The following is a 139,120-nucleotide window of genomic DNA, read 5'->3' as shown; positions in this document are numbered from 1 at the left end:
TAAAAGCTGCTAATTTTCATTTTGTCATAGGATTCATTACAAAATGTTTAACATTTTTCAGCCTGTCAAATTTAATCTTTCTGGATCAAATATGTATTTTATAATGTGAATCTAGGTTACAGCAGAGAAATGCAGAGCTGAGTGCGTACAACTATTTTTAAAAATAAAATTGAATCCTTCCATATACTGCAGGAGCTATAACAGAGATTAGTAACTGTTTGGAAATGTGCATCACTATCAGATTTAGAGGCTGTGAGTGAATGGGTTAGTTATGAGAAAATCACACTATGAACCCTATATTTCAAAACAGATAACATGCAACAATCAACACAAGGCATAGATGGTAGAAACAAACAATTGTGAACAGACAGAGAATTCAAATAAAGATGTAGTATTACAATATAATTAGTGCAACATACTGAGCACCCATACGATCCCTGTGGTATTTGTTCTAACTGAAATCTGTTGCATGGGGTTTCATTGATTTCTTCAACTTCAGCATGAGCAGATGAATTAATCTGTTTAGTTTCCTGCTGAGGTGCTGTGTTTACTGGTTTGGTCGCCTCATTCATGTAAATAAGGTGGCAAAAATATTAGTAAGATTATATTTTATTGCACTCCAGCATGACTCCACCACCCACTATGACCTCAATAATAAGCAGAAGTGTGAAATTACAACCTTGTAAAAGTAGAATTTAATGGCAGAGCAGCAGTATTGCATTGTGTTAGGCTGTACAGGTGTACCTAATAAAGTGGTCAGTGAGGGTATAATCAGTAAACTGCAATGCACTATACTGTGTTTTATGCTGTGACATTATTTATTTGTGTAGTTGAGTGTGTAATCAATTGTTAATATGCTCCTTTGCACATTATGGGACACATTGTTCTGAACTTAGAATTGTCGCTTCATTATAATACACATATTTTTCCAGAATTATGAATCTAATTGTGGAGTCTAAGCACCCCTGTGTGTTCACATTTGTGTGTTTAGGGAAGTTTATAAAGCAGAGGAAAGAGGTCTCAGGACCAGTGAGAGAGTTCATGGAAGCGGAGAGGCCTTAGGCTGTGTCACAGCAGCACAGGCATCATCGTCACAGATCAGAGGAGCTATATTTAGCATCAGTTTGATTTTCCCCACGCAAGTCTCGGCCTTTTGCAGCCACTTTACAGTGTCACTTCAAAATCCACACCTCCTTCTAAAAAATGTCTTCCCTGTTTATAGTGTCCGTCTTTCTGTGTTTATTTCAGATTTTCTCTTGGTCCATTCAAACTGTCACACCCCATTTTCCTCACATCCATTGTATAATAATCTTTCTTTATGGACTAAACAATGCTGTGACAAATTAAACTCTAGTTTGTTATATTCTCCTTTCTGATTTTCTCTAGATGTAAAGTGGTGGTTTGCTTTTGTAATGGCTGACACAGGCAATTACAGGTGTTGCTGACAGTTAACAGTGACAGCAGTTGAAACGGCTGTTTTTAGATGACCTCCTAGACACAGATACAGTAATGACGGGGAGGGAAAATAACTTATAATAGACTGAATGATAAGAGCAAATCAAAGACAATGGACATTAAAGTACAGAAACTAATACTGCACTCAGGTCTAACAAAAAACAGGTGAGATTCCAGCAGTGACAGGTGAAAACAGACTAGCTCGGTGTGGCAGAATGGTTAGGAAATCACGGCTGAAACAGGTCTGGTAGACACTCACACATGGAAAACAGCTTATACATAAACTGGGGAAATAATGTGCAGATGATCTTGAACAGAGGCAAAGGAGACTTGATGGAGAACGACATTGTGCATCAAAATGTCCAGGAAATAACAGAAGCCTGAGGAAGTGATGCAAATGTAGGCAAAACCAGACTGAATGAGTCATGAATGAGGATGTATTCTGTGATTTCTTATTCAATTCAATCTTATAGAAGATGATAAGAATTATATATTCCGCATATATAAAAAAAAAAACCTAATGCTTCATGTCCTTCCATGAATCTTTCATGTGCACATCACTCCAGTCACATTACATTTTCAGGCAGCAATTTGGCCTCTGGCATGTGTTTGCCTCTCCTCACTGCGATGCACAGGTGTCACTTGGAAGCTAAAATGTTGAAATTGTCACATACAACCTTTCCTTCATGGGTTTAAGTGGTTTAAATCCCCCGTGTGAAACCTGTTTTACAAGTTTCTGCTGCTATTATAGTTATTCGTGTTGAATTTGTGTCACTTTATGGTGTCAAGTCGCTTGGTGCTTTGCTCTTTATTACACATGTGCAGTAGTCACCTTTAACTTGTGGCTAAAAATAATTGAAATAAACAGATTATTATAGCTCATTATTTCTTTTTTTTTTGGATCTCATACACGCACATGTGTACAGCATGTGTTTCTAGGGGACATAAAAACTACATTCAGTTGTCATAGTAATCCATCCAGTAGTTTGTGAGATATGAGTAAAAGCCTGAAGTGTAAACTGTTTTAAGAAAAGTTAACCAAGTCTGTGAAGGTTTAATCTCCTCAGACAAATGAACAGGTCTGGACACTCACATATACACAAAATTACATCTCAATCTGTCCAGTAGTTACTGACAGGCAGCCTGACATCCACTGAACCAGGCTGTTATCACAGCGAGCAACATCCACTGAAACGATTTCATTTGACTTTGCTGTTCTTATGTACATGCAAATGTTAGCCTGCTTTATTCACATTTTCTGTCAAAATAAGGTGTTTATTGTGCACACAGAAAGACAGAGTGAGAGTTTCCATTTATGCAGCTCAGTATTCATGCATGCCTTCTCTGCGTGTGCCCTCTTGTGCATACTGGTGAGCAGCCTAAACTGCAGAGGCAGCTTAAACCACAGATAGTCTAAAAACAAACAAATCAATCAGAGATGCCTCGCTGGCTCCACAGTCTCCTCTTCTTCCTTATGTAACGTAGGTCCTGTCACAGAGAGTCAGCTTCAGGAGGCGAAGCTCCCGCAGAAGCGCTATGGCTCTTGTTACTGACCCAATTTAATGGGCAGGCAACAGGGATGATGACTGGATGGCGGGATTATGTTTGCCTGGGCTGCTAGCTGCCAATCTACTACTACACGGCTTAATGTCTGGGTAAAAGAAATCTGGCATCACAGGCTGGCTGGTCAAAGAAAAAAGTATTTTTTAGAGTTTTACTCTAATAATTCCAAAATGCTTTTAGGCAGAACGACTGGAACCGTGACACAAATTTATAAATACCAAAGACTTCCTGACCCAATTAAAGTAAAATGTGAAAACATATAGATGAGTCATGTTCCACATGGTCAGGGATGATATGCAATTGCTAGAGCACTGTTACTAATTGTTCTATTCAATAGTATAAAGCCAAACAAAATCAAATGACAACAAAACCAATGGCTTTTAATTGAAAGTTGAAAAAGACATTTTTTATTATTTGACAGCACTAAAGAAAAACTGATTTGTCAACACTTGTCAACTATTTAAAGAGCAGCAAACGTCAAGTTTTCTGTTGAAAGAGACGTAAAATGTTCATTTGTCGGACCCGACCATCTAAAAACAACACAGGGCATTTTTGGGGACTTTTTATCAAAACTGAAGATATGTGTAAAGAGTTTGTTTCAGCTGTGGTCGTTTGCAACACGCCAAAATGAATAAATAACAAGACTTTCTCCAGGAACAGATGTTTTGTCAGTGACTTCAATCATCACAGATATTAAAAACAACAAAAGACTTATTTCTTTAAAAAAGGATTAGATGGAAACATAAAACTGTACAAGGATTAGTCATGGTAGTGTACATTTACATTTAACAGACACTTATATCCAAGGTAATTCAAACCCTGGTCTTCTGCAGAGAGGGCAGTGATCTTACCACTACAATACCCAGTGTGATTAAAGTTCCACAGACATCATTGTTTTGATGGTCTGATTTCTTTTTTCAGTTTTCGAGTGTTCTGTTGTGATGCATCTTTGTCTTTTCTTTGCTGAAATTCATCTTTTCATTGTGATTTTAACGATTTCCTCCCTGCACTGTAATGACAGGTTGTATCGGCTTATGAAGAAAGATTGCTGTGCCACTTCGGGACTGAATGGCTCGTTGCCCGGCTTTAATGGACACGGCTGGCATACTGTTTTGTGCAAGCATGCATTTCCTGTGTGACTTGTGAACAGGATTACTTGTTTACTGACTAATTGACTGAATGACTTCCTGTCTATAATTCTTGTAGTTCAGCGGGAGTTTAAATTACTGAGTGAGTGTCTGAGTCATTGATTGACAAATCGACTGCTTCTTTGGATGGCTCACTGTCTGGCTGACTGATCTGCACAAACAAACGTCACACCTCATCAGTGGTGTAGTGAACATATGTAAGATTTATGACTTTGTTCATGTTGTAATAATAAAGAGTCACTTGTTTAATGAAACAAGGTGACATGACAGCTGTCACAACACTGGTGGAGATAAAGAGGACGCAAAGGAAGGACTGCGGGTGAGAAATTAACAGAGTAGAAAGGACTTAAAGGGATAAAAAATGATTATGGAAAAGCTGGGGAAATGAGAATGGGGACGAGAGTGACAGAGTGAGAAGGAGCCTGGGAATAAGTGTGTGTGAGAGAGAGATTGATGGTGAAGCACTGAGGACATTTGCTCTCTCACTTTCTCTCATCAAATGCATCAACACATTGTCTTACTGCATCAGAACTGCGTTCTTATATTGTCCTTGACATAACAACCTTCTTAACACGTCCACACACACACACACACACACACACAGGAATAATAGAAGTTGAACATCTGCACTACGCCCTGTCCCTTTTCAGTGTCTCATTTTAGACGTGCAAACAGTAGGATCAAGTCTCTGCATTGACCTTTTATCCATTTAGTGCTCTGTTGACCTACAATAGTAATCAAAGCCACGAGGGAGGCTGAACTTTACTTTTTATTTATCCTCCTTTTTTTTTTATTGAGTTGAGGAAAAACTATTTACGTTCTCTTGAACAATGCTCAGCTGCTCAATTGCCAAAGGCAGGCAGAAGTGCAATAGCAGGAATGAAATAAATGTAAAGTAACATTATTGCTAAAAAAATATAAAAGCTAAATACAAAAAATAGCAACAGAGCCGTGTCAAAGTGTGAGTAACTCTCAGTGAAGGTGGCCGAAACAGTCACATACTACCTGCTGACCTCAGACAAACTAATCTAAACATACAGCCACATGTTTTTAACATTTCTTGTTATAACATGAATCTGAATCGTGCTGTGCTCAGCTGTAGACACACACTGTTGTGAAACATGATTGTGCAGCACTTGGTCTGTCCCATGGAAATATTTGATTTGGTTTGGAGAGTGGTGCTGCAGTGTGTTGTAAATAGTTCTCCCTAAAAGCTGAAAAACTCTATGTGCCATTGATCAGCTGTCAGCACATGTTAAAGCTCACTGTCACCGGTCACACAGTCTGTCCTGGTAAGCTAAGCCACACACACACACACACACAGAGTCATGCAACATGCACACACATTCTCTGATGCTCTGTAACATACTTGTTTTCCCACACATGCATCCCATGCAGATTTTCATGCAGATACATGAAGAAATGCTCTCTATCTCACACACACACACACACACATTTCTGCTCGAATCACTGGTTTGTTAAAGCTGCTGTGACCATGTAACAGTAGGTTTTTAGCACACTACACCAACAACGTCTGAAATCTGCTGCACCGATCACCTTCACTCAACATCTGGGGGAGCAACAGCACAAAAATCCATAGCTACATGCACCTTGTATTAAACGAATTATTACGACGGTCACTTTTTCCATTTCTGTAGTTGCATGATTTATCGAAAACAAACATTTTTATTTGAACAAAACCATTAACTGTCTGTTTAACTTTGCTCATGTCCTGCATTAATAATTCATAGCAGATATGTTTTCCATTTTGTGCCAGTGGTCTTGCAGCCACTTACTGTAGATGCGAGCAATATAGTGACAACTGGAAACTAGACAGTTGCTTATGTAATAAGGTTTCTGCTCATATATGCTCAGCTTTGTGCTGTCAAATGCTGCATAGTGTCTGTAGATGAGGATGATTATACAGGGCAGCTTCCAGGTGTTCACGTGTGTGAGTGTGTGCGGGAGTTTTACTGAAGCAGTGGAATTAACTGTGGATTTTCTAGTATTCAGTCACTGTTTAGGATTTTGCTAGGAAATAGGAACATGTTATCATGTTCATATTAACCAGACAAGAACTCCCTGTGCTAGTGTTGTAGCAGGTTGAGGATTTTGTTTGGGGATAAGTGAAGCATGTGACAGAAAACCACCATTTGCTTTCTATTTTCCATCATTAAGGGTCTCTTAAAGGTGTCCTAATCTATACTTTGATGCCACTAAACTATTGCTAAAGCTAATACTTACACCTATTGTCACGTCTATGTGTTAATGTTTAATAACTCTAAAAACAAAGGTTTAAATTGAAAATGAAGTCTCGTTGATTGTTCCACAATATGAACTCTGTACAGGGATAAAAGCACTTGTGTATGCGTCAGAAGAAAGCATGAAATGACTTGAGATTAATTGCTTTTTCTGTGCGTGGTTAAGCACAGCAGATTAAAAAGTACAAAGCTCATCAAGATTCATCGTACTCACTGAAACAAAGTGCAATAAAGCATCAGGGAACCCGCAAATACAAATAAGCAACACATATAGCATATATCAAGGCATACAATTATGTTAATAATACAATTAGAGCAAGATGATTATGCCATTAAAAGCCCTTAAGAATTAAATCCATGAATAAACTAAAGGAGGATTGAAATATAAGCATCTTCAAATGCAGCAGAAGCAGAGGACAGGAAGGACATGCTACTATACCACAGAGGCTTGATAAAAGCAAAAACTGCACTGCAGCAGCCACAAAAACATCATCACACAGGAAAATTGTGCAACTTCTCAGATAAGTTAGAAATGATAATTCTAGGCTGTGCACATTTTGCAGAAATTAACGTTTGTATGTCATTTGAAAAGTGACAAACATCAGTCCTGTTCTCTTTAGTTGTGGTTTGACATTCCCAGTGAATTGGACAAAGGAATATTTTATTAAATATAAAACTTTACTGCAGTTTGCAGTAAACACCCCTTCCAGGACATCTGCTGCCCCTCTGGTTTGCACACAGGACACAGGTGGCTCAAGAGCTGGGTGGTTAGAGAATGATCTGTCAGCAGAGTCAGGAGCAAAAACACTTGTATATTAAGGGTCAAGTACACTCTCACAAGCATTTGACATCACACCTGGGGCAACGAGTATTTGGAAATATGTTTCCTGTTTTTTTTTTTTTTTGTCCCAGTCCACTTACAGACAACAGATGGTTGGTATTTGTCACATTGGTCAATAATAGTTAAGGTCAAAAGTTGAATACTAAATGCTTCATCATCTTGGAGTTTGTGCACATATTTTTCAATAACAACCAAAGAGGTGACACAGACACATTTTCACAGCAGATAGAAATCAATAAAATGTGCTTCTGTAAAATTTGGTTTTGAGATGTGGTTTGAAACTTAGCTGACGGGATCAGCCTGATAAAACTGGATTCATGTTTCTTTTTAAACTGTTGAGGTTAGAAATAGAAACAGCAAATTTGTCAGATGCAAACATTTCATAATCATAGAGGTAAAAGTCTATGAGGTATTGGAAAGATATTAAAATATATGTTATGTGAGAACAGTAACGAGAGCTGCATCAACAAGGCCGTAAGTGAGCAACATTAAAATATATTCTGTTATTTTATATACAAGTGAAGTTGAAATATACAAATGTGGGGGTGCTGTTTTGTTTTTCTTGCTTTTAAGCATAACTAATTTGTTTTTGTCTTTTATTTTTATTCATATTTTCAATAGGGAGGGTTATCTTAAAACTTCATAAGGGTAAGTGAGCCACAGTATTCAGTTGCACCTGTAACACAGCAAATGAAAGTTCAAATTAGCATAACAAAACAACGGGTATGGTAGAAGACACACACAATTTAACTATCTGGACAGAAGAAATAATGACATTTTAGGTTGTTTGTTTAGTTGCAGCCTCATTAGATGACTGAAAGAGACACTTTGATTGGGCCCTTTCACCTACACCACATTCTGAATAGAGACCATGAAAACACAATACAGCGAAGAGATGCGACAGACCAACTCTTAGAAGAACACTATTTCTGATGTCTAAAAGAGAAATATCAATGGTATAACTTAATTATCTATAATTAGAATGGAACACAATGTCATCTGGGTTATGTTTTTACCATCATAATGAGCAAATCCTTATATTGAAAATATCTGGAAAGTTGCACATTGAGACCAAACTGAAGTACAAGATGATTATGTTTAGGAAGTCAACTTAACTAAGACTGTCTTCATTAGATAACGAAAAAAATTCAAAAGAAGACTTGCAGAATGAGAGAGGACCGCAGGTTGCAATTACTTTTCTAGCTAAACATATTCAGCAAATAAACTTGATTGTGTATAGAACCAGAGATCATTACCAGTACAAGTTAAAGTAAAGGTCACATAAGTGCATTTCATCATTAGCTCTCAGGGAGCAACAGTGCTAATATAACTGCTTTGTTCTGTGCAAATTGTATTTTCATTATATTACACTTTCTCAGCTTTGATGAACGTTTCTGAGTGTCTTCACCAAAAAAGAGCAATAAGTTTTATTCAGCAGCTGCTTTGTGTTTAATGACCTCTCCAGAAAGTAGTTGTGCAATTAAAACCAAGCACTTGCAGTATCTACACACAGTTTGGGCAACTTATCTGGCAATAATGCATGAAAAATTTTGTTTTTTATTGCTATCCTACAAAGATTTGAACTAACTGTGAAAGAATTCAGATGTCTAGGCAACAGTGGAGCACATCTGAATCATATTTCTTTGTTATAGATCATTTTCTGGTATTTTCATGGTAAATCAGTCAACAGCAGCAGTGTGACAGGCCCACATTGCTATGTCTACAGCCACACCACTAACCTGCTAAAAACAAACCAATAAGAGCTGTTTTCCTCCAACCACGCATTCATTATCCTAACCACTTTTGCTGCGTAGGGTCGCGGGGGTGCTGGAGCCGGTCCCAGCTGTCACCCTGGACACGTCGCCAGTCTATCACACGGCTACAGTTTTCATTATAGAGTCATATTCTCACAGGAAGCGCGACTGGGTGGTGACGAGATATTACAAATTATCATCTCTTCCTGTCATCATATGTTTAAAATGTTGATGCAATATTGAGATCAAATTACACTAAGTACTCCACATCTGCTTTGAGATATAACACCTCAAAAAGTGTTTTTTGGCACATACACTGTACAAACTAATTACTGTTGCACACATGTCTAAATCTCAGTGATTGCTTCTGTCGTTATGAGTCTGTTCTCGCAACTGCATACGCAGTATGTATGTGTGCAGCTGATGTATGTATATGTGCATTCTTGCAAAAGCGTGGTTTGTGTCTTTCTGCATGTACGAGTGTCTTTGTACACTGTGGACATCTGTGCTCACTAATGGCTTTAAATAGAAGCCTAGACTCCAGGGAAGGGTACAGTTAACTATACACCATCTGTTTATTTGCCGACTATCTTAAAATAACAATTTTCACAACTTTAATTCACAGATTGATGCAAATAAAGTCAAATGCACGATGCAAAAAGACTCCCATGCACTGTGGAGTATACAGTAAATGTTATTTTCTAATAGAGAGCAGAGATATACCTAAAGGAGAGAAGATTTTTTTAATGACAGACTGTATCACAGTCAAAGACCTCTTTGTCTGTGATAGATGATGTCATGATGCTGTCAAGCATGTTGAGGATTTGTAGCATCTCAGTGATTTGCCCTCCAGGCCGACCCAGGACGGCAGCCTTTGAAACAAGAGCTTGCTGGCCTGTCCTTACATCATCAGAGATATAGTCAGTAATTGAAATGTTGGTGTATTAAGTTGACATTAAACTGTGTGTCAACTTAATACTGACTGTGACTGTATCGACTTCCACTGTTATCTTGTTCTAAATTCATTATTCATTCATAGCTTCATTATGAGGTTGTCACATTCACATTCATGTTGTTTAGTTGATCATTTTCACTGGTTCAACAAAGATTCAGCTGAGTTTTTGAAGTTAGACCTTACAGGTCAAATATCAGGTTTTCACACATTAGATATTCACATATTAAATCTGCTTTTTATAGTCAACTATTGTGATTTTATTTATATACATATTGATGCATCTGCCCATTTTGACCTAAAACCTCAAGCATGTTGTTTTCCTTATTTTGTTATTTCACTGTTTCATTTTTCATTTTACACCAACAGATAAGTTAAATATTTATTAGTATGCTGAACATTATCTCTAATCGTCTAAGCTTCGTATCAGATAATTTCTTTTGACAAAATAACCATGGCAGCACAAAGCCCCTTGATAAATATTTTTTCCCCACATGATAAACTTAATTGTGTGAAATGGGCTTTTTTTAGGTGATGATAGAAACTTTGCCTGGAATGCTATTTTGCTAATACTGAGATATCTTAAATGTTGATGAAATGAAATGAAATCTATACAGTAACATACAGTAATTTCAATGTGACAAAGCAACTAAAGACATCTACTGCACTTGCAAGTCCACAGGCGCTACAAGCCATGAGCTCACTGACGATCCATGTGCGGCATTGCTGTGTGCCCATGTTTCCTGTCTGTGTGGATCTGCATGTAAACATGGAAGAAAATGTCTGAACAGCGCCAGCAGGGATGGTGTGACACATTTCTATGACACACACTGTTAAATTCTATATATCTGGCACTTTTGATGAATTTTAGGTGCTTTATCTGAAACTAACATTGCTGGTAGCTTTACCTTTAAAATGCTGTTTCTGTTTTCATTTGTAGCATCTTACATTGCCACATATGCCTTTAGGAATTCATTTGGGGAAAATCAATACTTGCAGGCAGTTAACAAAGTTAGCCGTTCTTCCCTTTTCAATTAGAAGTTAATAGTGACTGTGCACTGCGTGTTGAAATGGCTCAAGATCAGGGTAGAACCTGGCTGATGTCAGTGAAATGTAAATGTGTACAACAACCAACCAGGTTTAGAGGAAAGAAGAAGTTGCTGGATTGATAGTGGCTGGTTTAATCGTTACAGAAAATGATTATACTAAATGTATGAAGTGTAACCTACTGTAAGCAAATTGGATAAACTCATTGTTCTGACATTCTGTAGGTTGGAGGCACCTTACACTTATTTTCACAGACATACATTTGCAGCTTTCATATTCTTAAGTTGAGACAGATTGTGGAGCAAGCAGTTTTCCAGCTTAAAATCATCTTGAAGTTTTTCTTTGTCTACGTGCATGATTATTTTTCTCTTCCACTGTCAAGAAACTGGGAATTCGTATGTGTTGGTAAAAGTGTTGTTATGCAAGTAGATGCCCTCTAATAAGCAAATCTCTATAATACATGAGCACATAAGCATTTTTATACCAAGACTGACGTTTAGCATCATCTCACATATTTGCAATCTAAATTCAGTTTGATATTTTAAGCTGCTTGCTGGCAGTTCACCAGCACTTTGTATAGCGTGCTGTTGGTAATGCTGAATTTGGACCAAAAAGAGAGGAGGAAATAAAGGTGGAGAGGGTGGAGCATGTCACAGTTTTGGAAAACAAAACCTGCAACATGACATGGTGCACCTCGTTTGGGCTTTCCACATTAAGTAGTAACATTGCACAGGGCATATACCTAAAAAATACTGAGCAGTATTGTCTACATGTTGCTTTTAGCATGGTTTCCCTCCATTTGTAATTGGGCGCTGGATAATCTAACAGCACCACCGAAAGCTGCAGCCAGCTCTACTGAAACAGTTTATTCAACTAAGGGGAACAGAATGGTCAGCAGAGATAATAATAATTAATAATTAACAGTCATTTATTTTACTATAGTAAGCAACAAGTTTAGAGGACTAAAAGCAATTGACAAAACCAGTCAGCTGAATTATTCTCCTCTGTTTTGGTCTTTTCGTCACGGTAGATGCAGTTTTTATCATACCACAAAATGATAAGGTAGCAAACATGCTATTGAGTGGATAAATCCCAAAATCCTGGTCTTGTCTTGAGAATATCCAAATGAAAACAACCAAGCTTGTAGAAATCAACATAGGCTGCTTATTTCTATAAAATCTGTATTGTAATGATGGTTTTTAATTAAAAAAGGGATCAGTTAATTCTGTATTTTTTCCTTTAACATCTTTTTTTTTTTTTAATTGTTGCTCTTTCATCAGCCCCCATCATTGCCAGTGTTTGGCCTTGGTACAATATGTTCACAGCTAATCCACAGTCCTCCTACTAACCCAAACACCAAGGAGACTTACCACTCCAACCTTTCATTACAGCCACACACTTCTCAAATTAGATTCCGCTGTGCTGGAAACAATGCAAATTAAGGTTTGTCGCTTGCAGCACAGTTGCGAGAAACATTTGACATAGATACAGGACAGTCCACATGTGCGCATGTGAATCTTTTGCCACAGTCATGTGGGAATAGCAGCAGTCAGAAACAGACTTTAGCTTAAATGGAACATGGTCACATCTCTGCATGTATGCTTAAATATAATGCACATGAAGTGCATTACAAAATATGTTGTCATTATGTTGTCACAAATTATTCAAAATTAAGCTTTGAGAACAGCAGAATGTATTTATTTGACCAGCAAATTTCAACAGCTGGCCAAATCATCCGAGGGATTTGTTTAACCATGCGTTGATGAATTTTGCATATCTGCCTGCATAACCCTGCATGAATGGCAGCCTGCACCACCCCCATGGAGTAAAGCTGAATTCAGCATTGTTGGACCCCTTAGTGCTCTTTAAAAATGTCAAGTCTATAGTGAAATTGTCATAAGCTGCTAAGAGCGCCCTATCATTAACTAAAGCTATCACAAAAACAGTGCCAGTCTCAGTCTATAGACTTGACAAACTGTTCCTTTATGCCAACAAAGCACAATAATGTCAAGACTGTAGATTTAAAAAAAAAGCTGATTATAAAAACTGTCGCTTTTATTTAATTTTCACCTTTGATTTATTTTTCTTCGGGACGTAATTGTCGTGTAAAGGATTTATTGATTGTGCCGTTGCCACTTCCTTTATGCCTCATGTCTGTTTTGTTTCCATCATGAAAAAAATAAGTGTGGTACTTTTCTGCATAATTTTCTTTGACTGAAAGTGTGCAGTGTTAGAAAAGAGGGAAATTGTAAAGTGTTTTCCATCATGCTTCATGTTAATGGTTGCCTTAATGTGAAATGGATTTTTCATGACCAGTGAACAGTAGGTAGACTGCGGTAAATAGTTCTACAACTTAAAATCCATGGATTGAATGATGCCTGAAACAAGTTCTCTTCTATATACGCTGCACATATTAAATATCTTTGGAAGTACAGCGGAGCAGACGCTTGTTCTTACACCTACTATGCAGCAGCACATCTGCAAGTCTCTTAAAGCTCCCCGTGAGACACTGTGTAAGTTGAACTGGGTAAATGGAGGCTATGTCTGACCTAATTTACGAAAGGTCTGATTATCCTCAGATTTAGAGGAGATGAGGGAGATTTAAGAACTCAACATATGTAGTGCACATTTTGTGTGAGATTCTCCTTCACTTCTCCACACTCTCCATGCTGTTCCCTGTGATATCTACTACCTGGCTGAGGCTGAACAAAACAACATTTGGCAGGAAACACTACAATACCGATGAAAGCAGAATCTTAAAGCCTCCTAGAAAGACACATTAAATCCTGATGTGATCTTCAGGCCTGGACGAGCATAATGGAAAAGGTGAAATTTCTGCATGGTGGATATTTCAACAGAGGAGAAAATCAATACTTCAGACAGAGAAACGGGGCAGCAATATGTACATTCACTAAAAATCGATCTGCAGCCTGTTCCCATCATACAAACCTCATAGCATAGACTTCAACATCAGACCCAACACATGCAAAAGTGTAGAGTTTGGGAAATTCTTCAAACACTAAGTCAGTGTTGTACCACAGTGTGTACAGTGGACTGGTAGCTTCTTTTAATCTGACATGTACACATACCTTACTTGTAAATCTTGAGTTACATATTGTAGCTTTAAATATTGCAAAATACTGATAATACAGTGCAGCACATACAGCAGCACTCCTCATATCTTATCTGTTATCTCTTAGTTACATCTGCCAACATCTAGCTTCTAAAATTGGATCTAACTTAGGGAAAACATTTAACTTTTCTTTTGGCACTTCACTAACTATTTCCCCTGTCGTATTATTGGACATTAGTTCATTCACTCACTCACTTTATAATCCTGAATTTTTTGTGTGATATTTACTAGTATTGCACTAATTTACTATAATTTTTTTCTCCATTCACCTCATGCTGCAGTTAAAGCTGCTAGTGTGTAAAATTTGCTCACTGTAAATTTACGCTTTAACTTTTGCACAGGACACCTCACTAATTCTCCTCTTATCCAGCTTCACGCTGAATGTTATTACTCCGCTCTCAGGGATGGAAGTAACACGTTCGTTTGTGTGTGTGTGTGTGTGTATTAGTAAAAGTACTTAAGGAAAATGTACTTAAGTATACTTGATTAATTCCAGGAATTTAGTTTGTTACTATGTTAAAACTATAGATTCACAAATGTGCTTTGATGGCATGTCTTCTTCCAGAAGCTCCTAAATAATTCACTCTCAAAACGTCTTGAGCCACAGAAACCTGCAATGAAATCATAATAGTTTTTGTGCAACACCTACTTCAACAGTCAAGTTATGCACCATGACTTCTTATGTCAGCATGAATGGGTCTTATTGGCTGCATGACACATGGCACGAGTGAATGTGGAGCCTCGGGATTACTTGGGTTAGACTTTTTACACGTTAGACTAGAAATTCTTTGAATGGAAACTGGGGCAATGTTAAATGCAGATAAACAGGTTTAAGCTGCAGCTGTTTTCATATCCTGCGTAACATTCCTACTTAGAAACAAAATGTTTTTGTCCTAAAATTATGTTAAGCAGCCATTTGTCTCCTTGTCATGTTTTATTGAGCAGAGAAAATACTGTAACTGTGTTTTGTCTTTGTACTTTCCAAATTTTCACTAGTTACTTTTTTGCAGAGGTGCTATAAAAGACTCACCATTGCTCTGGAAAGGATTTAGACCCTTTAACTTCTGGCAGGTCAGTGCACTGTGAACTTAATTTCACCATTTAAGCACTAACGCTACCTGGTGATGTCACATGACAGACTTACAATGTTAATGTGTATCAACACGCAAGTATCAACACCAGCGGTGTGAAGCCCCAGATTGGTTCATAGCCGACCTCGGTTTTAGTTTAGTCATACTTTTATTATAGAAATCTCTTCTACATTAGAGATTCTTGTCTGTTTGGTGTTTCGTTTAATCGACTCGATGTCCTTCAGTTGAAGAACTAAAAATCTGAACAAAGGAAATAAAGAAACTTCCGTAGATGGGAAGAGCAGCACTGTCACTTTCTGAGAGAAGCGATTTCCTGGCCTCATAGACATAGATTAGTTTCCTTTCTTCTGAAATTTACTGTATAATTCAATGAGACACCGGCTTCTGTGGAGAGCAGAGCTTAAGTCAACACACACACACACACACACACACACACACACACACACACACCTCTCTTACTCTCTCTCCATGTAACAATGGGGCACCTGCACACCAGTGGAGATAAAGGCAGCAGTTTTGTAATTAAGAGAATCCAGAGATTATTTTATTATTTTCTCCAGTCACTCACGGTGGTATGAATAATTGCTATGACTGATGGGGTGCGAGCAGGGAATTGATCTTGGGAACTGGTGCAATTCTATTATTCTGCCCCAGCTTTTGTCTATCCTCTCTGTGGCTTTCTGTTTATATATTTCATTTCTATCTCTGGAGATCTGTGTATCCCCTTTGTTACATTTTTTATTTTATTTTTTTGGGTCCTTCCCTTTTGTATTCATAAAATTCTTACAGTGCAATAGCCTGGTTTGCATTACAGAAAGCTGAAAGTGTGGTAACCATAAACGGCAGTTCCAACAGACATATTTGCGTTTTGTAAGTCTCATGGTGCCATGTGTAACTACAAATACTTTTTTTTTCTGTAAGTGCAGATGCAGAACAATAGTACATTGTGAATATTCTTTTGTGGTTTAAACTGCAGCAACAACATTTTAAAAATAAAACCAACATAAATAAGCTATATATAGTTAAACAACGTGGAGAAAAGGTAGGGAAATTACATGTCATAGAATAACATTATACAGCTACATTTCAAAAATATAACAGTAATAAAAGAAGATGAAGATGAAAAAAAAATATCACTGTAATTTGATTTATCTAAGAGGACTTCTCAATTCAACAACATCCAGTCCTTCTCTAGTGTCTACAAGTGAGTGTCTCTTTACCTTCACTGCCTTCCTCATGTCTGCTGTCTCATCATCATCATCATCAGTATCCATTGCTTCTCTTTTGCCTCATTGAATATCTCTCTCTGCATTGACCTCAGTTGATCCTGCTTCACTATCTCATAATGCTCTGACCTCGTCTGCCTCCTGTCTCATGTCCACCTGCACTTGATTTCCCTGCTGAGTTAGCAAGATTTTCAGCAACAGAAGAAAGGCTGCACATACAGTATGTTTTCAAATTCCTCCTACACTATTGTTCACCATCTTGCAGCTAACGGCTAACGGAGGCCATTACAGCTAACATTATTTTCATTTAAGTCTCATTAGGCAGAGAGAGCGGGAGTTGTTATGAAAGGCCTAAATGAGCCATTGAATTTTATTCTATCATGATAATTAATCTTTTTACCAGTGTGTCTATAGACTGTTGCCAGGCTGTTTTTCTTAGCACTGAATTATACTTAGATTAACTGTAATTTATTGTAATTGTTATTATAAGTGGTACTTATAAAGTAGCAACTAGCATTTTAGACTCGAAGATGTATTTTACATCTGAAGCATACTGAATTACTTTAGTGGAATTATTGATGGCCTCATAAAAATGTCTCCCACTGACATTTGCTGCACAACCCAGGATGATTGGGATCTTTGCTGAGACCAACTCTGTCTGATGCATCTGTAATCTATAGATATCAGTGTTCTGGCGTTAATAAGCATTGTCAGATGTCCACAGTCGGCGGTACTGAAGTGAAATGTCTGTGTGCTCAGAATCTAAATCACGACAGAGCAACATTTCACACGTACTCTACACAAGAATCCCATTCAACGTGTGAATTGTTTTTCTTGAGCAATGATTATTATGTGTTTTCTACTGAACATTAAAAACATATTTTCTTTGTGCCCTCAGGTTAATCAGCTGATGAGCACTGAATTCATTCAAATTAATCAACACTGCTAATACTAAACTATATTGCAGAACTGACATTGTTCTTTTCATTAGACACTGTATATATGTTGTTTGTGATAATATTATTAGTCAGACATCCTGCATTTGTCCTAATTTTCCTATTTTTCTGGTGTAAAATAACAACTCAAACAGTAGTTTGTATATTCATAATAAGCAGCACTAAAGAGAAGGTAAAAATAAATATTCTGCAATGATGTATAAGATATTGTTGCCAATACTGCAACCTCCCTCAAAGGGTTTCCTCTTAATATCATGATCTTGAGTGCAAAACCAAGACTGCTGCTCTCTGGGGTCTAAAGATGTGCTTGTGATGACCCAGGTTAGACAGGATGATTGGAAATTTCTCAGCTGACAGATTTATTTCATGTATCAATTAGCTGACAGAAATGGAGGATGTAGCCAACCATGTCAGAGGAACTGTCTGTTGCTACTTACAATATAATACTGAACAGTGAAGAATCACAGTAAAAGTTAATAAAGAGCTCTCAGGAACTTGATGAAAGCCAATATTAGGCTCCACAAAATATAGAAGTATGTTGTTCAAAACTAAAATTAATTAATTAGATTTATACATTTTCAACAAAAAATGTATAAATACAGCATTAAATGTATAATAATGAACAACTATGCTTTTGTCTGCAGTTTCAAATTTAATCTTCAAAAGATAAACTAACACTTCGGGAGTTAAGTCAAATCACTGTTCTTTACATCAATATGGAACAATTCTAATGCTGTTGTGGAAAAATAAACCCTAAGGAGTGTGTTCAACCTAAAAGAAAACCGTAATGTGCACACAAACACGCCTGCACATGTGTAATTAGCATTTTTTGAAAATAGTACAGGCAGCAAAGGAAAGTACCACTTACATCCTTGACCTGTTGAAGGTAGCAAAATAAACACAGACACAATCTGTGGTCATCTTGACAGGGGTGCATTTGCAGTGAAATGAACAACCCATGTGTCAACTCATTGCAGATTCCTAAAAACAAAATGTCTAGACCATCACAACATCCAGTTTCCTTTTTTATGTTTGTGCATTGCGTCACAAACTGAAAAGATGACACTGACTTTAAAAATATCACTGTCACTTGGCATCAGCTTCAACCCAGCAACCTAGCGACCTTAAAGTAATCTGTAGATTATGAAAGATCCTCTGAGGAGGGAGTGAGCAGAGGATCTAAATTCTGTACAGTGTAGAAATAAGATGTTTTACCCTGAGATGAGCAACATGTTCATGGTGGTGTTTTTTTCATGTTCAAACATTAGTTTGAATTTTGAATGGAAGGTGACAAATTCAATAAAGCACAATATATAAATGAATTAAAAGACAGAATGGAAAAACAGCTCTGTGCCACTGCCTTTGGAGTTCATGATGGTTGTGCTCACTGTTGGTGCAACATCAGCTTAAAGGTCTCAGCATATGATGAAATGTTTATGGAGTTAAAACCTGATGTCATTCGTCAGTTTAGTGAGATTGTGTTGGTTCGTGGGTTGCAGCAGTCTAGCTGGTGCTGCAGATTCACAATGGAGAGTGGTGTTGTTGACAGTGTTCACTGTTCTGACACCAGTTATACAAAGTTAAGTTTTGTGTCACAGACATGCATGTAGAATATCTGATAGCAAACAAAAAAAAACTTTTGCAGATGATGCTTTTACACTTATTTTGTGTGAACACTGCTGCTTCTTCCTTCTTCCTTCAGGTTTGTGGATTTAAGGTTTCATGGTTTGTTTCAGTTGAATGTGTTGACTGACAGGTGTTTGACAGGTCAGTGATGTATGGAAATTTGTTGACAGCCTGCAAAACTGCATAATATGGAGATTTGATATGTTATGGTGACACTTTAATTATGCCATTGGGGCCTGAGGGAAATGTGTTGCTGAAAGCAGTTGGAATTTCATCACCATAATTTCCATTCCTTCCACCATACTCATATATAAGACAGACATGTTGCCTGGGACTTGTGTGTTCTGCTGCTCAGATACAGTTACCTGGTGAGGCCGAGCATTTTCTTTCCATTTATGGTTAGACTGCTCCCTCACGTTAAGGATGTATTTGCAGCGAATGCACCATTTTCATGCTTGTAATACTAACAAGTTATTAATGTTAGTCATTGGTGAAGTTCAGTGTTTTTGCACTTAATATATTTGTCCATCCTTAGATATTTATTGATGTTTGTCAACAATTTTAAACCATCTGTTCTATGTGCACAAGCAAATTATAGATTAAGACGGTCAGTGTGCCCGAAATGTCTCTGAAACACAGATGTCCAGTAACTAAAACCACATTAAACAGCTTGAATAATTTGTGCTTTAAGCAAATGGTAATTGCCTTATCCTCCAAAAAAGTCGAAATCTTCACCTTGTAATTTGTCCTGTTCCAAGAAATACGTGTTTAATTTGGCAGGCTATCTGTCTGGGCTGTCGGCCAGAGTGAGCGAGCCGATATTTAATGTCAAGATTTAAATCACGGGAAAAAGGCAGAAGATAAAATTGTCCTGGTGAAGTTGCAGATGATGAAACAGCTTTGGGAATCTCTAGTGAATCCCAGTTTTCTGTTGATGATGTGTTTGAGGAAGACCTAGTTTGTTGGATTCAGTGTGTACTACTGTGCACAGGTGTGGGTTTTAGTGAGATCAGGGAGTCATTTCTACTTCCCCCTCATAAGATGACTGGCTGTTCACCAAATCTTCTTGGTTTTACGCTGACATGCTGAATCCGGGGTGCTGTCAGAAAGCAAAACTAATAGGTTGCTGAACTGTCTCATCAGTGCTGAACTCTGGCTTTTACATGTCTCAGTGGTGGCAGTGACTCACTAGTAACTGGGAGAGATCATGGTAACACATCTAGAAGAATTAAATAACCATTCAGTATTCTGGTGTTGACAAAAACCCCAGTCCCTCCAGGGATTTGTGACCGCTACCTCTGGTAGAGGTGATGTTTCTGCTAATGTTAAAGCCTGTGCAGGTCAATTTCCTGACGATTTGCATTTAATTGTGGGACAACCGGATTATAACCCTGGTTTCAGTGAAAGAGGTGTTATACTGTGTACTTATCCTTTAAAAGTACCATATGCTGCCTTAGCCAGGTGATGCATAATCTTAGTTTAACAGAGCTAAATGATAAATAGTTCAGACTTAATACAACCAGATGATAAACAGTTATTGTTTGCCAAATCCACATGTTAAATAATTCTGGTTTAACAAAGCTACATGATGACTAATCCTGGATCAACAGGGCTAAGTGCTAATCAATAGAGAAAATTGTACTTAAAGGAGACAAACCCCAGATTGCCCTTGCATATTCTTGCATCATGGGGGATTTGGGGCAACTAAAAAGACTTTGTTTGTCAAGGTGACACAGTGATTGTGCATGGACAGACTTTGTGATGAAATGCTGCAGTGCTTATGTACAGTATGTGTCTGACTGTCTAGAGTAGGTGACTGTTTTCCCCCTATTGTTGGGTAATAGTTGTTGTTACGCTTTTTTGTCCTATCTGCAACTTTCTCCGTGCTCAGCTCAGTGTGAAATAATCTATAGTGCTGCTGTTATTCAATCCTCAAATTTATTTTTGCACTGACCTTTCCAAACGTACATTTAGATTCATTGTGTCAGCACTCGTTTCCCAATGGCTGTATATTATTATTGTTTGTAAATGGAATCATGTCTTTGTCCTATGCATTTTATCACCTCCTAAAACAATTGGAGGGCAACATAAGATATGCAAGTTTTATTGTTATTCTTATTTTTATCATTATTAGCTGTGTGTGGTCCTGATCACACACATACAGATCTGTCAGTTGATAGGATCATAATAGGAGCTCATTTTCAGCTGACACTGTGTAACACTGTGTTCTTCCCTTTTTGTGACTCTGTCCTTGTCTCATAAAAGGCATTACGACTATCCACCATCTCCCTGCATCACTTCGCTCCATGTTTGTTGGGGATCCTCAGTGGAGGGGTTATCCTACTTGAAGTGACCATAATTACTGAAGTATTTTTGAGGAAACAGGGTTGATATATGAGACAACACTGTATTAAAACAAGCCAGAGGCCCCAAAATGTCCTGTTGATAATTTGGGTCATGATACTTTCACCAGTAAACCAGTTTACTCTAGTTACCAGCCACCATTAGTAAAGGTGCCTTGAGGATCTTCTTCATGCCCCCAGTTAATGGCTCTTTGAAGTTAGCAGTGGTCTCTCAGTCCCTCACAGTGGGATATGCATTAAATTGCTCATTAGATGCTTTGTAATACAACTAAGTACCCACGATTGTGTTCAAAGTGACTGCAAAGTTTTGAATAATGGGCTATTTAAAATATGATCTTGCATATTCTTGCATGTTTTGCTTTTTAAAAGTCAGATTCTATTCCAGTTAATGAGAGTGCTTTTAATCTTAACAGACTACTTCATATGCTTGGCTATTTTTAAAATGGATACCAACTTTGATATTTTAGATTTTGACTAAATCTTACCTGTAAATGTGGTTATGTTTTTGTAGCCATTCTCAACATAAACACATGATGTTATGTTATGATGCAACATTTTCTAAATGAATTAAGTGTTGCATTTATTAACAAAAAAGTGAGTGGGAAGGAGTTGGTTGGGATGAACTACGAGTGTAGTCAGATAATAATAATAATAATGATGCAGATTGTGAAACCTGCAGACCCAAGGTTGACTCCAGTTTCTTCTGTTTAGCCTGAACACAATCACTGTCGAACCTTCACCCAGTGCTGTTGGTGTTTAAACCTAATAGTGTAATAGTACCATAAAATTGGATGTTGCATATGCAAGATTGAATATAGTGGCAGAGAAAAGCTGTTTTCTGGGTCCAATTCATCAATATGTACAATGACAAGGCACAGATAAGTTGGCATTTAAGTAAATTGTCAACATATTCTCATTATGTTAATAGAAAACCTAATCTGGCTGCAATTATGTTCCCTTAATTTTAGAAGACACAGTGTTGTCTGGTGGAGTTACAGCAGTTTGTCTGGAATAAAGTACCCAGTAAATATATTTACATTACTTATTGTTATTGTTAAGTAGTCTATATACAGTTAGCTTAACTTGGATAATAAAATGCAGTAGAAAAGGGTTTTGACGAAGTAGCTGACCATCTGAACAAGCCTCTGGCCATGGGAAATGAACATCCTGCATGGTGAAAGTATACCCTCTTGAGTTTGGGCCAATCTGTCACCTTACACACAGAGCCTCCTGTTTCCGCTCACTTTCTCTCTTTCTCTCTCCACCCTGCCCACGACTGTACAGTCTGCAGGGTCTATTTCTGTTTATTTGCTGAAATCCAAATGGGTTTCGTAGGCTTTATCTGTGCCCTCCAGTTGTCACACTCACATAATGTAAGTACACAGCTACTATGTATGAAAAAGTCAATAACCTTGCCTGCGAATAATCCAGTTTGAATAGTAAGTTTGCATCTTTAATTTATATACTTATTCTTTTAGATTTACTTGTAGTTCAATATTGCAAACACATTTAATAAATCAAGCTGGCAGCAGAGTGATTAAAGTGAATGTAGACCTTCCCCTCTGCTTGTATGGAAAACAGAATTAGTCAATTACTGCAATGCACTGATTCTAAATTTGGAAGCTGGGACTCTCCTCTCCAAGGCAGAGCTGGGTGAATGTTAACCAGGGGCTCCCATGGGTAAAACAAAAACATCTGCCAGCCAAAACAAGGAATGGGGGGGGGGGGGGGGTGAGCTTTTCCACTGGCCATAGACGTACAGTATTTAGGCTTGAAGGTTTGTCACATAGCTTCACTGCTGCTCACTGCTCAGTAACGTTTGGATGACACATTTCAATATAGAGGTGAGCTTCCTCACTTCTCCCCATTCACACAGTGAGGAAGAGGCCACAGCTCATCATATTTAAATCTGCGAATCACACCTGCAGGCTGCATAATCACGACTATTCTCATTTACACTTGTTCTATGTCTTCGATCGGTGAGAGTGTGCCGTAGTAAAGCCTGCTGCTGACATGCTGTATTTTGAAAACAGCAACCAGTTTCCCTCTGTATGTCTGTGTACAGTTGTTTTTAAGGTACTTTGCAGGTTGCTCAATGAGAATTTGCCATATCTCCGTATCACTTTAGCTCTATGTTTGGACTTAGCATGGTTCAGAGTTACTGTAAACAGGTCTATAAATCAGATAACAATGAATATATAATAACTAGTATCTGTACATAAATCACTTTAAATGCAAACTTTGTATTTTAATCTAAGTGATTCCACAAAACAAGCATCTTGTTTTTACTTAGCTTAGAGGTTCAGCCTCTGGGCCTCAGTGACTTTGTGCTCTTCTTTTATTATGGAGAGACATAGAAAGAGATCCAAAGTGGAGTTTCCATTAAGAGACGTCCAGGTCTGTACTCTTGTGCTTGTAAAGGCTTTTGTGAATGTGACAAACACCGTGAATCTCTGTTTATGAAACCAAGCAGACACTTGTTACAGTGCTCACTTTGCAGTTTGCTGCACAAACAGCCACTTTATTATCGCAAAACACAGTATTATTTGTTTTTTACTGCATCATTATATTTGGCCTTCTGACTCATAGCCCGTTATGCTGGAAACAAATTGCTACTTCCCAGATGAAAGGTCACAGCTTTGGCAAAACAAATGTAAGCTTTTAAAATGATGCTGAACTAGTGAGACGAGCGAAACCACTGAGAGTTAGAATTTCATAATAAAAACAAGCAGTGTCACATTAACAAGAAAGAATATGCCCCCATCCAATTAAATTTAAGTGCCAAAGAAGGGGATGTACTACAACACTGGGTGGTGACCTCGAAGATGAACATTAAGAGCTAAGTGAGCTCAAGTCATTTGATGTTTACTTCTCTTGGTTGGTTTGAAGCATTTTGGTGTGGACACAAGAGACTACAAAGGAAGAGAAACAGACCTATTGAACCAAACTTCAGTTAAGAAAGGTATTCAGTGAGCCAGTCTGATGATGCTGATGTGATTAAAAGTAGTTTTTTGGTCCTGATCCAAAATGCAGTAACAAAAAGAACACGTTACACCACTTTTCAGATGTCTGCACTGGTTTCCTGTAGCTGCTGCATCCGGTTTAAAGCTCTGACCCTTACCTACAAAGTGGTCAGCTCAACAGCACCAGACTACCTGAACTCCCTCATCCAGGTCTACAATCCATCTCTCTCACTGCTCTCTGCAAGCGAACGACGTCTTGTGGTTCCCTGACCTCACTTCAAAATATCCCAGGCAAAACCTTTCAGCTCTGTGGTTCCACGATGGTGGAACGACCTACCCACCTCGGCACGCTCAGCTGCCTCACTATCAACTTGCTGAAAACAGAACTCTTCCGAACCTTTCTCTGCACTTAAATCTTTCTCTGCGCTTAAAAAATAAATAAATAAAAAATATTGCACCTATACCCCATGAAACTGAGACAGCTCTTTCTAGAGCACTTTATTTTAAAGTTCGTCTTCTTGGCTTTAGATTTTTGCTTTATACCTCACTTTTAAGTCACTTTGAATAAAAGCATCTGCCAAATAACTAAATGTCCTGTAGGTTTAAGAAAACATGCTGCGAGAGTCACTCACGGTCACAGACATGTATTAAAATAATCTTAACTTCTGTAATTGAGAGCTGCTGCCAGATAGAAATGACCTCTTTTAATAAAGTGGTTTTGCCAAAAGCTTTAAAAAGAAAAACCTCTGATTGAATTTGATCATCGAGGTCAATCCAAATTGATCGTAATTATACACCCAGGTTGGCTGCAAACCGAGAGTGGATTGTAGACAATAAAACAGCCGTTAAACTAATGGCAGAAGTAGAGCCCATGGCTCATCCTCATTAGATGTGTTTCCAGTCTGCAGAACTGAAAATACCTGTGGGATTAACAAGAAACTTCCTACTTTGTAAACACAGAGATGCATGATCAACAAGGTGTTTGTGTAAACCCGTGGGCTTTTCTAGAGGAAGTGGGGGAAAAAACAAAAACCAAGGCCAACTGTGCAACTGTGTTTTAGTTGCACATTTTAGTAGTTTGATGTGAAACCGAAGTTATTCACATGGGAGCTCAAATGTAAATGACATTAAGTTTCTAGTTTTAGAATACTGATTAAAGTCAGCAGGTAACATCCCAATTCCCTGAATTGATCATTCCTCGATCCTCACTCTCCCTGCTTCCCCATCGTGAAGGATGTCCCAAAGCATCTTATGATTAGTGAGGACTCATAAGACCATCCTTTCAGGAATCATAATCGAGGAGTTATAATCATAATCTGATGTCTTATGTCTGCATCCAGTTTCCTCAGTTCCTCTGTCCTCATGTCTTTTCCTTACGTCTCTCTCTTATTTAGTAGAAGGACAAAGACATAAGTGAAGACAAAATGTGTCCTTGTTTGTCTGTAATGATGCAGTCTCAGCTGGTTTCCTTGAAACCGAGACAGACATTAAATACTAACACCATGTGAGATGGTGCCGGTACAGCAACAGGTCCGCCAGACTGCTGTGACCTAACAACAGTCATGTATGTGTTTGCTATAATATTTGTATTATTTAGTGACCACCAAATTGATACTGATCAGTTAAATTGACACATAAAACATAGCTTTAATATCCTCTTTATGTATATGTGTCCGTCTATTCAGAGGAGAGAGCCTTTGTTATCCGTGGTCAGAGTGACTCATCATGGACTTTGACTGTGTCTTTTTCTTGTTAAAATAAGGGGGATCATTATCAGCCCTGGTAGACTGAAGACAAAGGAGTCTCCTCATTTCACTTGGTGATTGATGACAGTTGAGCCAAGATTCGTTCACTTAGCACAGGAGGAAGTTACAGCTAAGAGTTGATGTGCTGTCAGTTTAAAAATGAATGTTAACCAATGTCTGTGGTTAAAGCTGCAATGAGAGGACGGTGACGGTATAGCTGAGCTGATCTGATCAGCACAGCCTGGGGACCATAAAGAGGCTATAGAGATAGTCATCAGCATTGACTTTCTGCAAAGTTCAGCCATATCCACTAGAAACGTCTTCACAGAAGAGTGCAAAAGTGATATCCATTTTCATTTTTAGTGGCCTAACGTGAAAGAATCGATAAAATACTATGAGAACGCTATATATCTTCTGAGACCCAATCCATAGCCTCAGTATTATACTCCATATAAAGCCAGGGGTGTATAAACAAAGCCATTACCTGAGGCTGTTCAAGTCAATTTATGGTGAGAAAGTTGATATTGGAGCTCTATAAATTGACGCTTCAGTGTATTGGTAAAGCAAATTGTCTCTGTGTGTGATGTTGTGGAGTAAAGATGTTTGATTAACAATGAGCTTGGAGGATCCTCCAAGAAAAAGAAATGCTACCAACATTTCTGGCTTCAATAAATTGTTGAGTTAAAGCACAATTCCCTCCTGTCAGATTGCTTTTGACCTCTGCTGTTGCTGGTTAACACGGAGGAAGGCAGCTTTCATTGTCTACGCAGGAATGTTATGATTGATATAATACACAGAGGAGGAGCCATTTAATCAACTACTCCTCTCTTTCCTGTCCTCTGAGCGTCTTTGTGGCTCTGTTTGAATCTGAAAAACAATGTCTGCTTTTAGAAATGTGGAGCCTGAAATCGGTCAAAAATGTGTATATTGTTTATGAAATAGGAAAAAAAACCCAAACAATTTGCATTTGAAGTCATAAATAAATAGAGGGTGAAAACTAATGCATTAGTCTCCAATTATTTTGAATGTCCTTGATTACTAACTGTCCAAAACCTTTATATACTGAATTTACAGAGAAATCTATGCTTATAAAACATGTGAAATGTGTATTTCCAGAGGAAAAATGCTCTAACAGGAGAAATAGGGAAGAATGGCGACATGGCATCATTGTTAAAATGCCATCAGTATTTTTGTAAATATGTTTTTAGGCTGGTTGAGATTTTAATAGTGAAATAATCTGATCGATGGTCTTTTAAAGCAGTGTTGTCTTCAATTGACATTTTGTTTAATTCCAAAGTTCACTGGGTTCATCGTGTAATTATCAGACGTTTATCTAGCACAGGAACGACTATTGTGCTTTAGGCTCACAGCTGTGGACAGACATCTCTCAAAATTTTACTTCATAAAAGGAGCTGTGGATTAATTCCCCCACCCATCAAATCCTTGTGATTTTCCATTATCCCCTCCATGACAGGCTGGGAATAAGTGAGAGACTTGTATGTGTCGTCAGAATAGGATATCAAAGCACGAGGCATTGAAATATTTTGTTTGAAGAGGGAGAGCAATTACAGATAATTGCAAATGTGGGGGCAGCCTGTGGGTGACTGTTGAAAGGAGCATCAGCTGGTAATAAACAAGTCATTAGGTATTAGATCTTGGGTGGCCAGAGAGCTGTAAGTTGAGGAGGGAAGAGATAAGATTATTGGAACAAAAACTGTAAACGTGCTCTTGAGCTATAAGTGCATCAGTGACAACTTGCGTGTGACCTGTGCAGAGCACTTTTCAAGCATAGTGAGGGAGGCTGCACATCTCACTTTTATGCCTCTGTCTCGATGACAGACGATTTTGGTGGCCTAACGTCAAAGTCACTGTGATGGACTGATTAGTGTGGACTAACCTGCACATTAACTGTAACCTTATTAGCTGGCGGAGGCTTAAAACCGTGAGGTGGTAACTGTACATCCTGTTGGTGCACAGAATACTTCCACTATACTTCCAAAATAAATCTCTAATAACTTTTAAAAACATTAGAGACAAATATTCCCACAGTGTTTTCACGTTGGATTACCTGTTCTCTAACCCCTGTGCCGTGCTCTTGCCTTGGCTGCCTCTCCTCCCACAATCAGCTGAGATAAAAAGCTCATTCTCCTCACACCATTGTGTACTTCATTAGCTCAGGTCTAATCTATCAGCAGCAGCTGAGAGGCAGATGCTGTGTCAGCAGCCGCTGTCATGTACCTGCCACAACCAGTGAGAAGCTGTGGTGGCTTGTGTTTGTGTCTCAGTGCTGGCACTCGCACGTTCAGTCACACATGCACCTTGTAGTTTAGGCAATTATTCTGTCAATTTAAAGGCTCCTGGATATGTGTTTACATCTGTGTGAAAGGGAAACGCGAGGGAGGAAGTGACAAAACTGCTTACGGGCTAATGCCATAATATGCAAATGGAAGTCAGACTGGCATGTGGTTCATTCTTGAGATATTTATGAGCATACAGCAGATTCTTCTTCTCACTGGACTGGTTTGGTTTAATCTTCTGTGTGTGTCATTAACCATAAATACGACGACTGGCATGTTCTTGAGAACCTGCAGTGTCCCATGGGCAACAATTATAATTACTGAATTAATTTTAATACTCTATACCAAGCTCTAAAACTTTTGCAGACATTTCCTCAATGTTCAGCAGTTATACACAGCCCCTAAATTGTTTATCTCAATTTACTAAAACATAGTTTGTTGAATTTCTCCAAATTAGCATTCAGTTTACTCTAGTTATATCCTCATCTTTCATTAGTTTCGTCTTTCAGTAATCGTGTCATTTCGTCCATGGAGTGGCTTTAGTCACAGTGGGAGAGAAGAAAGCAAAAAAGATGACAGGGAATAAAGATGAGATGATCGTTTTCAATTATTATTTTTTTTAATAAACTGCTTTGCCAGACTCTGCAATAATCCAGTTCAACAGTGGGTATACTCACTTGATGAAAACTTTTATATTAGTCGCTCTAAGCAAACAGTGTCAAAAGAAGTGACATCTTTTATCTTTTTAAGAGCACTTGGACATAAAAAAAATGGTAATAAACACAACACAAGCTTGGTATTTTAGACAAAGAGCGCCACCTACAGTAGCTTCAGATAGAATAGTGAAGGAACACACTTCACTTTATGCTGATAACACTATTGTTGCCAAATATATTGAAAGTGTGGTCTGGAGGCTGCACCAATGCCTGCTTATAACACACACACACCTTTCTGCAATGCATGACACACAACTCATGGCACAGCCATGCCAGCGCCTGTTTGGTGATTCACACCATACGTAGCCTTCCATTCATCTGTTGTTTTCCCATTTATCTCATAAAGCTCAGGCATATTCCCTTCAACCAGTCTGCTTCTTCTTTCACACCTCCTTACTTGCCACTTTCTATTAGCATTTCCTGGTCAGGGGGCCGTATGAAAGTGAGGCGTGCACACACACCTGCCACAGTCAAAGTCCTAGGCTGTCACCTCTGAACAACTCAGTTGAGTTAAGGCGCTGGCAGGTAGATAGGCTATCTTTCTATTTGGATTGATGGATTACTGCCTCGCTGGTTAGTTGACTGCCCATCTTTGCAGCTGGTAATGTAAATGCACTGCTGACTGACTGAATAAATGCCCTCAGGGTGAATGTCTCCCCTCAGCCTCACCCTTTTTTTATCCTTTGTCCTTTTCCTGTCTCTCCTTCCCTCCCTCCTGCCCTCCCCGGATGAAACTAAACAGCAGCTGCACCAGAGGTAGGAGTGTCAGAAAACGCCACAACTGTGTTCCTCTCTGTTTTTAGGCAAGTTCCTAGAATAGAACAGCGTTCACAGTGCGTAGAGTGGAAGTTAAACCCCAGGGGCTAGCCGGTTCACTGACATCCTCTATTCAGGAGCAGTGGTACTTAAGCCTACTGCCACACATACACACACTCAGGCGCACTGTGTATCCAAACAAAATGGATACGTTTGCATAGTTATGAACATAACCGAGCGCAGAGATCCATGCAGTCAGACATAAATATCCATACACACTTGTATGCAAACAACATATTGTGCCAGATATAACTTAATTGTGTTCTTAATATTGATGAATAAATACTCAAATAAATTATTTATAGCAGTTTTTCTAAACTGAATTGTTTCTCCAGCTGTTTTGTTGGTAAAAACCCATAATACAGCTGCTCGGCCATAAAAGGGGCCATGTGAAACTTTGTTTTTGTTGTAAATGTAGAAATAATGAGTGTCTCCCATGCACTCTTATGAATTCATTAACATTCGTCTATCTAAGATCCATCTGGAAGGCACCCTGATTCAGCCAGAAGGTCTTTCCAGCTCTGTGTGATGTGAAGCAGCCACATAAATGGTGTTTAAGCTTTTGTTCATGTGTTCATTCTGCCATGTTTATTCAGATCTATGAGGGGATGGGGTGAGCTACAGTCTGCAGAATTTAATGTAGTATGGGCAGAGATGATGTCGACAATACTGGAAGCCATGAAATCATTTAACGTGTGGATGCTGGCCCACATAAATATAACCTCATAGAGAGCAAGGATTAAACCACAGAAAATAAGGAGGAGAAGAGTATTTTAAAGATGACAAATGGCTAAAGTCTGTAAGAATAACTGTAAGAATGGCCTATATCTTCAGAAACCCCTAGGTGGTCTTCAGATGTTAACAGCTCTTGTCATGTTACATTGCCCTTTGAAAGGTCACACACAGCAAATTGCCCTTGCAATGGTACGAAAAGGGCCAAACAGGCTTTGTTAGACTGACAAAGCAGGCGGCCACCACCCTCAGGTCATCTTCCCTTTAATGTGACGCAGCAATGGAGAGTTCTGCTGACTCTTACGGATGCACAATGCGTAGGATGCTGACTGACAGCCAGACCCTCCTGCTGCATTTGCTCCTCAGAGGCTCTAGTGTGGGAGGTCTTCCCTCCTTCCCGTGAGTCATGTACATCCATCCATGCAAGGGCATCCGACCCTGTGAGAGGAAATGTGGATAATGAAATCCCCTAGGTTATTGTACACGCACAGCTGGTTGTAAAATCCCACAGACACAAACTGTAGCGCGTGTTCTGACTCTGTCGTCTGTGCCTTTTTGTTTTCAGTCAGTCTCATTTTTTTAGCAGCCACAGGAAGCGTTTTTTTCCAGCAGCAAAGGTTGTAATAAACTACCTGTACACTATCGGTGTGGCGTCAAATTGGAGACGGATAAAGTTCTCAAGCAGCTTGTTAAAAAAGTAGAACATCTAACATTAGTAGCTAAAGGCCTAGATTTTTTTGGACGTTCTTTTATCGTGTGGACAAAAACATCCTCCTCCTCTGGGTGCCGATGTTGTTCTGTTTTCTCTGGATGTCTAGTTAGGAGCTTTAAAAAGAAATAATCATAAAAAAAGTTTGCCATAACAACTTGGAGAGAACTTGCTGGATTTCATATTTTACATCCTGAATAGCACAATAGTTTTATTTGTTAAATAAAAAAATACTTTGAGTTATTTATCCAGGGGAATTATCAATACAGAGAAGATGCCAGCCATCACCTTATTACACCCCTATACTTTTTCTGTCTTTAGTGTTACAGGTATCATCACTATATATATGGTTATCATGAAAAAAAATACTGTATTTGTTTCCTTAAGACTGTCTTTAGGTTCAGATGAGAGATTTTATACCATGACGAAAATCAGTTATTTAGCACCATTCTGCTGTAGACACTCTTTTACTGTTAAACATTTGTTTAAAATGCTTTGCACCCAGAGATTTGTGCTCGTTTTTCACATTAGAGCGGCTCCACTGGGAACTTCTCTTTAATCTAATCTGCAGCAACACGTGTGAAATTGTATGTAAGTGTGTGTGCGAAGGGGAAGTCGATGAATGTGTAATTGTCCTGCCTGTGTGTGAAGAAGTGTGCGTTGTACGCACGAAGATAACTGGCTTCACTTCTGTTGATGTGCTCGCCCTGCGTGTTTGTTGGCACAGCGATCTACAGAACAGCCACTAAACTGTATCCCACAAGCTGTTTCTACTTTACAAATCAGTATTTTTTATATTTAAATCCCCACCACATTTGAGGGTGGTAAAATTTAAGATTAAGATTTGCACACTGGTACATGCAGGAATGCACTGTATGTATTTAACCCCACTGGCTCACATGGACATACTGTAGGCTGTATATGATTATTTACACACAATAATGAAATGCATGAGGAATGATTATAAAATGTATCCTGCATCCTTTTTATTTGCAACACATCCAGAAACACATACATTCAATTCAGTGGTGTGTATATTATAAGCTATATTCCAAACCACGTTGAGGAGACGTGCACTCACTCATCTGTCTTTTTGCACACAATCCTTTAATCCCTTTCTTTTCACTGTGCATATCTTGTCCTTAATTAGAGACGGAGAGAAAAATCTGAATGCAATCATATGAAATCATATACACATACATGTAGTTATGTGAATTTCATAAATAGTATTTACTCCCACAGAAGAGCTGGCACTCAGCATAACTGAAAACTCAATCTATATATGAATGTATGTATAAATCACTCTGTCTTCTTTCTCTTCCACAGTGATTATAGATAACAAAAAGCCATTCCGAGACACAAGGAAGCAGTCTGCTGTGTAAATGGAGGCTGGGGGTATATATACAGTACTGTATGTAAGAGATTATATACGAGAGATATGCATGTTTGTTTTATTTGCCCTGTGCAGCATCATTTGCATTTTTCAACACTTAATCTCAATTCATTATTCACCAGAACACCTCAGGTTAGACACAATCTTAAATTTCTAACAGATAAGAACAGCTGAAGGAGAATCCCATTTGTTTAAGGCCATTGATGAGTACAATTTCATTCAGTCTCTTTTTACTCTATTTTAAGAGCAGCAGCAACAGTACAGCAGCTTTATAATGGTCTCTGGCTGCTTGGTTGGGTTTCATTGATGCATAATGTGGCTACTCCAACTAAACTTTGTTGCTACAGTGACACCTCCTGGATAGAAAATGGGACTTCATCCTCAGTCTTTCAAAGGAGTCACATCTCTGCCTTTTTTATTTTACCTTTATCTTCTTTTTATACCACTCAAACCTGCTATTGTTGTGAATTTACTGCACTTTCAATACAACATTTACTTTTATTGTGATGGTGCAGCAAAGGGTGTTGCATCCTTCTCATTTAACAAGCAAATTGATTTATGCTAATGATGTTTAGGTTAATATCCAATGAAGGATGTCTCCAGATCTCAGGCAGCGGATATCTAACGAGCTCAGGTGGACTACAATAGACTGACCTGACAGACTGTGACCCTGCAGTGGCCATTGTGACGATGTCTTTGAAATCCACATCTCAGGTGTTTTCAAACAACCAACGCTGATCTTTGACTCAGTAAATATTGATGTTAGTTGAGAAGGAAAATGACTTTTAGCTGGAGCCACCTTATTAGTGCGAATTAGGCAGATTCAGTCGACCATCGTCACTCACTTTCATCCCCTCTGTCCATGAATGTAATTAGCTGCCTTGTCACATCTTTCAAACGACTGGCATCATTTGGTTCGATGTTTGTTTTTTGATTATATTTTTTAAAGGGTTTCAGTTTTTCCCTGATTCTACTCATGTACCACTTAAAAATAAAATAAAAGCTTAATGATGAAACAGCCGTTCAAAATTAGAAATCAGTATCAGCCTCTTAACAGCAGCTTCCTGCACAAGTGTCGTGTCAAGTGGGACTTCGATTTGCTAAAAGACAGCGATGACGTAAAAGGCACAGTGTGAGTGATCTGAGTGGCCATTTATTGATGTTAAAGACGCCTCTTTGAGGTTTGTTTATACAAAAGCTGAGAGATGCATTTAAGCGTGTTAATAATTCTCTAGTTAATATAGCTCCTCGCTGTCTATAGGCCTCATTAGTGTGTCATTTTTCTGTCTAAACATTGTTGATTAAGTAATTCTGCAACTTTTTGAAGTGACTGCTCATAAACAAAATGAGAGATACTTCTTTTTAAACTAATATCAGCCGGGCAAATTATCTACACTGTTATACCTATGGTGTATATTTGTGTTACAATCAAGGCTTGATTCTGCTTCCTCCTCATTATTTCTTGTTATGCCATTAGCTGGAATGCTAATTGGCAGGAGCTCCCACAGAGAGATAAATTGTCTCTTTTTAGTGTGAAGATTGTTTTTCAAACAACCAGCACAGGGCACACACTGTCAAGAGTCAAATTAAATAGCATTTAAGTCAATTGTGTGGATGTTTGGATGTGCGGTAAAGTCTGATACAGCCTTGAATCCTGTTTGATCTTACAGACTGTGTCCACACGTGACAAGTATTGGTTTATATCCATTAACACCGTCATGCAGGAATAAATCAATTCTTCTCGACGTGATGCATGTAGCAACAAAAGTGTCTACGATCCTTTTTATTTTCTGTTCATGTAAGTGAGTAAAGTTTATCCATAGAGCAGCCCTCTGGGTCACACTCTGCAAAGTGCAAAAAAGATTAGTGTGTGTGTGTGTGTGTGTGTGTGTGTGTGTGTGTGTGTGTGTGTGTGTGTGTGTGTGTGTCCGACTTAATCTTCAGAAGCTTTGGTCATCCTGTTTTTCCACTGGCCTGCTCCAGGCAGTTTCCCTATATCTGCAACTGTGTTCCCCTCGAGGGACATCTGCACAAACTACACACCAACCACACACACACACACACACACTAACAGCATCATTGTACATCATTTCCCAGTCTGTACATAGGATCTCACAGGGGGATTCTCTTTCTTGCTGGGAGGCAGTGCCCGAGGCTTCATTAGTGTCTGTAAACAAGTGTAAAAGACAACACACGAGCAGCAGAAGAGATTAACAGCTAATTACTGTTCTGTGTTCTGAAAGAAGAAGAAAAAGTTACGTTTGATTAGTGTGAATATACTGTGAAATGCAAGTTTGCAGTTTAGGCAGCTGTGATTAGTCCTAATGTTTTGTGTTACCATTGAAGCACAGAAAAACGTGTTTATGGTATGAATTTGAGCTGCACTCAGTGTTTCTGTGGCTGTGGAGAATTAGATGAAGGTAGAGGCCAGTTTATCTATTTGGAAGAGATCAGGAGAACCAGACTTGAATTGTTCACCCTGTAAGATGCTTCCTAACCCCGGTGGTCTACCGGAGTTAAAGAGTAGAACCATATGATCAAGTAGCATCTTCTTGATTATAACTTGCACCCCCATCTCAGATTCCTTCTCCAGCTCCCCTGAAGCATGCACCGATTGTCAGATCGATGGCCGCTGTGCACACGGTATAATAGACCCCTCAGACAGAAAGAGACAGAGGCTGATATGTTGTTTTTTAGGAACCGTGTGATTGTTCAGTCTTTTTTCCCTTTGTCTACTTTGGCATTGCTCTGCTATTCATTTTGAAAATGGTGGTCATTTTGTGAGATGTGCTGGTCTTTGTGTGTCATTTTGAGTCTGAGCTGTGGATTTAAAACAAGACATATACACTCATGTCATGCAGACTCACTGGGTAATCCCACCATGTCCTAGCACACAGAAAATGAAGGTAATGTTCTAAAAATAGTGTCTATGACACAATAAGCTTAAATATTTGGAGATCACCTACTAAAGAATGCAATTATACCGTCACATGTCCAGTAACGTGTATATTTTCTCCAGAACCTCAAATATAGTTAAATAAATTACTGATTCCGACATAAGTGAGCACATCCCTGTCAGAAATAGTGAAATGTTGAGTACTTACACTGTACTACATTGACATTACATTGTTGATGACTTTTCCAAATCAAGCATCACTGTGGCAAACACGCTGAATGACATTTGCTCCACCCATCATGTGCTCCACTATGTCGTTTTGACGTTTTGCATGTGGGATACCACAGATGTGACTCTACCACTACACAGTCTGTGTTTGTGTTCATCTTTACCTTGTAATGAACATTCATGATGTTGACCCACACTATGCTGATGCCATATTACAAACAGCCACTAGAGGATGTAAGAGACGAGCACATGACTTGCAGAGACAGAAGTGCTCCGTCATTGGCTCATACAAGACACACAAAGGCACAAAAATGCCTAATCACCGAACACCAACAATGACAATGAAGAATTCAGCTCCACAGTGTTAATGATAAACATGCAAACAAAAAACAAAAGCCTGCAAATTTATTGAATTCACCTCTGGAATTTAACACCCCTCTAGAAAATGCCACAAAAGTGATGTTTCACAACGTACTCAGAGCCACTCCTGCCAATATGCACTTCATTAGGCTGATTGCTTGCCTTGTAAGCTACCCCTTCTGCTTGCCTGTTGGCCCCTCTCTGCCTTGTTCTGATTAAAGGGGAACCTCATAAATATGCTGCTGCTGCCTGTAAACAACTTCCTCATTGCATCAAAGTCACACAAGTTGCTCTTGTAACCGCAACAAGCACCTTTTAGCAGCTCCACACGCCACCAACCTCAAACTGGGGCTCTATAAAAAAACCTGGTGCTAAACCGGAGGGGTCTGGTAAAATTTGGCAAACATAAACCTCATTAATATAAAGTTTTAATGAGGCAGGAAGAACATAATGCTGATGAGGATTAAAGCAGAAATAAATGAGTTCCCCCAAGAGAAGTTGCTGTTGCTTTAGCTGATAATATGTGAATGAAAACAATGTAAATTAACAAACTAACAAACACAAACTCAAAGATTATGGATAATTTTCATTTGGATAAGCAGCTAATGTTGCTGCGAGTAGCTGGGGAGACTTAATAACAGAAAGATTAAAATAGAAGTTTGTTGTTTATCCCCAAATGTCAACCCACCCAACTATTATAGAGATAAATGCTGTTGTTAGTTCTCACGCTACTGTCGTAACAGCTAGTGAAACTTGAATAGCTCACTGTTGGTCATAAATACAGAGATAATGATTGTCAGGATGTCAACAGAACGTATTTCTGCATAAACAAAGCATCTTTATAAAAGTGTATCTCCACTCTGAAAAGGAGGAAAAAACTGTTTGCCCAGTGTGGTAAATGACATCTCAGTAACAACGAGAACTATCTGTGAAGTGGGATAATTTATGGGTATCATTTATGGTTTGTCAAACATTGCCTTGGACCGGCCACTGTCTGATGGGAAACGCAGACACGGGATTAAACCACACAAATGCACATACGCACGTTGGCACACGCATGCACAAAGAGTAGCTCTATCTGCAAAACGCTAAACAAGAGGAACAAATGGATAACAGCCGGTTGGCTTCAGCGATAAACTGATTAAAACGACATTAAATGAAAGATCTCCAGTGAATGGAGCTGAACATTTGCACATTACTTTTATTTCTTTTCACTTAAAATTAAATGTCATTTATTTAAAGAAGTAGTTGGAAAGGCTTCAGTTGCTTTGTTCATTTGATAAAGCATTAGTGGAAAAACTGCATAGCACAATAAAGGCCCTTTCAAAGGGACACTCAGGAAGAACAACAATATAAATACAATTTTGGTGAGAGATTTTGTACCATGATCGCATAACCTACCATAAATACACAACATTAGGCATTCATACTTTTCCAGCACCGTATTTCAAATTCAAATAAAAACGTCTATAAATGAAATAAAGAGTGAAAAACATTTATACAAGAACATGAACAAAGCTTTCACTGTGGTGCACAATTAGAGGATAAAACCGTTCTGTCTTTAAACCACAAACCTGAATCTGAAAGTATTTCAGGAGTGGATCTTTAAAAAGGCTTCAGTGATATGTTTTTATTTAGCCTGAGTTGCTGAAACACTCATTCATCCATACAGTGTTACTAAGCATCTTGATATAAAGGCCCTTTTCAACACGAGGCACTGTATATGACGAGTGGAAAGGCTTCAGTGAAAGGTCGTAGTCTTTATTATTGTGCCCAGTGCGAGTCCTCGGCCAGCTCAGCTATTGCAGGAGCAAGCAAGTGGAGAGTATAAGCAGCTGGACAGCATCACCCCTCCTCTTACAGATGAGTTATGTAAACAGGGAGTCCAAAGGGGGCAAGAGGACGGGGTTCTTTTAAATCCTCACTGTGGGGGGGAAAGATGCTTTTTCTAATTTCACTTGAAGTGCTCATGAAGTTGATTCCAGCCCTGCTTGTGCAGAAGATAAATGTCAGCCTTCGTGTCTATTTTTGGGAATCCTGGGAACACCAACGTCTGATATTTCCATTTTTATGATAAATGATACATGCTGTAACCCAGGGGAGTCGCGTACAGTCCTAGAGGTGAAATGGGCAGTATGGGTCTGTTGTGGTGGTGGTGATAGGCTGAGTACGCCTGTCCATACAGCGACATGGTGCCCAGAGACAGTGGTAACGTAAAGCCAGGATGTAAAGCTCCAGCAGCAGCTGCCGCCGCTGCTGCCGTCTTGGCGTCAGCAGCCATCTTGAGTTTCTCCAGCTCTGCCTCCTGCAGCCTTTTGGCTTTGGCCCGGCGATTCTGGAACCAGATCTTCACCTGGGTCTCTGTCAGGGTCAGGGAGGAGGAGAACTCGGCCCGCTCGGCGATGGACAGGTACTGCTTCTGCCTGAACTTCCTCTCCAGGGCCAGGAGCTGAGATGTGGTGAAGGGAGTGCGAGGTTTTCTGTTGGTCTTGTGTTTCCGTAGCTGACAGGAAGAACTAATGTGACCTAGGAGAGGAAACAAACAGTAGAATGAGGATACAGTTTGTAAATGTAGCCATTCATTTACATTCAAGTGTCCTCGTATACTGTAGGGTTTAACGAATGATGTATTTTGATTTGTTAGATGAACTTCCTCAGACAATAACTCAATAAAATGAAGAGAGCAGCTTCAAAACTCTCTAACACGCCAAACAGGAGACTTTAGATCTAATGTAGCACAACTTGTAGAGAATCAGTCCACTTAAATCCAAAGCTCTCTGACAAAACCTGAACAAAGACTCATGTTCATGTCACAGTATTCTGTGTTACACTTACGAGGCTGTGTGGAAAACGCAGTGTTGGTGATCCACTGTGCGCAATCCTCTGGCTCCGACGCCTCGGACTTTACTGGTGAAGAAGGTGTAGTCGGTGTCTTTCGGCTTCCTCCGGGGGGACTGGATGTCTCACGACACAGATACAGAGGGTTTAAACTGGTGGGGGACACCTCCACCGAAGCTCTCTCCGGTTTACAGCAGGTGGGCTCCCTGCCGCGGCCGTCCGTCTTCCTTCCGGACATGAGCGCCTCCACGCTGAACGGGTGATGCCGCGCCACCACCGGAGGACTCTTTTTCTCCGCCGTGCGCTCTGCCAGCTCCGCACGGCTACTGTCCTCCTCGGACGAACTGCTCTCCAAGTCGTTAAAAGTCTCCTGAGAGGCCATCTCTCCTCCAAGTCTCATCCGAAAAACGGGTCAACTCCAAGCGCACGGAACAAAGTTGCAGCCAGGTGAGAGTCGCTCCGGCGAGAGCGATGTTATGGAGCTGTCATGTAGGATGTGGGAGTATGTAGACGCACGTTGACTCCACTCAACTTTGACCAATCACTGCCTCCCAAAATGTTTACCACTGGGCAGATGCTGCCTTCAAGGACAGTCGGGAAAAATGTGCTTGATTTGTTTTTGAGGAGTGCAACTCATCAGACCCTGCAACATGATTTATGATTTATTGTTATTGTTCCAAGTAAAAGGTGATTAAACCACTTCAGTGTGCGTCAGGTCATTTTTTACTCGTTTTTTAATTGGTCTGATTAAGGTTAAAGTTGGACTTGAAGGCAGCAAAGGTTCAAAGGGGTCACTGAGGTGGTTCAGCAGGTAAAAAATTAATTTAGAAATTCCATCTTAATTGATTTTGATAAAGATCAGTATGTTAGAACTATTTTAACCAGACATCTCATTATGCTCCAGTGTATATTTATATATTTAATTTATTCAACCAAGAAGTCCCATTGAATTTATTTTATTTATTTTTAGCACATTCTGAGCAGGAGAGCAGCAGAAGATGAGATGAAATATACATTAACATGATTCAAACTACATTAAAAACTGAATAAGTTTACTGCACCTTCTGTCATTTTGCCCTCTTGCTGAAACTTTGCTTCATTAGGTGACTTACTTCAAAAGTAATAGCTGTGCCTCAACATTATCACATGTTAAGCTCAGTCACAGATTAGCTCTAACCTCACGGGACTGCGTGTGTAAACATGGGCCCCATGTGGATAATGATGGAGAATTATAACCAGGATGAAATACTGATCCCTTGTCTTCATCTCTCTCGTCGCTTTATTGGGACTTTCCAGTTGTAACTTAAAGTGATTTTCGGTGATGGACCAGCGTTGAAACAAAGGGGGTGACACTCAAATAAAAACCTATTTAACCTATTACTTTACCAAATGACAGATCAGCTCGGTCCAGCCGAGCTATGACGGGACGAGCTAGATGAGACAGTCACACGCTTCCACCCCGTGATCCAAACCCATTTTCTATGCACATTAGACATAAACTAACTCATTGTGATTGTCATAAAGTATCTCATTGTACTTTTTCCACGTACAGTTTCACATTATTACAACACTTCTGATGGAGAACTGAACAATTGTTCCAGCAGTTCATCTGAAGAAACAATCTTTTGATGATGGCAGAAATGTATTAAGCTGAAAAGATGTTGTACATATCTTAATATTTTTAGATTAAGTAATTTATCTGTCACTTAGTTGCTCATCTAGACACCCAGACCATTGCTAATTAGAACTATTCTGACTCTGAATGATAAATAATCATCATTTCAAATCAGAGTCCAATCTACAGTCACCATCTGTCAGTATCTAAATGGTAGAAACAACGAGAGTGTGTGTTCATACACAGCTTTCACTTCTCCTTAAAATTCACTGAAGGCAAAATGAATAATTTCACAAAAGAACTTCAGAGAATAACACAGACACAGTAATAACACAGAAAAACAGTAACTGCTCAATCTTCCCTCTACGTTTTTTCATGTAGCCAGCCGTTCGCAGCAGCTATGTCAGACTGCAGCAGGACTCCGTTCCCAGGAGGCCGCCACTGCTGCTGCCTTATTAAAGTGGAGTTATTTCACAGACAATCAGAGGTTTGTGAAGGCGCCAGTGAGCGGCCAGATGAAAGAACTGACTCCTCAAGGGAGAAACTGCTGCCTTTTTTTATTTTCTTTTTTGGCAGCTCTGTTCAGGATCCCCATGCCTTTGTGCCCCACAGGCACCTTGTCAGTCATTATTCACAGAACCCGTTCTTAGCGGAGTGTCAGTGGCGTGTTTCCTCCTCTCCTCCTTCTTTCTTGCTGTCTGTTATGTTTGCTAACTTAACTCGGGCATCTTCATTGTCTTTAATTTCTTTTCATGTCTTTAACTTTTTGTCTTTCCTCATTAAACTTTTATTGCTGTTCTTCCCTCATGCTCCGACTCCCCCCGTCCTTGCCTTCTTTCCTTTTTCAGTTTGTCTTTCTTTACTCATTCCTTCAATCCATTCACCCTCAATCCAAACCACTCTCATCACCAGCTTCGAAAACCGACCCATGCTGAGGTCCAATTTACGTAGTACCACATCTAAGGTGAAGTTCTCTTAGCCTCAGTTTGAACGTGTAGTTGCACTGGAACTAGCATAAATGAAATGTGGTATAATCAATGCATGTTACATACATGTAATTAATGCAGCTACAACTTTGTGTGACCAAGGATCTGAAGAGGATTTTGCAAGTGAAGGAGGAGGGATAAAGGAAGGAAGGAAGGAGGAGGGGTAGAAATGAGAGGGGTGCTCTCCTGGGTGTAGCAAAATTACCCACACATCCCACTTCCTTTTTTCCATAATATCATTTAAGCCTGATAATAGCGAAAGCAATTTGTCTGAACATGTTTGTGTGTGTGAGAGAGAGAAACATGAAAGATTGTGCAGTTTAGTGTGTGTGTGTGTGTGTGTGTGTGTGTGTGTGTGAGAGACAGGGTAGCTTGAGAAGCCTCTGGCTGTGTGGGTCGGGCACACCTCAGAGCATTGTAATTACAGCAGAAGCTTTGAAGTGGTGGAATGTTTGGTTGGAATAATCAGCAGGCCGGGCTGCACTCACACACTATTTACATTCCCATTAAAACACTCATTCATGCCATCGCACCAGCAAATTTTACTATCTTTACTGATGCTTGGTACAAAGTTCAAGACGTGTAAAAATGGAAGATGTGATGATTTACATTCACGTTGCCACTGCCACAAAAATGGTGTCATTTATAAAAAAGTCTAACTTTATGGATATTGGCTGTGATGACAACAACCACACGGTGGGGAAAAGCACACGTGATCATTCTGACAGCAGTTATAAAGCTAGAGACTGGATATGAATCAGGTCTAGTACCACAGGTGTCACTCACTGACCTGATGCTGGTCCCGTCAGCGTGTAACATGAAAGGAGGTTTATATTAAGACCCTGAAACTGTCACAGTGAAGCAAAAGCAGCATGCAATAAGAGTGCCATTATGTTTTGAAGTAATTTAGGGAAAATTGTTAAGTGGCTCAGAGATATGTGACAAGAAATAAGGAGAGAGAGAGGGAGAGAGAGGGAGAGAGAGGGAGCTTGGATCTTCTGAAACAACAATCTGAGGAGGGGTTGCAACTGTACGTTGATGATTCTGCAGTTAAACTTTACTTATATTGTGTTTGAAACACACTCGTAAAATGTTAACACCATGCAATAATCAAGTCTTGATTTCACTGATGTTGAACAAATAGTATAAAATCGTCCCATCCATGTTGAACATGCTCTGCAACAGTCACGTGTTGTACAGTACTGCACACAGTTACTGTAAGTCACATTCTTCCCAGTAAGACTAGTAACTTGTCAAACCAGTGAGACGTGCTGTCAACAGCTAACACGCTCAAGCTAATCTCATTGTTTTGACTCCCATCCAAATTATCCTATTACTGTCACCCATCCCTCTCTCTCTTTTTCTATCCTCTTCTCTCGCTCCCTTTCTCTTTCTCTGTGAGCTTCCTAAGCCCTCAGAAACTCCGCCTGTAATGCACCTAAATAACTACCTTGAAAGCTACAATGGCGCCAGGGCCAATTAGCTGGTAACACTGGAGACAGATCTATTCAGAAGACAGAGAATGAGGCCTCCTGTAACGTGAAAGATTGATGCCCACTTTGCTAATGACAAGAGAAGGAGGCAATCTGTTGCTAGACTCAGCCCTGGGCTGTGTTACAGGATAGTCAGCTGATTACTGCGAACCTGCAGAAGAGAGTTCCTGAGAAAATTGGCAGAGTATAAGTCACCACAGGGTTTGAACAGAAGGCATAAAAATGCATGTTTTACCTGTATTGTACACAGCCATAGCCGTGTGTTTGTAACTAGTACAGTGCAGTGTTCTCTATCTCCTCATCTTACTGTGGCACAGTATTTGCAGGACTGCAGACATCTTTCCTTCTGAAGGTTTTCGTATGAGGCCCCCTTTTCTAACCTGTCAAAGGTCAAACGCTGTGCAGGACAAACTAACACGAAAGGACATCCAGCGCATAGCTCTGAGACACAGCTTCAGTATTTGCTTCCCTTTTGCCTGAATGACTTCAGGTTTCATTCAAGTGAAGATGAAAAACAAACTTATAGCTTATACTGTGCTGCATATTTATTTTTATTCTACACATTCAGTGTTTTTTAAGCAGGTAGTTTATTCCGTCACAGTATAGAATACTAACAACAACAACTCTTCCCGTTTATTACAACACAAACTACACAGTGGTATCACCTGGTGCAAGTTGCTGCGAAGGCACATGCTGCCACATGCATGTGGAAATGCAGAGCAACGTGACGCACACACACACACACACACACACACACACACACACAGATGTGCAGCAAAATTAGCCTCCTACCAAAAGGAATGTATCAGGTCCTGTCTCCTTCCCAGAGTGTGCAACAACCAGTTCTTTTGAAGGTGATAATTGCTTGGCCTATTGCCAGCTGCAATTATATTTTTGGAACTGCTCTCTGCTCTTTGATGAAGTTTTGAATGCTACATGCCGATGTACATTACTAACATAGACTCGTAGCTTCACCTCACCATAACCCATTATTATCAGGTCTTCCTTTCAATTTGTGACTTAAATATTACACCTTGAGGTGTTTTGGAAAGTTAGGGACATTGAAACTCAGGCACCGTTTAACCATACTTACACACTATAAAATTACAGGTAGGTGTGAATTCTTTCCTCTCTGTTATCATTAGCTATATGGTGTGGATCCTTAGGAGTGTTGCAGAGCATCGTATAGCATCAGTGCAGTATTTGCAGCTGCATGTCAAGAATTTTCCCCATCTTGAAGGTGCAGTAAATAGCTTTTATTTATTCATTATTACTATTCATTGTAAAACTATTACTATTGCTAACTACTGTAACTTTTGAGTTTTTAGTTGACTCTGCATTTCAGCTTTTAACCATATAGTTCCATCAGGATGAGAAACCAGCAGCAGCATCAGACGTCCACTGTGTGACTCTGTGTGCATCACAGGCCTCATGACTGCAATTTCCGTGTCAAACTCTCAGCCTCTGCTGAGAGTGGGGGAGTCAAGCCAGAGGCCATCTGTTCCTCTCACAACCATGTACATTCCCTTTGACACACTATAACTTAATCAGTTCTGACAGGTAGGATTTACAACAAGGCCATCATGTAAATCACGAGCCAGGCTTGTTATTATGGAGAGGTACTGAAATGGTATAATTGTTTTTAAGTGGTGCTGGAAGGGCAAGTTTGTATGTATTTGTGTGTGTGTGTGTGTGTGTGTGTGTGTGTGTGTGTGTGTGTGTGTGCGTGTTGCATGTGATCGTGTGAACATGCACAGTATTCTGGGAAGTTTTCCAGAGATTGGGGAAATCCACCTTCCACACAACAAACAACTTAAACCACAAAAACAAATCTCCTTAAAAGAAATTTTTGTCTCATTACAGCAAATAACGTTTCATGGCAGAAGAAGCCACAACTTTCCCAGCTGTTATGACTAAGTTACACGCACTCTTTGGGTTGAGTGAAATGTGCTTACACACAGGAACAGGGAGACAAATATAGTTCATCTGTGCAACAACAATAAGGAGTCTTTTGGTAAGTGTGACTACAGTAGCTAAATATGCATTCTCAGTAGTAGTTTGTTGTTGGACAGTTTTCTGTATCAACCCTCAAACAAAAGTGCATCAACGCAGTAATGCAGCAGGTTTTTTATCATTTTATTTAATATATGGTGTCATCCTTTCATGATTAAACGCCTATCCCCCGTTACTGAGATTCAAGTTTCAGGCTCTTTTGCATTTAAGCGAGAGCTTCTTTTATAGAGTCATAAAGAACAAAGCACTTAACTGAATAAACAAATCAGCCTCTCTGGCAAAACAAGGAAAAGGGGAAGATCAAAGCTGGTTTTAACTGTTTTAAAGGTCATCCGCTGGGATACAACTCTCTGGCTGACTCATTGGTTAGTTGCATCGAGGTTTTACTGTGTGCCGCTGCTCATGGAATCATGGGATGGCAGCGTAGGGGACAGGATAACCTCTGCACCGACTGAATAACTGAACAGACATCTGGGAAGCTCAGTAGTTGACTGGCTGACCTGTCTCGCTGCCTGAGTGATGGTGAGACTTGAACTGCAGAGCAAACAAAGAGTGGATCGGGATCCTCTTTATTAACGATAGCCCTCCCATCTGTTTGATGTGTGTGTGTGTGTGTGTGTGTGTGTTCTCCTATTGCTGCAGACTCAAGACTCAGACCCCCTGCTGTTTAATGAGTGAAAGACGCCAGTCACAGTAGGACCCAGGACACAGTAGTAGTCCAGAGCACACAGCACACTGACCCTGTAGAGGAAGAGCCTACACCTTCGCCTACAGGGTCAAAGGTTACAAATGTACAAATGTCTGCTTAATATCAATATTTCCTATTTAAGATGAATTAAACTTGTAGAGAATTATCAGCTGACGCTCTAGGAACACTCTGCCTGAGTCACTGTCTTTGGTCTGGTCATCGTTCTCATCAGTTCGGCTTCCAGATGCAGCAGGCAGCTGTTGTCAGTGAGAAATAATGGAGCATTTAGAAGTTGATAGAGCCTAAAAAACAGCTAAAAGGAAAGAACTTAAATTTGGCACGTGGACAGGTGCGAGTAGAAATGAATGCCGATGTTGGTGCTCTTACATTTGCTATATGATCATGAAAGGTGATAATGTGTCAGTGATATTCCATCAAATATGTAGACACCCCCATTCAGCCCTTTTGACCTTTATGTTATTCTTGAGTCTTAGGGTTTTTTTTTTTTTTTTGGTCACTCAAACATCAAATATAACCTTTATTAATAAATGTGACATAGCAAAAGTCAATGTCGAAGTTTAACTATAGTGAGGGTCTAAATGACTTGGTAGTGGACATGACATTAAGATCTGTTTTCATGCAGTGTTGAGACCCTCGAACGGTGAAGCAACCAAAACATGAACATAACACCAGGGTTAGGTTCACTTTAGATACCTGCTGACCACGGTACCAGCCAGACGGTGGAACGATTAACTCCAGATGATGAGACAAAAGCGAGAACAGTGATAGACACAGTGTGAGGGTATTTTGACGGAGGAAGAGATTATAAATATACTGACCATGCTGTGAATGAAGTAAATGTTCCATACATAACGTAACATCAGCTCCTACAGACTCTTAGCTAAATTAAATCCTGTTCTGATTAATGTAATCGCTCTTTAATTCAAAGGTGTTGGTTTTGCACTTCAGTTTATTCCTCAGCTAACTGAACGGCAATTACTCACTATTCAGCAGTACTTCAGAAGCACTTAAACCTTGTTTGCTTCTAATTTCCCCTGTGGCTGTGTTTAAGTACAATGACAACATCTGCCGGCTTGACCCAGAGTTTGAAGAAGTGAGTGACATTGTTTGCCTTTGGAGTAATGGCTGTCATTATGGTGAATTACTACTCTACCCAAACACGACTGATTCTCTCAAACCACCCCACAGAGCTCTGTCTCGGTCTTGCTCTGCTGCTGGTGCCTTGTTACAATCAATTAAGCTGATTACAAGCACTATCTTCACCACTTCAAAGGAGGCCATTACAGCGGGTCAGACTGTCTCTTTACTGCACTGCCCTGTTGTTTGTCTCCAAATAAGAGACCAAAGATATGTTGCACTTTAACATGAGGTCCTTAACGCTGTCGGTATAGTAAAAATATCTAATAGTGTTAGAAACAGAACATTGTCTTCATGCCGAGTAATGAGCTGAAGACAACTGGTGTCATCTGTCTTCTTTCAAGTTAAAGGTTGATTCCTTGTCAGGTCAGACAACAGGTCAAACAATAAAAGGAGGGACACGGAGAGAGGGAACGAGACACAGAGTCTAGACAGCATATTTAGGGACCCTCCCTGATTGCTTTGTTCTGCGCCATGTCTACAGGTAATTACCTCAACAAACTACTGGGAGCCCTGTCAAATCTGAGCCAAGTGAGGGGTGAAATAGATGAAAAAGTAAACTGACGGCAAGGGGGAGGAAAAAAAAGAATAAATGATGTCCATTCACATACGTGTGTTTGTGTGTGCAAGTCATGCGTGGATGTGTATCAGGGTGTGAGCCTATGAGAGAGACCCTCTTCTAAAAATATCTGCAGCAGTGTGTCGCATGAAAACAAGCCCATATTACCAGTGTTGGGCTGGATAAAAAATGAGTTAGTGGAGGCTGTATTTGCACCCATGTTAGTGAAGTAGTCACAAAATAAGAGCAAGATGAGATGTTCACTGTTTGTTGGGAGAGGTGGGCTCTGTAATTATTCTCTTATTGAGGAAGTATTATATTATTTTATTAGTAACTTAGCAGCTAAAATAATGTTTCACTTTGTCTGTTCCTCTGTGTTAACGGCACTTTTAAGCAACTCCAACATCTGCACACCCACATTTCACATATTCTGTGTTGTGGAAATAGAAACTGTGACATGTGTTGTAATAACCACCTCTACAATATTTACTTTTACCATCTACAGTAGCATCTCAAGTCCCAACTCTCCAACTCTAGACCTATGCAATTCCTTAATATATAGGTTTATCTCGACCTACTTCTCAACATTGCTACTACTATAAGTGGAAAAAATGACCTATGAGCTGAACTTTGGCCACAGAAATCTTAACCAAGGTGTCTAAATTGCCTAAATTTAGCAGCACACTGAACTGTGGAGTCGAACTCAGGTCTGTGGTGTCACAGTCATGCACTTTGTATGTCGGCTATCCACTCCAACCGCCTCCTTGCAACTTGCTTTCAGCTAATAAATGTAGCGCTTTGCTCATTCAGAGTATAAGATGCATTCAAATATGATCATCCACTGATTACATTCACTGCAAAAATATAACTGTTTGCAGTGTAGCTGCATAATAATGTAATGTGGAAGTGAATCACCTTTGCTGCATGTGTAAATAAACATATTCACAGTGCTGTGACCCAAAGTATAGCAAAAAAAAAGTGTTGCTGTTTATGTTCGGCAGTCATGCCCTAAAGATGAGTGGTGCAATGAGTTTCCTCATTAAAGATAAAGGATCAGGATCAGGATTTTTGCTATAAATTATAATAATAGGACATTTTCTTTATCTTTCAGATACTCTGAGTCACACATGTGGAAATCCTGTTAGCTATGCTATCTATCACAGCATCTGTCTTTAATAAAATGTTAGGCGCCGGTTGAAGCTTTATCTGAATTGTATGGAAAACAGCCATGTGCCTCCCCGTCCTGTAAAGATGGTAATGAGGATTATATGACTTTGATTTAAATTTTGTTACAGTCATTAAAGAGGAAAACTAGCTGCTAATGGTTTATTTGTGGCTCTCTAACATCCAGATAACAGACGTCTCATCAAACACTCCTAGACAAAGGAGTTTATGTTAATGTTTTAAGCCTTTAGCAATGATCTGTCAGTTGTTGCTGTTCCAATCATAGAGGGCTTTCACCTAACCTGGCATCTCTTATGTCAGCTATGAGGTGCTCTTTTGAACTTTAAATGTATGTTGGTGACATGTACGTAGGCAGATGGTGAACAGAGATAGAACAAGTCTACATGTGATAAAAGATAAACAGATAAGTGCTTCTGTATCACTAACATAGAAAACCATACTGACACAGAAGACATGCACTTACACACATGTCCATAATCACTGATGGAAACATGCAGGAGGTGCTAAATGTCATATCTGGACTTCATTTGCAACCATCCTGTCATTTGCCTGCAGGCACATATTGATCATATCACTCAGATATCATTCGTGAAATATCGAGCCAATAAATCAACAGAGAGAGAAACGGCGTCACTGGTTGTTTTTATATCTACATTATCAGTTGTATTTATATCATGACTTAGCGACTTGGCATTGGTTTGTTTTAGTGTCCACAGTTTGTCCAGACCGACCAGAGCAGACTGTCTACGTTTAATCCTTTAAGTTTAAAGCAAAAGAGAAAGTAAAGAATCACACTGTATGTTGACATAGGACCATGAGCACCTCCCTCTACCTTTAACAGCAACTAAAGTTTCCTTGAACGAGACATTACAAACTGTGTGTTTGTGTGTGTGTGTGTGTGTGTGTGTGTGTGTGTGTGTGTGTGTGTGTGTGTGTGTGTGTGTGTGTGTGTGTGTGTGTGTGTGAGACTGTGGCCTGAACCGCTGCTTGAACAGCAAATATTTCTTGGATTTTTTTAAGCATGTGTTTTGACTGAAAGGGGCGAAAAAAACAAAATTTTAAATCTTCTCCTGACTGTCTGAAGTGGAGTGACTCCTTCATTTTTGTGCTTCTCCCTCTCATTTGTTTGCCACCCTAAACCCCTCTCCCACAACCCCTGTCCCCACCCCTCCCTACCCTTACACACACACACATATACATACACACACACACACTCAGGAATATTGCTTTGTCAGCCGGCGTTTAGAAGATTAACCTCGAAATTGCCAAAGGGCATCCCAACTCTCCTCCACCCTCAGCCGCTTCCCCCGCCTTTCTCAGTGTTTCCCTCCCTGCAGCTCCCTCTCTGTGAATACTTGCGCAACAAGTGGCGCCGCTGTAGAGCCCCATGGGTATTAGAGGGTGAGTGGCGTCCCAAAGAGCCATAATTACACCACCACTCAGGTGATTTAAGGGTGCGGGAACATGCTGACCCATGCATGGCACCAAAGGTTCCACATTACACTGACACCTACCCAGGTTTGTGTCTCACATGTCAGGATTTCACCCTTTTAGGACTTTTTGTTCTGTGCAAACTTGAACAAACCGTTCCCCACGTTTTAACAGAAGTAACGTCCATATCAATATTTAACGTGGTTCTTTGAACATAATAATCAGCAGTACAGGTGGTTGAAGTCTTGCATTGGCTCAATCAATAGCCCGTTTCCTAAGTCGTGCCTGGTTCCCTTCGAGAATGAGCTCAGCTTTGTGGTCATATTTACAGCTTTATTTTCATCACCAGTTCTGTTTAGTGGACATTATTAGAACAGAAATAATAATCATATACAAGTGTGAAGATTTGACAGGCTGTAATTCAAGAGAAAGGGCTGATCATTTGGTTTAGTTGACTCCACCCGCTGCAGACATCATGGTGACAGCAGGGAATGTGTATTTTTTTTAACAGGGTCAGGGCTAATACTGGTTAACGAGAAGCGGATGTTCCTCTGCCCCCGTTCTGCAGAGTACTCGCCTCGCTCCAGTTCTTTCTTACTGTATCAGGGTGTTGTGACTAAGAGGTCAGGACAGAAAGCTTCCCCAGTTTCCCCATAGGAAACATTAGAGTTGCATTAGAGCCATTTTTCTCTGACCCTGCAGTCAATATGAAGCTATTTGTATGTAGTATTCCAGTGCACACTGCAACATCAGATGTGATATTGTGCAGGCGAAAGGTGCATCTCTGCTGACTTGGGCCATGAAACAATGTGTATCGTGGGAAACATGCATGTGCAAATGTTATAAACCCATCATATCCTGGTGTCACAGCTCTAAGGACCTACAGTTTAAATACAGTTTAGTTCCTGCATATATGAGTTTCAGTTCATCTAATAATAAAATCAAGTGACAGAGGGAAAGTGGGAGGAAAAAGCTTGAAAGAGAAGAATTAGCACAATAAGAGATTAGAAATCGTTTCCTTTCATTCAAGATTTTCTCAACATTAGCAAATGAGGTATTAAAGTTTCCTTTCTTCGTGTTAAGATTTGGTTTCTGACAGCACCGCTTCAAGAAATGGTGCCTTCGCAGTTGTAATCCCTACAATTAAGGCTGTAGGTGCGGCTCCATTACCTCAGCAAGATTAGTAATGACCCAGGAGAGAATATAATTGCTTCTTAATTTGAACTTTTGAAGTGCATGAAATACCTGAGGCTCAGCCTGCCATCTCAGCAGCGGTTGGCTCGCGGATTAGCTGTTTTCTCTCTTTCTCTCTCTTTCTTTGTTAAACCAAGACATTTATAGTCTGTGTGATTTATAATGCTGTTTGCATTGTGTTACCCTCAAGTGCTCCAAAAAGATAATGTTTAAAAACAGAACAGAATGCTAATTATATGTTTAGATGGTTGAAAGATATTTAAGGATTTCTCTTTTTCCTGCATTTAGTTTATTCTTTCCTTGAAGTGAAACTGTATCAAGGGTATACATGTGTATTAAATGTAGTATATAAAGTGCTATACATGCAGCAGACAATTGTGATTGTGACAAACAATTTGTGTCACTTTTGCCTAATCCAGCAAATTCTTTACAAGGTTTTATTTTGCAGACGTGTGTTGTTTTTCAAAATAAAATGTAATATAGACATGATATAGAGACAAGCAGCCATATCAGATTATGTCAGGCAGTTATCAGGAAGTTGTTAATTATTTTAAGAGAACTGATACCACTAACTGTGATAACACCTCGGGTGCTTCACTATTATGTAAGAAAGAAAAGGAGAGAATCATGGACATTTTGCGTAGAAGTGACATTGTTGGAGCCAGCAGGTAAGACAGTGACACCCTTCATTATTCTGGCCTGACATCTGTCCAAGCTGACTAATGGCATATAATTACAGTGCCTTTGACCTTCCATAATGGTCTCTTTAAGTCCCATCTTTTGTCCCTTGTGAGACTATTCCCAAGTGTCTATTAGTGACAATGCAACAATTGCAACTGACACCTCAGTGCTAAACACTGACTTACCATGATATCATTTTAGGAACTGACTGTGATTGTCACAAGTTAGTCAGGAAAAGAAAACAACATGAAAGAAATTGAAACGACCCAGATGTTGAATAAATGAAACTTTATCACTAGAATTAATTCAATGATGTAGAAATGAGTTACATCATGGGACAGTAATAGTTATGTTTCACAGTGATTTAATCATATTGAAGACATTTTTCAGCAATATTCATTTATTGTATTTGCATCCTACCATTGCCCTACAGTGATTCATCATTCCAGTGCTGGTACACAGTAAGGAATATTCAAGACATTACATATGTTTATGTATCATCAAAGACTATGAGATGATCTTTATTAACTACATTTAAATTTAAGTTCCGACCAAAATAGAGATTCCGCTTTTTAAGCTGCATTTCTGATTTAATCACATGCATCTGTATGTGCCTGTGTGTCTGTATTCAAACCAGTAATCAATCATATATTAGGCTTCATAATCATCAAAAACTTTGAGGCTATTGAGGCCTTGTCATGAGCTGTCAGTCTGACACATGGCTCTAGTTTCACTTCTCAACCTCACAAATGCACAAAGACAAACTTCTGCATTCAGAACACAACTGAAAAATTTTCCAAAGCTTTAGCATGTGACCTGTGTTATTAGTGTGAGAATGAGACACCAGTGTTCTGACTGAAGGAGCAATAGAAAAAGAAAAGAGGCTGACAAGCAACAGGATGTCAATTACACGGCAGCAGTGAAATCCACACTTCATGTCGGCTTAAAGCTGTCAGCTGTCAGTAGAGAGGAATGCCAGACAGCCGTGCTGGAGTCAGCTTTAAACAACAAGAGACTGTGTGTGTCTGTCTGTGTCCGTGTGTGCTTGCTTGTATACACTTTGTAACTGTAATTGGAAACATTCATTCATCCATGCACACGTGGACAAATTCTCACATACACTTCCAGACAAGTTCTTTCTTAGAAATTCATAGAATAAGAGGTTGTGTTCACTGTTGCTAGTATTCAGAGGCTGGTGCCATGATTACTTTAACGGCGTACAGACATTAGTCGCTTACAGCTTCTGTAACAACCCTAACCCTATAAACACCATCTCTTTTTTATTTTTTCAATATATAAATAATGTCCCTACATCCGACCTGATCCTCCTAGTACACACATTTAAAAAAACATAAATATGATCCATAGCTGTGCTAACACGTGCTGTACGTACAAGATATGATCACAGCTGATATCACAATACATTTACATATGCTGTGCAGTGAGAACAGAAAAACAAATTTCTATTGCAGCGTTTATAATTTATTATATACAAGAAGTTCAGACTAATATTAAAATAAACCACAGAGAGAACAACCCCAAGGCAAACAGATATGATCACAACGACAAATGTAAAGTTAATACAATGACAGCAGTCAGACTAGAGTTAAAAACCTGCAAATGCTGCAAAAACATTTGCTTAATTCTGCCACATGCTTCTTGAATTATGCTGTACTTAAAAGAAAGACTATAATACGGTGGAACAGGCTTGTTGTGCTCTCAATCAGACATTGCGTCCTACCCCACCCGTCTGCTGCCCGGCAGTGTGTAATCAACCAGAGCAATTTTATTAGTCTCTAAACTAAGAGCTGCTTTGATTAATGACGGAGCCCCTGGTCTCCATGTGCTCTAATTACCTCCCCTCAATAGGTTTTGAGGCACAATCTGACTGTTGACACCTAAAACCGGCTTAAAAGGAGGAATGAATGAGTATAATGAGCTGTTCAATACATTAAATTCAACTTTGTTCGGATAAACACGCGACACATTATGTGAGCGTGTTTTCACAAATCTGTTTAACCTTTAGTTAAAATATCCTGAAACAGGACCCCAGAAAGTGGAGAGCTCACACACACACACACACACACTCTCTCTCAAAATATAATTTGGTGGGGAAACAACTCAAGCATGATGGGAAGCTGTTATTGACCTTGCGAGCGTGTGTTTGTGTGTGTTTAGGTGCACGCGTGTGCCCTCTCGTGTGTGTTTCCACTAAATTAAGAACTTATTAGGACTTAAAAAGCCTATCCTATTTCACGCAGGGAACCTCTGGGGGAAACGGGGATTACTCTTCAAAGCCTGCGGTTTGGTTCTTTTTTTGTCTTGTAACACATAATATTTTATGTCGATGTGATAGTTTGAGCACTTAAAGAGGTCATATGTCAAAGTTAGAAGTTAACACTCTGCGTGCATGGTCCTTGCCAGTCGCTAATTACATGTGATCTGGATTTGATTCTCCTAACAAACAAGAAATAAATTACTTCCAACGAGCCAAGCTGGAACATATTTTGATGTCTTAATTTCACCCCAAAACAGATTTTGTATGCATGCAATAACAACATTTCTCCATTTTCTGTTTGAAGTTAAGTTTTAAATGGCGTGATTGGACATATTTTGATGAATGAGGCTGCAAACATCTGATAAAAGCAATTGGGCCTCAAGATTAAAAGTGTCAAATTCATGTTTGTATTATAACGTCACAAAGCCTCCAAGGAGACTTTGATTTGTACCAAACTACAAAAGGAGTAAAGCTATATCCACTAGGTGATATTACATATCAACAGGCTAATATTTGAATGACATGAAATCAGAGCAACATCACTGAGTTATTATCACTTTCCATATTACGCCAGCACAGAGGGAGAAATAGCTCTGTTTAAGGGTGGTGCAAAGCCACAGAGCTGCCACAGTTGGAACAGGCTCCTAATGGCTTCAGGTCTATTACAACAAAGTACAACAGGAGACCACAGACATGATTAAAAACAAAGTTCAGTAGTTCTAGTCACTGCCAGTACTAAACGTTTGCACACATACCTTAATTATGAATCAGATGGCAATAAGTCATTAATCATTAAATGATTGCAGTCAAATACATTTGCAGTGTGGGCCCTTTGAACTGTTAGCTAACCTATGAAAAATAAAAGTAACGCATGTAAAGCTAAAGTAGATGAAATGAAAATGGGTAAACTAGTTGTTGCCTCTTATTATGTCTCCCCACCTCATTCTGCATGTCATCATATTGCAGTGGCTTTCTCAGATAAACGCACCGCGGGAGGATATCGGATGTCTCACGGAGATGAATTGTGAATCAAAAAGACGGAGACAGGTCGTTGGTGGAGACAGTCCTCATGTTCCTCTTCGCAGCTGCTGCCAACAGCAGGGCAGTTCGGTCATTGTGTTGTTCGGAGTGTCTGACACAACCAGGAAACTCGACCTCTCTCTATTATGATGGATTCACTCATAAATGTCATGGCTCAGTTACCAACAGGAGAACCTGCTTTGTGATTTTGTAAGCCTTTCACTTAACCTTCTCACTACTTATCCCCATTAAAACAGTCTCTAGAGATGCACTGTGTTCAGCGGAGGTTGTGTGTGTGTGTGTGTGTGTGTACATGTTTGTGTGGTAAACTTACAGGAATGAAAACCAACTGTTTTCTACATATTTTCATTTGTATTTCCTGCTGTTGATTGTTTCCACTATTCAGACACAAACAGCTCAGTCTCTGCTCTCAAATTATGCAAAATCAACAGTTTATTATTGTGGTTCAACATTTACATGTGAGCTGGCTCCCTCAGCGTTAGGGTGACTTTTACTGGAGGGAGGGGGCGAGTGTGTAGAAGAAAATATGTTAATATTTCATGTTCTGGAGCTGTTGTATCATTTGAGACAAACTCAAAAGCTTTTTTTGTCCTCTTGTGACGTCAAAGAGCTCTATAAATATCTGTTTTCCAAATGACCAGCAACTTGTAAAAGACTTCATGACAGTCCCCGGGCCATTTGTAAAACATTTTTTAGGGTTCTTTCATCATTTATACACTACTTTTTTGTTGAAGTAATTGTCCCATGGAAAACATTTAGAAATATTTACGTATAAAAGATTAATTTCTTTACTGTGGCTTCAGAAAGTATTTTTACTTGTTCACTTTTTGCACACTTTGTGTTAAACTTTTTGCTCATTAATCCAGAAAAAATAGTTGTTAGAAGCTTCTTACACCTGTTTTTTCTGTCATAACATCTTAAGCTGTCGTCCACAGGTCTTCATCTCAGTCACAATCCTCCTTATGTTATCCGTGGTTATGTGTTTATTTGCTTCTTTATTTGTCTGTATGTTTCCTGTTTGTTCATTTCAAGGTCAATTCTGAACTTCCTTGATCATTTATATCCATGTCTGGTCAGTTTCATAGCATATTGTCTCATAAACTGGAGGTGAGGTCGACTACCTGTTTATGGACGCCACCCTCATGTTCACACATGATGAAATTATGCTGCAAACACTGATCTGTTTCACAAATTGGGTTTCACCAAACATTTGTTAAGTTGTAGAATGAGGGCATTAAATGAGCTAATACAAAAGCGCCCCCTTGTGGTGTGATGACATGTTTGCAAAATGTTTTTTGCTCTGAGAGGAGATTCTGGTTTGGTGAGTTAGCATTTTTATACACAGTTAAAGTCTGATCAATTGTCAAAATAATTTAAAAAAACAATCTTAATACCTCCCATATCATTCTTGTTAGTAATGATGCACATCTGAGCTTTGGAAACTGCAAGGCTAAAGCCTGTATGATCAGATGCATACGTGTTTATCCACTGGGTCAAATGTAATCTGTACTCACACTATAAGTTATAAAACAACATTATTCTTGTCTTATAAAAGTAATTATGGTCTTTAAAGCAAACATTTAACTGATCTTTGGAGTTTTTATAACACTCTTGTGTCTAATTTGATGAAATCTCTTAAAGATACTGTAGAAATGGTCCCGTAGTGTAGCGTTTTTATTGCAGTTGTGATTGTCAGGCACACAGTACTATAATCTTTATACGTTACAGTAATAAAACCATTACACTGTAAAACACACGCCTTTGGCAGTGACACGATATGCCATCATTTCCTAGAAAGGATTTTTTTTATTTTCTCAAGAAGTGGCATTTAAATATTCTAAGAAAAATAGTCAGTGTGATATTTAACATGAAATTCTAACTTTGAAGAGAAAGTCTTGTACTTTTTTTTTACAAGTCAGCTCTACTGTGTCATCCTGAGCAAAAATAAATGTTAAATACAAAACTAAATGCATTTACAGTACAGGAACTTTACTGTATAATGTAATTACTGCATCATTCATTAGGTATGTGCAACAATTAAGAATTTAGAAAGTATTTTACCCAGTAAATACCATCAAAATACTGTATCTCATCCATACGAGAGTTAAATGTTAGTTTCTTCCCAATTATTTACAATTAAATACATATTTGTATCTTTCTTCATTCATGAAGTATCTAAAAATAGGCTTTTAGCCACCGAGCTTTGAAACCTCAACACATAGAAAGAGCCAGCAGATGTCACTGTCCTTCCTCTGAAGCTAGTAAAACACAGGAGAGGTCTCAGCACTGTTTATTTGTCCATTCTCTCATTCATTCTTAAAAACAAAGAGCCTGTGGAATATTACACAGAACAATAACTGAAAATGAGATTTCTGCCACAGAGAGGGGATTAACAGAGCTAATAATAATAATGTATAGTGGTGGAGAGCAGACAGTAAAGGTCTCATTCATCATTCATTGTGAATTTATTGTCACATTTTTCGACAGATTTCTTGTAAAAACAGTTTAATAATTGAATTTATATAAAATGAAAGTACTGGTGAAGAAGGGGATTATAGAGGAGCGCAGACTTCGTTGGTCAAACAAGCCGGTGTTACAGCACATTCTGACTCTCTGGCTCCTATCAGTTGTATCTCGTGCTGTGTTGCAGAGGTTGTCAACCACTGCACCAGAGCTGGGGTCTGTACAGTCCAGTGGTTATTCATACCCCAACCACGTACCTCAGAGTTTACTCCTTCTAGTCTAGCTGCAGGATTTGTTGTGTGTTTGCATTTGTTCCATGAGAGATCATTGGTGCACATACAGGTCGCAAATACTTTCACACGTGGACATGCAGCTGTGTCTGCACACTGTAGATACTGTATAGAGTTTAACTAGCGTGGGTTCAAAATGATTAATCACTGAGTGCAGGTCATTGTTACAGTACATATACACACTCTTTAGGATTCACTGCTTATAATAGGGAACCAGAACAGATGAAGGAATAGAGTAAAATAATAGATTTCAGTGTTATTGAAGTGAACAAAGCAATTATTGATTTCATTCTCACTTTATAGCTTCACTGATTGCATCAACACACACTGCGTGTAATTCTGTGCAGACAGAACAAGAGATGCATTGGACAGGACCTCAGTGAGTAAATTAGAAAGCATCGGAAGTGCAGTATCAAATTATGGGTTTTTCTTTGTTAAAATTATAAATGGTTACTGATTCACAGTTATTCTTCTGTTTTCTTTGTATTCAGGACTGTCATTAATCTTCTTAGCACCCAGCTACACACTGTAATTGTGTTTTGGAGCAGCAGTTCTACTCATATGTTCTGTTTATGATGCATCCGCAAGGTCATACAGAGTCCCAGGAGCATATTAGCATTTTAATAGAGTAACAATATCTGGCAAATGCAGAACAATATAATTGCGGTGCTTAATAGTTCTAATTATTAGAATAACATTAATGTCCTCTGTAATGGTTCTAAATAATACCACTATACAATTTACTGCTGAAACTGCAGTATATGCAGAGTTTGTCCTTATAATGCACATCTTTTACATGCTGAATAGACCAATTCAGCTTAGAGGTGAATTGATATGTGCAGTGAAGTGTGCATGCTCAACACTACTAATTTCCAAGGCAAGGCATGCGCCAAGTTGCCTGTGCTTGTTTATCAGGACTGAAGTTGTGATGCACACCAGTGCATGTCAAAAGTGTCAGCTACTGTTTGCCGATGCCTTCATCATGTGCACTGCAGCTGTTTCTCGAACAATTTGATGACTTCCAGCTAATTGGCAGTCACTGTGGTATTTCCTCACTCTTTAATGACAGCATGAACATTTTTCATATAAGCCCCCAGGAACCCTTAATTGTTATTTGTTTCCCCAAGTACACAAATAAATTTTCAAATAAAGATATTAATGCACTGTGCAATAATGTGTAATTTGGACTTTATAATAGGAAAAGCACAGGCAGGCACAGGCATTAACAAAGGCTCTGCTCCATTAAAGTGTGTCAGTAAGCCGTGACGGTACGACAGTGAGCATGCATGCACAATACTAAGATTCTGAAACTGAATCTGCAAAAAATAGAAACCATTCATTGTTAATTTTATTATTAACACCTGTGCGTTTCTCACTCTGACATGTCAAAATGTCCTCTGTCAGCTTATGCTCACTGAACCGTAGACTCTCTGACAGAGAGGTAGAGGTACAGTACATTTTTCCAGGGATCACTCCTTTGCATTCATAGTCCATTCTAAGAAAAGCTTGCTGCACAGAAGTGGACCAACCTTTGCACAATGCTCTAAATGATTGCTTATGCAAAATAGAAAAACGTTTAAAATAAACATATATAGTTAAATAAAATGGACTTTGCTGTCTTTGAGCTGCCATGCACTACCCCATCAGGTTCAGTGTGTGGACAGGAGGAGGTGATCAAACTGCAGTTAGTGGAAGACCTGCTCCACCAGCAGAGCCACAGCTGCTCCAATAATAAAAGATACTGTCCAGAACAAGAGAAGACCTCCAGAATCATATTCCTTCATATCAGTAAAGTGTCAGAACAACTCGAGGACCCAGAGCTGTTTCTGGTGTCTGAGCAATATGGTAAATTCTACTGTCAGCAACATGTCGCATTAAGAACATGACATGTGACTCAGGTTTCTTTGGTTGTATTGATAAAGAGACTGATCCAGGGTTTACACCTGAGGATGGAGATGGTTCATACAAAGTGACACCTACAGTAACTCACTGCTTGTGTTATTGGTTTGTGATAACCTCACAACTGAGGACCTATGATTCTGTGCTGGCATCAGCCATCCTGTACGGTGTGGTCTACTAAAGCAGCAGCATCATAGAGAGGGAGAGGAAGAAGCTGGATTGACATTGAGGTACCAGCAGTTTGGTTTTCACAGAGTAATAATCTGCATCCTACATTTAAACATGTTGCATCAGAGAATTCACTGAACAACTCAGAAGGATGCAGCTTTGAAAGAAGCAATCGGATGGCAGAGGTTTGAGCTCCTGCTAGTTATTTTTTCTGTCAAACTGTTGACAGACACTTGAGAGACTGATGATGTTTCACATGATTTCTGACAGCACAATCTTCCTCCTTTTAAATTATGTATTTGTGCTTGTATGTCTTGTGTTTCTCTGCTTTTCTGTCATGTTTGTGCATTGATCATCTTGGTGCTTTTTAAGGTGAATACATTTACATTTAGTCATATTGTATTTAGTCATTTGGCAGAAAAGCAACTTACAATATACAAGGCAAAAGGCAGGGTAAGTGTAAGTAGGTCTGGAGAAGGTGCTCTGTACTGACCACTGCCCGCCAGAAACACCCCACAATGGTTCTGGAGATGCCCTGACACTGTTTTCTAAACATCACCATGGTCCAGGACCTTTAGAGGGATAGTTATGTTATAATACATTTGAGTTTTTACCTATGCACCATGAGGAACAGTAAATGCAAGCCATTTTATGTCTCGGTCACAGTGAGATTATCTTAGTTTAGCTTAATTACTGAAATGTCAGTGGGATTAGTAGCAGCGCTGATCAAAGGCGCTTCCCCAACCTCCTCTCTTCACACACTTAAAAGCTGTGTGAATCCATTAATCTGTATATGCCTTCCATTTCTCGCGCCTCCATTCATGTACTCAATCCTTGCCTTCCAGACTTAAAGCCACAGATCCAGAGATGTGCTGCCCAACATTGACGACTCACTGGCAGCCTGGAGGCACTTCACCAGCTCCATGGAACATGAAGAGAGGGCCAGACAGGACATAATGAAACCACAGAGAGGTGGGTGAGTAAAGGTGTGAGGTTGGTAGGTACTGTACATGCATGGATACAAACCTTTAAGTTAAGTTAGTATGTTTAAGTTAACGTAAAAGTGAAGAAAAGTAAAGTTTTCCAGCCTCCAGTTTGATAAAATTACAGCCTACCATAACTATGTTAAAGTTTCTCTTAATTTATGGTGCATGGAGTTGTTTTAATAACTATTTTAAATTAAGATTAGAATAGAAATGTTGTTTTTTGCAGCTTTAATTTTATTAAAGTTTTTTTTTTCGCTGTGAAGATTTAATCTTCACATTTATCAAAAATTACAGGATAATCAGCTGAATCTGCATTCCCTTTAAATAAATCTGCATAAAAATATGTTTAAAAAACCATCACAGTCAGAACAGCTGCTGATTAATGTGCTTCGTGCAGTACTTTGTTCTAAACACTCTTTTTAACAGCTGTAGCCACAGATATGGACATAATGATTTTATTAGGATGGTAAAGGCAGCCTTGGTAGTTGAAATGTTAAAAAGATAAATAGCACCTTAATGAAATTAAATCACGCATGTCCTCAAACCAACGTTTAGACTTTCTCTTCATCACAGCAATATCATCAGGTTTGCTCTGATTAGTAATTTGCTTAAAAGTGAGCGGCACTTTGGAGCCAGTTGTTGTTGCCATGGTGATTTATTTTATTTTATTTTATTTTTTATATCCTTCTTTCCTTTGCCCTCTCCTCCTTTCCTGCTCCTTCCTCTCTCCTTCTATCTTTGGGGATGAAAGCCCGGGGATCAGCCTCTCCCCTCTTTTCCAAAGCCAGTCAGTTGCAGACCCAAGCAGTGAGAGGGATTATCCTTCTATTTCTATTAGTCACACACTCATAAGCCATGTATCACTCTGAAGCTTTATGTCAGCAACTCTACACCCAGAGTGGAGAGACTTCTCATTATTGGCGGATTGAGAGGTTTTAGCTCTCACAGAAAGCGCAATATTCTGAAAGTCATGTTTTAACCAAGGCAAAACGCTTTTCACAGATTATTACACTGTGTAATATGTTTTAACTTGCATTGCTGCTGTGACTCTTAAATTGGTATATCAGTAAATCATGAAAACTGCACTTTATTTGTAAAGAAATGTAGAAATGGTTAGCAATAATTACAGTTTGCTGCTTTCACATGTTGACAAGTTGACGTTTTAATGCAACAGTTTTGGTAATTGCTTCCTTGAGTAGTCACATCTACTACCAATCTCTTCTTCTTCTGTACACATGCTGTCCATGTCCTGCATTTTACAGTCCGTCACCATACTGTGAGTGAAGAGCTTGAAAATGCAGCAGCAGATGGTTTCAGTGCACAAACCTCCTCAGCTTCCACTGTGGACTGTGAAATGCTTCTTGTATTTGACAGGAATAAATACACACGAGGGGAATAAATGCAAATTTCCTTTTAAAATCACCTCATGCAAGCACATTTTGCAATTCAGTACGAAACTCTCACATTGAATTCACCAAACCATGGTAATTACCCATTAGTAGGTAGGTACTCAAAAAAGGTAATTGGCAAATCACCGTGATATGGTGAACATACTGTATTGTTGATTGTGTGCCTCCTTAATTTGTGTAATATTCACAGCATCTAAAATTTAAATTAGATTAAGTCATTAAAGTTCTTAACCCTGTGAAGGACTCCTGAAGTACTCACAAATTGCCTTGAATTGTATGAGAAATCTTTCAGTGTAAGAACATTGGTGAATGCGACAGGTGCTCTTTAGTCAGTCATACATGCTGCAAATGTGCTAGAACGCTCGCAGTGGTTCTTATATAAGAACCATTGTACCTGTCATCTGTGTCTTTAGAGGATGTTGTTTTTTTCTGTGGTGCTGAGACGCCTGCAAATTAAATACTCTTATGCAACAAGTACCATAACAGCCACAAAGAACAACACAGAAATCATGTATCATGACAACCTAGAGTGGGTCCATTGTTCGGTGTCTGGTCCAAACCTTAAATCACAATGTGTGTTTGTTGAAGGTTTGTTTGTAATGAGTAATGATGATGACAGTGATGCTTATGATTATGATTAACTTTGAAAAGTGTTTTCTATCTGTCAACCACAATCTGAGGAAGTCGGTGTGTGTTACCTTACTCAACTTACTTCCACTCGTACAAATGAAAAGAACAAAAAAACAACTGTGATAAATTTTAATGCACATTCATCTTCAGGCACAGGAAACAGTTTGAGTCTTTGTGCATTCAGATGTGAAAGAAGCTCCACAGGCTGATGTGGAGGATAGTTTGATATGATGTAGTATACAGAAAATCAATGTACCATGAAAAATCCTTTGGACAATGCTGCAGGGTGGAGTACTTTTTATGGATCATTCTTCGGTTCTTCAGCGACAATAAAACTGACGTCAATCAGCATCTCAGTGAAGTTCAGCTTCTCAAGTCTGTAAGTCTGTACCCTCTGAATTTTTCTCTTCTATTCTAAGTAATGAACTTCCATCTTTTGCTATTCATTTGATACATGCTTTTAACTTTTCAGCAGCTGTTTGTCAGAATAATATTAAAGTGTAATGTTTTCATTGTGAGTGAACTGCAAATATTTAGTATTTGAACAGGCAGAGAAATATATTCAGTTTAATTTTTTATGTGGTGCATCTCATATTCAGTGATGTGACCTGATTATTCCATAAAACATGGTGTACTCGCATGGAACCAGCAGGTTTATTTCATTTAAAGAAAGTCTGCGTACCTAGAAATCCTGTGTCCTGTTTCTCCTTGAATTTTCTTTAGAGTTAGAGAGAGCAGGATGAATGAAGAAAAAACTGTCACCAAATCCAATCACACTAATAATTTGTCCCTATTAGAGTCATTTTACCTGATTCAATAAAAAATATAAGTGAATGTGGAAAAAAAAACAATAAACACCAAGTTAAGAAGACCATTAGCAGGCACAGCTTATACACCAGTGCTGTGTTTGTTTTGCTGTGAGCAGGAGATGCAGCTCGCCTCATTTTCTATTCCCCTCACATCTTTCTTTAATTAAGGAGATCAATGTTGTTTTCATGAGCTCCAGTGAGTGTGCAAGAGACTTTTCTCTACTTTCTTCCACTTCATGTCAATGTCAATCTCCTTCTCACTAATAGACTGGATTTAGTAATCACCCTCAGTCTGTCTGTCCACCTGTCTGCTGTTTTCTGTCTCGCTCTCTCTCTTTCTAATCCTCGCTACCTAGATAACATCTGATTGAAGGAAATTAAAATCCAAATTAATTTTAATCCATTGCATATATCCGCTCTGAACTTCTCAGTGTTTTAAACTCACACAGAACATGAACGTAGGTGTATGCAGGTCGGTCTGTTTTAAATTATGCACTTCATTCACAGTTCTTATTGATTTTTCTCTGTGCACTTTTTTTGTGTCATTGCGGTACATTCAAAATAAAGACCAACAAAAGTATAATCACTGTAAGTCTGGAATAAGTAATGTTTTTATGTGCTTCCACTAAAACAGATAGGGTGTCAGTACGCGGGTTGGATCAGATTCATACTTTCAGGGATCTGAATATATATATAGATATATTTTATTTGATTGTGTTTATTCAGTATGTCTGAAAACAACTCCCCTCCATGAATTTATATTGAAGTTTCTTTTTCCGTGCTGAGGACGTGAGAGCACATGTCATTATCTGCGTGTATCTTCGGTGGGTCAGACTCAATCTGCCCTGTTGTGATAGACAGGAGAGAGGTATCAAGCCCAGCAAAACAGTGATACATACAATCCTGTTGCGTGTGTGTGTGTGTGTGTGTGTGTGTGTGTGTGTGTGTGTGTGTGTGTGTGTGTGTGTTCTACTTTTTTTTTGAGTGGATAGTTTGTGTTTGTTTGTGTCAGCCAGGATTAAGATGGCACAGAGGACATATGTGAAATAGAGGTCACGTCTTCATTTCGAACACCGAATGGATGTGTTCACCTGCAATGCACAGCTTTGAACTCTTCTTAAAGGTAAAGTATTTAAATCTATTACAGTACATGTGCAGGTGGCTCTTTGTATCTGATTTAAGTTCCCTGAAAGTCGGTGATGAATTTCTTTTGGTGTTTTTCAGACATCATCATCATGAAAGCTGTGATTATTTTAAATGTGAGTTTAAACACAGACTTTAAATCACCTGGAACAAACTGGTTATTTGTCTGTGACAACAACTCCCTTATGTTTTGTTTAATTTAGCTGCATATTATGATCACAGTAACAGTAGTAGCTCCTTAGTTGGACATATTTTTGGGGTGACAGAGAGTGGTAGGAATAAGTGGCCACTATAAGATTAACTGCTTTTCTGCAATAACTGGTCATAAAATCTGGTCTGATCTTCATTTGAGTCTAAACATGTTCGTTAAACACGTTGTATTTAAGCTTTAACAGGACACAACTATTAGAATTTTTTAGATGATGGAAATCATCTAAACATTTCTGCATTTTCCAACCTGTTTCCACTACACCTGAATCTAAAAGTGCTTCACATTTACCCAGACTGTGAAGAGGTATTATCACCGATCTCATCCTCTTCAGACTGGCAGAATCACAGGGCTCAGCGTGGGCACCCCGGAGGCACTGGCAGAGGGGTGAATGATTTATGTATCTTGGAAAAAGCCTCCCACCTCATCTTCAATGAACTGATGCAGCTAAATGTACAAAGGAGTGCTTCCAGGGTTCATTTTTACAAACTGGCATCTGGTTACACAAAGCTGTCTGCCTCAGTCAATGTCTCTATCTACTCCTCTAAACTGGACCTCACAACATTTCACAATAACCACGAATGTTTGACAGGTTTCATCAACCCAAGACCTATATTTTATATTCCACAAAGAAGGCTCCTCATATCTGAGTGGCAATACTTGAATCTAAACTATATTTTTCTCTTTATTTTTCCATAATGCCACATTATGATAATGGATTTGCCAAAACTAATACTTTCTTCTTTGCAGTTGCAATGGCCTCATATCCCCAGGAGTCACGCAAGTTTCATCCCTTCATCTGTTCTAGTCTTTTTGATTATGGGGGAAAATGCAGGAAAAATTCAGTCCACATCAGCTGATTGTGATTCAAGTACAAGACTAACATTAGCTTTAGAGCTGAGCATTTTACTCCACTTAACATTGCAGGTTGCTTGTTTCAAACATCTGGCTCCAGCAAAAAGGTACTTACTGTGTGAGAAGAGGCAAAAACAAACTTGGAAGCAAGGAGAGAAGGGAGTAAGGAATGAAGGAAAGGGAAGGGAGTGAAAGAAACCAGGTGGGCGTCCTAGAAGGTGTTTATTAAGTGACTTCAGAATGAACCAGCAGGAATGTAACAGGCAATTTTAAGCTGTTGTCCACGTCTTGTAGCAGATTTTGTTTGGCAGCTTGTAATTATCACACCCACACTTTTTACAAATGAAATAGCAGCACTGTGTGTCTTTGAGTGAGACACTGCATATACCACATAACTGAAAACACATAAGCTATTATCTATAAAAAAAAAAATCCAAAGATAATGACGTGTCCAAGGTTAAATGCTTGCATTAGTTTTGTTTGCTTATGAAGTGCTACCTGAGCAACTCCTAGACTCTACTGAGTCTGTGGAGAGAAAAATGATGGTGAGGGATAAACGTTAATCTAAACTTCAATATGGCCAAAGGTCACTTTCATAACTCTTGATTGTCTATGGTCATGACATTTACGACATTTGAGAGAAAGAGGTACCTTAAAAATAAAATGTTGTAGAGCCACAGTATCAAGAAAACACTGCGGCGTAGTTGTCTATAGTAAAACTGATCCAGGGCTGCTGTTTTGTTCAGACAAGCCATTTTGTTCATTAGAGTACAGAGTGGGTACTTGTACTGCAGCTCTGAGTATAGGCAGCGCTTGGAGGCAGAGTTGGAGCTGGTACATCATTTGAGCAGGTAGCAGCTTATTCAGGGGCAGCGCCTGACTCAGTTAATTAGCAGCAGTAATGTACAAATTACTTTCACTTATAAGAATAGAAGTATATAACGTGCACACAAGCATGGTGAAAAACATAAAGTGAAACTTTGTTCAAGAGGTTTATTGAACAAAGTACCAATAAACCTGACTGGAATTCAGTTAATTGAAGACATTTCAACTGTGAATCCGTTTCATGAATTTCTTTTCTATTTATTGTTTTCTCATTGTCTTTAACTGCACATTTCAAATAACTACTTTTCTTTCAAGAAGCAACAGAAAATTATTTTTTTTTAAATAATACAAAATCTAAACATTAATATTCTTGAATACAGTGTTATTGCTAGTTTATGATACATGCATTGGCAACAAAAAGTATGTGAACCGTTTGAAATTTCATGGTTTTCTGTATTAATTTGTCATAAAATGTGATCTGATCTTCATCTAAGTCAAGAGAATTAACAAATAGGATGTGCCTAAAATAATAACACAACAAAGTCACTGGAAAAAGTATGTGAACCCTTGGAATAATGACCTCAAAAAAGCTCAATGTCAGGTGCGAGCATATCTATTGCTGTAGTACGCTGCTGCTTACTAAAAAGAACATTTTATTGAAGATAAAAAATAAAAATAAAATTCTTCAGGATAATGTGAGAATGTCTGTATGTCAGCTAAAACTCTGTAGACATTGGGTGATGCAACAGGACCTGAAACACACAACAGAATGGCTTCAGAAAAACAAAATCCACCTTCTGGAGTGGCCAAGTCAGAGCCCAGACCTCAACCCAGTAGAGAAGCTATGGAACGAAAGAGAGAGACGTCCAAAGAATATGACAGAGCTAAAACAGTTCTGCAGCAAGAATGGACTGAAACACTCCTGAACAATGTGCAGGTCTGATCCACATTGCCACTGTATGATGTTAGTGTTAAATCTCTTGTTCTACTTCTTGACTTTGCTTGTGACGACACATCCAGGAGAGTTGGAGCTGTCATTTGAAAACATGGTGTGAAAACAAATGTTGGTTTACCTTCTGAAATCCAGAGAACAAAGAGCTGAACAGTACAAACTGCTAATCACCAGAGAAGATGTGATAGGAATAATTATAATTTGCCGTTATCTGACTTCTTCTCATGTGTTTGTGTGTGAGAGAGAGAGAGAATCTTATTATCAGACTCAGACTAGAGGCCAAAAGGTTTTCATCACTTCACCCTAATTAAACCATTTACAGCTGCAGCTTTAGGTACTTGTGGTGATTTCATCTATTGAAACTGAACCGCTTATTTTTTTTTTAATGACCTTGGATGATTCATGAGGTTTTAAGATTTAAGGAAACTCAAATCAGTTGAAAACCTCAATGGAATCAACAGCTGAACTTTTCCATTAAATGAACATGTTTACTTTTTTACTTGGTGTGTTTTTATTTAGCTTAATTTGGCAAAACAAATTTCAGCAGAAGTAGAAAATAAATGTGAAAACAAACCACAGAAACATGTCGTACTTTTGTTTTACTACATACAGTACACTGGACAGCCGTCATTTATCTTGTATTCAATGCAGACGATCACGATCATGCACCATCATCATAACTGTACATTGTAATATTACACACTTGTATGAAGGCTTCATGCACGGTCTCCATCAGCTCCACGTTCGTTTACTGGGCAAGTTCTGTGTGACAGATTTGTTTTAAATCAGCCAACTGTCTCTGTCTGTTATGCTACAGTCTGTCCTTGTTCTACACATGGAATTTGAATAAGTCCAGTTTAAACACATCCAGAGTCTGTCTGCTCATTTCATTGCTGTCTGACAGTCTGAAGTACATGATTCCAGCATGTAGGCTCAGCTGCCCTGCTTTATATTTAGGCAGAACAGAATTGACTGAAACATTTACTGCTTTTATACCCTGACATGTTGGCCACACTCCGACAGATGTGAATCTGAAATCTGGCAGCTTTATATCTGTTTATAGAGACACCTCCCTACATAGATTTTATAAGACGCCTCCAGAAAATTGAAGCCAGAAGGAAGCTTGGCACGAAAGTAACGGATCCAGTTAGAAGAGTGTAAGGTTGTCAAAAGCAGAATTTTGTTTGTACAGTAGAACAACGCTAACAAATATATGAATTGATTTCCACATTATGATCATAAGAGTTGGCACTGATCACAACAGGTGACATCCTGCCCCACTTAGTTAATATTTCTATGCCTATCATATGTCTTGGTCTTTTCATTAGACTAACTGGATCATTTTCAGATTTTAATGTAGTATGGAAAATATCCCAGTATTCTTTTAGACGTGTCTTTGTACTTACCTCATCCTCAGCTAGGCCACAACTAGCAATACATCCTAAGATATAATTTTACAATCAGTGTTTGGGGGAGGGGTGAAGTAAACAGCCAAACAGATCTCATGTAAATCACAAAAAGTTATTTCTGCAGACAATGAGATCCCCAAACCATCACTAAATCCCAGAGCATTAGCTGATCAGTGACTCTGCACCCTTGTCCAGTTCAACTGCTTCAAACGGTGCATCATAAATAAATGTTTTATGGACACATGGTAGATGTACATTTCTTCACATGCAGTTCTAAGAAGCATATTTTACTCAACACTCAAACACACATGTACTTAATACCACCTGGAAAATAAGTGGAGTTAAAAACGGGTTATACTGCTGTCAGATGCTCTTAAAATGATCATTCTAGCCTCAAGCATGAATTAAACAAAAACAAAGCATGTTGTGTAACACAGCTTTAGTAATAAACCCTGCAATAATATTCATCGTGTGTAGAATATTTTAATTACATTACTTAGCCTGTACATGATTCTGCTAAGTTAAAAGCTAAACATTTGGTGGATATGCACCCTTTCCCCTTTTCTGTAATTGTTTTGTTTTGATATGTGTTGTGTACATGTGGAAGTGACTCAGCTCTGTGTCTCACCTCTCAGTTTGTTCATTACAGTGACATCAGCAGCAGATTTCAGGGAGGTCGTAGCAACAAATAAACAGGATCACAGTCAGCTCTACCTCAAGCCACAGCTGCTCTAGGTGGACAGCCTATCCAGATGAATGACAAGAATTGGATTCTAAAATAGCTGGAGGAGGGCGGGAGTACAAATACACTGCATCTGGTAGCCGAAGGCAAAAACAATTTATAACATAACTTAATGGCTTCTGAATAAAATTATAGTTCTCATATATAATATTCTTCATGCTTGGGCATGAGTGATGCAATAATATTATATTATCTCCTGTAGAGTCGAGTCTAAATTGTGCATCCTTATCGCTTCATGCGGACTACTCCCAGAGGTTTCCTGGAACTGTTGCAGATGAGTCAGACTTTACAAACACCACACAAGCGGATCTGCACACTAGTGTTGGTATTGAAAGGCTTTTCACAACACATTTATATTGCTCACTTCTCATCTTCAGCATCCTTGTTGCTTTCTCTCACAGTGCTTCCACTAATTGAACAGTTCTCAAAACACTTGTCTGTCAGCTCTTCCTCCTGAGACTCTCTTTTTCTGAGTGTGATTCTACACTATGTGTATTTTTCTGTCTTTGCATGGTTTTCAGTAAAGTTACATCAAAAGGAATTATATATAAACAATTTAAATCCCTGCAAATTAAGAAAGCAATAGATGTTATATTCCGGTACACTTTTAATAATTATATATTATACTATAAATATGACTAAACCATTAAAAGATGTTTTTTTCTATGCTCAATGTCAGTTTGATGTTTTATTTATATAGCACGTTTGTGCTCCATAGCATTTCAAAGTGCTTCTCATTTGCATTAAACTTACAAAATGTAGTTTTGTAACTACATTCTCAAAACTGTCAGTGTTGCTTAGCTATAGAAAATTGTAACACACGACATAGAAAGGCAGTATAACTGCAACTAAACCCTGAAAATATTATAATAGGTACCAGGCTACAGTTAAATGTGTCTCATAGCTAAACTAATAGGCATTTTTCACAACCCATTACCCAAAACCTAGTTCCACAGAGCGGTGACCAGATTAAGGGGATTTTAAAAAGCTCTCCTTTGCTCCTCACTGCACACACAGAATTGACATAATAATCACACTCTCATGTATTGTCTGGAAATGTGCTGGTTGTGTAGTTCATTTTTGAAGTGATTAACTGCAGCCGTAGCATAGTACAAGAAGTGGGTATAAAGGATTTTAAAAGAATCCTGAAAATATCACCACGCTTGAGGGTTTCTGTGTCTAAATGTAGCTAAACGAGCAACATCATCTGCAAATAACAGTAACAGCACCATAATACAACAAATGTGAAGCATGTCAGCTCACTAATGTTGATATCCCTACGTTAAACGTTAGGCAGAAGACAAATTAATTAAACCATGAGCACCCTTCCTAGAGGCAAAAGCATTTCTCCCTTTAGGTGTGCAGGAACTGACTATTCTTAGCACCTTCTATATAGCTCAGGTCAACAGAGTTTACTCTGTTCAAAAGCTTCTGGTTCCTTTTCAACAGTCCAGGAGACACTTTCTCAGACACCTATTACAGAAATGCATCAACCATGTCAACTCTAAAGATCTTAGGAGTAAGTGTGTGCCCTACTACTTTTAACTGAAAGTCATAGATCACACTTTCAAAGTAGGGTCAGCGTCTTCTGACGTAGCCGTAGGCTGATTTGAACTTAGAATGCAGACATTGTTATATTACCTCTTTTCTTCATACCTCTTGTGTTTTTAATTGTTTCAACAAAACTTTGAAGTCCAACTTATTTGTATTCCCTCATCATCACCACCTGTGTTTTCACCGTTTGTACTTTGAGGCCCTGTCTAGACTTTCTTCTACAGACACAGTTGGGAGCAAAGTGTTAACATAGGACCTGCATGAAAGCGCAGTTGGATTTTAAGGAAACAACTCAAACAGACAACTTGTTGCTGCTCACCAGCCGACAACTCTGCAGGGATATATGTGAACGATGTTTAATCCTTCTGCAAACAAAATCTACTGTAGCCTATAGTTTGACTTTCCACTGTACGTATGAGGACGTGTGTCTCCTGGTGTCTACTAGAGCTACTGCTGTGCGTTTCTTCTGCAGATGCGTGTATTTCAAGGGTGTAAGGCTAACGAATTAACACCCAGTGGTTTAGAAATGACAAAATGACTGCAATAACAGAAGATATCAACAGAATAAATTACACGCACAAATGAATAAGTGTTTTTTCTTTAGTACCCTCCCTTGGACATGTCAGACGAGGACGGTTTGGTTTCTCCTTGGATGCACCCATCCAGTTCAGAATCTGCCAGTTACGTCAGCCTCAGGATGTCAGGCAGACACCAGTGTGTGTGTGTGTGTGTGTGTGTTGAATCCGGATGTACCCAAAGTGTTTCAGATGCATGTTTGCTGCCAGTGAACACCACAAATCAGCGGATGCTGTCTAAACAATATACATAGATGACATAAGAGATGTGAATGTGTTTCTACATTTGCAAGTTGGTACTTTAACAGAGACGTGTAAACATCTCTATCAAATCAACACTGAACTCAGCGCCTCCAGTGGTTGGTCGTGTGTTTTGCAGACATATGTAGGAGGAGATTTACTACTGTGTTGGGAGAAGTGATATAAAGTGTTAGTTTATAAAAAATGTCTTGACATCTGCATCTGTCCTCATCTTTGACTTTTTAAGTGTGTAAAAAGAGTCGAGTGAGTTTGTGAAGGAGCAAACGTGGTGAACTGTCTGAAACGGGCAGTTTAGAGCTTGTCTGGATTCCTTTATGGATCAGAGTATTTTCTAGGTTTTATCTGTGTTTTATGTTAATGAGAGCAGAACTGAAGATAAATAACAACATAATGATTCATTAAACACTTTTTTTTTATTATTAATTGCTTAAAAATGAAGAGTGGAGCTGTCATTCTACTAACCGTCCTTCCTGAGACATCAGACGCTTCATCTAAGGATTGTATTTGTTTAAGTTTTCCCTTGGATGCACCCATCCAGCCTGTCATGTCAGCCTCGAGCCTCAGAGCAGTACTGTGGGTGTGTGAGTGTGTGTGTGTGTGTGTGTGTGTGTGTGTGTGTCTGAGAGCGACAGAGGAAGAAGAAGAAGCCAGACACTGAGGTCCCTCTATTCTGTGTGTGTCTTTTTTTTTGCTTCTTACTATGGCTGTCAGGTTAAGATCTTGATTTGATGGATCAAACCCATCATGCAGCTCGTATGAAATCAGATGGAGAGGACAAGCGAGGGAGATATGCCCATGCGTATCCAATGTGCCATCTCTGATGTGACTTGTTAATTCTTACTGCAAATGTATCTGCTCTTTACTATTGCATATGGCTTCTGATTCAACATGAGCTTTTATGCAGCATGAACATATTGTAAAATTGACTGGCAGTCCATATCAGCAAAGACGACCACCATATGGGACATAACACAACTGCCAAATAATTAACACTTAGTAAATTCCTTTCACTATGCAACATATACGCATACGGCTGCTAAGCTCAATACATTTAGGTTCACTTACTTAAACAGAGAAGAGCAGATGTGAGTAAATGCCAGAAATATATATAGCAGAATATATTTAGCAGAACTAAATAGAGTTGTGTGTTAAATGTCAGCTCTGTTAACTCAAAAGTGCAGCAGTAAAATGTAATTTCATCATTTATTTTGAAATAGTCTCCTCATCTGCTAAATTATCTGACTTTCAAGTTGAATGTTTTAATTTCACAGGGATGATGTTCATAACATCTTTTAAAACCTAGAATGTGATAGAACGAATAGATCTATTAATATACTGTGTATTATTGTTAGGTAAATGTAATGTGAGTCCCTAAGATGCATATTCATCACATTTCATTTCATCAACTCCTGCTGGGCTTTGGTGAAATAGCTTCTTTATTTTTGTTAATTAAAACATTATGGGATGTTTTTTTTTTTTTCTAAATAGGAAACGGTTTCAGATTCAAATTGTTTGATTAGTAAGAGCTGTGTGATGTGTTACCTTAGTGACAGTCAAGTAATGAGAACTCAGAAAACTCAACACACATTTAACACATCATCTACCTCTGCACAAAGTCTAAATCATTTTTAATAAGATGATTAGTAAGCCTTACCAACAATGGATGCACAAAACATACTGGTCTTTACATATTATATCCGCCACAAAAAAAGTGTAACAGTAGGTTAGTAAGTAGTATGAGGTTTCTGCCTCATTTTCAGATCTTTTTAAATCTTATATAGCAGCCTATCATCAGGTTCTTAGTGTCTCTGCCATTTACCATTTATTAGATTTTCTCTTCTCGAATGCGACATTTGTGCAACACATTTTAATGCCTCAAGTTTTCATAGTGTAAAGAAATTACAATATGGAATTAAAACCTATTAAATGGGTGAAAATGTGATTGTTGCCTGACAGTTTTCTAGAAATCAGAATGTAAATCAGCTCAGCGAGGCTCAACAGGGAACTCTCTTTGAACGCTGCTAATTTTAAAACTCAGTGTGCTCACCGACGTTAGGGAGTAACTCTACATACATTTGAATAACGGTTGTGTAAACCCTTTGGTGTCTGCAGTGGGAGCTGTTCAAAGTGTAGTAAAGTCAAGTGATGTTGTTTCAGTCAGGGTTGTGGGTCACAGGCACTCCTCCATTGTTCTTGTCTGATGCTGAACTTCCTTGAAATACTCCTTTTAAAAATATTCCTTTTAGGTGAAGGATGCCGCCTGAGTGGAGTGTGCAGTACGCAGAGCAGGATGCAAAAAGTACACAAGGAACGTGAATATACTGAATAAAAAAGAAGATATCTCTGGTTCTGCTGCATCAATCCTGTTGTTAAACTTAACATTGTGAGTATGTGCTAAATCAGTGGACAACTAAAGGCTGCTCAAATATCTGCCCACATAACTACTATAACACATCTTTACGTTCCAGCGACTGTTGAGATTTTAATGTTCACACTTCCCCCTCTGCCTCTTTTTGTTTCGTTCTCCGGGGTGAAAAGATCACACGCATTAGTTTTGTTTGCTGGAGAAAAACCTCTCTTCATCAACAAGTGATCAGACTCTTTCTTTGCAGCTTTTTCTTTTCTTTGGCTAAAATTAGAGTGCCTTCTCACGCTGTAATTATCCTCCTTCCTCTGAGGTAACTCTTGGTATATTGTATGACTCACCCTGCTCTCGCTTTTTTTTTTCTTCTTAACATGTTTTATTCTCCAAATTCCCCCTGGCACCTAGTTTCCAGTGAATTCACCTTTGTTCTTTATAATGCTAGGAGAAACAATAAGTAGAAAATGTGGTCCCCTCTGTTTCTAATGCAGGATCCACAGCGTGTACAAGAGATTCTTTTTTAAACAGACTTGTAGAATACATAAGGATGTTATTGAATTTCTGCAGAAAAGCAGTAGGCAAAGAGATAAGACAGTCTTCCTCTCTGGTTAAGTCTTATTGCCAGGTGAGGGTATGATGAGACAGATATGTTGGTGAATGAAGGTCCAATTACAGACTAATTAGAGAGGAAAGTGAAGGGAATAGAGAATAATAGAGGACAGAAGGTAGGTGAGGAAAGTGGTGAACATTAACCCAGAATGAACATCCACTTTATCAGACTTTAAATGAGCATTAAGTCAAAAGCTGCAGCAAAAGTAACTATTAAGTCAGTGGACACATTCTTACAGCTGGATTTTACAGACAAAAGGCTCAAAATGCTTTGGATACTATTGGAATAATCACATTCACATGCAGTAGATAAAAGCATCCTATCTCCTCATCTCATCTCATCTCATACATCCCAACCCTCCACAGCCTCTTAGACTGTAATGCCTTTACCACAAGTACAACACCATCTGCCCATCAGTACTGTGCCCTTCGCTCCGTCACACAACCCCTTCCAGTAGCCGTGCAAAAAAAATACATCTGTGTGATTTTGAAGAGCACTAAAGAGCACCGTCTCTGCTCTGCTGTCTTTTTTTTTAAATTCATCATTTCATCAGAGAGCTATAGACTTTGATGTCACAACCACAAATTAAACAGTATCCAGCTCATGTTGTCCTAAATACGGACTCACACAAGTCATAAAATTAATACACTTGTAGGCTGCAAGTGCACATGAAAAGAATCCAGGTTGGTATTTAACGTCATCTCTTAGTAATCCCTGCTCTCACAGTTTGCATGCAGCACACACTGTCTTGGCTCCTAAATATGACTGACATCTGACCGGGGATTATCCCATTGCCCCAGTTTCACTGGGACTGGTGAGCAGAGAGCGCGGTGTTGTAAATAAGCTGCACACACTTCACAAAGATCAGGCTGTAGGTTTGTGTGTGTGTGTGTGTGAATCAATTCATGCCTGTTTGTGTGATCAAGCATGAACATCCTCAAATATTCACTTTTGTCTGTGTGAGCATAAATATATCTGAAAATCCAAAAACAGACTACACACAGTTTATTTACAATGTTAAGAAGCTGATGGGTTTCTGTCTTAAAATAATATAAATACAAAGAAGCCAGGGCTATCACGCGGTAGAGCCATACTTTCTGTTTTGTGCAATAACCTGCAGAGAAGCACATTATTATGCTACCTCTGTTGCTGCTCTCTGAGAGAGAGAGACAAGACTTACATCCATTGACCCAGACATTTTTTTGTAAATAATTGAACTGTGCTCAGTATTTTGAATATTAAATGCACTGAATTCAGAATGAGCACCCTGGAGCAATAAGGGTTTGTGGACTTAAATGACATCCTCATAAATGTGTGGTAGAAACTAGACCAGAACAAAAAAACAGCTAGCAAAATATATGTACTACATATTGTATCATAAGCATTGCTGCTGTACTGTGTGACATTTAAATTATATTATAGTTGATATAATGCATAATGAATATCTAATCCTAATCATAGTGCCAAAAAGCCGAATCTTAAACCCCACACAACTCTTGAGGACGAAATGTCTCTACAGTGATGGCATCAAGCTCCTGAATCGTGCCCACACGACCATAAACGACATGTATACACACACACAAACAGAGTGCACTATTAAACCACATTATAAACACATCATCACCTGCAATGTTAGTGCAGAGAAACCTCATATTTGTACTGCAAATTGTTGCTGTCCTCATAGACCGGTTTGGTTTCTCAGGTGACAGAGCTGCTCAGTTCTACCGTGTGAGTGAGAAATTAAATGCCATAAATAGTGAAGCATGTTGGATAAAAGCATTTTGTAAATGCCACAGTCATTTGTTCACTGCGGTGAGGGTTTGGGTGAACAAAGTGTCTGATTTCGACAACTCACATCCTGTCTTCTACCAACAATCAGGCATGACTAACCATGACCATGTCACACTTTAACAACAGAGATGAAAAAAATTCTCATGAGTCAGTCACAGGGTGATGTTGGACGACCAAGACAAAGAATGAACAGTATTTTTGTTGTTCAGGTTTGAGGTTAAGCCACAGAACCTGAGCCTGATCCTGTTTGTTTGGATTTACTATTTACTTTGTAATCCACAGGGCATGTCTGTTTGTTCAGTGACTTGTTGTGTGAAAGTAGTTTCTGATTCAGTTGCAAAATAATATGTTTTTGAAGTGTTTGTGCAAATTAGTGTTTGATATTGTTGAGTGTTTCTTCTTCTTCGTGATTTTAATTTGAAAGAAAGAAACTATTGAAATGTGTTACATCAAGAATAAAACCCAGACAGACTCTCAGTTAATATCCCTTGACTCATATCAAAGCAGATTATAATAGAATAACATTTTCACCTTTGAAGTCGACGCAAAACTCTGAATGAAGAGAGTGAAAGAACAGTTTGCAGCTGTATAATGGCACTACTTTTATGTAAAAACACATTCAGCATCTCCACAAAGTGGAGTTGTCATAAAAAAAAGGAGCATCTCCAAGGCCTCCGCAGTGAAAGATTGTGCATTTGGTCTTTCTGCTCATATCAGCTTTTATCATGTACAAGAAAAGTGACAAATCAAACCTAAAAACTGTCGGCATCTGCCAGTGTGCTTTTTCAAATAGTGCAGCTTTGATTGCTGCTTCCGTGCTTTCACCTGACACCTTTACCCCTCTTGTAATTCCCCCCGGGTTCTGACTATTTCCTCTACTACTTCTATCCTCCTCTCCATACCGGTGAGGGCCCACTGCTGAGAAGCAGCCTTTCTCTGACAGCAGGAGAGCGAAGCGAAGGGAGAGCTGGAGGTGCAGAGCACAAATTATGCAGATGGCCGTATGTTGGAGTGGATGTGAGTTTTGAATTTCGAGGTGTGGGTGTGTGTTTGTAGGAAAGGAGGGGCTGAAATAGACAAGGCCTTGTTGTTCCTTAGTCCATATAAACAGAACGATTGTTTTTCTGTTAGAGTAAATTTTTTCTCTTTTATAGAGCACGTCTGAAAACAGCAAATGTTTGAGTATATAAATGAGTAAAATGTAATAAACAGTTGAATAATTTGCATAAATTAGTGGAAAATAAGGCGAACATAACAACAGGCAACATGAATTAATGACGTTTGACTTTCACTAACAACAGTGGATTCATATGGACGGGCTTAGAGTAGATGGAGCATGGCTGTCACTCCAGAGATGAAGGTTTACACCCACAGTCCCAGTCAAACGCAAAAACACACTATTGTCAGGTAAACATATGTTTCTGAGGTTTGCACAGATGGATGCAAGATGTCATGCTGCAAGATCGGTATTGTAGTGGAAGACAAATATGTTTTTTACATTTACATACAATCAGGGTTGGTGACCAGTATTTCAGTAAATTCACACAACAGCATTATGTGTAATAAAAAATTTAAGCTGCTTTCTTTTAAAACATATTTGTTAAACTGGACGTCTGCAGGTTTTCTCCAGACCTCCAGGTGGTCTGAGTCCCTCCCACTGTTCAAAGACATGGGTGTTTTTAATAGTGTCCACAGTGCCGCGCTGATCGACTCTGATTTTTTGAGGAAATAACAGCTAAGTCTCTCTGTATTGTTAAAGAAATGACATTCAGGAAGCTGTGGTTGTAAATAAAGCTGTTTCCTTTGTTGCTCATGACTGCCATATACTATATATTATTCACATTTCATGTTATATTCAGACCTTAAAAGTGTGCAAACAAAAAAGACAAGCACTAAAAAAAAAGAGTATCTAGCTAAACACGTACTGTGATTCCAACAATTTTAATGAAAGCCACCTTTTTCAAAACCTTCACAATGGCTTATTAACAAGTGTAGCTGAGAGCTGAGGGGAATGGGAGATGACAGCAGTGGAGGATGTGTTGAAATAGAGAGTGTGACATAAAGGCACAGAGCTCGAATAGGAAACAAAGATGACAACATGTGAGCAAAGAGAAAACCTCCACTCGGAGAGACAGCCTCCGAATGCAAAGCACAAAAGAATTCAGTCAACTGTTGTCATTCTGTGGTGGATTCAGTCCTCAGAGAGGTTTCAAGCCAACTGTTCTCTTCCTGTGTTTGGAGACAACAGGATGGACACATATGGCTGTTCATTTCCAGATGTCAGGCTTAATTTCCCTCTGTGCCAATCGACTCCCAGCCTTTCTTCTCCCTCGCCTACCTTTTCCTTTTCCACTCTTTCCAACATCTCCGTCTACTTCAGGGAAAACACCAATGACCTGTCCACAACAATTAGCACTTCTCCACATCAATATCTAATATCCTGCACAGGAAGGACTTTAGTATGAGTGGTACTGGAAGCTATTTACTGTTATAATTAGAGAACCAGGGAGAGGATTAAGTCGTTGTTCATTCTGTATCTGATTGCCAATTGTCCTTTCTAAGTAATCAGGGCCATTAGGTCTTTTAAATGAATGGTCTAATAAGCTTGATGAGGATTGTACCCTTCTGCAGTGTGAAGAGAATAAATGGTTCATATGTGGATCCTCTCTCTTTCTTTCTCTGTGTATCTATACAGGTACTGTATATATTGTCTTGTTAATGCTGAATAGTCAGTTGTTATGTTGCAGACCTGACCATCATGTACCTTCTCTTGGCCCGTATGAAGTCACCAGCTGCTTCTTTTCACCTAATGCCCCAGTTCACTACATGTCAGCGTTGTGTTGGTGTTGTGTAAGCACTGCATAAGCAACCATCTGTCCACTTCGTACATTCTCTGAGTCAGTTCTGTTGTGCAATCCACGTGGGAGTGGAGGAAAACGGCAAACATCCATCTTCTGTGATCATTTGTCAACATATAAGTATCACAATCGTCTGTGTGGTACTGTGACATCGTCAAGTCAAAACTCTACTTTCCATTTTGCATTTGGCTGACAATCAGCCTCATCTGTCAAAATTACACCTGCTAAACATCATCGTGCTGGTAATATCATTGGCATCACTCACTGAAGCGCATTAACTATGTTTATTTCAGTCAGAAAGCAACTGTTGTTGAATTTTCTGCTGTTATTAATTTGCCTTAAGGATGCTGTACCAACACAACAGCCCAGTGTGGTACCTTACAATAGACAACAAGGTGAGAATATAAAAAATATGAACTGGCAGAGTCAGTGATCATGTTGTGTGTAGTATTGCTCTTTTCCAGAATTTGAATTTGCTGATGCGATGTGTTGATTGTGATGTGATGAGGATGATACAGGATTTCATCAACATCTCTTAGCAGCACACACGACCTTGCTGTTAATGTTTTTGTTGTTGTAATGACAAACAGATAAATAAATAGATAGAAAAGGCAATTCCAGGATGAAAGAAAGGAGAGTTAACATAACCTAATTATGGAAAAGACAGAAAAGAAGAACAGAAGGAGAAATCTGTCTCCTTAGTATTAGTTGTGATGTCATATTGAGTTTTTTATTCCACCAAGTTATTACTGACTGTTTGCTTATAGAGCTAATTAAGTATTATAGATAGAGACTTCTGTGAAACTTCTTATAGTAAAACAGTACATGAAAATTGGATTATTTTTATCTCCAGGCATTTGAAGCCAATAGAAATTCTTTAACACAGGATCGAACCATTATTGTTGCTGCAGCACTGTCATGGCAAGCTACTGTTTCTTATTTAAATGATTGACTTGTTTGGTGCTAGAATCTTTCCTGAGAGCTCATTAATGTGCTTACAGCTACTTGATGCCAACATTTAGGAAATTGTAAATGTCTAAACACATTAGTCTTTTTCACCATGTTCTATTTTTATTCTCTCTCCTTCTGAAAATTGAAACGTATTCAGCAACTGTTTCACTCTGCACAAGGGAAAACACAGCTGACAGATTCATTAGAATACAAGTCTCTAATTAAGGAAACTAACTATTCATGCCAGTCACCGAGGACACTGTAGTTAGAACCTGCTTAGAAGAACAGAGGCCTTGTCTTCCATTCTCACAGGATAAATTATCCAGTAGCCATTACAGATACAGGTATTTTTCTGGTACTTTTTGCTGTCAGTCACTGGTGCTCATCATTACTGCCCACAAGTCTGCCCTCCACAGCTTTGTAAGGTTCCACACATGAACAGCAGAATACAAATATGATATAATCTGAGTGGGAGTATGAACATCTGAATATCATAGCGTGCTGTATGAAAAGCCATCACATTTTCACTGCTTTGGGGCTGCATTAGGCACTGTGTGACTGCTAAAGAGACCCAGCGTTAAGTGGGACTGATGGACACACTCAGCACAGGTCACAGCTTGTTTTATTTTGAATTCAAACCAAGAGAAGAGGGACAAAGATGCACACTGATAAATTACACCAGGTATCGCTACATATCAACTAACAACGTCACAATATCTCATAAAAGCACTCTTGACAACAGATCCAACATTTAAATAAAAAAAAAAAAAACAGTACAGGAACAAAAACCGGCTGCAGTCGAAGCCCACCGATAAACGAAACACAGCAGAAAATAAGTTTTGGCAAAAGACGGTGATATGCACGGTATCTCTTTCCCCATCTGCAAATTTGCATTTAATGAAACTACAAGACTGGCAGCAGAAGCAATATGTAAGTGAATCGCATAAAGAAACTGTAGGTCTGTAAAGAAAATAGAAAAAGGAAGAAAGAAATAGCTACTACAATGTATATGCACAAAAACTAGCCTGAATGCACAGTATGTACAGCTTGGGTCACTGGGGGAACTCAGGATTTAAAATGGATAACACAGCACATTGACAATGTCACTGTATTTGAGCTATCAAACAGTCATGATGGAAAAATTCATTCAGTCGACTCGGGACATGTTGTGAAAATGAACGCTGGAATTAAACCTCCCTCACAGCAAAAATGTTGTATTTTAAAATGTGTTACAGCAATACGAGACCATACAGACCTATTTTAGGATGGAATATGAAGTGTTGGACAAACGTGCCTGAGGTTACACAGTTTGGACAAAATGGGAAGAAGGAAAAGGGGCAGTGAATGAATTTACATATAACTACAGTAAACACGGCTGGGGGAAAGAAAGTATGACCAGCGAATCTCACAAAATGTGTGATATTCAGCATTTACTCATGCTTTTTGTACAGATTATCACATAGAAAATATGCATACATTACAGTAAAAAATAAATATATCATGACAGTCAATAAATAATTAATTAAAGGAAGGGAGTAAACATGGTAATAAGCGAGCAGACTGTGTGTGTGTGTGTGTGTGTGTGTGTGTGTGTATGAGCAGACGATGATAATAATCCCAAAAAGAGCAAAAGATCAATGGGAAATGCTCCTTAACAACAGTGGGAGCACATACGTTGGCAGACAAGGTAACTCAGAATATGGTCTAGCATGTGCTTGTGTCTTTATGTCTGCATGCATGTTTTCACTCTATACTGGCATTATATATGTAGCTGCTGAGTTGATGCTCTGTATCGGTTTTGTCTAAATTTCTAAATATCCTCCTACATTTGTGTGTGTGCACGCATGTGTATATGTGTGTGTCTCTATCTATTCTTCGTGCCTGCATGTGTCTCTATGTGTTTACAACATCCTTTAACCATCCAGCTAACTCAGTGGCCCTCGCCACTCGGGGGTTTTGAATCGTGCTGCTGCCCCCCTACTCCTCCTGGAAGCCAGGGGGAGACAGAGTGCGAGGTGGTCTGCTTGGCCATGCTGTAGTGGCTGATCACTGTGTAGAAACGGCCCCTGGCATTGGCATCCTGGGCAGCGTAGTAAGCCTCCAGAGAGGCTGGGATACACCGCTTGTGCTGGAGAAGAGAGAGAGAGAGAGAGAGTTGCATTCAGAACATTTTCTAATTAATTCATGCTTTTAAAAAAAGATGCTACATGTTTATTAAAGTAGAGGTACGACAGTATGTTTTTGTAACATCAAATGATTTCAGAAAATTATCTAAATGCACACACACACAAATTTTCAGAACATTTCCATTGTAACTATTTTCCATGTGGTCTAAAAAGGGTTAACTATGGATGTAGTGTGTAAGATTTCGTGGCATCTAGTGGTGAGGATTTAGATTGCAACCATCAGATTACTCGCCCACCCCCATCCCTCTTTTTCCACGTGTAAGAAAGTCTACAGTGTCCTTCAGGTGCCATGTCATTATTTATGAGTAGCAATATGTTAAGTAATGAGATTTGTAAAAAGCAATACATAGGTAGTGCACTCGTAGCCTAATGGTTATTGCACATACTACATAACTGCAACAGTTTGAGTCCTGCTAGAGACCTTTGCTGCATGTTACACCCTCTCTTTCTCCCCGTTTCCTGCCTTTCTCTCCACCGTCAAACTATCAAATAAGGCATAAAGAATTATGAAAGCATATAAATAAGGCTCAATTGGTGCTAAGGGGGCAGAAATTATTATTAACACTAAATTGTACATATACATCATTTAAGATAACAAAAGGTATGTCCTATAAAGTATTCCCCAAATATAGAAATATAAGATATATAATATAATAATTCACTGACGTACTGTTAAGATATTTCTGCTGAATGAGTGTATAGACTTGTAACCTTGTGTGTAGTCGTGATGTATGTGTTATGTGCATGTGACACTGCTAACAATATCTTCGTAGACTGCAGTCAGAGCCCCTGCAGAGGTTGCAGGCCTGAATCTAGATTTATTCCACCTAAAAGACCAGATTTGTCCACAGACTGAGACTTTCAAGGTGACCCCTCACAAAGTACCCTGAGCCTTGTAAGTGCAGTACAATGAAAATGTATAAATACTGAAAAGTAAGGATGGATGACGGTTTCTGCAGCCGCATACTTCAAAACGTCAACCTTCACTAAATATGCGAACAACTCATCCAATAGTTTTTGGATGAATGTGGCTGTGTGAGACATTTTCTTTTGTAGAGTAAGCCATATGGATCTGGAGTTCGAGTTCATAATGTGGTAATTATTGTAAAATAGGCCGTTAGTCTAATTTGTCTCATTTTCATCTAATAGTCAACTCACACTGATGGTTTGAGATCAGCCTCAGTGAAGTCTCTTTCTTTGGCTTCAGTGTGAAGGAACAAAAGCACAGAAAATCACTGATATCATTGATTGATGATTGTCCGTCTGATAAGGCTTGTTAGCTCCTTGCTGTAACATGACCTCATAAATTTGTAAAAGTAGGACGTTTTTTTATTTTTTCTTCTCCCACAGGAGACACAGTGGTGCTCTCACCTTTGATTCCTTATTTAGATGGGAGGAAATTATAGAGAGGGAGACAGTGAAGGGCAGAGAGAGATTTAGCGCCATGCATAAGGAAACATGGTGGCTCCAGTGGTGAATCAAATAATTGGTTGATCAATTACTTAATTGTTTACGATTAAGCACCAACAATTTCTCATCTTAAGCAAAGGTGTTAAACTTCCATTGATTTCCACCTGCCCTCTTAAACACCTGGCTGTGGGTAGTTGTGTTGTAATGCTTTAAAATGAAATGCAGGCTGATTTATGGGTCTCACCTTATAAATGAATCCATCTGGGCAGGCATGGTCGTAGGTGAAGGCTTTATAAACCACCAGGAACACGATGCAGGCGAGGAAGGCCAGGGCAAGGATGATCAGAATCGTCACCTAAAGAGAGGACGAACGCCGGTCAGTGTGTGTCCCACAGTGACAAAGAGTGAGGATGTGGTTTATATATGTGGGAGAGGGTTGGGACAGATGACATACATGCAGTAGTGTGTGTGTAGTCATAATAAATGTTAAGATGCTGTTGACGGAGGTCAATGGTTCCTCAAGGTTGCTGTTATGTGATGAATAGCTTAGGTTGTGTCACTGTTAAAAATCACCTTGTTTCCATGTTCATTGTGCTGCTTGTGCTTAGCTCAGATAAATATGACAGGAGTCAGTGATATAAAACAGAAGCATATGGGAGGAATTTAACTGTGCTGCTACGTGATGCAGGGTCCGTGCTTACATGGTTCATATACTGTACTGACCTTTTACAGCACTTTATCATGTTGCTAATAACATTACAGATAGTTTAAGTAAGGGACAGTGAGCCAGCATGCACAGTATCAAGCTCCTAAAACTGAAGCAGCAAAGTGGCATTCAGCCATTATTATGTGCACTTATTATGTCAAAAGGAGTCTTGCAATTCTGAAATAAATAATGGTCCAAATTAATTTGCATATAAACCCTCCACAGGTCGCCTACTCATTAAATTACCTGCGTCCTGCAAAAGTGGGGCAAAAAAGTGGATATGAGCTCTTGTTGGTGAATTTTAGTTATGTGACGTGAACTTAAAATATTATAACAATTATAAAAAATGAATGAATCTCTGTAAGTAAAAACAAATATGTTGTATAATACAATTAATAAATACAGTTACTGAGTTTATTTTTCACTGATTTCAGTTGTTGGGTATCTTTTTTAAGCAGCCTCATGAATCAATTAGCATCCTTCCTGCCACCAATCCTGTGAACTCAAGTCAGTAAGAGCAATCAATTAGGGCTCCATCTACTTCCTGAATGCTTCCAGCAGTTTACTGTCAGAAGCAGCAAAAAGAAAAATGTGCCCCTAGTTACAGACAGGCTGATTTATGAATTACATTTTGTGATACTGCAAACAGCTCTTTGTAAATGAAGCCTTTCAATAGCTGCTCTGGTCAAATCTGGAATGAACTAAAATGTTCCGGACAGTTTTTACAACAAGCAGCTGTGAAATGCCATCATTTGTTTAGACAAGCATTTGTAAAGAATCAAAACCCAAAAATGTTTGATAGCAGCTGGAAGCAGAGCTATTCAGAAATGTCGGAAATAACACATTTCTTTCTGCATGCTAATGCCTCTGTTTAGTTTGAGGTTTTAAATGCGCCTTTCCTTGTCAGGGTAGACAATGTCGTAGTGAAGCTGATTAACATATAAAAGGATGTATTTCCTCCTACTTTCTACTTCACACAGCGATTGGCTGCTTTGGCGTGAGCTTTTAATTTGAATTATGCAAATCAAGTGCAAAGGATAGCTGTTTAAAAATGAGAACTCATAAATCCCACTGTAGGTTTGTGTGGGGAATGCATACTCCTGCATGTGTGAATGTGCTTGTTCCAAAAGAAAAATAAGTGCTGCTAAAAAGTGAGATTTACCCCGTGAGCGAGTTGAAAATAGAAGCCTCCAGAAAGGCTGAATAGCTCTAATTTTCTGTTTCCATTTCTAGACAGGGGCCGGCATTAAAGTCTTTCCTGATTTACTGCTCTCTACGTGATCTGTCACAGCGAGATGTCAGAGCAATTACACATGGGTGTGATCATTAGTCTCCATCAGTGTTATGGGGGTGGACAGGGACACGCAAGCTAAGTTACTGTTTACTGGGTTTCAACTTTGGTTGCAGCTGATACTCTTAATAAATTACATTAAAAGGACACATTTATAGTCACACAACCTATCTTTCAAAGGGGCAACAGGCTCTGAATGACTGATTAGGACCCACCCTGACCCCCCATATGAATAGTGATGTACATGAAGCAGCTTATTAAGAAGAGGGATTACTGTGAAGCATCTCATATCATGGAGCGCAATGAGTGTTTTATGCATGTAGGGACTCAACTTTGCTCAGACACTGAAACAAGTGCTGAAGCTATTAATAACTGAAAAGATTTGCATTTTGCATAATTAACTTAAAAAAGTGTTAAACTGTCACCACATGTGCATTTGAATTATTTGTCACTTTCAGATTCAGCGTATTGTCTGCTTCCTGTACATTATCTGATCTCTCTTTAGTGATGCTTACAATTAGGTCACAATATTGCACATGACACAGATTAGTAGGATTAACCCAGGCACGGACAGTAGAGCCTATGTTGACTGTCAATGACACGTTAATTGTAGATTCAAAGCAGCAGCAGTAGCAGTCAGAGCAACAGTTCAAGCACATACTCTGACCTCTGTAATATAAATGATTGCTCTGAAATCCCTGTTGATGCAACTGCAGCCATGTCGTGTATAAATCCATTAAAAATCAATCCTGACCTTTCTCCATTATTCATAATCTGGCTGAACTCTGCAGTAAACCTTAGGAGGTCGTCGAGGCAATGCTACAGCTCGTGGATGAAGGCTGGATTCCTACTTTTATCTGCCAGTATCTGCTGGCCTGATGCAACTATATCAACTGAATCTCTGCCAAAGGTGTGGTCACATTGAGCATAAGAACATAAAAGAACTAAACTGAATCGAGTAGAAAAGAATAAAGCTCTGAAGGTCGGAACAGGGTTCTGATCTCTCCCAGCAGCTTCTCCTATTTTCTGTGAAATACAGTGGATGTGGTTGTTTTGTCATTAGCGCTCCAGTATGCGCCACCACCACCGCTATCACCACCAACACAACCATCATCCTGTTTGCTGTGCGACACAGATAACAGACAGGTGTTTGTTTTGCTTGCATGCAGTTAGACAGGCAGCATGCTGCTATAATTTGGATAAAGAACAACGTGTCCTTAACAACGATTGGCTCCATCAGTAAAGATTGGATTGGCTGCGTGGCAGGTGACCGTGCCCACTGGGCTTTAATCCACTGAACCCATCCGGGGTGCATAGAAAGCCAATGTCTTTATTCACATGGATAAAAAACATTCTGATTGGATTTAAGGTTTCACTGATGCTGAAAATGCATTTTATCAGCACAAAATACGTTTTGTGTAAATTGTAAATGCAAATATGTAAAGTACACCCAATAAAAGGTCTCATCTAATAGCAGTATCTATGGTACACTGCACAAGAAAAAATCCAAGAGCTGGAGAGAATAAATAAGACAATGTACTTTCTAATCATCTAATGTCTACATAGTGAAAAATACATCATAACCTTCTGGACATTATTTAAGGACCGATTAGCAGAAGCTGAAGTGAAGGCCCGGTGATCACATCCTCATCTTCAAATTAAAGTGTAGACAGCTGTTTTGATGCATCAGTGAAACCACACTCAGCTGCAGTTGCAAACAGCTGTGTGCTGTGGAGTAAGGCAAACAAACTAGATTATAAAAGATGCAGCAGGATCGGTCCTCTGCTCCCCAGCTTCCCCCACATCAATCTGAAGATTAAGCATCTACCTATTGTTTGTGTTTACCCACATTTTTCATAATAGAAACACCACCTGCTTATTTTCTACTGACTCTGGATTGTAGGACACACTGTAATTGATTCATAATTCAAGATATTTTCCATGAAATACATTTGCCTTTAATCTTATTTAAGGCTGCAGGCTGCATGATTTGTTCATGCATGTGCTATGTTACAATGCAACACACCACCCACACGCTCACTGCTGGAACTTGACAGGCCATATGGAGGAGCACACACGACCTCGCATTCACTCGAGCTAAAGAGGGGAATATGCAAGTGTGTTCGATAAAGAGCGAGAGGAGGAGGTGGGTGTGTGACAGCAGAGCGATGCGAGAAAAAAAAAATGACACTGATAAAAACAGGTGACAGAGGGAGCAAAGTGAGAAATAAAGGAGGTGATGACAGAGACAATAAAGCAGCAAGTAGCAGTCGGACAGAGAGCGAACGATAGAGATCCAGGGGCAGATGGAGCATCTCGGTCCCTCTCTCAGTAGCAGGTGTCAGAGACAGAGAAGCAGGCAGGCGGGCAACAAACACAATGGGATATCAGTTAACGGATCAATCCACACCAATAAAGGCAGACTAAGTATTTTTCATTCATCTTCATAGTCCTCATTTAATAGCAGCACAAAAGAAACAAAATCCTCCAGTTCTTTTCTGCTCTTTGGTTTTTACTCCACAGTGACACTGTGAGCTGCAGATGAAAAATATACCAAGCTGCATGCCCCAAAAGAGGTATTAATATCAAATGAGTCTTTGCTGTGATCATCTTAAAGGGCTTTAGGGAAACTTGTTGATTAATGAAATTAACGAACTTTGTGACAGGATAAGCTGTAGTGGAGATTAAAAAATACCAGAAAATACATTTCAAAAGCTTCAAGGTCAGATATGTTTGCCAGATTCAACACCTACAGGAAGAGATGAATAAATAACCCATAACATGACACGCTGGTACTCCAACTGTGGACATGGACAGATTGGGAGAAATTGGGTCCCCGAGCACCAACAGGTTTAAAAAAAATACAAAACATCCCTCCATCTCACAAAACAACCACAAATGAGGCCATCATGTTCTATCTTTTGTCTCTTAGGGATAATTTTTGCATCACTTCATACAGAGGCTCCGGCTCAGGGCTGTAGGTTTAGGGTCCTCTCAGACTATTGGACCTCATCTGATCACCTGAATGGATAGTGACTGTCCACAAAAGAGTTATTTTAAGCAACGTAGCAATAAACTTGGAGAAAATAATTATTATTGTTAAAAACACTGGAAAAAACTGGCTGAATTTGAGGGTTTAGGACTTTTTTTGCTTTTGCTCTGGGCACATCACCATTTTCCTACATTTTATAGACTTTAATAGATAATTAATGAACATAACTGTTATATAAACTTAACATAACCTAAAAATGAAGTTAATATAAATTCCCTCTGGATCAACACTGGAGATGGTAAACCGTCACAATTCATCACGTTTAATAATTTAAATGGAATATTCTCTCATCCATCCTGCTGAGGCATTTTTGTGGTGTTGAAATTAATGAAGTCGATCACAGGACGCCTGATGGCAAAGCGAATTATTGGTAACTAGAGTTCTTGACTGAAAGGTCACAGATTTGAGCCCTTTGTGTCCTCAAGCAAAGCACCAAACCTCTGCCTACTTTGTCACATGGAATATAAATGTGCAGGTGTAGATAAGAGGATTAGTCAAATTATGACAAAAAATAAATGGAATACGACATTAATGCTTCAAGGCTGCTAGGTGATGTTTGAAAATTTGGTCTGAAGCAGTTCAGGACAAAACAGCAGTGGTTACTAGCAGCACACCACAGCACAAGTACAATAAATCCCATCGTCCTACACTGATACTTCAGCATGGCCATGCTGCATTTGAGAAGAAGCAATTATTAGCGTGTGAACTGTCTTTCCTCCCAAAGCATCTCAGTGCAGAGTTCTTTGTTTATAGTCAGCTGAACAAACACAAGTCTCAAAACAGATCATTTGAGGATGCAGCCAGCTCAGAGCAGAGTTTCTGAGACGGGGCAGATGGATGTCAAGGAGAGTATGTCCAGGGATTTGGACTCTCGAGGACTGGCTATCCATTGGAGGCGCGGCTACTGTAGCGTGGCAACAAAGTACAAACACCCCTCTGCTGAGATGTGCACACGTCTTAGACGGAAACAATCAGTTAAAACGTCAACCTGAGAAAACTAGACTCTGCTGTGATCTCAGGTAAACTGAGGTCTGCACACAGGAGTATATCTCCCTCGGAGCTTAGCAGGAAGTGGTTAGGTCAACAAACTACATTCACAGTTAAATCTCTTCCAAAAAACAATGAATTGAACATGAGCGTAGTGGAAACATATGCAGCGCCCAAGATGTTTTTCTTTGTTTGTGAGTAGATTTTATTAGTTCCAACATTTCATATAAAGGTCACCCAGTAAAGAAAACAACGCAGTCAGTAAAGCCGCACTACAGTGTGTCCCACAGCAGCCTTTGATCACTAAACTCAAGGATTTAGATGTTAAAGATTCTTCGCCACATATAAACTGTGTCAGTACAAACACAGAAAATTATTTCTGGTATGGACAAATAGAATTTAACATCCTGCCCCCGCTCTGATTGTGCACATCCAGGGGCGACCCAGTTACAGACAGTTTGTACTTGATCGTCCTTTGCGCTCTCCTCAACAACAGCGCAGTGAAAGTTGCTGAATTTTCTTTTTTACCAGAACACGTTTGACCACTGAACTGACGGGTGGGAATAAAGTGAGAGTGCTGCATGATACAGTACAGACGCTAATGGGAACATAACAGCAAGTGCTGCATGTGAAAGCCTTGATTTATGCAGATTACAGTCATCATTTCCAATTTTACTGATTTGAATCATCTTAAACCGCAGGATCACAGTGATATTAGTAAAATTGAGTCACAAAAATCTAAAGTTTCCAGTGGTATCTTGAAAGACGTCCAGCACACTGAAAGATAACATGCGCTGAGTGTCCATGGTGACTTGACCTACTTTTTAAGAGATCAGCGCATTCATAGGAAAGTTAGGATTCTAACCTGCCTTTGTATCATGTGTTTTAGTTTTCTTTTTAGTGACTACATGAGGCTAAATGTAAAGTGAGAGTGTCGGACTGCACTGGGATGCTGAAGCTATTTTCTGTGTGTGTGTATACAGATGTCATTACAGAACCTCACAGGTCTTTCTCTCATAAGCATACAGAATCCACATGCTCGGTGCTGAATGAGACAGAGATGTGCAGCAGGGGATAGATGCTAATTATGCTAATGTTTCCCAATTAAGCAGGGTCTCTATGGAGACAAAACTTCAAAGGTTTCGTTAGAGCACAGTTGTATTGGTTAGAGACGGCGCTCGGAGGAGAACGTGCTCCGAGGGTATAGACTCTAAATCAAATAGCAAGTGGGTTTAAAATGCCAGAAATGATTAAGTGACAAAAAGCGTAAAAGAGACAAAGACATAAACCGGGACAGTGGTTAAACATCACATGTCCTGTTGTCAGCCTGGACAATCCAATAGTCCTGAAGGTATCATGATATTTGTTCCTAAAATATAACTCCAAACGTAGATGTGCACTCAGGAAATAACACTAATCAATAATGATGCATCCTCGGTCATACGAGCACAGGAGCACACACACAAACACACACAAACACACACTAATTATGCATCAGTAATAAGTCTCAGAGGAGACGCTAAACATCTGGTTTAGATTTGCTAATCAGCTCGTACTCTGCTAGATGAAGATGTTTCAGGAGAGGAGATATTGTTGATGATAGGAACCACCTCCTAACACACACACACACACACACACACACACACACACACACACACACACACACACACACACACACACACACACACTTAACACACCTCTGAACAGTTGTTTACATCACAATACAAGCCTCATTACTCTAATGTCTCCCCAGCTCAGAGTCCCCTGGGTGTTCTTTATGTTCCTGCATGTTCATCATGTAGGAATCTCAGTGTGTGTGTGTGTGTGTGTGTGTGTGTGTGTGTGTGTGTGTGTGTGTGTGTGTGTGTGTACTGTGCTAATAAAAGTACTCACCCACTCCAACATAATATTTAATTACGTTTTTTAATCTTAAATATAGATTTATGGTGTGACATTTTGTGATCTGTCCAGGGACAGCAGATTGAAATTAGCTTTGTGGCTAACTCAGGCACATTTATGTTTATTTATGACAACATTTAATTATTTTTGCTTTTTTGGCCCCTGATCAACAAAGAAAACACATTTAATGTTTAAGGTAAATGAATTCTCTACAAAGTGATCTAGTGATTAAAAAGAAATACAGTTTAGCAGATGAGCATTTGGTAACCTTGAGTCAATGTGGATAGGTTTTTTATTACCTGTACACGTCGGCTAAATGGACACATGAATGAACAGTCTCATTAAAGTCCAGGCACAAATAGTCTATTAGATTGAGATCAGGACTATGATTATATCTTTGTCCTCGTGGTATAGGATGTGTCATGATGCTGACTCACTAGAAACCATGTAGGTCTGCTACTATTACTTGAAAACCTCTCTGCTGCATTTAGGGACTTTCCATTTAACCAATTATGTGGCTTCTCTGGCTGCAGAAATAATGATGGATAGAGCTGAAATTCAAGTCTCTTTTTTTCCAGCACTACAGTGTGTGTCATCATCTGCAGTGACATAAAAGAGTGATTTTGTATCTTGATACTGTAGAAAACGTTGGCAAAATTGGCAAAAAGTAAAAAAAATAGCTTCAGTCCTGTTGTTACAACAGATCACATGAGAGGAAAAAGTGTTCGGAGAGGAAATATGAGAAATAAAATGTAAGATTAAAAGGGTTTTTGTACTTAAATAGTAGATTGAGAGGTTTTGGTGAAGGATATGATTCAGTGAGCTGGGGGATTTGTCTTGAAGAGAAGAGCTTTATGGGTAAAACAGATGAGAAGAAGCTCTTCGCTGCCATGATCACAGTCGCTGCACCGTATTTTACAATTTCACAGCCAGCTGAGAGCGAGAAGTGTCAAATATGTCAGCCAACAGTAAAAATATTGTTCAGAGTGTGATGTTTATCAGCATTTCCAACTTATCAGAGCTTTAAATTATACACGTGGAGCCGAAGGAAGATGAATAACACAACACAAAGAGAATTACTGATGCTAATAATAAATGCTGTCAGGACTGTAAACACAGCAGGCGTAATACACTGTACAGTACATAGTGGACAGAGGTGGACTGATTGAGAGCACAGATGTTAAAGTGAGAAGTGGAGGGTCAGACTACTCATCCACAGTCTGTCTTCCGCTCCCTCCCTTGGCTCAGCTTGTCAGAACAACAGCAGCAGAGTGAAGGACTCTGGCTAAGGACAGGGACAACATGACTGCTCACTTTCCACTTCCTTACTGCATAAATCAGTGATTATACCTCCTGAGTTATTATTCAGTTTTCTTCTCTGCCTTGAGTTTAACACATAGGGTTTCAGTTCATATATTACATCTAACTGAACACTCATTTCTAATGATCCTATATAGTTCTAAACTACAATACACGTTTAGAACTGGATCCAGATCTGCATCAATAGGATACATGTGCCTAATTTTTCACTCCGGTAGCTACAGTAGTGCATGAGACACTAATTTAATATTTAAAAAATAACCAATCCTGCAATAGTAAGAAATCCCCTAAAAACTGTTGGATCAGCACCACACACTAATTACTTTTTCCTCAGACGATGACCTAATTTCCCACCACATTTTATAGGAGTATGCTGAAAATGTCCTGCTAGTTATTACAACAAAAGACATAATGATAAGTGTGTTCACAGACATGAGATAGTGCTGTATATGTATATGTAGCATGTACTTGGAAAAACAAAATGGTGAAAGCTGACACTCCATGGACCTGAGCTCTTCATCCAATCGTTTTTTGGAGTCTTGAAAACCACTCACATCTGAGTTGAACAGTGTTTGGCTGCAGCCTCCTCCGCGTCCTTGTCAGGATGGTCAATCTTTAATGGATTCTTTTTCTGAAAACGTAAATTGGATTTTCTCTTTGCTTTGACCTTTGAGATTAAACAGGACGTGCAGTTAGAGTTTCATTTATATGTTTCTCGTATACTGAATGTGTAAGTCATATGATTTATGTATATGTATTCGCTGCTGCTGATATTACCAGGCAGACAGTGATTTAAGTCTGATGTTCTTTGAGATGCTGCTTGATACAAGATCTAAAGCACGACACAGAGCAGAACAGAAGCTATCGGGACTTTCAAATCATCCCAAATATCACTCAAACAGCAGCAGTATCTGCCTCTGTTATCTGTCTGTCTGCTTCTGGTCCTCTCCTCTGTCTTAGCGTCCGTCTGTGCATCTCATATGTCAGCTGACACACTGGACCCTTATCTCTAACTTGAGATGTCTTTGAGGCTTTCGAGGCAGACTGACCTAACCAGCACTGTGTTCAATCATGAGCATGTATGACCAGCTTTCAGCCGGAGCTCTAGGATCTAGGGATCACATCTGGCTACTTTATTTTATCTGAAGCCAGTTTTGATCAATGTCTGTGAATATCTGCCAATAGCAGTTGGCATTGGCAGGAACTGTAAGTGTGTTTGTCTAAGAAGTGTTGTAAAATGCTTCCCACAGTGAGTTTCATAAAGGAGTGTGAGCAAGCTGCCACTGATTGTTGGCTTGTGATGACACGATGGAGAGGGAGGGAGAAGAGGAGAAAGGGTGAAGGGAGGCAAAATAGCAAACAAAAGTGTGAGCTGGACAGATGATGATGGGGGAAGGCGGTGTATGGAGAGATTACGAGAAGGTGAACAAGCTGGGTAGAGAGTATGAAGGTAAGAATCTGAGTCTGATATACTATGGGTGCATTTCCAAAGTCCTATACAGACATCTTCGTCTTTCTGACAAATGCTGCACTCCAAGTGCAGCAGAGGAGTTTAAATGTTGCTGCTCACACACCAGCAAAAAGCATTTGCTTTCTTCTCTCCCTCCTTCACACAAAGTGCAAAGTATAATACTACAGCTGAAAGTAAATCAATTGTTCCCTCCACTGTTCCCTTAATTTTGTGTGTGTGCGTGCATCAGTGTGGGTGTTTAACTGAGAGCAGTCGACGGCTATAAATGCTCCCTGCAATCAGCGTACTATTAGTCATCCGTACAAAACAAGGAAGAACAATATGTGGAACAGGAGGCTGTGCAAGGTTTCGAACTACAGCAGTAATTACCTCCAACCTGACAAACACCGAAGGCCTTCTGTGGAGGCGGCAGACTGCAGCAAAGCTTTTATCTGAAGGCGAAGTGGAGGTAATAATGGGATAATTGTTTTGGACGATGCCTGCCTCTCCCACCGCTACCTGCACAGGCCTGCTAACTTCTCCTGGCACCAAGCGTATTCAGCCTGGCAGTCTCTGCGCCGTCATGCAGCCTGTGTGTGTGTGTGTGTGTGTGTGTACGTGCACGATGAGGTTTGTGTTGGCATTCACTCGGGAGTGTGAGAGTGTCAGTCCTGTAGGAGTGGGTGTGTGCTAGTAGGTTTGAAGTGTGTGTGTTTGGGCGGGCGAGAGCCAGCCAAGTACACCATGTTTTCTGGATAATGAGCGAGCCAGAAACCAAGCAGGACAACAAAATTAAATCTCCCCTTCATCAATCTCTACACCTGCATTCTGAATCCTTGTTCTACTGAGCCAGACTGATGCCTTCCTCTGATCCAAGTCTTCATTTTCAGAGACGCTCTTTATTGCATTTTCTTTTCATTAGAAAAGCTGCAGTCGAGCGTGAAGACAAAGAGAACGGATCTTTTGGGCCAAAGATCATGAGCCAATAATTCAATGCAGAACTCTTTCTGTTTTTCTTTGTTTTTTTTCCACTTAACATGAACGTTTTGATCAAATATTATCTTTCCATGACAGCATGAATATACTTTTACATATGTATGTTTGTTGAAAGAAGCAACGTCAGCTGCTGAATGAATTTTGATCTTGCAACCCACGTGTGCTCAAGGTTGCACTAAAAACACAATTTAGTAGTCGTAATTACAGTTGTAAATAACACAACTTGGTTAAATTTAGACATTTTCTGCCTGGTTAAATATAAAAGAATATAATTCCTCTCTAGTGTCTACTTATTTTCAGTCAGTCACTGTTTCTAGCTATCTGTCTTTCTGGCCTCTCTCACTCTTCATCTATGTCTTCCTCCTCTCCATCCTCCTCCATTACACTGAGAGCTCTCCGGGTTCAACATCCAGTGACATTCAGGAGCCTGAAGTCTGGCTTTATGTGAGCTTGTTAATGAGGGATGAAACATCCCCTCCTCTGTTCATTCATGAAACTAAACAACTACAGGAAATGCACTGTAGTTCAGGTCTGCTGGAAGTAATCAGAAAGAGAGAGAGAGACAGACAGAGGTAGGAGGAGTTGAAATGAAGGCAGTGAGAGTAGAAAGAGAGGGAGGGGACAGGGACACAGGAAGTGATGACACATGAATCTAGTCTAACGGGAGGAATATTTGGAAAATACAGAGTGATGGAGGAGAGATCTGGTAGGAAGGAGCTCTCGAATACATCTGCCCTACATCCACCAAATCATAACTGTATTTTATATTTGTATATTTATCACATTTATTAGGTAACACCAACATAACCCAGTCTGTTTTTCCCCACCTGCTTATCAGCTTTCTTTGTCAACAAGAACACTGCCATGGCCGTGTCTGTAAGTCACTGTGGGCCTGAAATGTGACATGTCATCTATAAACGAAACTGCATTGCTATTCAAAATAAAGCTGTTTGAATCAAAAAGGAAAAAGCAATGGCATAAGCAGAAACACGCAGGGCGAAGAAATAAAGAAGCGTCAGGGAAGGAGAGTGAAGTGAAGAAAAAGATGGAGAGTGTTAAGAAGGAGCACGGCGGTAAGGGAGGGCAGATTAGAGAGCATTTTACACCCTGAGCTCTTCATCCATCAACACAATCTGCAAAGCTTTGAAGAGAGAAGAGATGTGCAAGCTTTTCATCCAGAAATGTTTGCTCTGCACTGCACAGCACGCTGTGCTCTGTAGTGTGTGTGTGTGTGTGTGTGTGTGTGTGTGTGTGTGTGTGTGTGTGTGTGTGTGTGTGTGGACATGCCTGTGTGCCTGCAGAATCAGCTGTGTCAGTCAAGCAAAGCAAGCAGTTAAGTTGAGAACCCCAAATCAACCAACATCGCACAAAATCACACAGACTGTGAAATGCATGTCTGCCTTACCAAAGCTGATGTGGTGTGGCAAGCCAGAAACGATAAAGTCTGCTGCATCATTTAGAGCAACTATGATGAGCAGCACTGTAACTCAGTATTGCTGATTGGCAATCTGTACATTTCTGTGTATTCATTTGTTTCCCTTTGTCTCACACATCCTCAAGTCCCTAAACACCTGTCAGGTTTTTCCTATCCCAGCTGAACAGTAAGTTCAGATGGAGGTTTATGGCCTCTCAGAAGTTCAAGTGCCACCAATAGCTGTGTAACAAACGTGAAAGGAGAGTTAGAGCCGGTTAGTCAAGAGGGTGTGAATGTTGAATCAGCTCTGTGAGGCTGTTAGCTCTAAACATTTCACTGCTCCTCCATCTTAGTTGCTCTTCACAGATGCCACTTCCTATCATATTGTATTCAACCGCTGTGAGCTGAAGAGGGCACAATCAGTCCCTACAAATATGCATTTTTCTTTCTTCATGTGATGTGTGACAATTTGAACTACGCACAGCACCTCAGGGCTCAGCTGGTCTCAGTCGACTTCATGGACAAAACACATATTTTCTCTACACAAATGATTCCTGACATGCCTGTAGACCCAGTGCTGCCATTTCCAAGACACCGAGCTCATCACATCACTTTGGAGTGCAGTCGAGGCCCAGGTGATGCCGCTTTCTACTTAACCTTGGCAGTGTAGCTGTGTGTGAATAGTGTATATGTGTGCATGTGAACCGACTCTCAAATCCTGACAATTTCACAGCCTCTCTTGGTGTCTGATGTCTAATTCTCTTCTCCTCCACTTCTGCTACGTCCTTTCAGGCCAGGGTTTCACCTCTCATTTACACACACTCTTAGACGTTTGCACACTTTCTCTCCTCTTTCTTGCGCGCACTCTGTCAGGGTTGCCATGGAGCGAGGTTTTCTTTGCTGCCATGACAACATGAGTTCTCTTTGGTCTCCCCTAACGACAGAAGAACGGAGCAGACAGCGCCTCGGTGATGTAGATGTTTTTGGAGCGGTAACTCGGTGATTCACGCACACAGCTGGAGTCACCTGAAGGGCAGCGGTGGAAGAGCGACGCCGCTCCTCTACTTCAGTGAAAGTACAGCAGTGTAAAAAGCTCCAAAGCAAGAGCACTCATCCTGCAGCACAATAGTCCCTGTGACTGATAAAGTACTATAAATACAAATAATATTTGCTTTAGTTGGGTTCATCTTGTGAACACTGATGTATTTTATAAGCTGAGTATATTTCTTGGTGTAAAAGTTAAAATGGAAATTTTCGATGTATAAATATCCTGCTCTAAACTGAAGCCATGATGACAACATTCTTACCTTAAGTCTCTCAGAAACCCCATCCGTAAAACTGATGGTGAACTCCTCTACCTTGGGAACCTTCAGCCTCTTCTTCTCTGTTTGGTACTCTGTGCGAGTTTTCACCACCACCTGGAGGAGAAAGGAAATGTTAAATACTCTGCAGCAGGAAGTTAGTTAGTCAGATGACATGTTTAAAATTCTTTCAATTGGGAATGTTACAGATAAAACATTAAACCAATTAATGTGCATTCACTAAGAAAACATTTTTACACTATTTCACGCTTTCCGAATACTTTCACTTTCTTATGGACAAAAATGTGCAAAAAAAGACTGAGAATCTGCATAATGTTACATAAAAATAATCTTTCAGCCACCTTCACACCACCTTTATCAGCAAGTGTGAAAAACAGTCAAATCTATGAGATCCAGGTGTTGAACTCACTTTTCTAAATCTAAATCGCAGCCTCTGCTACTTGACATCCCTGTTTCTCAGAACATCCTGAAAACAAAGAGCTTTTATCACGTTGTAACTTTTCTCTGTACGCCTACTGAGGTGTGTGACATTTTTACATTTCAAGTTATTTCACTGTGCATTATTTAAATGTAAAATAAATACAGCGGAGCATAACTGCTTTTCATCTGAATAAAATGATGTCTCTGATTGTTGCATATAACCTGCGGCTTTAGGACATAAATATTACACCAAACCCTGAACACGACCAGGAACTATCCTGCAGCAGTCCACTCCACTGTATATTAACGAGGTCCGATGCACACAATCCAAGACCCCCAGTCTGAGGGGGAACACTGAGTTTTATGCCAACAGATAGAAAAAAGAGCCAAGGTATTACAGGCCTGCCCCAGTACTGTCTAACAGTCATCAATAAATAATCCGTCTAGAAGGAGAAAGAGGGACACAGAGAAACAACAAACTGGTTCAAAAACACAGAACTCAACAAATGACTTACTATCTGATGCTACTTTATACTAATAATCAGAAATAGCTCCTTCTTTTGGTAACAGTTGAATTTTTATTAAAATTACACATAAAAAATATAATAATCCAAACAATAAAGTAGATTATATAGAATAATAATCCTATAACAATATAGTGTAGTGGCTTTAATCATCAGTGTTCAGCAGTTATTTGTCAAACGTAATGCATACATGTATACACATTACTTATTAATGTTGATTAAATTAGGTACATTATTACTTTGTAGTAACTTATGCATTATGATGGTGAAGTATTCCCATAAACTAAATTTTGTCTGCAAACTATTTGCAGGATATTACCTACGCATTGCCCTCCACACCTTCATTAAAGTGTCGTGTCCACTTTAGCTCCATCTCTGCTTCCTACTTAAATGGAGAAAACAACTGATTTTACCAGGTTTTATCTCAACACTGCTCTTAACAAGAGGAGAAAGAGTCCCTGCTTTTTAATGCATTCCCCGTGTATTCGGCCCGGGCAGATATAGAGAAAGGTGGACAAATGACGAGGCAGAGGAGAGGACGATGGAGCGAATGAGAACAATGTCTCTGTGTCCTTGTGGCTAATTGCGCTGCTTCAGAGCGGCTCTCTGTCACTTTGAGACAAAGCCAGAAACTGCTGTGCACACAAACTGGCTCCACTATCTGAATAACAAAGCTGCATGTTGGCTCCTAAAAGCTCTTATCTTAGAGTTGAAGGCCGCAGTAGGTGTGCTGAATACAGCGCATTAGATTGGACCCCCGAGACGCCAGAGCCTTGTGGCCTTCAGTGCAGCAACATGAGACGTCGGGCTTGTCAAAGTCGTAACTAATGTGTCAATTTTGCCTCAACTTTCTCATTCTCTGACTCATTTCACACTGACGTGTCCAAGGCCTCTAGGTTCAAACACACCGGCGCTTCATGTTGCTTCATTACCTTTTCCCATCCTCTACCTCGCACTCCTTTATTTCATATTACCTAATGAAGTGGCCATCAATCAACATTGCCTCATTTACACAGCCCTTCAGCCATCAGCAGCTCAGAAATTTACTGAACAAAGTGCCATCTTCTCTGATTATAGAGGCCCAAATACTCTTTTGAAAACCATCAATTTATGAACAATACAATCTTGTTTAACAAAGTGTGTGTAGTAAAAAAAAAAGATACGACGCCACGAACAGCCCTGACAGGATGAGTATAAATATAATTAGAACTTGAACACTTATTATTCCACTGTGGTGTCTCGCCTCATTTTTCATTTGTGATTTCTTGGGAGAATCTATTTACGCGTCGTGTTGAGTATTTTTTGTTTGTTTTGCAAAGGTTGTAGAATGATTTTAGGATTGTTAATATAGCTTGGTATTGTGTTGAGGTATGAATTTGTGGTTTTACGTTAAGATCTACATTAGATGTATTACCATTACATGTAGTTCATTCATTATCCTTAAAAGATCAACCAAATATAGTTTTTTTTTCTTTTTTTTCTTTATTTCTGCCTTAAAGCTGAAATATTTATTAAATGTCCTCTATAACAACTATATACAGTTTTTTTTTTTTTTTTTGACAGATGACAGATTTTCTGCTGGAACAGATTTACCTAATACAGAATCTGCCATGAGCAGCACAACCACTGTGGCTACGCACATAAACATTAATATTGATCATTAAATAACTGTGCAGGTTTGGCAGCATGTTGCAGTGTGAAATACTTTATACCATAATAACATTGTATTGTATTGACATCATTAGTTTTGTTTTTCAGTACAGTACCAAGTGTTTTGCAGTTCTAAAATGTCCTATTTTTACTCCCTTATTCCCCACAATCCTTTTTTATTCCACTATATTGTGTTGTAATTATTTAGTAAATATTATTACATTACATTATTACATAGAACATAAAGAGGAATAGCTTGTGTGATATTTGTGTAACTACAGCAGAGCTTCATGCAGTTAGTGCTGCAACTTCTCCCCTGTTGTGACCTTTTAATGTCATCTAGACTGACAGGCAGGTGTACATCGACAGCAGCAAAATGATTCCAACACATACAGACACAATCTCTACTGGAATCTCCTGTGAGGATCTATTTACAGATATTCAATTAGTCATGTATATTTTATGCAAATGTTTTGATTCGCTGACCTTTAAAAGCACCCATGAGTGACACAGAGTCACTTTTAGCTCTGCAATAAACGTGGTGGTTCTCGAAGTCAGCAGGACTTGATCTATGATTTAAAAACTGCACTTTAGATGTTTTTAAATCATAGATCAAGTTTTCATTTCGACATGTGAATGACGAGTGAATGAAGGAGAGAATGAAGGAGTGAATGAGGAGAGAATGAACGGCACTCTTTCTCACACAGAAGTACATTATATAAAAGATACTCAACCAGCCACTATCTCTTTGTCTGCACACTATTTTTTCCTCCCTGTGGAAAAACTGTCAGCTTTCCTTTCTCTCCGTCTTCCCCACTACACCATTCCTCAGACCTGTTATCACTATGATTGCCGTTTCATTTTTCATCCTCTGGGAGATTTGGTCTTTGGAGTTACAGTGTGGAATGCAGCTGCAGACATTTCTCTTGACATGTTTGATTCTAGTATTTCCTTGTGAATAAAACAGTGAACAGTGTACAAAAAGCAAAAGAGATCCATATCTGTGGCAGCTGTACTGATGTAACATGACTTCTAACAGGATGAAATGATGAAATAATGAAACACGATTAATGTTTTATCAACTCATCTCTTAGTGTTTAGATATTTAGTTGGTTTGAATTAGGCATAAAAACATTAGAGATGAGACATCCCCTGAAGAGACGGAGCTCAAGAGTGTGAAGAGAATTAAAAATAAGCAATGCTAGTAAAGCTGACCTTTTATGTTAAAAATAATACAAATGGTGAGGATGTAATTATCTGTTTCTCCAATTATATTGTACAGTTACTGGTCATTTTACACATTATAACACTGTTTCTTAAACCTGCTATAGTTGTGTACTTACAGCCAGAAGTCACTGAGCAACATTAGCATCCTGGCTATCTTATGTGACAGAGTGTACGATTCACTCTTTTACCTCCATGTTTGGTCTCCACCAACCATCTCAGTCTTTAGCTGCTAAATATTCCCCTACATTTGAGTTTACTTTGAAAAAAACAACAGCTTTTCTTATTTAACCCACAGCTTTACTGTGAGTAAGAACACAAAAAAAAATCCACAGAGGAAGTCGCGTGGAACTCATTTGGTTTTAATTAATTAAACACATTTAATAAGGTGATTAAATATGTTGATTATTAGTTCAGAAATTAGGTAGAGGATGTTATAAATACACTGTGGGTTTACTCTGGAAACCTGCTGTTAGACTCTTAGGGTGGAAATTGATGGGTCTCAGCTGCTATTTGCATTTCTCCTGCATCAGAGGTGTAAATCAATCTCTGTTTACACAAATGGAACCAAACCGGCTCCTTATCATGCTACTGTTATTATTCTATTACTGAACTCTTATCTTCAGAAACTACTCTGTGCACAGTCAGTTAGGTAAAAGCACAGTTTATGTGTAATCTGTGGTGATTTAAACTTGCTGTGGTGATGATTAATCTGGTTATGAGGTCTCATACCGTCTCAGAAATAATTCGGCCATCGTGCTGACTGCAGCCTCCTAATTTATGGCTATAAGAACACGCAGCCAAATGAAATGACTTAAAAGCTACTGCACAAAGAAACAGACTGATAGGATGAAGCTGTAAGGAGGGATGCTGGACAGGATAAGAGAATTACTGTAAATCTGTCATTGCCTCTGAAGCAGGTCTTTGTATCTCGGCTTTGTTCTACAAGAAACAACCAAAGAGAAAAGATCCATCTGTCTTTGGGGTTCTGTCTCTTTGTTTCTGTGCATCTCCACCCTCCTCTAGCTGTTGTTGTTGTTGTTGTTTTTTTCTTCAAACTCTCAGCAATCCAATCAAGATATTGGTGACCCAGCGGTGGCTGCGAGGCGTCCCTGCCCAGATGGAATCAAATCTAATACCTCTCTAAAGCCTCTGTAGACCACAGCAGCATTGTTAGTGTGTTAGTGTGTGTGTGTGTGTGTGTGTCTGCATGTGTATGAACGTCACACACACACACATCAGGCAGAATCAGGGTGAAAACAGCTGTACCAGTCAGGTCACATGACCCAATAAACCTCCCTTCAAGCTTAAAATGACAGAGAGAGAACAAAACTGGTCTCGGATCCGATTCTGAAAGCCAGATAAAAGCTGATTAACATTTAACGCTTTCTGGGCGGGGCATGCAGCAAAAAAACAACCTTTAACGGAGTGAGATTATAGATTTTCATCACAAATATATTAATATTTTTTAGGTGAGGAATCCTACAACAATGTTGTTGTCCCTTGTTATAATTTTTCAGAGTTAAGTCTGGCTTTTGCTCCAACAGCTGTTCATTTCTGTGAGCGCCGCCCTTTATTGAGACTATATTTTTACTATTTGTAATTGATTCTGTAAAAGAATGTCTGAAAATGCTATTTCCAATATTCCAATCTGTACATTACTAATGTTTTTATATTTGTAAATGAACTGCACCTGTAGATTGACTTGACTTGAAGTGAAACAGCACGTTAGTCCAGTCTCATATTATATCACATCATATCAGTTCAGTTCAGTTAAATTCACTGCTGTTGTTATGAAACAACAAAGGACTTGCACGTGCAAAGTATGTAGAAAAACATAATGCCTAGTATATCAAACTGTGTAAGCCATAATCAACATCGCATATGCTCAAATGTTTAATTACAGAGTTCATTATTCTCCTGGCGTCTCTTGCGTTCATGCATCACTTGCCAGGAAGACAAACTGCCACATTTACAGCTGGAGACAAATTCAAAGATATAGCAGCGAATTGACCTTTTACGACTCCCACGCTGTCCCACGTGAGAACAAACTGACCCATATGCATTTCCATAATGATTTACAAAGAAAACGTTTTCTGAATGCTCCTCTAAGTATGGACAACTTAAACCAGCTTATGCAGCAGCTGAACTAACTATTTCTCAGTCCAGCGAGAAACCGAGCAGCAAAATCTTCATCAGCTGTCAGGGAGTGTATCCAAAAGCAACAAGCAACAGCAAGATTTGTGCCTGAATCTCCTGAGGCATGTAAAAATTCACTCATAGTCGACAAAACATCAAGTCCTCCTCTCTGACCTCTTTTTTCTTTCAAACGTCAACAACAATAACTCAGTGGTGTATCGCCGTAGCTCACCCTCCATCCAGCTTATTTTCCTTGTCAATCTACCTGTTCAGGTTATCAGTAAAAGCCGGAGCAATCACTGACCCTGTGTGTGTGTGTGTGGCAGCACTGACTACAGGATGCAGCAATGTTCTGGAGTCTAGTGGGAGTGATTTAATCAGTGTAAGATGACTGACAGCTCTGTGAATGCCATGTCGTGAACTGGTGGCTGCTGACAGAAATGACTTGTCACACACACACACATATGCTCCCATGTCTGCTTGTATGCACAGTCGTCCAAAATGAATGCAAACTGTATGTTCGGTGACTGACAGATCTCCCCAGTAAACAGGTATATGAAATAGAGTGTGTGCAACCATCAGCACAATGCACAGTAAGTGTTCTGTGTGATTTAGTCTGCAAAAGTTCAAGTGGACATCTATTTCTGGTATTTCTGAGAAGCCTTTGACCGAAAAAAAGAAATAACTGTTTTTCTAAATTACAGCAAGCATCCATCATATGATGAGTGTGGCCCCTGCTCTTATAAAGTGGTCTAAATTGTCCTGCTTTTTAAAGGCCAGCAACTCAAGTCCTTGGTTGACACAATGATAGAAAAATCTTTTCCACTCTAAAGTTCGTGGATTTAATTTTACTTCTTCACTGTGATGCATTTCTTGTTTTCCAGCGTTTCTACAAACTTAGTTCAGGGGAGAAGTTGTTTGACTGACTAGATTTGTTAAAAACTATATATTGATCATTTTCATGATCAAATCATATGTAATTCACATTTTTAACCTGAAAAAGTCAAAAAGTCGCATTATAATCTTGTGATTGCTGCAAACAGTGATCCAAGAAAAGCCTGTTCATCATAAAATGCTATAGTAAATCAATGAAATAGCTATAAATATGCTTTTTTTCTATTTGTGAGCAGTTTAGATTGGCATTATGTCTTTATATCAACAAATTGCTAAGATATGACACATATTCAATATATATAATATGATGATACAGTATGGCACCACTCTAGTTCACACTGTAAATATCTAACTGCAGCCAATTAGTTTAGCGTAGTGCACAGACTGGATCTGAGGGGAATAATTAGCCGTACTGACTGAATGTATTAACTAGTGAGCTTTAAACCTACTGCTATAGGGATACTGTATTTTTACCATTTAATACGGAGGCTAGCGGTTTCCTCAGTCTTTATGCTAAGCTATGCTAAGCTAATTGGCTGCTGCCTGTGGTTACACATTTATCTCCTCCTCCTCCAAACTATTAATTTAAGTGCACAATGATCTAAAACGCAGAAACCTTCATCTCTGCACAGCTGTTTATGACTCCTTGTGTTGGATGATGTCATCACTTCCAGCTGTGTTTTCCAGGAAGTTGCAGTTGTCACATTTGATATGTGACAAATACCAAATCTCAAGTAAATCTCTCAAATTGTGCTCCTACATGAACGTGAAGGGTCGTTAGGATGGAGCTACAGGTTCTGCAGCATTTCCTGTTTAAATCAACTAATTGTCCTGTTAGACTTCAGCCTGAAGCTCATTCAGGTTGTTGCATGAAAGATGAGAACGAACAAACTGGAGAAAACATCTTCTGATGAATTTGATCATTTTTCATTTGGAGCCAGATTAAAAATTCAGATTCATATGAAATGAAACCATCACACTGTCACTGTTGTCTCGAGACAGAGAGCTGGTGCATAATCAAGCTTTCACATGAGCAAGGGGAGTCGATGAGCTCGTCTATTGTCTAATTCCATTAATTGTCATAATGTGCAATCAGTGGCGCTCTCTGTTCCAGCCCCGTAGAAACGCCAACATGATCCACGTTGCACTGCCTCCATGGTAACTGGATTAACGAGCGGCAGTGCACTTACTATGGGATGCCGAGATGATGATAAATGACAGTCTGTCTGGCAACAAATCTGTCTCCTAATCTCAGCTGAAACAACAAAGGGCAGACAGCTGAGATGAATGAATGTGTGAGTGAATGGAAGGGATTGAGTGTGTGTGTGTGGGGGGGGGTTATTAAGCACAAAAGCATTTGAGGATGGCGCAGGTGAACAACATCAGTCTGTCAAGAACAACAAATGCACAAACAAGCGAGAAAACTCAGTTGCACACATAAACACATGTGGGTCTGCTGTGGTCTCTCACCTTGTCAGGCGCTTGGCTCTGGAGGCTGCCGACATCCAGAGGAGTGATGAGGGGCACATTCTGAAAGCCGTCCTCCACGCTCACAGGTTTGGCCCCTTTGTCTTGAAGATTACTCCCCAGTTTCACCATATTTCCCCGACTTTATATATTCCCTTATTTCCCTGAAGGATGCTCCTGCACAGAGGAGATGTTAGAGAAGGATGGGTTTACCCCGGTGGCTTTTTGATGGAGATTCTAGTGGAACATGAAATTAAGATGTGGATGAGATTTAAACTGTTGACTTCCACTCATGTTATCAAATTAGGGAGCAGCTAAAATGACTTATTTCGGGGGAGCAAACACTCAAAAAAGGCACAATTTGTTTGCAATAGGATGTAAACATACCTCGGGCAAATAATACTGGGGACAAACTGAAAAACAATACCTTCACCCAAATCCTCTTCCTCACCTCCCCAATCAGCCTGAAATGCGTAAAAATCAGTTTACTCACAGCGGATCGTCCTTGTCCGTCCGTTCCCTGTGTGCTGCTGCAGTGTTTGTGTCTGGACAGAGGCGGAGAGAAGCGCAGATGAGGAGCAGGTGAGGCTGGTGGCTGCGCTGCGGTCGCTGATGCTGCGGGAAAGCAACGCTGCACCGCCGGAGACGCACTGGATGTCTGGCGGCAGGTTTCCTACCAGCAGGAAAACCAACCCCCTGATCCAAACGCAGCGTCTTCTTCAGCGTGTGCTGCTGCACCCAGCCGCTGGAGCCGCCGCTAGGGGGGTTTGAATTAGATTGTCCCCTTTGTGGAGTCTCGTTTGTTTGGAGGAATTAATGCTGCCTTCAACGACCCCTCGTAAAAACCAGAGTGAGTGTCAATTAACAACACTGTGACGTGTTTACGCCTCTAAATTAAACCAAATTATAACAGTAACATGAAGAGGTCATGAGAATTAAACATGAATTAGAACAACATATAATATATTTCCCTCAATGCATTTATTTAATTAAATCAAAGAAAACGTCGCATCCTGATGACTCAAACTGCAGAAACGTCGTTTTCCAGTTAACAATTATAAAAAAAATCACAGTGAAACAAACGACAAATTCATTTTTTTCTACATTACGTGAAAGCACCATGAAACATGTTCTTTTGGTCCTACAGCGCCACCACACGGTTTAACTAGTGACACACAGGTACAGCTGAAAGGAGCTGATGTTAAACATGCAAAATAATACTTAAATAATCTGATGAAGCCGTTTTAAAGGAAAATAGATTAATGTGAGATGCTCCTCTGAAGTAGTTAGTGGTTAGTTCAAATCTGTACGATAGATAAGATAGATAACATGTATAAAAGATCATCTGTGTCTATAATAATGAATAATTTACCGTTATCAATGTACTGTTCTGTTTCTCGGCACATTTCTACAACAGAAGCTCTTCTACCTGTTCTCCTCCTGCTGTCACATCCATCCCACATCTGAAGCATCACTTCTGCCCATTAAGGAAGTTGAATCCTGGCACCTGCAGGATCAGAGTCAGGACATTGTTCTGTGTCATGCATTAGGACAGGAAGGCAACACGTCTCAGCTAAGGACATAATAACACATAATTAGCACTGATACTGCTGTGTGTTTTGTCATGTCCTTAGCTATTGTTGAGTGTTTATTGGGTTTGGTGTGATTGTTGTGTTTGGCAACAGTAAGGAACAATCTGGACATCCGTAGTTCAACTGTATTAGTCTTACTTCCATGAACCTGTTCCCAGCCCACCCACACTCTCATTCCTGTTTGGTCCTTGGAGAACTGACTGATTCTCCATCACTCTTTTTAATCATTACATGATCTGACCACTTGGATGTTTTCTGATAAATGTTCACTAATTTCAACAATTTCTCTCCCTGACCTGATCTAACGAGCTCCTCTTTACTCGTGTCTTGTTGGTTTTAAACTCTAAGTACATACTTTGGTTTTGTTTTCTTCTGTAGTGGCCGTGGGGAACTTGTCTTAAAGCTGTCTCTTATGTTGAAGTCTGCACATTATACTTGTGGCATCTTATCAGTGAAACATCCTCACCAGCCACATGATGGTGTTGCTGAGCCGTCCTCACTTTGCCCAGTTTATCCCAGTTATAGAAAACAGCACATGACCAAGTCCTCATTTATGAATGTTGACTTGAGCGGATGTGTGACTTTGATATGAGCCTTGAACTCAGGTTACGTAGAGACACTAAGACGGAAAAAGAGAAATAGTTTTCATGTTTACTTCATATCGTGACTCCTTTTTACACATTAATTTGAATTTAAGATTTACCCAAGCAGCTTTGTATTGTTGTACATTATATTGATATTTGTCTAACAGAATTAAAGTGTATGTTTTGTGCTTTAAAGTACACCGACTGAACGTGAACATGTTATAATATTTGGTATATTTAAAGACGACTGTCACAGTTTTATCGTAGATTTACCATAAATAAGCACACAAAGCATTTATTTTCATCACAGTTAAGATTTATTTCATTCAACATTTCACATTACAAATATTTAAAAATTATGCATACTGTTATAAATAGTTGGCTGCAAACAATTAAATAACATTAGATTTTTCTTTTTCGTTTCACTAGCACTTCTACAGACCAACTCCTAGAAATATGGACATATCCGTATTACATAACTTAATTAGAAAGGAAAATACAAAAATAGGAACTTATAAAGTGAAATGACAATAAAAATTAAGGTGATATTTTAAGTAAAAAATGCTATTAATAAATACAACAACCTTCCCATACACAGTTAAAAACTATTGAAATCTTGCCATTAAGTAACATCATTAACAGACAAATATTTAAATATTTATTTTCCTTCAGAAAATGTGAACCATATATTGTGGAGCACAATATAGCAATTAGTAAAAACTAGACACTTTAACATATTAAAAGCTTCACCTCAAAAATATAACAAAAATCTGATCAAAATTATAAAAATCAATTATACATTCCAATTAAAAATATACCAATAAACAGCTAAATACATTGTTGACCTAATAATTACAATGCAATCAATCACAGTAGCTTAAAATAAACAAAATAAGCAAATGAGCACAAAACCTTTAATGTTTTAAAAATAACTTCAATTATTTATATTAGTACAAATAGTTTGATTTCTTTTCTTTTTTACAAACACCAGCATGAAAAGGATTACAATAACAGTAGAAAATGACTGTGAAAAACATATTAACATCTTCTTTAATTAAATGTCTGCAATTAAAAATGGCATTAAAGAATTACATTGCAAAGAGTCTTTATCTGGAAAAAGGTTCAAAAGAAGTATTGCACATAACAACTTGAAGTTAACTTGCAACATTTACCACATTCAAGTCTTTAAGCTCCCCTTCCTCCAGATAGGTCTATGTTAAGATCACCTCGACAGACAGCGGGGATGAGTTCTCAAGTCTTTTAAACAGTGTTCTATAAGGATGCTCAAAGTCCTGCACTGCCGAATCGAGATCAACTGAGATTCTTTCCTGTTTCTCGTCTTATCTCTCTGTCATGTGCATCCTGCAGAGGTCTGCAAATGGGGAAGCGAGGAGATCAATATGTGGGGAGGGGGAAGGGGTGAGGTGAGGTGAGAGTGGGTTTGGGGTGTCCTTAACAACTTAATAGTTGAGAAACATTTGGTGCACACCACAACAATTAATTTTAATAGCTAATTCATGTACTTGTTATTTTCTCTTTTTTTTTGTCATGCATGCTAAGGATTACAATAGGTGCTAGTTGGCAAGGTCAAGAATATATATATATATTTATATATATATATTTATATTTACTTTTTTCAAATATTAAAATATCTAAACACCAAACATCCATTCTTTTGATACGAGATTCAGCGTTAAGCATGAACCGAATTTTGCATTCTCCTTATAGTAAGTTCTACTCCATCTATGGAGAGGAAACCAGGACAGAAGTTACCATTTCCAACTAGTATAGCCATGTTTAGAAACATTAACATCAATGTCAAATTACAACTTAGATTTTTTTTTTCTTTTTTTTTCTTCTCGCCATGCTGTTATTGACCAGATTGACTGGAAACATCTAGTGTACGAAAAGCTAAGACCAAGAGAGCAATACACTTTGGTCTCTTCTCTGCAGATCTGAAGTCGCATCAACACAAGTGCGCACTTAGTTGTAAAGATTCCTCAGCACTGAAATGTATAAAAAGCATAATTGAAAATAATATATATTGAAATCACTCAACTTTTTTTTCTTAAAATGAACATTTCCATATATGCAGATCTCTCAGTAACAAAAGTACAAAAGCTACCTTTCACAATGTGAAAAATTGAGGTATTGCAAAAAGGAGTTTCCCCATTTGTGAAAAATGTGCCTAAAATGACTGTTGGAAAAAGAAAAATATTTAGAAAAGTAGTGCATAATAAATGTTTTTATGTGCATGACAAAATAATTTAGCTAGAAAACACTGTACCAAAAATCAGCAGGCCATGTATAAAATAATCTTTTTTTCATCTCATTTAACAGCAAATTCTTCACAAAGTTTTTTTTAACTTCTAAAATGCTCACCCACCACACCCACAAAACTAATGTCCAGGGTGCAAAACTGGTGCAACGACACCACGCCGATATGAGGATTCTCACTAGTGTGTATAATCAAGTTTCTGTACTAACTCCCTGACATATTTAAATGCTCGGCTAGTAGGATGCCACTGAGTGACCTAAAACGTCAAACAAATGTGAGGATTAGTTTTACTTTTCGCCGTGTGAATGCACACTTTATCTTAAAATTTTCCCAAACACACAGACCTACTCGAGATAAAAAGAACTAGTGCCTACCAGCGTGCACTTCCATTTGGAGCTATGGAGAGTGTGAGGCCGTGTGTGTGTGTCTGCAAGCCCTGTTGTTTTTCCACTGGTGTTCAAATGGGTTTTGACTGCGCTGTCAAATAGATATATTTAAATACTGTAAATACATCGTGTTCAAGGCCAATCTTTGGTTTGCTGGAGTCCATCAGGGCTTGACAGTTAAGCAAACGTGGGTGGAAGTGACAGATTTTTATTATGGAAAAACATCCTTGAAGAAATGAGAACGAAAATGAGAATAAAAAACCTAGACGAGAGATGAACTACAGTATGACCCACTACTGCACAGCCATCTTTGGTTCCCAAAAGCCACTGGGTACACCCGATTGGATCTGCAAAAACGGCACGTGGGTCACAAGTGTGTAGTAGTAGAGCACACTGCAGTGACTATCTTCATTTATGCTTCAAAAACACTGGATGCTGAGTTGGATTAGCTTGGCAGGAGAAAGGATAGCGAGTTCGCCAAAATCCCTTCATGACTTAAATGTGTGCTGATGATTCGGAAATCAGATAAACTTTAATTGCTTCTTTCATTAAAAGTAGCTCACGCTTGGATGCAAAGGAGAACTTTTTCATTAAAGACTTGGGAGAATTGCACAAATGCATTAAAAAAAACACACAAACAAACAAAGACAGGGATTTCCTGTTTGGTGGTAGCCCCGTGAAAACTGCAATAAAGACGGCCACTTGACCAGCCTTCTCTCGAGGAGTTACCTCAACCTCAGTCCTGAAAGATCTGGAGCCAAGCCCCGCTGCGTGCAAACACACAAAGCGGGTTTTGATCCACGAATGAGGCCCTGCTTTCTGTCAGCTGCTAGCTTAGCAGCAGAGGCCACAGGCAGACATGAGGAAGGGGAGTGGGGCTGGATTTATCTCTTTACCAGTAATCCTGTCTGTCTCTCCTGTAGCCTCCTTACGCCATACATTCCCCAATACACTGTATACTGTACGATGCTCTGCTCTGTCCATAGCACAACCCTGGGTTTGATTACAAAAATAAGGAGGTGATGAAGCAAGTGAGTACAAAACTGTGCCAGTCACGTCACACACTGCCTGTTGCATCACTTCCCTCTGATTATAGTTCTGAGGAAAGAACAGCAGCAGGTGATGTTTTCGTCCTTGCTTTCTTTCCTTTTTTTTTTTTTAAACTGTATTCGGCACATTAGCAGCTGAGTTTGAGGTATTAGTTTTTGCATGTCAAAATGGAGATCAAAACCCAAATATGTCGCTAGATTTTTGTTGTGATTTTTCAAGTAACATCAAAATATTGGTATGGTCTTGGAAATCATAAAAAGAGAGGTTCAAACATTTTGATCTGGGAGGGAAAAGAATCCATTTCGGTCTGTTCTCCAAAGGTTGATTAAGATTCAGCTTTGGTTAACTACTAAGGGTCTTATATACTGTATTTGCACTCTTAGAAGTTGTAAATAAGTGCACTCTTCTTTAGCAACACCTTTTTCAATTCACATTTGCTCTGGAGCCTTTTGTATCAATAAAAAAAATAATCACACCTCTCAGAAAAAAGAATTGCCAATACTGTTTCAACAGCATTTGCAAAAAAGAAGCCAATCCAATGTAAAAATTAAGAGTATTTGTTTTGGGGTTCGTCGTATCAAAATGAAAATCAAATACATTGTTTAGAAAAATAGGCCAATTAAAAAGCAGAGTACCATATCCCATCTCAAACGTTCCTATTTCTTCAGAACTAATATTTAAAAAATCAAATGCATAAATAAATTATGTTACACTCTTTTTTTCCTTGCTGGACATATTTGGATATACTGCCAGTTTTTCCTTTTCTATCTTCAAAATATAGATAATATATATTAACTTAAAAAATGAGGAAAAATGTTCGGTGAAATTAGAGCAAAAAGGAACCAGCAACAGAAAAGTGCATTTATTTGTACAATGATTTGCGACTCCTGCACTACCTGCCCTCCTGCTCCCCTGTTGCCTCTCCATCTCCATCATCCGCTCAGTTCCAGCGGAAGGAGATGTGACGTGGTCGGTCGCCTCCCTCCTTCACCAGGGGTTTGTGAAACTCTCGTCCGGCACGTGAGTGGATTGCCGCCCAGCAGTACTCGCAGTAGTACTGGAGACAGGTGACATTGGCGCAGAAGAACGGTGCAAACTTCCCGCCACAGCGAGTTCCCTGGCACTCATCGCACAGCTGGTCATCCAGCACGTATGGCTTCACTTCCACCTGCAAACAGAGGTGGGAATTATTCTCTTCACAGATTTCAAGCTCCTTTTCTGAACGATACTGAATTCTGAAACACCCTTTTACTTGCTTTTCCCAAATGTTCAGTAATGGGGGACTGTGCTATTAGCAAGTGAATGTCACTAAGGTACTCGGTCCACAAAATTTGCACACCAATTATGCAAATGAGAAAGTGGCATACTATTATTCCAGTATTCTTCTCTGCACTAGATATTTCTATTGGATTTCTGCTTCTTCAAGTTATCTCGTTCGCTCACGTCTACTGTGCAAATGAGAATAACATTTGTGTCAATTATCTCTGTGCAGCAGACCTCCAGATATTAATGTAATTCTTTAGCTGTTGACAGTAACTTGTGGTAGATCAGTCATAACCGTAGCTACATATATAGAGTATGTGTGTGTGTGTGTGTGTGTGTGTGTGTGTGTGTGTGTTTGTTACATACAGAAAACTGGCGTTATTCAGGAAAGTGTACTATGTAAAGCACTAATGAAACTAATAAGTGAATGCTAGCTGAATTCCATTCATCTGCTGCACTTGCAGTGCCACAGCATAATGAAACACAACAGCTCTATACTTAATGTTAGCACCTATCACCTTCTACTGTGACAAGTCAAAGTGGTAAGAAGCCAGGTTGTTGCAGCAGACTAGCAGCTAAACTATGAACCTGTAGCAAAACATAGTTTTCGTGCTACAACAGATATGTTATGGATTAATCTGCACCTAAAAACAAAGCACTTACACATTTCTCTAATTTTAGCTCTGTTCTCAATAAGAGTCTTTCACCTGCACTTAACTCCTTTGTTATCCTGGGCCATTAACAACTTCGTCTGTTCCTGTTAGTTTAATTCTCACTGTAACTGCTATTAAAGCGATGCTTTAAATAAGAATGTGATCATCAACCTAACTGAACCTACAGAAGAAATAGTCTAACGATCTTTCTTATACTATTAGACTTTTTGGCTGAATTTGATTGAAATTGTCTCTTTGTGAAACCAGGACTTGAAAAACAATTGTTACGTGCACTGATCTTCTATTATTCAATCAAGATTACATACAATATGCTTAAAATTTCAATGAAAACTAGTCAACAAAAGACTCTCTCTCTTTTGCACAACTCAGAAATGGGGCAAAGGTGAGGAGAGTATGAAACAGAACAGGAAGTTAAGTGTGGGGAGACAAAAGAAAGAAAGGAGCCTGAAAAACCCTGAGCTCTCACCCCTCCACTCACCCGTTTATCGATTTCTCCATGCTGCAGCTGTACAAAGCGAGCACTGATAGCAGCAATGTAGCTCTGCTGATTAGAGAAGGCGACCCGCCCCGCTCCCTTGGGGTACTTCAGCTCAGGATCTGTGTCGATGCCAGCATAGCAAACTCCACCATACAGGCGGTCCATGATCATGGCCAGCTCCACTGCAGAGGGAGAGCAAGACAGAACCAGCTGAGCAACATATTTATAAAAACAAGTTTGATGCACAGAGTTAAAAAGACAAGTAAAATAAACACTATGGCTACACTGATACAAACACACACACACACACACACACAGGCTCAGCACAAGCTTGTACCCATGTAGCCAGTGAGCACAAACACACCAAAGCTGGTGCGGGCTGTTGATTTGAGAGCTTAAAGCCATCAACACAGATGGATTAAAGTTCAGCTGAGTTTGAAGGGACAAATATGAGGGCAGTGCCCTGTGAACAGCTGCTAAAATAGCCGCAATAAATCCTAACAAATATATTTACAGTGGTTATTGTGTCTCTCTTAACAGCAGTTAACAAATATGCAAATTAGGGTGAGGTAACCCTGCAAATGTTCAATTTAGCTTTACTTGGTAAAAACATTAAATGACACATTGCAGTTGTTTTTGTGCACATGAAAATTTAGACTCAAATCTAACACACTCACTCAACACCTAATGTTGGTGCTTACTGCTAAGAACAACGTGGTCTAAAGCAGTGCAAACGGTGGTGCAGTAAACACCAACACACAGTAAACATGACACTGTTATCAGAATAAGAAGGAACTTAATATTCTACACAGCACCGAGTACCGCAGAGAGTACTTCCTGATAGTACCAGTGTAGGTCAGTGCCTCTTTTAGCTCTACCCTCTAGCAAGTTTATTATGAACACAAGCTGATCACACTGCATGATGATCACAGAAAAGAGAATTCTGCAGCCGGCATTTCAAATTGGAAATGAAACATAAGCAGTGAAAGATAGGTACTTAGTGTTGCTTATATGCAATTTATAGTATGCCAAAGAATTAACTGCAGAGCTGTACTGAAAATAAGGAAAACAAAAGCACTGACTATTTCAATGGCTTTTGATAAATGACAAGAGAAAAACCCACATGTGAAGTATATACTTCAAATGGAAGTGTTATCACTACACACAATCATTTGTTGTCAATTCACCTGAGAAGGACCAAAGTTAAAATGAAGGATACCTGCACGGAGCGGACGAGGGACACCTCCCACAAAGATGGTTTTCCTAGGGTCCAGAGGCTGCGATCCATCCATCACAAAATCGCTGTCATTCAGGTTCCACGGGCGGATCTGGACCTGCCACACATAAAACCAACAGGTTTCAGCCATAGAAACAAAGAGCACTAAACAAGGTACCACTGATTTTCTTGTAAAGTGACGTCCCAGCCATAAGCACAAGTGTCATAGAGAATTCAGTTTAAAAAGCAAGAAATATGAGCAGATGGGCGTGTTTGTGTGTGTTCTCACTGACCGGCTTGTCTTTGATGGTGGGACTGGATACGCAGAGATACAGCTTGCCGTCCTCTTCGATGCAGGCATCGATCAAAGCCTGCACTGAGCTCTCATCCTGGAAGAGCAGGAAGGCATAGCCTACACAAAATACAGCAGGGTTATTCAAGCTGCTGGGGACACAAAGCACTGACAAACAAGCATGTCGGAATTTAGTGCCCTGATTACTGTAAATGTCTAATCATGTCATTCTGCATTCACAGCAGGAGGGCATCATCTTTTAAAAACAGTTCAGACAAGGTTAGCAAATATGCCACAAAACCAGACTGCACAGATGCAACTTAAGTGCCTTAATGTTTTACAATTACTAGATGATACAGTGCAGTATGAATAAGCTCTGATGACAATTTCACATACCTTTGGGTGGGAAATAGGATTTGCTCTCTGCTTTGTGAGGCCAGTCCACAAACAGGTGTCCAAAACGCCGGAAACTGGCTGTTATCTCATCTGAAATGAAGCAGAAAGAATATATATTCCTTCCACAAAAATGACTCTTAATTAAAAATAAATCCTTTTGATTTCAACTATTGTACCTTCATCTATATCCGGAGGCAGTCCTCCGACAAAGACCTTGCGTGAGTAGCGTTCAACACGCTCTCCGTTCTGGTGTGGAAAGCAGTGTGGAGACCCCAGCCCTCCAAGACCTTGTTCGCCACGCTCATCATCAGGGAAGCCATCCTCCATGGGGAAGAGAGAGGAGTGACCTGAGGAAAAGAGAAACGGGAAAAGAGTAGAGGAGGTTTGTTTAACGTTGAGAGAGCTCGGAGTAAAGGTAACTGACAACTGCACAGTATATTACTTTTTGACCGTGAAAACATTCCTTTTAGATGTATGCAACTGAGACATGTAAGGAAATGTGCATTACTGGGAATCCATTAAAACGTACTGTACTTCCTTGAGCACAGTGTGGCATATACACTGTTGGAAGTTACTATTAATGTTTCTATAAGTGTATAAGTGTAAGTTCTAATAAATGTATTCAAAAGCCTATAGTAATTATAAAGTTAGTGCTGTCTGCAGAAAATAAAACACAGGAGTGAGGTTAAACATAATAACAGTCATAATCAAGAGGTGGACAGTTAAGCGCTAGCTATTAGATTTTTAAAGTATGTATCAGAGTCATAGCTAAAGGAAATGGACTAAAACAAAAGTAATGAACAAGAAAGTATAGAGTGTCATATTATGTGCTGTTCCTACTGCTTTCTTGATTCTTAATTAGTTGCCATGACTCACATATGGCCATGGACATACTGTCGGTGGAGGACTGAACACAGTAAACACAGTAGTTCTCTCAGTGAGCACATTTAAATTGTTCTATAGTGGATTGGACATGTGTGTGCTGTAGAGGTTAAGCCCTCTCTGGCCTATACCTGCTTCCGTACAACCTGCCCTGAGCTGCTTTGTAAAGATTTATGCAAGAGAGTTAACCTCTGCTTTCAGTATGTGCTGTGTGACTTTGTCTGGTCATGTGTCACGCTTCGGTTGCACTGTAAGTTATATACACTTTGTGTAGCCTCATTAACTTCCAGCTAAATGTGATGACAACTGGTACAATCTGACAATCTTACAAATGCGTGTAAAAATGAGGAAATGCAAGCAGAGTCCAGCGTAATGACAGAAACACATACTAAAGAATAAAAATGCATAAGATCACTTCACACACTTGAGACAATCATGCAGACAGAAGTGTCATTTCACTGTACAGACACAAAGTGCAGTCATTCAAAACTTATGAGAGCATATGAACGATTACCAATAAAATCATAACAAGACAGCTTAAAAGCTTGAATTTATGCTGAAAAAGGGACATAACCATCATTATATGTTACCTCGTCTTCTGCTATAATTCCTGGCTGCATGTGGAATAAGGACAAATCAAAGGAGAGGAGGATTATAATAGATGCATTATACACTGTACAAGTGCCAGGTGGTTGACTACAATAGAGAGATGTTGCATTGTCCGACTGCCCAATCTCTATTTCATTAATCAGGCATAAATCACAACCAGCCTGTGGAGCTGTTACCATACTAATTTACTGACACTAGTCTAAAAAGTGCAATTTATATTAGAGCTGTGGGCTATGTTACTGGCATGTCATGTCAATACAACAACTTTTTCTTACTGCACTGCAAAACCTGGAGGATGTTTTTTTTTGTGCTGCAGGATGGACACTTGTCACCCTGCTTTTAGTGTTGCTTTATCAAAATAGATACACAACCCAAAACACAAATAAGGTAAAGGATAAAATTATATAGCATTAATATTAAAAATAAAAAGAGGAGATTCAAAAACAGTTGCGCTGTAGTTGCTCTGAACCCTGGTAACCTTGACAGAAATAGCACAGGAACATTTAAACTACCTATAAGAAATAGCTGTGAGGCTTCTTCTGAGAAACATAATATACAGCAAGTAGGCTTCTTAAGGAGAGCCCAAATGACTTTTTTAAGTTTCTTATGTGGGTAAGAAAGTTACATGTAGTAGTTAACCTTTATGGACAGCGTTATACTGGTGATAACTAAGGATTTAGTTAAACTCCCAAATTCCTCAACAAGGGATTAATATGCTACTCATTCTGCTGCCGATACCAATGCGGGGAAAAATAATTGGTAACTGGTGGTGCCGTTGATGATTGTTGAACTTTTACAGGTAACTGCTGTGTGTTTGCACTAAGGGAAACAATAACCACTGAATACTCGCTTTTTGAAACCACCATAGCAACTTCTAATACCAGACTGTATTCAATCAGTGTATGACTGTGATAATTGAATGCTGTTTTAAAGACAGTTTCACTTAAAAAAAACAGTTGAAAAGCTATTAATCAATCCTAAGGACAAAATCAGTAATGGGAGGAAGGGAACAGTGACCTGCTCTTTGTAAGATTGTCTCATAAAAAATTATACTGCCTTGCTTATAATGGTCATTTTTTTAGTTTAAGCAGAAAACCATCATTTTACGCATTAGAACATGTCTATAACCCATCTAAGAAAAGGTCCATCAGCTCATAATATGGTTCACTGTGATGTGTGTACACAGGAAGACTCACTCTATTTAATGCACTCGCTGGGAAATAATGTTTCTTTGCACAGGGCTGAAGTGAAATAAATTAAAACAGGGATACTGGAGAGACTGAAGAATCGACCGATCTAAAAGTGTAAGAGCATGGAGAGGATGAAGTGACCAGAACACACAGGCATAATCCTCTGCTTTCTCAGTGGACTTTCTAACCCACATGGACATGGACAACTCTGGGGGTAAGGTCAAAGACAGCTAGAGAGAGAGAGCAGAGAATACTATAATAAGATGTATGTGAGTGTGTGTTTGTGTGTGTGAGAGAGAGAATAGAAGAGATGGAGAAAGATGCTGATAAAAGGCCGGGTGGGGGTGAGAGAAAATGAGAGTGAGCGAGAAAGATCAAGAGAATAGGCAATGCAATCTGTGTATGCTTATGAGACAGAGAAAGCTCTCTCTCTCTCTCTCTCTCTCTCTCTCTCTCTCGTGAACAACCTCTATCCGCTGCCTTTCCACTGGCACCATCTGTCTCAGGGATTGATGACAGCTCTTGACCATGTGACCATGTGATCTCACCATGTGATCCAGCGATCTCATGAAGAAACTACTGGCCTCTCCTATTTTATGTTCTGGCTTAAGACCAGAAGCCAAAAGCTACAGCAACATAATTACACAACGATAAAGGAAAGAGAGTGTGCAAGGGTGAGGTAGCTAAGTATTAAACTGCTGTTGTGCAAACTGCAGTGTGCAGTAAGTTTCTCAACAAATTTTAGAACACAGGGTTAACTACAGTATATACAAGTTAAAGGTGCTTTTTTATCATTGCAACAGAAATTAATTAAATTAGTTGTGCTATATAATATATAGCGATCTGATATTATACACAGATATAAAAGAATCAAATATTTAGAATCAATAGCCTTATATGCGGGGGCATCACAGCAGCTCGGGAATCTAGGACACCTGTTTGAATGAGAGTCTGTTTTACATCATCCCTTCAGTACCTACTGTCTGCTTCTCTACTATATGGCCCCAAAAATCTTCAAAAAGATGTCAACTCTAAACCGTAAAGCTAAAAACCTTAAAACTGGAGAGACATAATATAAAACATGAAAAGGTTAGAGTACACGTATACATATCAAGTCTCAACCTGAGGCCATTTTTCTTGTTCACATTATCCCTTAGTGCAGCCACTTATTTCCTGGCTCCCCAAACCACTACCTTCTCTGGCTATCAGCTTTTCTTCTTTCATTCTTCTCTTCATTCATGAATTATTTTTATTCAATCCCAGGAAAGTGAGGCCCAACAGGACTCAAGGTTATTTCACACACAACTCCAACTATCTCCACCTACTGAACCTAATGACACCTGCAAAGAGCAAAGTCTTGTGTTATAAAAGTCAGTAGAATTGAGTGAGTCATCCTTCATGTCCACTCAGGAGGAGAGGGAGAGTATTTGTAGTATAGGAACTTATAAAGCTTCAGTCAATTATGTTTTTTTAAGACAGGTGATAATTGGCAATTGACAAAATCTGTTAGTCACAATATTTAAAATTCTTAATTTCAACATCTTTATAAGTAAATCCTGGACAACCATGGGTAGTTTACCATACATACCATTAAGGGGCAGAGGGTTGTCCCCTCCAGGATGGGGGAACCCCAGACGACCTGCACAGGGAGACACAGAGCAGAAATGTTTAATATTCCTGTTCTCCTATATGTGATTAATTGTGATAAATTGATGATTCTATTCAAAAGAAATACAACAAGATTTTCGGTTTTAACAAACACAAATACACACAAAATATCTGACGTCAGGCCTTTAGAATTAACAAGCAGATTTGTGTTTAGGGCCCATTTATATTTACCAAAAAGCAAGGTGTCCTAATTTGTCACACTCTGTGACTGTGCTACTGCTCTTGAACATTGCTCTACATGTGGAGACTGTCTTAGATGATTGCCACAACAGAAGAACAATTCTGTACTTAGTGTAGCACATACTCCTAATAAAGGGGCATTGTTTTAGTTTTGAATAGCTCATTTATACAGAAGCACATATTAAAAGTTCACTGAAGGTGTTAAAGCAGAATAGGCTTTGGCCTCAACAGCTATGTAAACAGTGTTGTTTCCACATCAGTCTCATTACAGACTGCATCTGTGGAGCCACCAACAATTCTCTACCATCAATCTCCTTTTCCCAGTCTGTCTCTCTCTCTCATTCTGTGAACCTCATACCATACATTTTACATTGAGGCATTTGCCAGGCCCATCTCGCACTCCCTCGCACACACACACACACACCCTCACAAATACATGCTATGATGCCAAACAAGCTTCAAAGTTATGCAAGGCTCGCTTGTTGCAAAGGGATAATGAGATGAAAGGGCTGAAATAGTACGACCATTGTTGTACGGGAACGCACCGCCCTGTGATTGGAGCATTCCAGTGCCTCAGTCACATAAGAAACTGCTGGCCCCTCCCCCACACTTTGCCTATTGAGCCACACAGAACTCAGTAGATGGTGGTGCATAAAACGGAGAACTCACAGACCACAGGAAGCCGGGTGGACCACCCTTGTCCCCAAGAGCTGCTATCCTTTCCACTATAGATTCACATACATTAAAACACTTTCCATTACAGTCAGGACATTTGCTGCATCAAAATATAAAAGTCACCCAGTCAGTAAAACGCTCAAAGAAAATCATGGATGCCAACTAAAAACAGATTACACAGGCAAACCCAGTTCCTTTAATATGCACTACATAATCAACCACTCAATTATCTGATATATACTGTGCACAGCCCCAAATCAAAGTCCATCTGAGTACAACACTCATATTGGATTTTAGGAGCTTTTAATAGTCTCAGAGAAGCAAGTGTGAAGGCACGTAAGCACACCACATCTCTGTGCATCTGCTGGGTTATGTGCACCTTCTGTATGGGCCTTATTTGCATGCTGCTGCTGGCTGTGTACATGTACAGTACAGTAACAGTTAAAACCCCACACGCCTATGTGTGTCCGTGGTGGATGAACAGAGGGATCCTTTCTGTCAGTCAGGACAATGCTGGAAGCAATTCAAAGTCACTTCTACCGTAGACATTTTGTCTCGCCTGTTTCCTTGCTTCATTTCTCTTATTTTTTTCAATATGTTCTGGAGGAATGGCAAATCTGTGCTCTGCATATGTGCATCTAAATATGCTTATTAATGCATGCTGTCTGTGTTTGTTATATTTGTGTGTGCATACAAGTGTGTGTGTGACAGCAGCAGAGAGCAAAGGGTCACTTGGCCTAAATAAGAGTCAGCACTGAAGCGCTCAAAGAAAATGCACAGTAATTATGTTTCTTTCCACTTTGCTGTGAGGGAAAAGTAAATAACTCACTTAAGTCACTGCTACACTTGGCACAGCGTTGTACAAGTCAGGACTGTAATTACAAAAACAAGGAGCTAATGGTATTATATTTAATATCAGGCCAAGGGTTACGTGACATAAAAAGAGACAAGGAAGATGTGATGTGTGATGCATCATGTGAAAGCAGCAAACAATGGGGCACTGCACAAGAGCAACTCTGAAAAGGACAGAGGAAGAAAGATGGAGAGAAAGATCAGATAAGGGAGGGATGGGAAAGGTAGATGTGCTATAGATATGATTTATTATAACAAATAACTGGAGGAACATAGAATGAAATTTAAAAAACATAACCACGGCTGTAACACAGAATTCACATTTAACTATTATAAGTTATTGAGGCCAGTATTACGCATGTTAAACTTGATTTGCAAAAATGTAAGAACCCTATATGTTCTGAGATCTAGATAAGCTTAAGATTTTCAGTTTGGAAGAAAACTTGTTTTGTTTTCTGGTGCCAGGCTCTGTACCAAGAAATCTGTACCAACATGGCTGGAGCTAGGATACCAAAACATGGCTAATGAGGGAACCTTACAGTCTCCTTTTCTTAATATTGAGAGAAGATTTACTAATGTTTGACAGCAGAACATTAGATCTCAGCTGGATGTGGCAGAGCCTAGTGGGTGTATACAGAGGAGGTGATAGTGAAGTGTCTGTAGCTCCGAGTTTTCACTCCTCTTGTTATTCTGGTAGTAAAACCGGTCTGTGTGTCTCACATGACTGTGCCTTTTCTGAAGAATATAGAGCAAAGTGTACATTTAATATTTTATTTAAACAATAAAAGTAAAATATGATATATACAGCAGTAAAATACTGTATCTTGTCACTGCTATTTTGAGATCTTTAATACTTAATACTTTAAGCCCACTCATGTCTCCATGTTAAGCGAATTCTAGTGCTTCCGACTGTGACAAAACAAGAATATGTGGTTGTGCAGTAGTTGTTATTCAGGAATGAAGAGAAACGAACAAATATCTAACAACTTAAACTAGTCCATAGCCAGTCAAGCCCCACGTGCCCCACCTACTTCCTTTGTAGTCAGCTAGAGCCTTGAGAAATCAAAAGGTGTTTCCTTTGAGACAATGATCATTACAATAATTACAGTACACCCACAGGCTACTCCCTCTCTCCACCAATAGCTAATATTGGCTAGAGAACTTTCTGTTGGTTACTCACACTTACAGCTGCTAGAACAATAAACACTGACTACCAGCAAACTACCCATTGACCAAAAATGTACGTTAAGTGTCACTTTCTACTTTGTAAGAAAAACAATAAATACTGTCAAAACCATTTATAGTGGGGAGCTTCAAAGAGCAGTAATTCAGAGATTTACACTGACCCAGAAATGAAACAAACTAATATCTCTATTGTTTAGGATTGCTTGCAAACACATCCAATGCTTCCTTTCACACTTCTTTAATCCCAGTAGGTGGAAAATGTGTTCATTCTGGTGACTTAATGTCAATAAAGAACAACAATTTTCAATGTGTGCCACAGTTTTTGTTTTTTCTGTGTCTGGAAATTGTTTTGTTTGAGACTCTGTTTGAGGCTACGATCATTAAAACTAATGATGACCAAAAACTGCAATTCAAGCCAGTGAGAATTCTAATTGCTCCCATAAATCCCCTCTTAAACACAAAGGCTCAGCACCCACCTGCCCTGTATTCTCTCTGCAGCATCTTCACAAAAAGTGCACACAAAAAAAAGAAAAAGGTCATACTTATTGTACTGCACTACACTACAACGTCAAACTTGGCCAGTAAGATACACACTCATCTTTATGATGCATGTCCGGTACTTTGTCTATGAGTAGAAAAGAGGTACATTTAATTTTATTATAGTATATAATCTGCCATAACACAATATCATGTATTGCGGATTTCAGGGGCCTAACGATTATTTTGGAGCTAAACTATAAAATATTAACTCCACTTATAGTATTAATATTTATGTAAGATTTATTTAGGAAAAACATGTTATCTGTAAACCTGGTCACAGGTTTGCTATAAATACACACTGAGATCAACACGTCTCCTCCTTTTTTCAATGACAAGACATGACGTTACATTTTATGCACTACGTCTCTGCTGTCAACATGATGTAAAATGAAAGGATAGTTCTTGATTGAGAGGCATCCTCACCTTTCAGGGTGTCCTGCTCAGCCCTCATGATGTCAATCAGGGAGCTCTCCAGAGTGTTCATGTTGAAGCTGTCAAATGACCTGGTGCGGTCCTAAAGAGATAGAAAGAGAGAGAAAAAAAAAGCATTACAAATGTTTTATTGCCTGCTCCATGTACTAATTACATTAAATACAGATTTCATGCAATTCTCCTTTTAGTTTACTTACTCACAAGTTAAATATGAAAAACTGGCTTGACTATTCGCATTTATTTTTATTCAATAAGGAAGGACAATGCAGTCGACGGTAAAACAAGCAGCAGAACAGAGCAGGAACCAAACAAATTATTGAGCAATAGCTTTGTCATCTGTAACAAGGGCATCCTTGGCATACCTGCCATACTGATGTATGTCTGTACGCACACACAAACGCCTCACACATGAATTCTCTCACTTGTTTTCTCTCTTTCTCACACACACAAATATACACACACACACACACACACACACACACACACACACACACAGAGTCTACACATAAATATGCACACGTACCAAAAACATGTAGACACACACAAACACTTCAAGTGCTGTGCTGATAAGACCTGTCTCGACTCCACCTCAACCAAACCACACCAAACAACATGGATCTTCTCACAGCAACGTGTCAACAAAGTCTTGGTTTCATTCTGTCTACACTTGACACAATTTGACATTCGTCATTGATGTTAGTGCCTTATGTCCCTCCAACCTCACATTTCAGTGTCTAAGCCTTCCTCTCACATTGCACAGAGCTAATGACACTTCTGTCTGCAAGCTGTTGCTCAGTGTGTTAAACATCGTGAATAAAATGTTATGTCATGATTTTTTCTTGCTACAACTAAAATATTTTTTTGCCCTACTCTTGCTGCGTATCTTTTCTATCAAGTACAGCAGTGAAAACCCTTGATGGCACTTTTTAACTAAACTAGTATTTAGCCATTTGCAGAGATATTGTCAAAACAATACTCTAAACCCGTCATTAGCATTTCATATAAACCAGGGCTTTTCAGTGCAAGCATTTCACTTGCATATTTGAGTGAAAATTAGTCTGTGAGTGAGAAAAAATATTTCTGTGCACTGCTGCTAAATTTATAAATTTGTAAGGACCAGAGGATTTTAGTAATACTTGAAGAGACCAGTGAGTGATTTACTCAGTTAGCACGACTGAAAATGGGGTTTTAGTGTTTGTGGTGCATGCACCTCTCGTACCTGCCTCTACTTTTTGTGGTAATGTGTCCACCGAGCAGAGAGGAGCAGACCACAGGGCTGTGAGGGTGCTGCAGAGAACACAATTCTGTCACTCTTATTAGCTAAACGTATAAACACTGTCATTACAGTGTTGATGGTACCTGCCTCGTGTCAACCAAACCAATAACTAAAAGCAATAGGATATAATAAGGAAAACTGATGTTGTAGCCAAGAGCTTTTATCCAGAAAATAACTAGCAGAATTGTTACATTAAAAAGGGACTTAATTTGTTACCATGGCTGTTAAATTTGGGATCATGGCATCATGTATGACAGCCCCCTAAAGCAAGCTATGAGAAGTCAAAACAAATCTACAATCACAACGTACAGAAAAAGAGGATTGTTTGTGGTGCTCTGCATCCCTTTCTCTTCCAAAAAGTTTGACATTATGACTACATAGTCAACTCTGCACTCCGCATGACATGATAATGGACATGCCTTGCAAAACAAGAATTACCCAACATGTCTTCAACCTGCACGAAAAGGTCACTCATTCCATGAAGTTCTTGTCTTTTAAACAAAAACACGTATACACCCCTGCATCAAACTGCAACCAATTGTGTGTGGAGAACAGCCTAGAAGAACACTACATTAGGGAAAAAGACCCATGTTACACCATGAGCTCCATAGGGGCTAAAGGGCTAAGAAAAACACACCTACGAGCAAGGTTCAGTCACACAGGCACTTTCACTTTCTGGTGCACTGGGTCCCAGAATTATTTAGCTATTTCTAAAATCTCATTTGCTGAAATGCACCTGGCACACTGGCTGGTGAAACAGGCAGCTGCAGTCCAAATTTCACCACCTTTTGGTCTAATGCAAATTTCCTACACTGACTGAAGGAACATACTAAAACCGATAATATGGTAGAAGAACACACCTAGTGCACACTCTCCCTCAAAGTAAATATCAAAAGGGATATAGCCAGACTATATCTATTATCCTCTCATATCCGCCTCAGTATCTTATGTGGACTTGCATCAGGTCAAATAAACCAAACATTCAAAGACACAGGAGGCAGAAGTGTTACTGTAGCAAGTGTCCACCATTTTTGAGTGCTGTATATCCTATAGCAGTGGAGCACACAGACATGTAATAAAAAGATAAATACATACAGATACACCAAGTTGCAGTTTGTATTTGGTGAATTTCTAATGTTTATAGTTCAACTTATGCTCCATCTTGTGTACATGTTTTGTTAATTAGCTGTTTTAGCTGAGATGGAATCAATGTAAACCTATTGTTATGTTGCTGAATTCATTTTGTGGCTGAGATGGAAACAGTATGGTGGATAAGAGGTCGGATTGTTGCGAAAGGATGTTGCTGTTGCTAAGCATTAGCCTGGAGAGGTGCAGAAGGTGATTAATCATCAGATTTGTGCATCATTCTCTCTCAGCAACTGGCCAGCTGACCAGCAAAATACTCATGCCTGACAGATTGCAGAGCATGCACATACGTAATCATGGTAACTTCTACTATCCAGAGAAATGCACACATTAGCTACATGCAAGAAGCACACAATTTACATTTTCCTTTACATTTAGTTATTTGGCAGATATTTTTATACCAAAGCAACTTACAAGTAAGGTACAAAGCAAGCAAATAGACTACTCCAAAGAGATGAACTTTAAATTAAAGAGCTCTAGAAAAAGCTCTTTCACTTTCATGGGGTATAACTGCAAGGTTTTTTATTTCTTCTTTATTTATTTGTAAGTGCAGAAAAAATTATGCAGAGTTGTATTTTCAGGAAGTTTTTGAAAGTTGAGAGTGAGGCAGCTGAATGAGTAGAGGTTGGTTGTTCGTTCCACCATCGTTGAACCACAGAACTGAAAGGTTTTGCCTGGGATCTTTTGAAGTGAGGTGAGGGGACCACAAGACGTTGTTTATTTGCAGAGCGCAGTGAGCGGGAGGTTTGTAGAGACTGTAGACCCGAGTACATGTAGGCCGGTGCTGTTGAGTTGACCTTTGTAGGTGAGGGTAAGGGCTTTGAACCCAGTGAAATGTAGTTAAGTGTACTTGGATAAACAAATAGTAATATATATGATGCAGTGTGGTTCAAGCTAATAGGATGGGAAAAGGTAAGGCACACCCCGTTATACTGTGACTGGCAATTTAAAAAACTCCACGATGGATACATTTGCAAAGAAAATTTATTCGTAATTGTATCAGCGAGCTTGCTAGGCAAAGTATAACATGCCATAAATTGAGCTAGTGTGAATGGAGTTAACCAGAACTCTGCCTGAAGCTTGAAAGATAAATGATGCTGCTGAACATGCATACAATTCCACACTACGTCACCGGGTGAATATTTAATTACCGTTAATGTAAAAGATAACCATCTCAACTCTAGACTAGTTTCAATCTTAAATACCACAAATAACCAACCACGAACAAATTTAGATGACATGTAGTGGAGTTAAGAATGATTAAAAACAGTGTACTATAGGTGATTCGTTTTAATGTTAATCCTCCATGTCACCTGCTTGTTAATGAAAAATTCAAGTGTAGATGGTGGAACAGTGGAGAAAGTAACAGGGTATGGAGCAATATGATTTTAAGTTTAGAAGAGGTGTGAGCTTATTTCCATCTCTTATTCATTGATGGGAAAGCTCCAGTTTTTTGCTATTTTTTGAGCTTCAACAAACAAAGAGAGAGGAAGTCTAAAGCAAGGAAGGGAAAGGGGAAAATGGCAGATGAAAGAAAGGGAATGATGGAGAGAGGGAACACGAGTAGTGAGGTAAGGCAAAGTAAAAAGGGTAGAACGAAGGGCAGGAAAGGGAAGCAGGCTGAGCTTTTGATGCTTGTGATCGTGTTTCTTCCTGGTCGAAGCATTTCAAAGGCCTGTTATGACATTAAATACCCCTAACTGTCAAAAACAACCTATTGCCCAGTGTTAGCTGAATTGTGTGTGTATATGTACATTTAGGGTTTAACAGGAGTGACAGAGGCCGGGGCTCCAGCAGTAATTTCAGTGCCTGGAGATTAAAATAAACGGACGTATTTATTATAGAAAATGTGCTAGGTTAAATACATTATAACTGCTTCTACATAGACTTTTTCTTTGTTAAAACACATGTGCAGAAGACATAGACCAGGGACTAATTAGGGCTCGTGCACCCACAGGCACGTGCACATAGAGACAAGCTCGCTTTCTTCTTGTTTTAGTGTGTCTGTCAAGGGTGTGAGAAGGGCACAATGAGAGTTATGTGCTTGCCAATGCTGCTCAGGCCGCTCATTAGTCTAAAAAACATTTCTCCCATTTAACACCAGTGTCACAATGACCAGGGGTAATGGCTGAAACCTCAGACTCCTATAGTTCAGAGAGTCTGGTGATGTACGTGCATGCGAGGGAATTTGCTTGCGCAGATCATGGATAAAGGAAAAAATGTTGGGACTTTCTTCCTTTTAAAAAACAAATCGATAAAATGTTTTATTGTACAAACTGCTGAATGAAAGCTAAATTAAAATTACTTGCAGAGAAATACGCTTTAAGCCATGATGTGAGATATTTCATCTAAATAACAGAGAAATTCAATGACCTAAAACTGTTTCACTAACTATTCATAAGATCCTAATTTACCATTTTAATTTATTTGAATGCCTGTTACTACAAATGGTGTTTTAGTGAATTATCTTTTGATCAGACTAGCAGGCTAATATTTGCGTATATAATCACACATAAACAATGCATACACATTAACCCTAATGCTTAGTTTTGACAGGAGCAATGTAACAGTGCACGGAAAGCTTGAGTCAGATAACAGGTGTTCAACATTTGTTTCCACTGCAGGGCTGAAGAGACGGTTTAATAAGGTACCTTCATATAGCAGCTCTGTAAAGGTCTGAGGTAAATACAGGCTACACAAACAGTGAGGAGCCGTAACCAACAGTAACCCAGGTAGCTTACTGAGACAATATCCTGTTCTGGCTTACTTGCCTCCAGGCCCTGCAGGTCTTGACCTGGTCACTGGCCAAATCTACAGATCCGAATCAGCCCAGAACACCTGACACCACAGCAGGCTTCTGACCTTAAATTTCACAGGTGAGGAATTAGAGAACAAAGAAACAATGGGAAATAAAAAATAAAAAAAAAATCAAGGAAGCCAATGAAGGGATTCATTTCCTTTAAAAAGTATACATTTCTGGTGTAGTGCTAGTTACCATGTGACCTGTATATTAGCAGTTAGCAACAGTGTGTCTGGCCAGGGGCCCATCCCAAATACTAAAGCTGCTCTAATACAGCAGTGACACAGCCTGCTGCTACGACAGTAAAAGTACTGGAACACAGTGCCATGGTGCTGTGCAGCAATTTGGATGAACTGTCCTCCAAATGGCCTTGCTCTCAAATTGCATCTACACATTTGTTCACGTATACACACAAATGACTGTCACAGCCTAGGGCAATGCCAAATCCCATGAAAGTGGGCAGAGTGAGGGATCCTTGCTTTAGCAGCAAGCTGCTGCCACACAGCAACATACTGCTATTCCTACTAGTGAAGAGCATCTTCCTGCTTTGATTTGTGTAGAGCTGTTTTACGGTCACATCTGATCCAAAAGTGAACAAGCAGACACTATGATGATGTATACTTTGATTGTACACAAAGAAAAATGGAAATTAAAGCAAAAGCCATGGGTCTTTTGTCTGTTGTATCAGTGCTAAAATGGAAACTATGTGAGGCAGTTGTACAACAGTTCCTCATAAAGCATTTTTAGTTCAGAGTTACACTAGCTAAAGGGTTTAATTTCATTTTGAAGGCAGTTGCAAGCTATTGGTCTAATGGTTTAGGCTGGATCACTGGTAAGCAATGGTGGTTAAATTGTAGTGAATCAAAAAATGCCCTAAACCAACTAGTATGGTATAGTATACCAACAAATAAACATTCAAGTCTGACAAAGGCTTCTGACAAACAAACTTGACACTTGGTTGCCTGTGTAATAATTTAAGAGCGGTTTCTACAGTGACCATTTCAACACTGCAACATGATCTATATGCGCACACCACAGTGACACATTTTCCAATTCAATTACCAGGGAAGTGGAAGCATACAGTCATCTCCAGCATGATTTATGGTTCATTAGTGTATACACTAAATAATCACAAGTGGATCCTTCAACCGTAAAACAAGCACAAAATAACACCCCAGTTAGACAAACATTTCCCTCATATTGTACAGTGTAAGACAATATTTAAAAGTGTGTTAATGTACATATTCAGTTGCTACCATCTGACTTATGCTGAATTTTGATCTTTGAAAATTGGTTATACTTGCATAATCATTCACACGCAGGCGTATAATATAATATATGCAAACATAGTAAGTTCATACTACGCCCATCGTCCGCCTGCCCTTGAAGGAACAAGAGGGCAGCAGGATTATGTTTTAGCTGATCTGATACAACCACAAGGAAGAATAATGTAATGCAGCTACAGCAATACTATGCTTAGGTAAAATCTAACATGGGGATATAACTGAAGGAGATCTTGACTGTTTAAAATAGACACAGAATCAACATTTTGACATAACTTCTTAATATTAATAAATGACGATGAAGTCCTAAAGACTGGGAGTTGGTCAAATATGAACTTGATCCCATGCCAACCTCCAACAATTAGACAGTTATGTAAAGGCAAATAGCTGCTCAGAGGTAGGCTTTGCTACTTACTCAGCAAAAATACATGACATGTCAAAGCATGTTAGTACAACGTCCTTACTGTTTGGCCTCTGGTGCACTATGAGTCATTAACTCCAAATGGAGATAAGCAAATACCTGAAAGGGTCAAAGCCAGCATCACTTTCTAAAATATTAAGCTGAGCTAATTTGCCTGTTTGGAGAATGTCAGTTCTTTTTTTGAAGAAAGTGTCTTAATGAAATCGAACTTTACTTGCTCCATAGATGGCATGAAAAAAAATGAAGTAGTCCCTCGCTTGTAGTCTGTAAAGCCAAATAGTAATGCTGTTATACTATTGGCAGACACCTGAAACAACAAAGGCAAGCACTAATTTAACACTCAATATAACACTATCTATTCCATCCAAGATGAGCGAACAGATAGCAACCAATACCTAATAATGCCCAGAAGCCAATTTGACAGAGCTGACTGCCAGTTGATGAAGGAACGCTATCCAGGGGTCAGAAGGCAAAGGCCAAAGGATATGCACTGTACTTTAAGAAACCTTTCATCGGGTTACCAGGCCAAAAGCAGCCTTTCTCCTTTCACCCCCACCTCTTTGTAATGTCCAACACAATCAGTCATGAGGAAGATCAATAAAATGATTTTATCTCCGTGCCCCTTTACCTCTTTCCATCAATCAAATCAGCCCATTCCTACGTGTGATAATACAATTATTTGAGCCATCTTCTCTGTGTGTGGGCCCAGCTATCAAAATTATAATGTGAACAGGGTGGCATTTTGAAAACGAGTTGCTAGGATTTATCAGCTTAGACAAACCTGAGTGATTACCAAAGCGGTAATCCAGAAAAATCATTAGGCTCCATTTCACAAAATGAAATAGACTGATACCCTGCTTTATGAAAAAAGTAGAATAGAGCTTGGTTCATGAATTTATGGTATTACCTTTGGTATTTTTATATATTTTTTTAAGTTTCTAACTTTTATTAAAACTATTATGTTGTTATACATAATTATGTTTTCTTCTTTAGTGGTGTGTCATGGTGTAACATGTCAGTCTCTGTCATTCTGTTTCATCTACACCAGCAGTCATCCTCCTCATATAATATCTTTCTTTCCTCATTTTTAATATCCATTTCCATATCCTTGCCCCCATCTTTTCCTCTCCATCCCTGACGCCTCCCCCCACTCCTCTCTCCAACCCCCCAGCTTGGATACGTGGCACACAACACTGCAGTGACAGAGCCATATTAGTCATCATCAGGGACACAGAGCTGTGGAAATACAGAACAACTGATTCCTAAGCCAACACGGTAACAAATGCATCATGTAAATCCATGCCTTCCCCTATGTCTAAAAATAGATAGAACACAAATACCATATTAACATTACGTTTTTTGGGCATTATGTAGCCACTACTGATACATATTTACACAGATAACATACAGACACATACTCAAGCACAGAAAAAATGGTTACAGTTAATGAAAGGAAGTGTATGCACCACTTATTGCTAAAATCAAATAATGAGACTATCACAGACAAACTGACCTGGAATGGGAAGATGTTATCGTTACGACCAACTCCATCATCCATCCAGGACTTGGGGTTGAAGCCAGCAGGACTGTTACGGGCGTACTTCTGGGATGCCACGTGGTTGTTGGGGAAGGTCTTCTTCAATGGAGAGATAGAGTTGATAGGGGTCATCCCCCCGTTGAGGCCTCGGCGATAATCTCTGCCCTGAGACCCTCCCCATCCACTGCCACCACTACCATAGCCTCCTCCAGGACTCCAGGATGTGGAGGAGCCGGGGGAGGGAGAGGGACTCTGGTAGCTTGCAGGACCCCATGGGGACGGGGGCTTGTTCAGGCTGTTGGACAAGTGCGGCAACTGGCTGAAAGCCGGATTCCTGTGCGGAAAGGGTGGCGGAGGGTGTGGAGAGGCTGGAGAGCGCCGATGCTGCTGGTGTTGGTTGTGAGGGTGTTGGAAGTGGGGGTGTGGAGGTGGAGCCGGGTGGTGCTGGGACAAGGCTGCAGCCGGTCCAATCTGGGGGGAGAAGTTTCCTCCAAACCCTGGACTGACATGGTGTGAGAAGTTCTGGAACAGCAGGGGCCCATTGTTAGCGGAGGCCGGATTGAAGAAGCTGACGTCTTCATTGATGATGGTTGATGGTGCCGGCGGGATGGCAGCTGACCAGTTGTTGAAGCCAGTAAGTGATGACGAGGTTGTGCTGGACTGGACCGGTCCAGTTCCCCCGAGACCAGACGTCTCCTGGTAATCGAACCCTGTCAAGACTGGAGACTCGAGACGTAGCTGCTTCTCTTTTCCATTACTTCCTTCAGATGTGCCGTTGTCTGTCTTGGCTTCCTCTGACCGGGCTTTTTCTAGTTCTGAAATGATCCCACCACCACTTCCACCCTCCTGGTGACTCCCAGGGGACAGCTGCTGCTTTTCTTGCGTTTCTTGCATTTCCTGTTGCTGCTGTGCTTTGGGCTTCTCTGGGCCCCCCAGGATTTCGTCTTGCACGCTGTTGTGGGTGGCAGAGGCAGGGAAGAGCCAGGGAGAGCCTCCTGTGGTGCCATTCCCTGCGGCTGTAGTGCTGTTTATGAAAGCAGCAGGGCTCTGCGACACATTTTGGTGATGGTGTGGGGGCTGCAGATGCGGGTGGATTCGGACCGGGAATGCAGACTTGTTGCCAGTGTTGTTTTGAACTAGGACTCCAAACCCGTAATCCCCCATTTGTTTTCTCCCCCCACACACAAATACTATCCCGTGATCGTATGGTCCTATTGAGAGAAGAGCACACAGGATGGCATGTACTGAGTTAGCAGTCAGCCTCTCTCATTCCACTACAGATCAAGGGATTTAGAAACAACTAGGTGATGGACACAGAAACCTCTTAGTGGCAAAAACCTCTTTTTTCCCCAGTGAAGTCTGTTTCACACCCTTACAGAACTTCTAATCACACAATATTGTCATGAATGGTCTTTTTTGCATTAAACATTACACCATGATCACATTGGAGAGATGACAAAAGCCAGTCAGTTAACAATACATTACACTTTAGCTAATTATAACCCCGTGACGTTGCCTGCTTGTGAGGCTACAGCTGAGCTGCTGGCAGCCACCAGTGTAGCTTGAACCACTGCTGTGTCGACTCGACATTTGGAGACGATTTCCTAACGCGAATCCACTGACAGACAATTAATTATCCCCAATGTGAACCAAATAAAAGCCCAGCAACAGAAAATATCAATTACTGTTGAAAATATTAGCAATAAACCGTCCTAACGTTCAGAAGACACTCGACCTTGTTTGACAGCTGCCAGGAGTCCAACCTTAAAATGAACCACATCTAGCTTTAAGTTAAGTTAAGTTCATGTGTCCACTGAATAGGGTCACACACTGTTTGTTATTTTTATATTTTACTTGATGTAACAGTCGACAGTCAAGCGTTTTAAATAAACTAGATGTTAGCTGACCAGCTAACATTTTCATCCGTTGCTAACGTTAGCTAGCTAGCTTTTAACCGTTAGCACGGAAGCTAGCTAGCTGGAGAGTCTGGATACAGGCGATTAAAATGTATTTTCACCTTCTGATCACCACCTGCGACCTCGGCGATGTCTTTGTCGAGATCCTTCCGTCGGACTGAGAGCGAGGTGGTGTCCTTGAAGGAGCGGGTACGACGGGCAGAGGTCTTCGGAGGCGCTGTGGTAGCCGACTGGTACAGTGCAGTCGGTCGGTCGGTCAGCTTTTTTTCTCCCTTCTCCTGACGTGTCCTGCCTGCTCAATGACACAGCTCTCGATCTGCTGCCTCTAATCCGGACTAATTTATCATCCGACAGCTTTTCTAACCTTGGCAATGCGTGGAGTCTGCTCGGCCGCGGTGGTGTCACAAGCGTCACTCGCTCGGTTTCATTGTTCGTATGATTTCTGGATGTTTTCTCGCTATGATGTCCTCTTTTTTTTCCTACAGAGCGCCGCCAGCTGCCCCTCTCTCCTGAAACCGACCGTGGCCGAATGACAGCGAGAGATCAGCCGAAACACACTTCCGCTTCTTGCGCCAGCCCCTGCGCCGCGACCCCGCCTTCACGGAGCCACACCTCGGCGCGCGATTGGACCGAGCGCCGGCAAACTCTCGTCCTTTAACCCCCGTGCACCAATGACGGGCTCCGGCGAACCGCGAGTCCAACCCCCTGAGGTCGGAGTCATGAGAGAACAGCTCCTTTCTGCACGGTCCTGTCCTTTCACGATGCAGCCGGTATCAGGTCGTGAGAAAACGGAGATACCCAACCCCCCTCCTCTCCAAAGGATGGCAGTGCCTCAGAAACAGAGCATCCTTAGCCCGAGCTTTTTCTGCCTCCTCAGTGTGCAAGTGGGAATGAATCAGGACAGCATCATTTCAGCAGCTGATTTATGATGGGATACCTTAACCCAGCTCTTATTCCACATGTCTCCTGTCTTTTTTGTGCACATGAAACATACAAAAAATAAAACGTGCATTCATTCATATAGATAAAATAAATGGAAACAAGTATTTACAGTATTTATATATGATATATTTATTATATTTATATACATATCATCTTATAGAGAGTAAATATGTTGATACACATTCATATACCATCTGTCCATGTGCCTACATAATTTCATACATGTGTGAACATTTCATGTAGGCCACGTGTGTCATCTGAATGTGTCATTATATTGCATGACATTGCGTTATTGTTTGTCTGTATAATGTCTAAAGCTGTGGATGCTATTCTTGTACATTATTAGCATGACTTCTCTTGGTTTTCCTTTATTTACACAGGCCAGACTGTATGAGTGCTCCAGCTTTGTCTTTTATTATTTACGCTTGAAGTAAATGGTTTCATTTTTTGGAAAACAAATAAAGATGAATATCATTCTCTTTAAATATGAGGTTATAACCAGGTGACCACTTACTGTAATCTAAGCTAAAGACCGAAAATTGCTGGTCTTGTTCTGTGTAAATATTTTCTTTAATTCTGTAAAGGTCGCTGATTGTTTTTCAGTTGTTCACACCATCCAAAAACCAAAATGCAAAAATAAAAAGTTGTGTTAGACATTTATTAGACTGCTTCTTGGTGCAGTGACCTTCAGGAAGGTTGTTGTTATTATGAAGTTACCAGGCAACTAGAAACATACAGTATGACATGGTTACATAATTAGTGACTTTTAGTGGCACCGGTGGGTGTTTTGGCTTTTAGCTTTGCTCTGTAGACCCAGGCTAACTGTTTCCCTTCGCTTCCAGTCTCCGTGCTAGGCTAAGCAAACAGCCTGCTGGCTCCAGCCTCATATTTAAAGGACAGGAGTGAGAGTGGCATCAATCTTTTCATCGAGATCTCAGCAAGAAGACTTTCTCTTGTATTTAGTCCAACATATTCCCACCAAATGTCCAGCACTTTATCACAAAACTACAGAATTTCAACCGCTCACAGTTCCCAATTAATCAAAGCAGAGATGTGTCTGTGTTTGGCCACATCTCTCACCATCCAACCTTGTCTCCTTTATCGTCTGCCCACACCATTCCCCATGTCTCTTTATCTCCATCTCTCTCCTCCTCGGCGTCCTTCTCTCCTGTATGGTCATTATCACCTCGAGGTCATCAAATAGCTTTGACTCCGTCAGTCTCGCTGACCCTCAACTGGCAGTGTTACATGCAGTCGAGAATGGCTATCTAATAAATCTGTCACTTCAAGTCCAGCTGGGAGAGAGTGATAAATTAAGGAATGTGAAGTGTTCTGCATTATTGAATGTGCTGAAAGGATGAGCAGGGGATACTTGGTGGACAGCAGGTATTGGCAAGGTTAGAGGGTGAGCAGATTAAAATAATCTGATTAAAGCAATACAGTACATTACAGATGTTTGTGAACACTATTCCCAGTCAGCTTGCTAACTGGTTCGAGCTGTGCCAACACCTGTGATACACCTGCAGTAGAAATAGGGGGTAATTCTTGTCATGTCTCTTGATGATTGCAGTTAGATCATTACAAGGGAAGGCACATGTTTCTGATGAATTTCAAAGTTGACATTATTTACATCCCTAATTTCATTATTTACTGAGACTAATTATTTCCTTAATCGCAAATGTTGCATTGTAGGGAAAACCAACTTACATTACCTTACAACTTACCTCCTTACATTTTAGGAGCAGCCCAAAACCCTATCGCATCATTTTATTGGTCAGTTTCCTGGTGAGTCTGTTCAAATATTATTTCAATAATCATCAATAATAGAGAGTCCTCCTTATTTAA

The 139,120-nt window shown here is 39.5% G+C and overlaps 3 protein-coding genes across 4 annotated transcripts; all 3 read right to left on the bottom strand.

Moving 5' to 3' along the window:
• Positions 1 to 37,454: 37,454 nt before the first annotated feature.
• msx2b (muscle segment homeobox 2b) lies at positions 37,455 to 39,748 on the bottom strand. Its single transcript, XM_026369959.1, has 2 exons — positions 39,107 to 39,748; positions 37,455 to 38,797 (listed from the first exon to the last, which is right to left on the bottom strand). Exons 1-2 carry the CDS (start codon positions 39,507 to 39,509, stop codon positions 38,340 to 38,342), a joined length of 861 nt encoding a protein of 286 aa, XP_026225744.1. The 5' UTR covers positions 39,510 to 39,748; the 3' UTR covers positions 37,455 to 38,339.
• Positions 39,749 to 81,791: 42,043 nt separating this feature from the next.
• nsg2 (neuronal vesicle trafficking associated 2) lies at positions 81,792 to 108,349 on the bottom strand. 2 transcript variants are annotated; one of them, XM_026370391.1, is made up of 5 exons: positions 108,026 to 108,349; positions 107,536 to 107,769; positions 99,200 to 99,310; positions 85,022 to 85,132; positions 81,792 to 83,309 (listed from the first exon to the last, which is right to left on the bottom strand). In XM_026370391.1, the coding sequence occupies exons 2-5, from the start codon at positions 107,662 to 107,664 to the stop codon at positions 83,112 to 83,114; spliced, it is 549 nt and encodes a 182-aa protein (XP_026226176.1). In that variant the 5' UTR covers positions 107,665 to 107,769; positions 108,026 to 108,349; the 3' UTR covers positions 81,792 to 83,111. The 2 variants fall into 2 exon arrangements, with proteins under 2 accessions (XP_026226176.1, XP_026226175.1); XM_026370390.1 differs by having other exon boundaries at positions 107,536 to 107,709.
• Positions 108,350 to 110,697: 2,348 nt separating this feature from the next.
• Positions 110,698 to 136,956, bottom strand: cpeb4b (cytoplasmic polyadenylation element binding protein 4b). The gene is made up of 10 exons (XM_026370378.1): positions 136,435 to 136,956; positions 134,394 to 135,628; positions 125,946 to 126,036; positions 122,011 to 122,061; positions 117,918 to 118,088; positions 117,742 to 117,831; positions 117,347 to 117,465; positions 117,057 to 117,171; positions 115,838 to 116,019; positions 110,698 to 114,590 (listed from the first exon to the last, which is right to left on the bottom strand). The coding sequence occupies exons 2-10, from the start codon at positions 135,579 to 135,581 to the stop codon at positions 114,363 to 114,365; spliced, it is 2,235 nt and encodes a 744-aa protein (XP_026226163.1). The 5' UTR covers positions 135,582 to 135,628; positions 136,435 to 136,956; the 3' UTR covers positions 110,698 to 114,362.
• Between the last annotated feature and the right edge of the window lie 2,164 nt (positions 136,957 to 139,120).

This window comes from Anabas testudineus, chromosome 14, assembly GCF_900324465.2.
Source record: "Anabas testudineus chromosome 14, fAnaTes1.2, whole genome shotgun sequence".
Lineage (NCBI taxonomy): Eukaryota > Metazoa > Chordata > Actinopteri > Anabantiformes > Anabantidae > Anabas > Anabas testudineus.
This window is presented reverse-complemented; position numbering and strand designations above follow the sequence as displayed.

Coding starts and splice junctions, on each gene's coding strand:
- msx2b (XM_026369959.1), bottom strand. CDS start 39,509: ATGAGACTTGGAGGAGAGATGGCCTCTCAGGAGACTTTTAACGACTTG. Junction 38,798..39,106: donor TGCGTTTTCCACACAGCCTC/GTAAGTGTAACA, acceptor TTCCTCTCCTAG/GTCACATTAGTTCTTCCTGT.
- cpeb4b (XM_026370378.1), bottom strand. CDS start 135,581: ATGGGGGATTACGGGTTTGGAGTCCTAGTTCAAAACAACACTGGCAAC. Junction 122,062..125,945: donor TGAGCAGGACACCCTGAAAG/GTGAGGATGCCT, acceptor CTCCCTGTGCAG/GTCGTCTGGGGTTCCCCCAT. Junction 117,466..117,741: donor ATCCTATTTCCCACCCAAAG/GTATGTGAAATT, acceptor TATTTTGTGTAG/GCTATGCCTTCCTGCTCTTC.
- nsg2 (XM_026370391.1), bottom strand. CDS start 107,664: ATGGTGAAACTGGGGAGTAATCTTCAAGACAAAGGGGCCAAACCTGTG. Junction 85,133..99,199: donor GGGTTTCTGAGAGACTTAAG/GTAAGAATGTTG, acceptor TCCTCTCTTTAG/GTGACGATTCTGATCATCCT. Junction 83,310..85,021: donor CAGATGGATTCATTTATAAG/GTGAGACCCATA, acceptor TCTCTTCTCCAG/CACAAGCGGTGTATCCCAGC.